The sequence below is a fragment of the Trichomycterus rosablanca genome, chromosome 5 (genome assembly GCF_030014385.1).
Source record: "Trichomycterus rosablanca isolate fTriRos1 chromosome 5, fTriRos1.hap1, whole genome shotgun sequence".
NCBI lineage: Eukaryota > Metazoa > Chordata > Actinopteri > Siluriformes > Trichomycteridae > Trichomycterus > Trichomycterus rosablanca.
The window spans coordinates 37,001,018-37,124,212 of record NC_085992.1 but is presented as its reverse complement, the minus strand read 5'-3'; the positions used below and the strand labels follow the sequence as shown (position 1 = coordinate 37,124,212).

Sequence of the window (123,195 nt, the reverse complement as noted above, 5' to 3'; positions counted from 1 at the left end):
ATGAGTACATAAGATTAATTTTTCATAAAGAAACATTAAAGAAGGTGTTCTCTCACATATTTGTTTTGTTTCTATGTCTGTATGTACTCAGTGATCTCAATACTAGCTAACATTAAGACTTAAGTAAAATAACTATTTAATAAATGGAAATCGACTTGTTTCAACAGAGCGGTTTTAAGTTTTTTAGCAATATTAAAAATGAGCTATTAATATCTATATTTTCAAAGATAATTAAGCCTCAAGCTTTTAAAATATATCTGGTGACAATATAATAGTACATAATACGAGTACTGGAAAATGTAGCAGTAAGAGCTTTGTAAGAGTATGTATGTGACTAAGTGCATGAGTTTGTGGGTGTGTTTTTTGGTTCGTGGGTGTGTGGATGTGTTTAGTCAGGGCACAGTATTCCCCATTTGCCCCCTCTTTTGGGTGGGTGACATAAAGGAAAATAGTGATGGCTTGGATAAAATGGGGGTGGAGAAACAATTCTGAAATAGTTGTTTTGCATGACAGCACATATTCCAGTTTCAGAGTAGGTTTGGAAAATCTGAAGGTGTTACTATCAGTCTAAAATTACCTGGATGCTTGTGCATGTCTATTCGAAACAGTTCTTAAAAATATACTTTCTCTGTGTGTGTGTGTCTCTGAACGTTTAATAATGTATTTAGATTTACTACCCACTTTGCTCCATTCAGGGTTTTGTGATGGGTCTTGTGTGTTCCTGTGTTGCACCTACACTATATGGGCAAGAGTATTGGGACATACCTTCTAATTATTGCATTCATGTGTTTCAGCCACAACAGTTGCTAACAGGTTTCATAAATGAGTTGGATAAAGGAAATTATATGCTTCCAACTGCAGCAACAGTTTTCCTTTTTTAGCATGACTGTACCCCGTGCATAAAGCAAGGCCTATAAAGATGTAAAAAGCTTCCTTTAAAAAAACTCCAGTCACTTGTTCAGAGCCCTGACCTCAGCCTCACTGAATAGATTTGGAATGAACTGAAACATCAATTGAGGCTTACTTGACCAACATCAAATGCTCTTTTGACTGAGGGTGCAAATTCCCATAGACATACTTAAAAGTGTTGTGAGAAGCCTTTACAGAAGTGCTGAAAAGATCATACCATTTCTTTTTGAAATGGGACGTTCAACAAGCTCATGATCAGGTGTCCAAATACTTTTGGCCATATAGTGTACGTGTTTTCAGATGGCACCAGATCCACAACCCTAATTAGTTAGTATATTTCAATGTAAATTAGTGATAAGCAGAATTTTATTTACCCAAAAATTGACTTTTATTTGGTCATGAAAATGTGTTTTCTGTATAATAAAATTAATGAATTATTAATAAATTGTGTTGTTGTTTTTTTACTTTAAATTTGAACACTTAATTTAAACTTTAATTAAACTTTATTTATTTTTACATGCAACAGAATGGGAAAACAGCCAGGAAGTAAATGTGTTAACTCAGAAGTATTGATCTTGTAATGAAGATCTTGAAATTACATATCAAATGATCCTTTTTTTACCACTGTCTTAGGTAAACCTGTTAAAATTAGGATTTAGATTTGACTACACATTTAAGCTTTTGTGAAACCAACAGCTGTAAAAGTGTTAATACTAGATAAAAGGATGCATACATTATCAAAAATTATTCAAGTACTTTTATTACATAAACATGTGTATTATCAGCTAGATTTTTATTTAAATATTAGTACTTTGTGTAAAGTGTAACAGAGAAAAGGGGCAAAAACTTGACAATTTTAGTGCCACTCATACCTTAGTTGGGGAAAAGAGTGTACAATTTCCTGTCAAAAATAAGTGTGCTAGGGATGAATGTCTAATTCATAAAAGGTGATAATATGGTCTACCTACATAACCAGAATAAACAGTTCATGTACAGATAAATCATATTTTATATAATCATATAATGGCTAAAGTAAGTTTTACTTTTTTATGATGTTGGTATGTTCTCTTGCAAAATGTCTTTTTATATAGTTGTGTGTATGGATAAGATGGCAATTTAGACGCCAGTTTAGTTCAGTAGCAATGGCAGGTACAAAAACTAGAAGCTGTTAATTGTGACAAAAATAAGACAGACTTTATACTACATTTGGAAATGTAATCATTCATGTATTTCAACTTGAAACACTGAGTGTGTGTTTGTGTATAGGTGAGACAGAGTATAAGTGGCACAGGGTGGAGACTTGAGAGGTGCAAAACTGTTAAACAGACAAAATGACTGGGCTGAGGTCAGAGGTGTTTAAAGGTGAGAGCAACTTTAATACAGAAAAACTGCTGATCATTCTAATTGCAGGCTGAAATACAAGAATTAAAGCTGGAACATACTGGTAATGAATAAAGGGAATTGTGTAATAATAAAAGGGTGGAATTATTAAATCTTTGCACTAGGAAATGTAAGAGGATATTTCATTTCATATTTAAAAAAAGAGAGATGTGGTAAATTCCATTTTTTTCAAATATGTGATGAATCAGATAGCAGGGATATTCCTTAAAATCCTAAACTTATGTGCTTTTACTAACTTATTCATGGCAGACCTGAAACAGGTGATGGAGATCATTTAAGGTGTGTTTAAGGGACTTATTACACCATTTATTAACATGAAAAAAGTAGTCTAGTAGGAAAGTTAAAGTATTTGGGGTGTGTCTTAACAGCTGTCAGTATTTTTATTTACCTTTAATATAAAACCAAGATTATTTTATTACAATTTTTTTGGGAAATTATTTGACTTGTATTGTGAGGTTAAACCTAATGTGTTTTTCAGGCATTACAAAAATATTTTCCTGTAACACAGGTGATTCTAATATAGTTATATGTGTATATAATATTTTATTTTAGCACTGTATTTTGTAAGAAATTAAATAATTTTATAATCTCAAGCAATATGTTAGCACATACTGTATATGTTAATTTACCTGCTGACGGACTGAAAAGAATAAACCTAAGGTCAGAGCTTTTGATTAAATAATACTACATTACACCTTATTAACTATTTCTTCAGTCCACAGACTGTTGATAGTGTACATATGGGATTATTTTGCTAATATTGATATGTTATATATTTTAATGAAAAAGTAATTAAAGTAGTATAGCATAATAAAGTTATGGAGGTATGTAAACTGGTTTAGATTGAAATAAGACTAGTTGCTAGTTTTCGGGGCTTTGACGGGGATACTTGTGGTATATAAACTCACCAAAATAGTGTGAGAAAAGGTCCTTTAGAATAATATTGTACAATAATGTTTGGTTTTTTTTAAAAATAACCTCTTGGGGTTCTAGGTGGCGTTTAACCATGTTCTGGTGCAACAATAAACCAAGTCATGTACCTCCAAAATGTTTCTATTGTATTTATTGTTCTTTCTGAAGAGGAAAATAATTATGGCATAAACAAAACTTCTTAAATAACAATATACACTTTAAATAACTTTTTGTCTGATTTTCTGGGAAGTGTATAGAGCACTAAAAGGTGATGCACATATTTTATCTTGTACAATAAAGCACAAATCGCAGGTTTTGTTAAGTAAGTTTTAAAAATGTGTATGATTTTTTTGTCATTTGTGTTCATGACATTTATGCGACATCGGAATTCTTTCACAAACTTTTTTAAAGAACTTTTCGGTCATGCTGTGCTGCAGGGGAAGTTATCAGCACGGAAAAGACTTAATAAATATGTGTAGGATTTTAATGGTACAGCCCACAGGTTATTTTGACACAAGAGCAGCAAACTACGCACTTCTGCCCGCTTTTATGAGAGCAAGGGCTCAGAACAGGAACAGCCAAAATTAGGCTTGTCTGTCCCCTGAGAAAGAAAAAAAACATTCAAATGACTTGCAATTGCTGTATAGTTTTAGATTAGATTTATTCATTACAGCCGGTCACATTATTTTACAAAAGCTACAGATAAATAAGGTTAGGCTGCTCTTTTGAAGATGTTTTAAGGGATAATTTAATTAATAATGGAAGAAAAACGAATTTAAATATAGAATGTAGACAAAAGTAAAAAAAAAAGAAATAGATTTTTAAATAATAATACAGATAAGAAAGGAAAAAATAAGTAAAATGTTGCTGTTTGTTAATGGCGTGAAAAGCGGAAAGCGCAACAGGTGCCTCCGAGGCTTCCGAAAGTGCGGGACTGTTCTTTTTGCATAATACATCTAAAATAAATATACAAAACGAAATATAAACTTTATTAACACTGTTTTAAATTCTCATTAGAAATAAAAAGAAAGTTACTAATCCCAAAATCCAAGAATTTGGAAATTATTCCTCTTTGGAAAACCGGAGGGAACATTTTCAGTATTCTTTCAAAAGTAATCCAGTTTTTTATTTATTTTTGTTACAGAACATAGAATAAAGGTATTTTTCATGATGGAGAACACACAGCTTTTTTAAACACTGCTGACAGAAACTGGGAGAATAAAGTGGCGCACCTGCCGCCAACTTCAGGACTAAAAGTTTTCCACCATGCGCTTTTCTCTCTCAGCCCATGAAACTAACATTTGATTTATTGGAAACAGACGATTCTGACTGTGTGTGAGTGTATTCGGAAGAGTTTTAGCTGGTTGAAGATGATAGTCCATACCTGTTAGTCCTCGGCTGGTGTGAAGTATGAAGCTGTTCCAGGCGCGCGCGGCTCCATGTGGCGCAGTCCGAGGCAGCGCGGCGGCGCTGGAGATGTGCGGTCCCTCCCCTCCTCCTCCTCCCCATTGCACTTCCTCCTTCCAGCCCAACATGCCTGCCTGCCTGCTTGCCTCCTCACGCTTCTGCTCTTACCCAGAAGCTCCCGCAAGCTTTTATTATCCACAGGCCCAACTGCTCCCGCAGCCCCTGCCTGGCACCCCTCTTTGCGTCCTGCCAGTCAGAGAGAAGAGCCAGTAGAGCAGCGCTGCCACTGGCAGCCATGCATGAGATAGGATGAGGAGAGTGAATCCTTCATGCGTTATTCATTCATTCACTCACTATCAAGGGGGACACGAGTTATTAAACCCAGGCTCTCTTTTAGTTACCTGATTTTACTAACAATACAGTTATGATAAAATGATTTCTATGACACTATTTCCCCACAAATCAAAATCTTCTTTCAGTTATTAATATCAAACCAATTTTATTTAGAAGAGAATGCCATCACCTTTACTAAAGATTCACATCAATAACCTCTGCCTTAGTTAGGCAATCCATGTGTCTTATTATATTATTATATTAAAACTTCAATACATAAATTTTTTATAAGTAATCTAGATATTCTTCTTCTTCCAACCCCTTATAATTGTTTTGAATCGAGGGAAAGGACAATTGTTTGTGTGTTTTTCATTTGGACTCAGTTGAACTTTCAAAGGTATTTTTTTGTACATTTAGTTTGCATATGTGTATCCATAAAGACATTTCAACAGTGTTTTACCTCACATGAGGTTAAGGTATGATTATGTATTTTGTCATTCAAAAATATTCAATCTAAACGTTACAAAACATGTTAGCCCAGAGACAAAAATGGTATATTTATACCTTCATTTCTGAGAGGGTAAGGCAAAAATAATTGTATTGGTTATTTAAGCTATTCCAGAGCTTACAAACTTTGTTCACTGATGTATGTATGTTAATGGGTGTGCTGTTAAGCAATTTGTCATCATTTGTTATTATTCACTGAGTCGATGAGTCGACCCTACCCACATAATTCGTTCATTTACTCCCAAAAGGACACATATTATTATGAGGGAATTTATTTGGTTAGTTTGATTTTACTAGGTGTCATGCCTATGATGGGAACTGATTAATCAACTTTAATGCAACACTTTACTAACTTTCACCTATAGATAATAGCAAGCCTTTCTAAAAAGTGAATGACAATTCTTACTGCACATCTCTTTTAATATGTCTGTTTTATTTGTTTGTTTAGGAATGGACAGCACTCCAATCTCATCTAATTGACTGGTACACTTTATTACAACTTTTAAAGAACTGATTAGCCCATAGGTACACATACTTAATCCAGCCTTCATCCCATGGACCTTTGTGGAATTTTCATTCACTGTTAAGATGAAGACCATATTAAATTTAGGGTACCTTTCACTAACAGTACCATGCTTAAAAATGAGAATTAATTTACATGACCCTTTCAAATTAAAATCTTATTGGATTACACTTAATGACTTTCACTTGTTATTATGAGTATGCCTTTCCCCAATGTAAACCCCACTGTCTTTACTGTACATCTCCATTATCAGGTATCCTATACATATGTCATTTCTCAGCACCCCTATAGTTTATCTAAAGTCCATAAAATGTGTTCAATTAGGTCATGTTGTATACAGACAGATGTAGCTGTAAACTGTGTGTGCCTTCTTATATGGCAGGGCACCCCTACAATCCACATTTTAAATGGCATCTCATACATAAGTAATTAATCCTGACTTGTACTTACATTCTTTTAGTCTGTAAATTAGTATGTTATTAGCTAAGAATGAGTTTGTATATTATTAAAATGGATGAATATCATTTTATGAGTAATGCAAAAATCCAGGTCATTCCAAAGCATTCACAAATATTTTTTTAAATATTATTTATGCTGATCAAGAAGTCTCAATAAACCTTTTTTGAGTTTAAAAAGGACCATGAGGACTGTATGTCTGAAAATGTGTGGTCATGCCTCAAGGTACACCTAATCATCACACCTGTTAGTGTTGGTCATCCCATTCCAAAACCATAAGCATTAATGGATATAAGCCTTCACCTCTGCTTTGCAGCTATAACAGCCTGTACTTTTCTGGAAAGGCTTTTTCCAAAAGTTTAGGCATCTCTAAAAATGTGAAACATTGTGCAAGGTCTGGCAGCTTTTTCTATGTGATGGTGAAAGATTAACCAGAAAGAAAACTTGCATCCTTTTGCTTTGATTATGCTACCCAACTCTGAAGATTGTCTTTTTTTTAATGCTTCATACCACACAGGGCAATTAGTTGAATCTGTAGATGGAGGACCACCAAATCAAGAACCTGTCATGGTCAGCCTAATCTTCAGACGAGAACCCTGATGAAAAACGCAACATGAAACACTGGTGGAGAGCATCCCCAGACACAAGAAACCTGTGAATAAAAATTGGGGTTAATTCAACAAATATCAATTTCTGAACTTGTCCTACTGTGTTTTTCTTTTTAAAAAATTAACATGATTTCTTTGCATTATTGAAGGTCTGAAAACACCTGCATCTTTTCATATTTTTTTTTTTATTACCAGTTTTCATTTTCTACTAATGCTTTTGAATTGGGCAAAATGTTGTCAGTAGTTCATAGAATAAAACATCAGTGATTTCTGTGGTCCGGCTTACCTGGAATTACTAAGCACATTGCAGTAACACACCCCAGACACCAATCCAACTTGGGGCCTCAACCAAAGACAGCCAAACATGTCTTTATGTAGACGCCCAACCCTGGATCCCAGTGGTAGTGTGCTAGCGTAATTTACAGCTGCGCCACCTGCAATAAAAAGCTGTTATGAAAAATATTAAAACCACTTTCACACCTTAAAACAATGCAGAGGTAATGTATGTAATGTACATAATTTAATAAAATATACAACACAAAGTCTCATTAAACAGACAGAATATGTTTTGCTACATACAAGCAATTTTAATAAGCTGACATAATTTTGGGTTTAAATGGAAAACATCTAGTTCTCTTGAGAAATGTCCATGTGCATTATTATTAAACCCCCAGCCTCAATAATTGAGAAGGCCACTTCCAGGTCTGATTCCTTAACCAAGGATTGGTTGGAATCCAATTATCCAATTATCATTAAAATTCAATTTCAGCACAGAAGGCATAACATTTCTCCCTAAAATGCCTTGACATTTTTGTGAAATCATGGTACCTGCCACACTGTCAAGATTGCCAGTTCCTGCAGCAGAAAAACATCTACACATCATCACTGACCAACCACCATGCTTGACTGAAGTATTCTTCTGGTCATAAGCCTTGCTTTAGGAAAACTGGTGCTTCACATGGCCAAACAGTTCAAGTTTTGATTAATTACTCCAAAGATCTGTGTCCCAGAACTCGTATTCCAGTTCCTGCTCTTCTTGGTCAAGAGTGGTGTACGTTGTGTAGTTGTTAAGTGATCTTCTTACAGTTGCCAGTGACATATTTGTCCCAGCCTTCAACAGGTCATCCTGTAAGTATTTTGTCCTAATTAGATTGCTAAAGCCTCTGGATGAAATATTGGGCAAACCAGGCAAGTTTGCTGCTGCACCAAAGGTTTGGAACTTGTGGACAGTACTGCCAATGGGATATTCAAGGTCTTGGAAAACCCATTGCCTTTTTGATGCAATTAAATTATCTTCACTATCATTTGTAACTAGCAGTAGGTTCTATGATCAGCAGCATTATGTAGAAGTTAAATAATGGTGAGAAGTATTTAATTTGTTCTTATTTATTACTTTCTTTTTACAATTATTGATTATTTCATATCCAGGGGTTAAAAGTAGAATTAAATCTACACAACCAACATAAACTTCAATAAAGTGTTTGCATTGAATCATACATGCATTTGAAATAATGTAAGGATCTAAATAATTATGATTTATAGGTTTGCCATTTTTTATGCTGCAAGAATAAGATTTTTTGCTTTATGAAATGTTTTATGTTTATAATAATAGACTATTGTATGGCAGACTAATACTGTACTAATAGACTTAATGGAATAACATACAAACAACAATCAATTTCATGTCTTTACTGAACACTGTATTTATTCAGGCAGGAACAGGTGTGTAAAATCTTTTGTTTGCTCAATTAAATAATTATTAAATAATTTTGTAATTAATTAGATATCTGGGTCTTCCTGGGTGAAGGACATGATTGTAATGAAATTGTACATTGACAGGTTATTTATGCAGAAATTCTGTTCGTTTTAAAGTATATGTGTCTTTAGCAGTTTCTATTTTGCTAAGTTTGGATAAATGGACATTAAAAAAAAAAAAATTCCACCACATTGCTTTATTGTTACTGTAATAATTCAGTCATAAAATGTAGAACTTTCCCTCCCAGAGATCCTGGTGCTTGACCCTCCCCAGGTTTCTGTATAAATGAGCTGCTGAGTCATGTGGAGTAGGACGTGTCTCTTATCTCCCCTTAGCCAGGAGGACTTTCTTAGGCAGTTGCTCTTTGTGTGTTTGAGGAAACATGGATAGTGATGGTCTGTTGGTTCAGGATTACCTGCATTAGCATGTAGCATGGATTCACTGGATGTTTTCTGTGTCACAGTAATCATTGAGCACTCTGTATGGGCATATTTAGTGGTGATCAGCATAACTCTAGCACTCCTGTATGGAGTTTTGGTGTCACCCAGCTCCAGGGCCCAGAGGCCAGGCAGAGGGAATTCAGACGGAGGAACATGACTCAGCAAACTGCACTCTGACTCCAATCAGCACTAGCAGAACCAAACAGCATAAATGACCATGTGTGAGAGGTCTAGATCTTGCGAGTATTTCAGGTCATGTCATAACCTTACATACATTAAGCAGAAATCTTTTTTGATTGACTAGTCATGAAATAATTATTCTTTTTTTTCCTGGATGACTGGACAGTATGATGCCAGTGAAATTATTATTGCACAGTTACAGTTATAGTACAGAATTTCACAGCCTTTTTTAAATAATAAAAATTAGTTAAAGGACGAGGACCCATGATTGTTAATTTAATTTTAATTTGTTTTTTAGTAATAATAATAATAATATTAATATGGTCATAAATACATGTATAGTGCAATGATTTTGAATGCAGTCATTCATGGAGCACCATTCTATCATCAGTAACCACATCATCCTGGTCAAGGTGGGTTTAAATCTAGAAACATCATGCAACATTCCCTAGACTGGGCACTAGTCATTCACCAGGCATCATAAGTGGCCTACCTACATACTTTTAGAGAATAAATTATTATTGTTAGAGCGGCACGACGGATCGGTTGGTAGCACTGTCGTCTAACAACAGTGAGTCTAATTCCCAAGTGGACCTTTGTGGGACTGTGTTAAGTTTGCATGTTCTCCTCATGTCTCTGTGGATTTACTCCCACAGCCCAAAGATTTATTATTATTATTATTATTACTATTATTGAAAACTCACTCACTCACTTTCTTAACCGCTTATCCAATCAGGGTCGCTGGGGTGCTGGAGCCTATACCAGCTTTTCAATGGGCGCAAGGCACACAGTAACACCCTGGATGCCATTGCAGGGCAGACACACACACACACACACACACATATACACCTGTAGGGCAATTCAGTGTCTCCAATTAACCTGACTGCATGTTTTTGGACTGTGGGAGGAAACCGGAGCTCCTGGAGGAAACCCACACAGACATGGGGAGAACATGCAAAGTCCACACAGAAAGGACCCAGGGATCGAACCTAGGACCTTCTTGCTGTGAGGCGACAGTGCTACCTACAGTACTTAGCCACCCCAATTTGAATTTCAATCATTATAAATGATTTCTTTTTTTATTAATTACTTCTGTAATAATAATAATAATAATAATAATAATCCTTCTTGGTCAGGGTCATAAACGAATAAATGTATAGTGCAAGGACTTTGAATGCAATCATTCACTGAGCACCATTCAATCATCATAAGTAACCACATCATCCTAGTCAGAGTCAAGGTGGGTTTAAATCTCATCACAGAAACATCATGCATCATTCCCTGGGCACTAGTCCTTCACCAGGCATCATGAGTGGCCAATAAGCATACCTACATATTTTTAGAGAGGGAATAATAATACTCACAACATATTATTTTTACTATAAATTATTATTATTATTATTAAGGCTGCATGGAGGCTCGGTTGGTAGCATTGTCACCTCAAAAAAAGAAGGTCCTGGAGGCGCCCAGGTGGTGCAGCAGGGTATTCTGCTAGCACACCAGCACCGTGATTCTGAAGACCCCGGTTCGAATCTTGGCTCTGCCACCGGTCGGCTGGGCACCTACTAGCCTACTGCAGCAGACAATTGGCCACTGTGTCTTCTGGGTGGGGTCTTCAAACGCTGTGTAAGGACCCTGGTTAGCAGATAGAGGCACGGATGGGCGAAAAGAAGGGGTGCAATCAGGATTCCCCAGCGGTTCCCCAGATTGACTACGCTAAATTGGGAGAAAAATGGGAGAAAATGCATAAATAAATACAAAAAAAGAAGAAGGTCCTGGGTCTGATTCCTAGGTGGAGCAGTCCGGGTCTCTGTGGAGTTTATATGTTCTCCCCATGTCTGCGTGGATTTACTCCCACAGCCCAAAGATTTATTATTATTATTAAAGATTTATTATTATTATGGAGAAAAACCAAAGGCAAATCATGCAACAATGTATATATAATTTACATAATTACTTAATTCATATATAATTAACATAATCCTATTTTTTAATTATGTGAAAATTTTTTATATTTTTGTTCACATTTTGTATATATCAAAGTCATGAATTTAAAAATGAACCACAAGCAACTCATCAGTTCTCCCCCAGTCTGCTGTAACAATTAAAACTTATTAGCTGTATAAAATCAGTATCAACTAGAACAAACTGATTTAAGCAGGCCAGTGTTATTTCATGGGTCCTTAAACAGCCTCTATTTTGGCACTTAAACAACATGTAATCTGTAATTGATTTAGATACATAAGTCTGAAGTGTTCACGATTAGTAATCACGTTAATAGTCAGATTTATTTAAATTCTCAATCTGGGGCTTCACTTTCTTTGGGAATAAATTATGCAGCAAGATGTCAGAGTAAATTAAATTCCCCCATGCACACTAAAGTGTCAATTTCCTTATGGTAATCATCTGCTGGAATGGTTGTGTCAGTAGAAGGAGTCAGGCATGCTTGACATTTACCCTTTTTATGGAGAAAAAAAATGAGAGGAGGGAGAGAAATTAATCTTTCGCCCGAGTGAGTTTGGAAAAGCCCTTAATGGACTGCTGCTGAATCAGCTATTATGTTTGTGACCCCAACATGAAAATTAAGTCAGTGATAGGAAGCAGAGCAGGGAGGTTTAGAGCAAAGATACACATCTTTTGGAGAGTTTTTGTTTCATTGTACGTCTAAAATTACATAATTAAAAACTTTTTAATTTTATGACACAAATCCAAAAAAGTTTTATTTGCCTAAACCATTTCCTCTTCTGTAGAAGACAGATGTATTTGTGGTGAATTATTTAGACTTACTTGCCCACATTCACTCGTCTGGTTAATAGAGTGATTAATTCTCAAAATTATTCTAAATTAGATGTTTTAGAACATGTGTCTAAAAGGTTGTGACATTTTTTAGCAACATTTATTTCACAAAACAGGTGGAAGTGTAGCCACTGACAATCTTACATTCTCTTATGTTAGGTTTGTTACTGGCTTGCCAATTTCTTACTTGGATTTCTAACAGGTTTATTTAATTGTTCATAGAAAAAAATGCATAGTAATATTGTATTTTGCTACAGTAATATTATTTAAATATATACTTTTTTTAAAAATAAATTAGAACCTCAAATGAGAAAAAAGTTTGAAAACAGTATGGAAAACAGAAATAAAAAATAAATCAGTATTTCTTACATTTCCTTGGATTTTTGCATTACAATAATTATGTAATAATTATGTGATTTCAAACAGGTGACATCAACAGGTGATTGTAATTATGATTTGGTACAAAAGCAGCATCCATGTAATGCTGAGTCGTTGAGGGCAAAGATGGGCAGAGGATCTCCAGTTTGTCAACAAATGCGTGAGGAAATTAATTATGTTTTAAAAACTGTTCCTCAAAGAAAGATTGAAATGAATAAGCTGAACACTAGTAATCTCTGATCCCTAAGACGGCACTGTATCAAAAACTGTTATTCATCAAGCTGATACAACCACATGGGCAAGGGATTATTTTAGCAGATCATTGTCAAGCACTACAATACAGAGTTACATTCACAAATAGCATTTAAAACCTTACTGAGCAAAAAAGAAGCCCTATGTTAACCATGTCCAGAGGAGCTGTTGAGTTCTCTGGGCTCGGAGGCATCTGGGATGGACTATCACACAGTATAAATGTGTACTGTGGTCATAAGAAACAGTATTTCAGATATTTCTTTGAAAGAAATGGAAGGTGTGTGCTTCAAACCTAAGACAAACCAAAAAAGAATCATCCAGACTATTATCTGCAACAAGTCCGAAAGCCAGGGTCTGTCATGGTATGAGGCTGTGTCAGTGCCCTTGCCAAAGGTAATTTACACTTCTTTGATTTTAGCACCAATGCAGGAAAGTACATTCAGGTTTTAGAGCACCACATGCTGCCTTCAAGACAACAGTATTTTCAGGGACGTCCATGCATTTTTTCAACAAGACAATGCAAAACCCAACCTGTCCACAACAGAGAATGTGTGGAAAGTTTTAAAACAAAAAATGTGACAACAACCTTGTACTGCTGCACACTTGTTTGCAGGAAGAATGTAAAAAAAATAACACTTCAACACTTTATCACTTGGTATCCTCGGTGCCAAAATGTATTTTAAGTGTTGTGAGTAGAAATGGCAACATTACAAAATGGTACATGCTTTGTCTGTGTGTGTTAAGTCGCAGAATTATGGTGTTCAATTTAAACCATTATTTTTTTACTTTGTTATTTATTTTCCCTAAAAAAGTAGTTCCATCTCTAGAATTGTTACATTCTGGTAAATTAATGTGTAAGTTTACTAAAACATGAGTAAAAAAGTTGTACAACAACATGTTTTGCATAAACATTTACTGACTGCCCCAGCAACTGCTAATAGACTTCCATTATTACTGAGTTTACAGTCAAAGCGTTTTCCATTCTTTTCTCAGTACAAAAACACATTGAAATTGTAGGTAGTTAATGCCCAGATGCAGATGCTATAACTGTTATAGTTTCAGTTGAAGAACCATGAGATTAGGTTGAAAATGCTGGTGTATTACGAAGTGTATTACTAGATTTACAGTAATGATATAGAATAATGATGGGTAAATGTTAAGAAATGTATATTAATAATTAATAATTTTTATTAAAATGTTATTATTAAATTTTATTTTATTAAAATGTTATTTGAACTATTGATTTATCAGACACCTTAATAAAATAACTTAAACTGCTTATTAATGGAATTCCCACATCTTAAAATGTTAAATTAAAAAGATGTGAGAGCTATGTTTGAACTGTCTTTATTTATTTAGCAATTAACTTCTTAATGGGACTTAGTAATGAAAGTGTAATGCTATTTACTAATATATGTGACTGCTCTGTCTTCTTATTTTGATTTCATTAGATCTTTGTATTTTGTCATAGGTGATGAAGACCTGAGGCCTCTTTCCAAAACACAGGCCAGTAAAAGCATCTATGGCACCATTGTGGACGTTAGTTATCTCCTAACCACATCACCACCTTTGGAAATACTGCAGACAGGACCTATGCTTTCTAACTACCAGACAAAAGCAAGCAAGCTGCTGGAGTGTGACGACCTTTTAACAGGGCCTAACAGACACTGAGTTTTCAGTCACTGAGAAAATGAGTTTTTCCCCCAACACACTTTTCTTCACACTTATGATAAAGAAGATGGACAGTAATTGTCTAGATACATTAATTTAAACTTGTATATACATATACATATGACTAATCTGTATTAAATGAATTACCTGGTTGGTTTTACATATTTTAAATAAAATGCAGTCTAAGTAAAAGTAATAGTTCAGAAATGGAATTGTCCTTTAGATTAAGGTACACTTAGTTGTCTAAGCCGAGTAAAATCCTGATGGTTATTTTAGCTCAGAAGAAAAGGTTACGGGGGAAACAGGAAACCAGCACGTTCCTTTTTCCTGTCAACAGGTAAAGCGACACTGTCACTATCTTTTATTCTTCAAACCACAGTTCTTAGTGCGTAGAACTAGAGAATTTCAAAAGCATTTTCTTTAAACAGAGACTTTTCTTTTGAGTTTACTTACAGCTGCATACATTCCTAAAATGTAATTTCACCCTACAGTGATAAACCGTAGTGGCAAGGTTGTAACATTTTGTTATTGCAAATGATGAGATGGTTCACTGAGGAAGTCAAAATATGTTGAAATGGATTGGAAAGAAAACAATATGCAGGCTATACTCTATGTTGCACACACACACACACATGCACAGACTGTACACATTCAGTAAGATCCTCCATATTCACAGAACGTCGCATCTGAATCAAAAGAAATTATGCTAATAAAGCATGTCATTATCCTTAACTCTCAGACAATCAGTCAATGCTTTCATATCATTGTTGATCTATTCACAAATACAGATTGGATTTCTTGAAAAAGGAGAGTGTTATTCCATACTGTTCACCATTTTATTCCTTCATTAGTTGCTTATTGGCTTTTTGTGCATTGAAGCTGTAAGAGACGTTGGATGGGACATGTAAAAGCCTTAGGTAGAAGGTAAGGATTGCTTGGTGGGACAGTGGTTACCATTCTGGAAAAAGGGGCCCTGCGACCATACAATGACGGTTTTGGACTGCTCCTACAAATAAAACAAACAAACCACATTTAGTTCCAGTCACACATGTAAACAGAACAACAGCCACAACACTACACAAAGTCAAAACATGTCAAAAACATGTAATAGTGGATTCAGCTATGTAACCCATACCCATTGCTAAAAGATGCATAGAATAAAGCAAACAAAGCATACATCATGCAGTCTTTACACACAGAAGCAATAGATCATTCTGAAGAGATTATGGGCTTTAAAGTTGCAATTAATTGGGCGAATGTTTACCCTTCTGGAAGTGTACTGGTCAACTTACAGTAAGTGCTGCTGTAAGATGAAAAATGTCAGGAGAATCAACAGCTTAGCTTTAAAGCTGTCAGAACAGGACCAGCATAAAAGTCTGTATTGGTTTCAGTACTTGTTATTGAGTTTCACTCTGACTTTTGGAAACAATGCCAGCACAAGGGCAGCTCTTTAACATTATTTATTTGTCATTTTTATTAATGAACTGTATTGAAGACAGTAAATGAAATATAATTTACTGAATTACATATACTGAAATACACCAATCAACCACAACAAAACCACTGACCTGGGCAAGATATGGCATCACTATGTACTATGGGATGGCTAGGCAATGCTCTGCTGGGAATCGTTGGGTCCTATTATTCATGTTGATGTTACATTTACATTTTCGGCATTTAGCAGACGCTCTTATCCACAGCGACTTACAGAAGTGCTTCCATAGTAAACATTACCATACTCTAGTTCAAGTAGACAACAGTTCAAGAACACAAATCTGCTAAAACCCTGTTAGAACCAAAGGTGTTTTTTGCAGGAAATGAATAAGAGTGTTAGTAAGTAAGTAGAATTCAGCTTAAGTGTTTAGTAAAGAGGTGGGTTTTCAATCGTCTTTTGAAAACAGCAAGAGACTCAGATGTTCGGACAGACAGAGGAAGTTCGTTCCACCACTCTTTTTAGTAGGATCATTCACTCTGCCACACAATAAAAATGTTCAGGAATGGTTTGAGGAACATGACAAAAGGTCCAAGGTATTGACTTGCCCTTCAAATTCCCCAGATCTCAATCTGAACAAGCAACCTACAGGACTTGTAAGGACTTCTTGGTCCCAGATACAACAGGACTCTTTAAGAGGACTCCTTCCTAAGTTCACATCTTGCCAGGTGACTTTTATTGGAGGCATGAAGAGGATCTACACAGTATTACGCAGGTGGATTTAATGTTGCCGTATTGGTGTATGTCAAATCTGCTTTATTTTTTTAATTTTTTTAATTTTTTTTTGGATGTGGATGTAATGTTCACAAACCTGTGGTAATATATTGTACCTGTCACTGAAAAATAATAAACAGACAACAGTTCATAACATGAACATCAATTTACTTTCTATAAATACAGGTTACTATTTTAAAATCAACATTTTAGGTGCAAACTAACAAGCTGTTAAAATGAGAGGAACCAAAACAAAAATGTATGGCAAAAGCTATGAGAGGCCACTTAGAGGAAGTTCTTAAGGTGCTAACTGGTCCTATTTTCTGCTATAAGGGAAAGCCAGGAGGCCTGCTTTATCAGAAGAGGAAACAGATTTCAGACGGCCAATGGCTTAAGGAAAATGGATCTAGGTCGACCGAAAACCACGATTACCACCATCAGCTAGAGTAACACATCTCTGGATAGGACCATCTGGAGAATGCTGCTCCAAATGCCGGTAAACCAGCTTTTCTGAGACCCAGTTAGGAAACACGTTTTTAAAACGAAAAAGAGGGTCCCTGGGTGAGGAGTTTGGTTTTCCTCTGATGCCTCTCGTACACACCTCCTCCTTCCTCTCAGCTCAAGCAGCACATGGCCCATTCCTACTCATTCTGAAAGTTGAGGACGTTTTACCGTTGACTCCGAGACTGAGAGGGAGGGAGTCTGTTATTGAGCTGTCTACCTCAAGTCTGAGGCACCCTTAAGCATAATTTTAAGAAAGATTGTGTGGGATAAAGACTGACAGGGCTTTGCACAGTTCCTCATTTTATTAATTTACTAGTTCCTTTTCCATACGTCTTTGTCTACTTAACCCACATACTGCAGTAAGCTTAGCTGAGTAATGTGTTGGTTAACCCTTGTCCAAAACAGGTTGAAAAGCGGTGAATTTGGGTCAGCCACATCAATTCAAACAATAAAGAGGTGTTAAACACACACACACACACACACACACACACACACACTAATACCCACCAAACTGAAAATGGGGACTATATGACATATATTCTACTTTTGGACACCAGGTTCTCCGGAGGGTTTAAATAAAAAATGATTATTGTTTTGTGTACTTCGCACATGAGGGGTTCTTATACCTTTTATATACTTTGCAGTCTAATTATGATACGCTACATATTACAACAGAGACCCCAGACTGAACAGATGAAGTGTTATGTCAAGCAACAAAGGGAAAAAAACACTTTTGCAACTTCAACAATTTTGTCCTCATTTCCCAAACCAAACATAATGGAAACACAGGTAGGCAGTTATACTTATGTTCCCATAGTAACTGCATCTAATTTAGGAGTTGAGTTAATCTGAACTTTACAAGCTAATAACACCTCATTAAGATGGGACTTAAATTAAAATGCAACATAAGTGGACTGTTTCCACCATCATACTACAAACCCAAATCAGTTGGGACAGTATGGAAAATACACATAAAATACTGACTTTTGTTTTATTTATTTTGTCTGGCCAACTATATTTCATTTGTTAATATACAGAGGTACCCTGAAACTCAATGTCAATTGGTTCCAGGAGTGGCACTGCGTTTAAAAGGTGTTGAGTTTCAGGGTATTTTTTCCCATAATGATGTATGGGAAACCTGTTAATGCGTTCCATGGTCCCGTGGAACTGCATATATTTTAGGCTTTGTAAAATAATAGGGTTGTGTTTGACACTTATACACTGAAAATAACACAAATATAATATAAAACACAAAAAAAAAAAAGCTGATTTACACAATTTCTCAAAACCCAGAGCTGTAACACAAGTTTAAAAGTGAAACAGGAGAAAAATCCAGCTAAACACAGATACATGTGGACACTTTCAGAGTGAATTTGACAATTATTCCACACCAATGCAGATTCGTCTCATATTCGCACTTTGATGAGGTTTGAAATGTAAAAAATAATTTTAAAAAACAAACAAACTGAACACGTTGAGTTTGAGGGAAATGTTGAGTTTAAGGGTACAAATTTCTCGACGAAGGGCGTTGAGTTTTAAAGATATTGAGTTTAGGGGACATTAAGTTACAAGGTACCACTGTACATCTATTCCTAACATTTGTGAATGCAACTGTATAGTATATAGTAAATGTATATGTATAGTAGTGCTTGAAAAACATTTTAATACGTTTCCCACACATTTGTTGACTGTAGAGCTTTCGCCCATCTTTGCTCCTCGTAAACTAACCCTTTCATGGACACTGCTTTAGTACTAAATCAATATTATAATCACATGTTGACATCACCTGTTTTAAATCACATAATCATTGAGTTAACATCATGAATAGCCCTTAATTGCATCTGCCCCAAATTTTTTTTAGAATGTGCTGCAGGCCCAAAACGCAGGAATGGATGTATATTAACAAATGTAAGTGTTTTGCTTGGTCAAATCAAGTTGGCCAAGCAAAACACAAAATATCTTGGGTTCATACTGTCTGTGGTGAAATAAATGTCAAAGTAAATGTAAGAAACACTGCAGTTTTTTTTATTTTGCATTTTCCATACCACCATAACTAGAGGTAGAGCCCTGATTTGAGGTTGTAAACAGTGTGTCTAGTTAAACAATGTGTAGTATGCAAAATGTGGTTTTGGATACAGCCAGGATATCACTTTGAAAACATTGTCTACCTTACTAAAAATACCCAGATAATATCTCAGCTAATTGTGAAGCTGTAAAAGGGAACAAGGCAGTGAAATAAATAGTATCCTTTGTTAGGTGTACACTGCAGACTGTACTGGAGCATTAGAAGAAGTTTGTCTAGTACATTAACCACAAAGCCAACACAACTCCACACAACATTCATTAAAATATTCATTTGCAGGACTTTTGCAATGACAGTCACCAGTCACTTGATAAGTCAACGGGGACAGACCTTTCGAGTCAAACAGATGAGTACTTAAAAGCTGTTTCAGAAATCTGTTCTACACATACTACACTTCTGCCATCTGCTGAGGTAAAAAAGAAGTGCACCCACATTTCTCACATGCCGGGGTTCTCAGCCTTTCTCGTCTAGTGACCCCCATCACAACACTCTTCACTGTCCCATTATCGTATAGCGTCAGTGCATTACACTAAAAGAAGCGTGGAATAAGATATACCTAAGTTCTTTTCTTTTATAAACATTAAAAACTGTAATGCACATGAGTCTCTGTAACAGTCTGTAAAGTGTGGACAATGGTAGCTCAGTGCTCAAGGTACTGGACTAGTAATCTGAAGGTTGCCGGTTTTCCAGGTTGCTACTGTTGTGCCCCTGAGCAAGGCCCTCAACCCCTTAATTGCTCAAAAATTGTGTTCAGTCATAGTGTAAGTCACTTTGGATAAAAGTGTCTACTAAAAGCCGAAAATGTAAATGTAAAGACTGTACAGTCTTTGTCTGTCTGTAAAGGATAGTTACAAAGGACATAAATTAAACACTTTGCTGCTCAAATTATGGGCGGCACGGTGGCTAAGTGGTAGCACTGTCGCCTCACAGCAAGAAGGTCCTGGGTTCGATCCCCAGGTGGGGCAGTCCGGGTCCTTTCTGTGTGGAGTTTGCATGTTCTCCCCGTGTCTGCGTGGGTTTCCTCCGGGTGCTCCGGTTTCCCCCCACAGTCCAAAGACATGCAAGCAAGGACGGATTAAGGATAGTCTGGGCCCCTGGGCAAAGAGTTGCCCAGGGCCCCCATCAACACAAAGTCATGTGCTAAACTGCCAGCATGGTGAGTGTTTTTGTATTTTATCTTGTAAGCGCTAAATATTGGCCATTTACATTTACGGTATTTAACAGGCCATGTTATCCAAAGCAACTTATAACTATGCATACAATTTAAGCATTTGAGGGTCAAGGGCCCAATAGTGGTAACTTAGTGGTGGTGGTGCTTGAAACAGCAGCCTTCTAATTACTACTCTAGCAGCTTAAACTGAGCTACCACATTAGTCATCTTATATGTGTGCTGATCTTTGTGTCTTACTCTGTAACTGGAGGGGTGAATACTGCAGAGGTCAGACTGATGGCTGAGGTATGTGGTCTGTCATGGTGAGCTTTCCCAGTGTAACCAGGTATTGTGGGATGGCTGTGAGGACATATACATCAGATATGAGTTATCTACAAACTGGAAAGTTCGAAATTTGTCTGTTTAAGCTAAAATATTCCATAATTGTTCAAACATTTATCCTATTTTACCATATCATTTCACAGTACTGATGTCCACTGGTCACCTACTAGGCTGTGGGAGTTTGGGGTGGCTTGATAGTATGCAGCACTGTCAATGGTTAGAACTCATTCTTTGGGATGTAACTATTGTCCATGTTTTCTGAGTCAACTACACCACTGTGAAGGGCAATGTGACTTATTTACACCGATCAGGCATAACATTATGACCTAATATTGTGTTGGCCCCCCTTTTGCTGCCAAAACAGCCCTGACCCATCAAGGCATGGAGTCTGAAACCTTTATGTCAGAACCAGCATTAACTTCTTCAGCAATCTGAGCTACAGTAGCTCGTCTGTTGGATCGGACCACACGAGCATCAATGAGCCCTGGCCGCCCATGACCATGTCACCAGTTTACCATTGTTCCTTCCTTGGACCACTTTCAATAGATACTGACCACTGCAGACCGGGAACACCCCACAAGAGCTGCAGTTTTGGAGATGCTCTGACCCAGTCGTCTAGCCATCACAATTTGGCCCTTGTCAAACTCGCTCAAATCCTTACGCTTGCCCATTTCTCCTGTCTCTAACACATCAACTTTGAGGATAAAATGTTCACTTGCTGCCTAATCTATCCCACCCACTAACAGGAGCAGTGATGAAGAGATAATCAGTGTTATTCACTTCACCTATCAGTGGTCATAATGTTATGCCTAGTCAGTGTAAGCTCAACATAGTCCAGAATAACTGTATAATTTAAAACGGTGATCTCAGAGTGGCTAGCACACTACTATTTCTGCAAGAGCTTAGAGACAACGTACACAGGAAGATCTCAGAAAATCATTTAACCTCAGCAGATGTCTCTAGCCTTGGCTGAGGTCAGTGTGAATGACTCTACAATACTAAAAATACTAGACAAAAACAGCTTCTGTAAAAAAAACTCAGCTGCTGTAGTGAGATATAAAATCCGCGCCTAAAACATTGCAGAGTCTTATTTTAATTAAATTAAAAAAATTAAACAGAAATTGCTTTCACAAAGGTTAGATGGGTTTTGGATAACTCTCTAAAATAAATAAATGAACATCATAGAAAATGTGTTTTACCACAGTGCCTTTTATGTTTTGTTTATTCATTTAAAGACAGCTAGTGTGGCAAAAGTGCTATAGCAGAGGCAATCAAAAAGAGAGCACTTACTTTATAACAGCACTTTATTTAATGTACCTATGTCTTCCAAAATGTAATTACAAGAACACATAAACTGCAAAAAGCCATTAATCTGAAGCATAACACATTAAATGTAATTAAAGAATACTTACAAACTAGAGGGCTTCCTTACAGTGTCTGAGGAAAGAAGTTGACGCTTATCCCATTGAAGTCCAATTACCTTGAGTAAAAACAATGCACATAAACAAAGCAGGTCAGAAACATACAGTTCATGGTTTTGTTGGCTGTAAACGGCTCCACACAAAGGCTGTCTGGTCAACTAACCTGCCATAGTTCAGGCTTGCTGTGGTATCTCTTTAAAATGAAACTCTGATTAAGAGGGTCGGTCATTTTCTCCAGAGCAGTCACTGGAGGTTTTAAACAAGGGGGTAACCTAGAGTCCCAGTCCACATCCTCATAACCTCTGGAAAGACAATGAGCTCATGAAATTACGTAACAATGAAACAGTGCAAGTTAAAAGTTTGTATAAACATGCGTTATGGAAGTCATAGAACACCATTAAATGGATAGAACACATATTTCTGTCTACATAACTTTTACAAACTTGAGTGCTTTCGTAAGTTCATAGTGGATTTTCTGAAACTATATTAAAAAAAATTCTCATTGATGGGTGGATGAATGCAGCAAAATAAAGAACATCCTTAATATCTCAACCAAAATGCACACAAACTTAAAATTAATCTTTCTAACGATTCTAACAAACAATTAGTCTTTCAATACATCAATGACCCAAAGCAATACAACATTAGCTTTAAGGAAAGTCTCTGGCTGCGTCTGAAATTGCGTATTTTCATACTGAACAGTAAGCGAAAGCAGTACGCGAGAGCGGTTAGTATGTCCGAATATGAATTAAACATTAAAAAGTATGTAAAAAGTACCCGGATGACCTACTGCCTGGGCAGCCATTTTTGAGTATGCAAACGATGCACACTTACGGTCCGATAATCTATCCCATAATTCAACTGGAGCTGCAAAGGCTTTCATAGCAAAGAAGAAAGATGGCGGAAAGCGAAGTAAAACAAACATTAAAAATTTTATGATTAAGTACAACCCTGAATAACATTATGAGCAGCTTTGTGGAGAACAACAGAAGTAATTTTATCTGATTTTAAAATTGTTATAACTGTGGCGATGTGAGTACGTATGAGGTTGCGTGCATACTGCACACTTGCGTACTGAAAGAGCTTACTGCTTTACCGGCTGAGCAGTGCGCACTGCCTCGAATCTAGTACGTACTGTTTAAGTATGCAATTTTGGACGCAGCCTCTAAATGTCACTGAGTGGCCCTGCAATGGCCCAGGCATAAACCCCGTCTGTGGAGAGACCTGAAAATACCAAATCACAAATCTGACAGAACTTGAGAGTATCAGCCTTAAACAATGGAATAAATCGTCCTAATTTATCTGCACAAAGCTTGTAGAGAGGTATCCAAATTGACTTGCAGCTGTAAATGCTGCCAAAGGATCTTCTATAAAGTATTATAATATAAATAACGTGTCTACTTTCATAAAACTTTTCACTTTGCTGTTATGGATGATTGAGTGTAGATTAATTGGGATGTACAGCCAAAATCCAATCATCAACAGAATAAAGTGTGTAATAAAGTCAAGGGGTCTAGTGTAGCCTAGTGGTTAAGATACTGGACTAGTGATCAGAAGGTTGCTGGTTCAAGCCCCACCACTGCCACTGTTGGGCCCTTGAGCAAGGCCCTTAATCATCAATTGCTTAGACTGTAAGTCGCTTTGGATAAAAGCATCTGTTAAATGTTAAAAATGTAAATGTAAATACCTTCTGAATCCACTATATGTGCACTTAGAGTAATGTGACACTTATTTTTATTTTATTTTGGGGTACCATTCTACTGCTTAAGACAGTCTAAAGGCAGTACCTCAGAGTTAATGGACTACGAGTCAAAAGGTCACTGGTGCAAGCTCCACCACTGCCAGATTGCCATTTTTGGGTTGTTGATTGATGGGATTACATTTACATAATGGTACATGTCAAAGTCAAACTATCCCTAATTATATGGACACCAGCTTTGTAATCTAAGTTTTTCAATGTACATTTTGACCTAGCAGCTTTTGTAATATTGTTTAAAAATCTACAATTACAACTTCTTAAAAAACTAACATTATTGAAAGGTTTTTTTATCAGAACAGTATGTATTTTAACTATTCAGTGCAAAAGCGGACACACCTTATGGCCAACAGTAAGTGGACACAAAAACCATGAGCTTGTTAGACATCCTATTACATCCCATACGCCTGGCGCCTTTGTCATGAAGCGCTCATTGCCCTGTGACATTTATGGACCTTATGCACATGGGCACAATTATCCAGGAACAAGAACTGACCTTTCTCAAGCTACTGTCACAGATTTGGATTTCATTTTTTACAACTTTCAGCAAAAAATGTGGCTGAAATATTTTAAGTGGTGTCCACATACTTTTGGCCTTACAGTGTAAGGTACTGTAAGGTAATTTTACTACTAATCTTACCATTAATCGAGAGTAAGTGACACATAACCTGATCTAACCTTTGAGCTGCTGAGGTGTAGGTGTACCGCAGAGCCAAATCCATCCATTTATTTGGAACAGAAGTTGGTGCATCCTACATAGAGAAATAAATAATGGTTACAATATACAGTGATGTAAAAACATATTTGCCCCCTTTTTAATTTCTTTTTTTGCATATTCATCACACTTAGATGTTTCAGGCCCCATATGAAAAAGCATTTGCCCCATTAGCTACTAAATTAACCAGATTCAATTGACAACTGGGTAAAACTTCTCTAGCCATAATCAAGAAAGAACAAAAGAACCCAGACTCATGCCTCACGGTTCTACATTTACAAAGACACTGGGCAAAAATGGCATCAGTGGTAGAGTTAAAAGGCACAAACCACTGCTGACCAAACAGAACACAAATGCTTGTCTCACATTTGTCAGAAAACATCTAGATGACCCAAAAAACTTTTATTTTGTGACCTAATGAGTCAAAGGTCCCATTTGTTTGTTTGTTTATTAGGACTTTAATGTCATGTTTAACACTTTGGTTACATTCATGACAGGAACGGTAGTTATTCATTACACAAGATTCATCAGTTTACACAAGGTTATATAAAACACAATCATGGACAGTTTAGTTTCTCCAATTCACCTCACTTGCATGTCTTTGGATTGTGGGAGGAAACCGGAGCACCCGGAGGAAACCCATGCAGACACGGGGAGAACATGCAAACTCCACACAGAAAGGACCTGGGCCACCCCACCTGGGAATCGAACCCAGGACCTTCTTGCTGTGAGGCGACAGTGCTACCCACTTAGCCACTGTGCCGCCCAAAGGTCCCATTTCATATGGTCTAATCTGGTGTTTCATACTACCGACCTGAACAATGTCATAACTGTTGGAACCATGAATTCTGCTCTCTATCATAACATCCTGAACATCCTGTCTACCCATCAGTTCAAGACCTAAAGCTACAGTTGGATTATGCACCAGGACAGTGGACCGAAGCACAAAAGCAAGTCCAATTGTTTTAAAGAAACAAAATTAAGGTTTTGGAGTGGCAGAGTCCTGAATTTCATTGAGCTGAGCCTTTGTTTATATGGCAGTTCATGCTTGAAAACCCTCTAATGTAGTCCGATGAAAATAATTCTGCAAAGACAAGCAGGCTAAATTTCCTCCCACTATCACAGGGGTTTTTATTGCAGTTCCTACTGCCAAGTGGGGCACAGACATTTATTAGGTTTAGAGGGCAATTACTTTTCACATATAAGTTTAAATTTAACATTTGAGCAGTATTAACCTTTGCATTATGAAGTATAAATAAAAACACATTAAAGCATTTACAATAATCACATTCAATGTAGCAATAATTTGAATGTTTAAAGGAAACCTTTACATTTGTGAATTACATTTTTACAGTACAATTTACATGTACACTATATATTATAGTTTTTTTGATGAGTGGTGGAATGGGGTAGCAGCTAATGTTGAGGCCTAGAGTTGATGTGTTATGTAATTTTTCTCCTTTTTGTACTCCAGTTTCGTCACCTTTTTCAAAGACGTGTGTAGGACTCCTGACTAAACTGCTTCTGTGGAAACGAGCGAGTGAATATGTGAAATGTGTTCTGTTCAGGTTAAATTCCAGGCTACCAAGAGCAAGATAAAATGGTTACTATGATAAAATAAATTAGTCATTTTGGGTGACATACAGTTTTATCATTACACTGTCCCAAATGCAAGCCTAAAAAGCAAACTGTCATTTCTGATTGATTAGGTCTGGAGAAAGGACTGAACTGTTCAAATGTTATTTTTTTGCGTACCCATTTTTTTCTGTTTCTGTGTCCATCATAATTACCATTAAAACAAACAGTTACCATGTAATTTTATTTACCTACCTTCTTCATATCCGCAGATTTGACAGACCGCAGTGTTCTGATAGGAACTGGATTGGGTCTTTCACTGCTGTGGAGGCCTTGTTGTGTCATACGAAACATCAAACAGTTCATGACTAACAGGCATGAACATAATTATACAATTACCCATAATTATGGATAATTGTCTGTAATTAAATGTAAAACAGTATTATAGCATTGGCCTGAAATGAACACTTGCCACTAACCAGTGAGTGGGATTCGATACTAGCTGAAAACTGTAACCTTGGTTAATTAACCAGCCACACTAAAACCATGTGTATTGTATATTTATACTATCTTGACTGTTCTGCCACTGTTTTTTCCTAAGGGTTGATAAGTTTCTTGTAGAAACGTATAGGCCAGTTGTGCCAACATATAAGGTAACTGGTGTGAAGAGACCAGATAAAAGACTGACAGATAATAGACAGCACTCTATAGAATTAAACAGGAAACACACACAAATTACATTACATTATACAAACCCCATTTTCATAAAGGTCGGGACATTTTGTAAAATGCAATAGCTACAAAAATCTGTACTGTGATGGCATTAGCTTTTTGGGGGCCTAAAAATTGTACTTTATAGCTTTAATAACTAGTCTTATGATTTGTTTGTAGTGGGGTATTGGACTATTCTTGAAAAATATATATTTTTTTATTATTTTGTAGGTAAAGGAGGTGAAGCAAACTCTGAACGTAATGATTTCCAAATGATAGTACCTATACCATTACAGATTTCCCAACAGCAATGATCGGCTTCACGGACAGTCGGCTTTCTCCAACGCCATCAAGTCGCTTGTAGCAGACTAACCCCTGATAATGCAATCCACATTGTGATGTCAATCCAGCTTATTCTTAGTCTTCTGAGTTCCCCCAAAGGTCCTGTCATAAACCTTTTGATTCTTTTGCATAAATCCACCCAGAAGTAGGAAATATGGATAAAGTTGACTTATTGGACCACCTTTTTTATTTCCTTACCAGTCCATGATTTGTGCTGCTCACACCAAGTTATGTGTTTGTACACTGGCCTTTGGAACAAAAGGTTTATGAATTACCATACCCAAATATCATGTAAAGTGTCTGACCTGCAACCACACCTCAATTACGATAATTAGTTATTTTTTGTGGCAGCTATAACTCAAGCTTTTTCTATTTAGGCTTTTTGGAACTCTGTTAGTTGCCTCATGTTGCTTTAAAAAAGCGATTTTGCATAAATGATACATAATGTTTTTCTAATAGCCTAATAAAATAGCTGCTAATTCACCTGAGCAGCTGTGCTTGTATTTGTTATTCAGTCACATCAAGGTCAGTGTTTCTCCTGGCATTAAGCCCCCCTGCAGTGGCTATATAATTTGGCATATAAGCAGGTGTAATTGCTGGTATGCTGAAGTTAATTTTAAGCCCTGGTTTTAAAAACCAAATAATATGTATAAAATAGCTAAATATTTATTTACCTTTAATTCCAGTTTGTACAGCTGTCTCTGATTTGGCTCTTGGGTTCAGTTCAGACTGTGCATGCATGATGGGTATGAATGAGGTATTTTGTCTGATGCCCAGCTGTACCCTCGCGGCTGGACTCAGGAGACCTGAACATGGATCTATAAGAGGTACATCATCCTGTTTCGATGCTGGTGGGAGAGTGGTACACCTGGGACAGGTCTGCTGCTGGGACTTAATAAATGCACTGCTCTTCGTGTTCCTAAAGCTCTCGAAGTCGTAGTGACCCCGTTCATAGGGTAGATTCATACACCTGCATAACCACCTGCTAGTAGAAACAGCGCTCTGACCGGGTTTAGTCAGGAGACTGACTCTGAGAGAGCGTTCCGAGCAGTTCTTCTTCATCTCAGATCATCTCTGGTGTGATCGTCACTTCTCAAGCTGTGTTTTATTATTATATACTTTAGTATAACTGAAGCGGCAAGCTCCACTATCTGTCGCCTAGCGGTTGCTAAGAAACTCTGGCCGCGTCCCAAATGGCAAACTAGCAAACAAAACCAGTTACCCTAAAAAAAACTTCTTGCTAGCGATTTATTTACGTGTTTTCTCAATGAAACACTACACTTAACATTTGTATGCGATTTGTATGAACTTTGTTTTTTTAAATATGTGGTTTAACCACTTGTAATTGAAAAGGTAGTCCAATAAATGTTTTTTTTTTTTTTTACTATTTTACATATTTTACAGCAACCAGTGAGATTATTGGTAAAAATAAGTGCATTTCAAGCATTCATTATTAAAAATGTATAATACATAAATAAATGTGAATAAATGTAATTAATTTAACCCTTTCGCTACAGTAGACACCTATTTAAAACGGCTTGATTCATGACAGCCGTTAAAGGGAGTGTTACTAAACAGCCCCACCAAGTGGCCAAAAATTAAAAGTGCAACAAATCATATGGAAAACTAAAACGACTGGCGTAGTCAAACTATTTGCTTCGAAGGTTTGGGTAATATTATTGTACAAAAGGCATCATTGCAGGTAAAAACAATTTAAGCACAAAAAGCAACACCTAAGGAGCAATATAACTGCTGTTTTGTTCAAATATCAAGTCAAGTCCAATTTATTTGTATAGCGCCTTTTACAATGGACACTGTCACAAAGAAACTTTACAGATTCCAGGATCAACAGACCAAAAACCCCTGTTGAGCAAGCCAAGGGCGACAGTGGCAAAAATACAGAAAGATACCTTGAGAGGAACCAGACTCAGCAGGATCCCTTATCCTCCTTGGGTGGCCTGGAGGATAATTTAAATAAATAGGATTTACACAAATCATACATATGCAAAATTAAATTAAACTTAAAGTTATAATAAGCAAAACATAATAATAATGTACACAATTAGAGTTCTTCATTATTCAGTCCAGTCTGAGATAAAGTCTGTAGTAAGTTCTTGACATTTTTGGTGCAAACACGCCAGGTTCCCGTCATACCATATGAGCAGCATTGTTGGCACAGCCATCTTGACTTGTAGGATTTAACCTCGGGTTGGTAAACAGGTTTCCGTCAGAATCACCTTGGGGTAAAACAACAGAAAATGTAGTTACAATGTGAAATTGTTAGGAGTAAAATAAAGCAATAAGCCACGAGAGGCCGTGCATTACTGTGATTTTAGCACGGTGATGACGTTTTTGGCACGACGCGAAGCGGAGTGCCTAAAACTTCTTTCCCCGTGCTAAAATCATAACAGTAATGCACGGTCTCGAGTGGCTTATTGCTTTTATAAAACGGCGGTCAACATAAAATATAATAAATACAACAATGTTTAATTCATAAATGTATTTATTGTGTATAAACTTACAATAAAGCATTCTTCCGCGACGCAAAATAGTTCGATTAACAGTGTTGCTAGGCAACATGAGGGCGAAAATAACATTAATTTTTTCTATTCAGTGGCGTATTAATATGGAATGATGTGAGGTGGTCATAGGTGTGCGTTTATCGGGGATTTTACAACGGCTTCGAACGCGGCTCAGCCAATCAGATTTTAGGACCGGAACTATCCGTTTTATAATGTCAGTTTTGCAGAGAGTAGCATGAGACTCCGGCACCCCTAATTATTACAGCATAACTAAAAGGGAGAGCGAGCAGGTAACACAGTCATGAAGGCTTTTACAGGACATCAGCGCCCACCTACCCCACCGTCATCAAACCTGAGTGATCGAACAAGAGAGGCAGAACGACAGCAACTCAACATCCCTGATCACCACAAGTTTCTATCACCTAGAACCCCCAAGCTCTGTGCCTTTATCGTCTATACAAGTGTACATCATGCATTCTAGGGATATTTTAACCACCAATTTCTTTTTCTTTACTTTAACCATATTTAGTGAAAATAGATCGTTATTGGAATTTTTATTTACATTTACATTTTCAGCATTTAGCAGACGCTTTTATCCAAAGCGACTTACACAATGAGCAGAACACGATGAGCAATTGAGGGTTAAGAGCCTTGCTCAGGGACCCAACGGTGGCAACTTGGTGGTGGCGGGGCTTGAACCTTCTGTTTACTAGTCCAGTACCTTAACCACTGAGCTATCACTGGCCCTTTTATAAACTACTCTATTTTACTGTAAACACAAATTTGTACATATTAATTTAATTGTTTACAGTCCTCTCCACAATTATTGGCACCCCTTATAAAGATGATTTAAATTTATATAAAATTAACCTTTTGGTTAATTAGCCTAATTTCACACTAGGAAATGACTTTAAAGACAACTTTAACCAGATGTTATCGTAACCACATTTGCCACAATTATGGGCACTTGTAGAATTAATAAAAAACACAATTTAACAAGCATTTTCCCAATCATATTTCCATTCATATTTTTATGACAGTTAGATTCTCTTATTCTTTTAGTCATTCTTCAACATAGGAAAAACAAGAGAGCACACCAAATTAAAAAAAGAAAAAGGTGTGTTAACCATCCAGTCAGTAAATGGTCATACAAAATACTACTTACATGAAAATGCACCAAAAATGCATTAACTAAAGTTCTCTTGACAAATGTCCATAAGCATTATTATTCAACCCCCAGCCCCAGTACTTTGTGGAACATTCTTTTGCCTTGATACATTTACATTTTCTGCATTTAGCAGACGCTTTTATTCAAAGCGACTCACAATACTGTGACAGTATTTTGTCAAAACAATTGAGGGTTAAAGGCCTTGCTGAAGGGCCCAACGGTGACAACTTGACAGCAACCTTTTGATTACTAGTCCAGTACCTTAACCACTAGGCTACAAATGCCCTACTTTATACCCTCTAATAAGTTATTTTACCAAGTGCTAATAAGCTTCTGACACCTCTCTAATGGAATCTGCATCCATTTTTCTTATGCAAAAGCTCCTGACTCATTGATTTTTAATGGCTTTCATGTTGCAACTGCTTTCTTCAAATCCCACCAAAGATTTAAATCTGGAGACTGAAAAGGCCACTCCAGGACATTCCAGAATTGATTCCTTAACCAAGCATTGCTGACTTGGACGTGTGCTTGGAAACATTGTTTTCCTAAAAGGCATAACATTTCTCCTTAAAATGCCTTGGTATTTCTGTGAATTCATGATGCCAGTCACACAGCCAAGATAGAAAAAACACCCCCACATCATTACTGACCCACATCCATGCTTGACCGTGGAGACAGTATTCGTCTGGACATAAGCCCCGCCTTTCTTGAGCCAGACAAACCGATGATCCATATGGCCAAACGGTTCCAGCTTTGATTCATTATTTTGAGTCCCAGAACTCTGCAGGCCTATTAAAATTCCTTCTGGAGTATTCCAGTCAATGCTGTGCTTCTTGGGTAAGAGTGGCATGTCTTGTGGGGTCCAGTCGTGACGTTCTTGTTGTTTACGGATCTTCTTATGGTTGCCAGTGACACATTTGTCCCAGCCTTCAATAGGTCGTCTTTTAAGTATTTTTAAGTTCTTTCTTTGCAGTGGAGATGAGTTTGTTAAGGTCTCTGGATGTGCAAGGTAGACTATATCCACTAGGTGGCAATCCAGTGCCAAGTACAGAGCACAACCATCAGCTTTAAATTAACATACACCAAAATGTTGCAGCAGCTAGAAGGACCTGTGATTAGTTTATTGAATTAAAATGTGAAGCAAAAATCTATGTATATATTACAGCCTTTGTGAATAAACAAAAGCTGTTGCCAGCATTTACTAGATTTAGTGTGTTACTGTGTTAATGCTGTTTGTGCTAGTGCACAAAAAAACTACGTAAAACCGAAACCCTCATATTCAGTCTTACAAGGTCACTTATATGCACCATATCTAACACATTTAATATACTAATACTAGTAAATCATACAAGACACCAGTGTGTAAGGTGCAAATAATGCTTTATTGATTTGTATTGATTTTTGTGAAGAGTTTCCATATTGATGTTACAGCCTTTAGTTTATTTATGTTGAATTGTATAAATGTACATTAAAGAACATAAAGGTAACTTCTTTTTTGTTTTCTGTTAATGCTTCGTGTGGGTGCAGTGATTGTTAATAGTATTAATGCACATTTGTAAAGAAAAAAGAAAAAAAATAGCAAACTCATTATACACTCTAAGTCTGAGAAGGGATTACAAGTATGTGTTATGCCAAGTTCACACTACACGACTTTCCAAGTCGTCAGGTCGCTGTACAGTTCACACACTACGACTGGATTTCTTGTAATCAAGAGTCTTTCAAGTCACACTACATGATCTATCACCAACTGGAATCGCAGGCGAGCTTCTCTGGTCTCCCAAACTACGTTTTGTCATGAAATCAAACGCGAGAAGTGATGAAAGGTTTAATGATACCATGTCCAAAAATGCATGTTAACAAGTAGCAAGCGATCAAAGTTTGTGCGCTGATGTGCAGCGTAAAATCAAAGAGAAAAAATAAATAAATCTGAGTGGATTTGGCTTGAATTGTTCTGTAGTGAGTTGGAGGTTAATAAATATTTTTGCAATGCAGCGTTGGTGTTATGTTTTGTAGAGAACGATAAGATCAGAAATACAGCAAAACTTGTGTGTGTGTCGATGTATTCTGATATAAACTGTATTATTCCCCTGTCCCAACTTTTTACAACTCCTCCCCTGCGTTTCCCCTCAAGCCGTATTTTGCGTTCTCATTGGCTGTTCAACATAGCACTCATTGCCAGTAGGGCAACTCAGATCCAGATATTTGACAAGCTAGAAATCTCTCTTCGGTTGCCGAGCGCTTGGTGAGCCGGCAAATCTAGCGCCGACCAGTTGCTGAGCGAAAATCAGGGCAAAAATCGTGTAGTGTGAACTAGGCATTAGTTTAATCTTTAGACTACAGACGCGCTTAGTGTTAAGCTACATAAATGACTGGAGAAATAACCAGTGGCTTTGGGTTAATGAATGAAGAAATGTTATCAGTCCCTGGACTCTGACCTGTGTGTGTGTGTGTGTGTGTGTGTGTGTGTGTGTGTGTGTGTGTGTGTACGTGCCTGTTTGCGTGTATGTTAGAGGCTCAAAAAGGAAAATTGTAAAAGAAAATTTGTTAAGATCTTTATTGATGTGATGGGCAGGGCACACCTCATCACTGAAGCGGCAGGTAAAGTCCCATACCTGCGAGCCCGGGGGAGGTGAACCCAATATGCAGGATGCTTTACCAGGGTAAAACAATACTGCAGATAAAGAGCCACAAACAAAAGCAAACTACAACATAAATGTGGCCAAAATAACAGAAACAACTAAAATAAACAAAAAGACCCAAAGCAGAAATATGACCGAGCAGATGGACCAGCACATTAGTGGAATAAGAACTATTACACCCCATACAGGAACATGGTTTTCAAGGTCATGATTCTTGCATTTGTTAATTATCTATGAGGAGTTTAACATGTGCTTCCCATGTTCATGGGTTTGCCTAGCTACCATGTTTTTTTTGCACCTCATTAAACACATGCAAAATGTAAACTGCTCCACGTTAAGTGCCATAATAAAAGACAAGACAGGAGAATAATCTGCTTTGCACTCAATGTTTTTAGGTAGCACTACAGACCCAACAGAACTCTGTTGAAGTCTGAAGAACGATGAAGCAATAAGATCTTGAAAAACAAACATATGGACCTAACAGGTGTCCTCCGGAACACCTACAGTTTATATGTATTTGGTTATAACATGTATGTATGCCTTAATTAAAGTTGCAGCATGACATATTTGGGTCACGTTTAGCAGTGTTTGGTGCATTGAAATGTAAGGAAAGAGGAAAAACATATATTCAAATATTATTTGTTTGTAACTTTGGGGTGCAAGGTGGTGCAGCAGGTATTGTGGGTGTTGCACAGCATCATGGGTCCTTCAGGCCTGGGTTTCATGGGTTTTCTCTGTCTATAGCCACTGTCTGTAATGGTGCTTTGCCCTGGCTGTATGTTGAAATTGTAGATGTCAGTAATAGTACAAACTAGAAAGATTTATTCATTTAAGTGGAACTTTATTTTAAAAATAGTGTGTACTTTTAGAGGTTAGGGCTCTGGGCTGTCAGGGTGGGGGAAGTTGTGAAATTGAATTCCCCCTTCACCAGGCAGCCACTGTTGGGCCCTTGAGCAAGGCCTCTTTGACCCCTTGTTTTCTGGGGCACCCTATGTGGACTGATCCTGCGCTTTGACCCAAATTTCCAAACAAGCTGGGATTTGTGGAAAAAGAATTTCATTGTGCTGTATATGTGTGTGTCTATGACAAATAAAGGTGTTCTGTTCTATTCTATTCTTAGGCGGCTGTGTGCATATTTAAAGCCAGGCCAAAATTGTTCCCTGTACATCTGGGAATAGCAGAGTGAGTGACGCTGATGATCATGAGTCTTGATGGCTAATGTTAAACCCAGTCAACCTTTAATATAAATATTCCTTGAACATCAACAAAATTGTCTGCTCTGAGTCTGTTGATTTATAAACAACCGAATTAATGTAATTTGACAAGAGAGTGGGGCATGTAACACCCCCTCCAGTTAATTATGTTGAGAATCTGCAGTTCCATTAAAGAAAAGTGGTTAAAAACAAAAACAATAGCTCTGCACTGTTTTCTATGAGGGCTTGCAGACTTTTACATGAATAATTTAAAATCTTGTACAGGCCTTATTCTGCTTCTGTGCTGTGCATGAAGATGGATATGGCAGCTCAGACTGACCCTGCACGCACCATTGCATAAAGCAAACCTTCGACATTGCTCAACTAGGAATGTATTATTGCGAAGCTGCTATAGAAGAATAGTATAGAATGCCTTAATTTGTCATATATACGTACATATACAGGTGTATAGTACAACGCAATTCTTTTTTCGCATATCAGTGCAGGGTCAGCCATTGTATGGCACCCCTGGAGCAGAAATGGTTAAGAGTCTTGTTCAAGGGTCCAACAGTGGCTGAAACGCAGAGCTGGGATTTGAACTCTCAACCTTTCAGTTGATAGCCCAAAGCTCTACCCACTAGGCTACCACTGTCCATGCAATCAACTACTACAAGTTTGTGTATACCCAGCTCCCAAATATGAAATAAATATTTATAAATATTACTTTTCTAGAAAGGTTTTTAATTTCTTTGCAACATTATTGTAGAAATTTATTTTAAATTAACCTCAAAGCATGTCAAAATCTGACCCTTAGTAATAAGGACTGGCTTGCAGTCAGCCTGTTTTTTAAGGATAATTTAGTCTTTTTTGCACTGTCCCAATTTGGGTATACTCAGTTTTCTAGCACACTTTGGACACTTCTGCAGCTCAACACCCCTGCTGGCAGAGGAGGGTCACAGGCCAGTGCACGCCGCCACTGCTACCCACTGCCTGATGGTTTCATGCGTCAGACACATAAGATTTTAGCATGTACATATGACCATGCTACTCTGAATTCTTTCACTGCTCAAGCCAGCAGCTCGACTGGACAAGTCCAGCCTTCTGCCTGGCCACGTTGGTGACACCACAAAGACTCGAACTTGAGACTTGAGAGAAAAAGGTGAAAACTGAGTTACTGATCCCTTTTTCAATAGATTTCACGTAGTGCATGGGGGTTTCACATCTAACAGGAAACTGCATAATGCCTTAAAATTTGAAGCACTTATTAAAGCACTCACATTTCTCAAGTGTCATTATTGCACAGTCATGCACAAGATTTTAACTTGACTTGAAGTCAGGGATTTAAACCATGATAATAATATCCTCAGACCTATATTACTCCTTCACCACAGGTAACAGTTAGCATTTGGGTGGGTGACATTCCCCTGGCATTTGTTAAACTCTACACCTCTCCAGCTGATGCTTGACATTTTAGGCTTTGTGAGTCCCTCTTATCAGATCACAAAACTCTGTCCCTAGTCTAATCAAAATGAATAGTAATATACAGCTGAAAACATTTCTGTACAAATCCCAGAGTCTATCAAAATTCTCAAAATGGGCACTGGACACGTTCTGTGTGAATTAAACAAATTTTGCTGTTGATTTAGATCAAAGATTTAACAACATCCAGTTTTAAGCCCCTGACAAAGGAAGCCAGATTCAGATCTACAAGCCCCACACAATCCCAGATCTGACACTGTACTTCACAGCCAGGAGTTCTAAGATGAACCCGTCTCTGCTGATGAAATCTTAACTTAGGTCTTATTTTACCATTTTTACTTGTTTCAGAGTTCATGAAATGTGAAATAAACTTTTCTACTTGCCTTTGTGGCCTCTGCTAAGCTTTACAAATAGTTTCCTGTGACTCATATCAGTTTTGTAGACCTGGGCAGACGAGCAGGAAGATGTTTTATGTAGTGGGACGGCGAGCTAAATGTAAAAATGTAAAACAGTGCAATTCAAATGCACGTACACACACATATACACACACCATTAGGGGAATTCAAATAATAAACCCAAGCAATAACTGCTTGGCAGCAATGATGCCAACAAAACTAGTTTCATGCTACTGTATTATATAAATATGATTCTCTATTTCATTAGTTTTATATTTGCATTCCAATTGTTTGTGAAACTTTTGATCTTTTTTAAGTTTTTTGTGCATGTAAACTTTTGATCTGAGATTTTGATTTAAGATTTAGTTTCAGTTTTTTATTTTTTTTACTTTATTTACCGTACCATGTACCATCAGTGTGTGGCGACACATAATGGGCACACACTTTTGTTCTCAAGTGTATGCATCGCACACTTACACATTAACTCATCTTAACATCTTGGATCATGATATATATATATGTATATATATATATATATATATATATATATATATATATATATATATATATATATATATATATATATATATATATTTATTTTAATGTTGATGAACTGACAACTAATGAAAACCCCAATTCAGTATCAGAAAATTAGAATATTGTGACAAGATACAATATTGAAGACACCTGGTGCCACACTCTAATCAGCTAATTAACTCAAAACACCTGCAAAGGCCTTTAAATGGTCTCTCAGTCTAGTTCTGTAGGCTACACAATCATGGGGAAGACTGCTGACTTGACAGTTGTCCAAAAGATGACCATTGACACCTTGCACAAGGAGGGCAAGACACAAAAGGTCATTGCTAAAGAGCCTGGCTGTTCACAGAGCTCTGTGTCCAAGCACATTAATAGAGAGGCGAAGGGAAGGAAAAGATGTGGTAGAAAAAAGGGTACAAGCAATAGGGATAACCGCATCCTGGAGAGGATTGTGAAACAAAACCCATTCAAAAATGTGGGGGAGATTCACAAAGAGTGGACTGCAGCTGGAGTCAGTGCTTCAAGAACCACCACGCACAGACGTATGCAAGACATGGGTTTCAGCTGTCGCATTCCTTGTGTCAAGCCACTCTTGAACAAGAGACAGCGTCAGAAGCGTCTCAAAAAAGTTATGTTCTCTGATGAAAGTAAATTTTGCATTGCGTTTGGAAATCAAGGTCCCAGAGTCTGGAGGAAGAGAGGAGAGGCACAGAATCCACGTTGCTTGAGATCCAGTGTAAAGTTTCCACAGTCAGTGATGGTTTGGAGTGCCATGATGGTCCAAGGTCAACGCAGCCGTCTACCAGGAAGTTTTAGAGCACTTCATGCTTCCTGCTGCTGACCAACTTTATGGAGATGCAGATTTCATTTTCCAACAGGACTTGGCACCTGCACACAGTGCCAAAGCTACCAGTACCTGGTTTAAGGACCATAGTATCCCTGTTCTTAATTGGCCAGCAAACTCGCCTGACCTTAACCCCATAGAAAATCTATGGGGTATTGTGAAGAGGAAGATGCGATACGCCAGACCCAACAATTCAGAAGAGCTAAAGGCCACTATCAGAGCAACCTGGGCTCTCATAACACCTGAGCAGTGCCACAGACTGACGGACTCCATGCCACGCAGCATTGCTGCAGTAATCCAGGCAAAAGGAGCCCCAACTAAGTATTGAGTGCTGTACATGCGCATACTTTTCATGTTCATACTTTTCAGTTGGCCAACATTTCAAAAAATCCTTTTTTTGTATTGGTCTTAAGTAATATTCTAATTTTCTGAGATACTGAATTTGGGGTTTTCATTAGTTGTCAGTTATAATCATCAACATTAAAAGAAATAAACATTTGAAATATATCAGTCTATGTGTAATGAAGGAATATAATATACAAGTTTCACTTTTTGAATGGAATTACTGAAATAAATCAACTTTTTTATGATATTCTAATTTTATGACCAGCACCAGTATATGTACAGTGTATCACAAAAGTGAGTACACCCCTCACATTTCTGCAAATATTTTATTATATCTTTTCATGGGACAACACTATAGAAATAAAACTTGGATATAACTTAGAGTAGTCAGTGTACAACTTGTATAGCAGTGTAGATTTACTGTCTTCTGAAAATAACTCAACACACAGCCATTAATGTCTAAATAGCTGGCAACATAAGTGAGTACACCCCACAGTGAACATGTCCAAATTGTGCCCAAAGTGTCAATATTTTGTGTGACCACAATTATTATCCAGCACTGCCTTAACCCTCCTGAGCATGGAATTCACCAGAGCTGCACAGGTTGCTAGTGGAATCCTCTTCCACTCCTCCATGATGACATCACGGAGCTGGTGGATGTTAGACACCTTGAACTCCTCCACCTTCCACTTGAGGATGCGCCACAGGTGCTCAATTGGGTTTAGTCCATCACCTTTACCTTCAGCTTCCTCAGCAAGGCAGTTGTCATCTTGGAGGATGTGTTTGGGGTCGTTATCCTGTTGGAAAACTGCCATGAGGCCCAGTTTTCGAAGGGAGGGGATCATGCTCTGTTTCAGAATGTCACAGTACATGTTGGAATTCATGTTTCCCATAATGAACTGCAGCTCCCCAGTGCCAGCAACACTCATGCAGCCCAAGACCATGATGCTACCACCACCATGCTTGACTGTAGGCAAGATACAGTTGTCTTGGTACTTCTCACCAGGGCGCCGCCACACATGCTGGACACCATCTGAGCCAAACAAGTTTATCTTGGTCTCGTCAGACCACAGGGCATTTCAGTAATCCATGTTCTTGGACTGCTTGTCTTCAGCAAACTGTTTGCGGGCTTTCTTGTGCGTCAGCTTCCTTCTGGGATGACGACCATGCAGACCGAGTTGATGCAGTGTGCGGCGTATGGTCTGAGCACTGACAGGCTGACCTCCCACATCTTCAACCTCTGCAGCAATGCTGGCAGCACTCATCTGTCTATCTTTTAAAACCAACCTCTGGATATGACGCCGAACACGTGGACTCAACTTGTTTGGTCGACCCTGGCGAAGCCTGTTCCGAGTGGAACCTGTCCTGGAAAACCGCTGTATGACCTTGGCCACCATGCTGTAGCTCAGTTTCAAGGTGTTAGCAATCTTCTTATAGCCCAGGCCATCTTTGTGGAGAGCAACAATTCTACTTCTCACATCCTCAGAGAGTTCTTTGCCATGAGGTGCCATGTTGAATATCCAGTGGCCAGTATGAGAGAATTGTACCCAAAACACCAAATTTAACAGCCCTGCTCCCCATTTACACCTGGGACCTTGACACATGACACCAGGGAGGGACAACGACACATTTGGGCACAATTTGGACATGTTCACTGTGGGGTGTACTCACTTATGTTGCCAGCTATTTAGACATTAATGGCTGTGTGTTGAGTTATTTTCAGAAGACAGTAAATCTACACTGCTATACAAGCTGTACACTGACTACTCTAAGTTATATCCAAGTTTCATGTCTATAGTGTTGTCCCATGAAAAGATATAATGAAATATTTGCAGAAATGTGAGGGGTGTACTCACTTTTGTGATACACTGTATATATATATATATATATATCTTGTATGTGTTACTTATCATTCTTCTTATTTATCTATTTATCTATTTATTTATTTATTTATTTATTTATTTATTTATTTATTTATTTATTTATTTTTTACTATTTTTGCTAGATTTATTGCACTTTCACCAGAGGTGGAACAATCATGTTTGGCTGTTTATTGCTAGAGTTAAAAATAAATCGTATTTTCTTGATACCATTTTGGGCACAGAAAATTGAACCAACGATGAAACTGTGTCTGTATCATGCAAAGAAAGAACTGACCTGGCAGAAATCAATGCACAGTATAAACTATGGGAACACTATTTAGTAATAAATAAAAACATTAGGTCTTTTCCCTTTCAGAAACAAGGTTATTAGTCTTGTTTTCTTAGACAAAAGTATGTGGACACACCTCCTGATGATTATAATTTTTCTGCCACACCAATTACTAATAAGTGTATAAAGGTAAATGATTTGCTTTTAACATTGTGGCAACAGTTTGGGGAAATCCCCCTTTCTCTTTCAGCATTAATGTGCGTCTGAGCACAAAGCAAGGTCTATAAAGACATAGTGTGCAAAGCAGCTCCAGTTGCCTACACATAGTGCTGGTCTTAGCCCCAATGATTTCTTTTTTTAGATGAATTAAACTTGTATTCTGAGCCAAACCTTATGTTCCAACATAAGTGCCTGACCTCATCGACTGATCGACTTGGCACAAGTACTCACAGACACACTCAAGTCTTGTAGAAAGGCTTTTCAGAAGAGTGGATGATATCACGCTACAAAGAATACATACAATGTGAATGGTTTTGAAATGGCATGTTCAACAAGCTCATGGTCAGATACCCATATAGTATATTTATTGAATCAGTTATACATAGGGGCAAGTAGAGTAGCCAATCCACATATTGACATGTTTTAGGGAGTGGAAGCAACCCAGAGTACCTGGAGGAAACATTCCTGTTGATTGTGTGTTGGTCTGATGAAAACACTGCAGCAGGATAATTGAAGTGAAAATGCCTCAGCAATTTATATAGCTCTGCTGGTTCTTCTGCTGTGGGAAATATGGATAGAATCTGCTCCTGCATAGGCTTGGCATTGTGTTTATTTCCAATGTGGAATTAATTTGTTTGTGTGTGTGTATGTGTGTGTGTGAGACAGAGAGAGAGAGAGAGAGAGAGAAAGATTCTGGTTCATATAGGGAGAGAGAGAGAGAGCAGACTCTTAATGAATTAGAATATCTTATATTTCTGTCAGGGTATATTTAGTGTGAGAATAATTCCCCAAAAGCGAGTGAGACAGAGAGAGAGAGTGCCATGCTAAATCTAAGGCTATTATTAGTCAACTGTCATCTCCTTTAAATAATTTGCAGCACCTCAAATTATTGAAATAGCACCTCATCCATTTTGTGGTGAACAGCCATAAACCACAGTGGCACAGCAGCTCATTTAGTAGGTCTCATTCATCTTTGAGAAAAAATGCAGCTCAATATTTTACAGCAGCGATCCTCCAGTCCCAGAGACTCACTATCCTGAACAATCTGAATTTGCTCCATTCCCAACATACCTGATGCAGGTCATAAGCTAATTATCATTAAGTCCTTTATGAGCAGGACAAGGTGTGTTGGGAGGAGACAGAACGTCTGTTGCAGGACAGGCTTGGCATATCTTCTTTATAGTGTACTACATTTCCAAAATGCAACACTCCAATTGCACGTTAAAAAAGATGGTAGGGGCGCCCAGTGGTGCAGCGGGATATTCAGCTTGCACACTAGCACCGAGTTTCTGAACTCCTTGGTTCGAAACTCAGTGTTGCCTCCGGTCGGCTGGGCACCATCTAGCGGGCATAATTGGCAGTGTCTGCAGCAGATACTAATTGGCCACCATATCTGCAGGGTGGGGGCCGGACTATTGGATCTTCATACGCTGTGTAAGGACCCTGATTGGCGGAAGAGACACCAAAGCAGGGGCGAGAAGAGGAGGGCTGTGCACGTGTCGGAAGAGGCGTGTACAGCGACGTGCTCTCCTCGGATGCAATCTGGTATCTCTGGTAGCAGCGGAAGACAAAATTGAGTGCGCTAAAATGTGTGACATATTAAATAAATATATAAATACATCAGTAGAAAAACGTATGTCAAATGTAATCAGATAGTCAATAAAAACACCAGGGATGTTATTGTAGGGCTGAAGTGCATCAAACCCTCTTCACTCAAACATGAATGCACACTTGAGTGTTCAGTGATTGAAAAAGAGAAGAGAAAAATACGGGGGAGATAAATCCAAGCAGATGCTGTGAGATTTCCTTGATGAGAGCTCACACTCCACATTTAAATCACTGTTTTGGTTTGTCACAATCCCACAATTATGCTCAAACTGTGTTGTTTGACCAGCACACTACGACTTGGGTCCTTACACTGAACAAAACACACCACCATGTTTTTTTGTATTAAAAATGTAAAATAATTCGAAACACAAAAGCTATAAATTATTATTACATATTATTTATTAATAGTAATTTTTTTAATAATTTGTTTAAAATGGGCGGCACGGTGGCTCAGTGGGTAGCACTGTCGCCTCACAACAAGAAGGTCCTGGGTTCAATCCCCAGGTGAGGCTGTCCAGGTCCTTTCTATGTGGAATTTGCATGTTCTTCCCGTGTCTGCGTGGGTTTAGTCTGGGAGTTCCTTCTCCCACAGTACAAAGACGTGCAAGTGAGGTGAATTGGAGATACAAAATTGTCCATGACAACAAACTTGTGAACTGATGGATCTTGTGTAACGAATAAGAACCGTTTTTGTCACAAATGTAACCAAAGTGTGTAAAACATGATGTTATATTATTTATTTATTAGAATTTATAGTCATGATTTACACACTTTGGTTACATTCATGACAGAAAGGGTAGTTACTGTTACACAAGATTCATCAGTTCACAAGTTCAATATCAAACACAGTCATGGACAATTTTGTATCTCCAGTTCACCTGACTGCATGTCTTTGGACTGTGGGAGGAAACCCATGCAGACACGGGAAGAAGATGCAAACTCCACACAGAAAGGACCTGGACTGCTCCACCTGGGGATCAAACCCAGGACCTTCTTGCTGTGAGGCGACAGTGCTACCCACTTTAAACTTTAAAATAGAATACATGGAATTCTGCATTTATGTGGTGTTTTTCTGTGCTCACGTGTCTGGCTTGTGAATGTTTTTTCTTCCTTTTGTCTTATATCGGGAAACTACTTACCCTGCAAGCCACCTAATCTAAATATTAGAGATATCAGAAATCCATCTGATCTTCTGTCAGGTAATCAGAGCTAATTGGGATAATTATTTGGCCAGATAACATTTAGCCCAACTCTACAAATTGATTGGGCAGTAAAACCAGGATCAAAAATGTTTATTTTTTTAATTTTTTTTATTATCCCTTTAGTCACGTTTCCCAATTTTTTGGGAGAGTGCACATGTCATTATCACCAGAAGAACAATATATGCATGAATGCCTGACCTTCTACAGTGGCCCTGTTCACATTGTGCTGTCATGGATACTTTAAGGAGGGGTCACACTGCAATCTAAATCATGAAATTTTTTTATACCAATGTGAGTGGATTCTTGCATGATCACCTGATCACACACACACACACACACACACACACACACACCTGTGGCTTATTCCACACTTGAATACAGTGGTACTCAAAGTTGGTTCTGGGGGTGTTGTCGAGTTTAAAAAGTGTTGAGTTTCAAGGTATTTTTTCCCATAAGGACGTCTGGGAAACCCGTTAATGCGTTCCATGGTCCCGTAAAACTATATACTTTAGGCCAATGTAAAATAATGGGGTGGTTTTTGACACTGAGAATAACACAAGTGTAATATTAAAACACTGAAATACAATTGAAAACAGTTACAAATCAATATAAAAGTACAATAAAACCTGCACTTTACCTTTACTCTCACATATGCACACTTTGATGCGTGTTACCGCACCGCTCAAGCAGAGAGCTGAACAAAGTGGCTGTTCATTGTTAGTTTGAAATTATATAAATAAATTTTATGTATTTTAGCCCATGTACAATGGCTGAATACGTTGAATTTAAGGGAAACGGCAAGTTTAAGGGTACAAACTTCTCCACAAAGGGTGAGTTTCAAAGATTAGGGTATGTCAAGTTACAAGATACTGTATTTCCCTACATATTCCATAGACTCCTTGCATGTGCATGTACATTTAGATTTTCAGCATTAAGCAGATGCTCTTATCCAGAGCGATTTACAGAAGCGCTTTCACAGTAAACACTTTCCTACTGTAGTTTAAGTAGACAACAGTACAAGGATACAAATCTGCTGAAACCCTGTTAAAACAAAGGAATAGGTATACAAGTGTTTTGACAGATGGTAAAGATTAGTAAGTGCATGTTAGTTCTCAACAACTTTAATTGTTTAGTAAATAGGTGGGTCTTTAATCGTCTTTTGAAGATGGTAAGAGACTTTGATGGACAACGAGGGAAGTTTGTTCCACTAGTTGGGTGCTAGTACAGAGAATACTACTTACACAGCATTGCACTTCCCCATGTGCTCCAGCTCTGCTGTTCCTTGTACTTCTGTTCCTTGCATTGTGTCACTCTCTTCCATTTTTTAGTCTATATTAAGATTGATGCGCTTATTATCACTTGTTGTTGGATTAGGGTTAGCATAGTTTGCACTTGCACTTTGCACTTGTTATTAGCACTTAGCATTCACTCTGGGTTGTATTAGCTTCAGCTCATGTGGTAAATAATTACAGTTCTGGTATTGGTTTTGTATTTAGTATTTTTGTATATAATTCACTATAGTAAATAAATATACCTGCAGTAGGATTTAATATCCATGTTTTGATTACACCACTGCTCCAATCCACAGGGTCACTGAATGTTTTGGTAGGTGTGAAAATTATGTAACTTGCATGCTATGCAATTTACATTAGTCAGAGTTTAACCTTGTTGTATAGCTGTGGGAAATTTTGGACCAAAGTGTGAAACAGAGCCCATTACAGCCCAAACATCACTAAAACGCCCCCCAAAGGAATATCTTTCAGAGGAATGGTTTTCCATAGATTCAATACAGATCCCCAAGATTTCCCAGATACAGATTTCAAGGGGGGCAGCATGGTGGCTCGGCGGAAAGCACTGTCGCCTCACAGCAAGAAGGTCCTGGGTTCGATCCCCAGGCGGAGCAGTCCGGGTCCTCTCTGTGCGGAGTTTGCATGTTCTCCCCGTGTCTGCGTGGGTTTCCTCCAGGAGCTCCGGTTTCCTCCCACAGTCCAAAAACATGCGGTCAGGTTAACTGGAGACACTGAATTGCCCTATAGGAAAATGGGTGTGTGTATGTGTGTGTGCCCTGCGATGGACTGGCGCCCCGTCCAGGGTGTTACTGTGTGTCTTGCACCCATTGAAACCCCCCCCGACCCTAATTGGATAAGTAGTTAAGACAGTGAATGAGAGTGAGATTTCAAGGGACTTTCAAGCTGTTTTGGCTGCTTATAGTGGTCCAACACTTTAATAAGACACTTTTACCATTAATCTGTCATATATATTTAAATTGTGTTTAAAAAAAAATACAAATTAAAGTCATTACATTTTTACCAGAAGCTTAAGAACTGAGCCCTTTCACTCTGTTTCCTGTTCAGAGCCTGTCACACTGAATTAGCTGGATAAAGTCATGAATTTACTGTTATACATTTTTCATTATGGAGAGAGAGTTATCTGTAAGCTGTCATGTTTTTAAAAAAGGATGTTTAAAAACAGAAGGTCTTATGCTGCAAACTTCACTCACAGAAGCCCAGTTTCAGCTCCAAATAGAAATGGTTATATACAATGCAGCTTTCTTAGTGCTTGAAGCTGAAGCACAATGCTTCACTCTGGCAGCACATAAAATAGGTTCTGTGCAATTTTAAAAGCCTTTAGGAGCAACTAAAACATACACAGTTCATTTAAGTACCGCATCCAAGTGACCACTATCTGAGGATCTGAAGAAAAGCCAATTCTTTAGCTCTTTATCAAAAACAATCCTGATTTTTAATTGCACCATAAATCATTTTCAAGTGATTTTAAGAAGCAATACCAATCAGCTAATCAGCTTGAGCCTAGTGAAAAACAGCATTTCCCGCCTGACCAGCATATTACATACAGCTAGCAAGAGGGGCAAGAAGGACCTCTTTGCAAATGAACCAGACCAATATAAAATGCCACCAAACCAAGGCCCATTGCAGCTTACGCCTCCTCCGACCCGCGTGCAGCCCTTAACGGAACCCTTTTCTACTCATGCACTCTGCAGAGGCGCCTCTATCCGCCAATCAGGTTCCTTACACAGCATTTGAAAACCCCGCTCACATATTCCGGTCATCCATCCCTGCAGGCACTGCCAATTATGCCCGCGAGATGGCGCCCAGCCGACCGGGGGCAATGCTGAGTTTCAAACCGAGGAGTTCAGAATCTCGGTGCTGGTGTGCTAGCGGAATATTCCGCTGTGCCACTTGGGCGCCATCCTTATTTTTTTTAATCCTCAATATTGGCATTCCCAGAATGCTAGTTTACTATAAATTATTGGTTTCCGTACACGTAATTTATATAATAAACAGCTTGGATGGCAAACTTTTAGGCAACTTTTAGGCATGTTCTAATTTTACTTCATAATTCAATCATAATTATCAAATATTTATTTATTAGGATTTTAACGTCATGTTTTACACACTTTGGTTACATTCATAACAGAAACGGTAGTTACTCATTACACAAGATTCATCAGTTCACAAGTTTAATGGCAAACACAGTCATGGACAATTTTGTATCTCCTGTATTCACCTCACTTGCATGGTCTGTGGGAGGAAAACCGTAACTCCTGGAGGAAACCCATGCAGACACAGGGAGAACATGCAAACTTTACTGGGTCTACAACCAATACTACCGTACTAAATACTATGAAAATATAGTGCATTATTAAATATTTTTTTAACTATTGTTAATATGGTAGTATTAATACAGTCTTGCCATAAAGTTAGCAGGGCTACAAAAACACTGTGCACTCCAATAATGCCTTAAATCCAAATGATAGCCAAAATGATTTTTTTTCTGTTTCAGTTTTACACTGATCTTTGGTTCATTAAAAGCAGGTTAAGCTTATATATGCTTTAAATCACATATGATCTGTTCTTCACTGTGACTTCCTGTGTTCTGTGTCCACTGGCTTTTACATTTACACTACAAACGGGCTGATGACTTTAAAAAAAAATTATATTACGAAACTTAGTTATTAATATTAAATTTTATTATTAATATTATTTGGCTTAGTTTTGATGTCATTGGTTGGTTAAAAGAATTGATTTGTCATTGGCTGGTACGCTTGCGAAGTTTGCTGATGCTATATATAAAGTCTCAGAATAGAGACAGCCAGACACATTGTGCCTATTACATGTGGCCAAGACAATATACTGATGAATTAAAATTAGTTTATGTAAACAGATACAAAAAAAGAGAGAAAACATCAAATTGATTATTACAAAAAATGCATGATATTTAGTGTTTGTAATCCTTCAGTTTAGTCTGTGCTAGAATAAACTCTGATGGAAAGCTTTTGGACATGGTGAGTGCGGTCAGTGCAGTGCCGGCAGAAACAGCATTGTTGGCATGGCAGCCTCAAACCTACAGGCTTTAGACTGGTGGGAGAAAAGCTATACGTCATAACCACCTCAGGGTAAAAAGGGTGTACCGTAGTTAAAATATGAACAAAAAAGAAGTAAACTGAGCAGAGTGTAGCTTGAGATTTCTGCACCCCTAATAATTACAGCATATCTAAAATGGTGATTATTCCTTAGTTGGGCAATGTATGAGAGCACTTTTCCCTCTTTTCTGTAATTTTTGGGAACTGAAAGTAGCCATGCACCCTGTGAACAGATGAATGCACTTGGCTGTGGTTCACTCAAATACATGTATAAATGCAGTATCAGGGCTGCTGCTAAGCTGGGTTTGTTATCCCTCTTTTTCATGTGTATTACCCGGTTTTGTGATTTTATTTAAATTTTGAACCAAGCTAACAACAAATGCTTGAGTTGGCTGGATACACTGAGATAACAAGTGGATGCGCCATGTTAAATGCAAAGCTCAAAAAATCCTGGAGCTAGATAATCCTGGAGGCTGGAGTGTTTGTGCTTTGGAGCTGAAGAGTAGAGTTGGATGGTGGGATGAAATGCACAGAATCAGATAGCATTGCTTATTATTGTGGCAATTAACATTGTGGTTGTATTATGCTGAAGCCAGCTAGTTTTGTGCTATTCACTTATTTTAATACATTTATTCCCTGTTGGGGTTGCTTTCAATTTGTAAGTTAGTACATTATTTTCAGAGACCAGATGCTAGTGGGGCGTGCAGCTTGCGAAAAGGTTAAATGTGTGCTTAGATTGTTATATAAGCCCATCACTGCACGGTTCGACTGATATCATTGTACAAAACCCACTGTTACTGTACAAAATCTGCATAATTAAACCTATGCTTCGAATTGTAAAGTCTTTTGTTAATAAATATTTTAGGCTGGACTACTGTGTGTGAAAGGATTTCTGTGTAGTGTGTGCTTCCTGGAAAAAGAATGTGCTCATTGCTGCTTTCACATATATTTTTTAGAGTTGCCATTGCCAGAGGTGCCAGAGTAAAGAGCTTCCTAAATTTGTCTGTCTGCTCCCTTTTACTTTCTTTCATGTCCTCTGACTTTGCATCTGACTTATAATACGACAGACAATTTCAATTAAGGAGCAAGAGGCAGCATTAGTTAGGCAATATACAGGGTAATGGACTTGCTCTGTTGCTTGGAAAAACAGGATTGTCCCTTGAGATCTCTGTGTTTCCATTATTAAACTGGCAAGCAATTGTACATTCAAGCAGTTTCATTCCCTGGCCTGTGGTCTGAAATTACCTGACCTGGGGAAACTTAAAAGCAGGTGTTGAAGCTGCTTGAATGGATGCCATTCTCTTAGATACGTAATTTGTGTCAGCTACTGGGCTTGTTTAGCAATGTAAAACATACAACACTGACTTGTTTCTTCCAATATGCATGCCTTGTACTAGCTCTCATACATGCAAAAGAAATAGTACACACACCCCTTTTACACACTGCATTGTGAGGTGTGGGTTTGATTTTAAACATATGTAATTGCCATTTTTACCTATCAATCTACACATATCAATCTACACTTAACTCAATTAAATGTCAAAAAATCACGAATTCAATAAAGTATTCAGACCCTTTGCCGTGGCACTCTAAATGATCAGGTGCATCCTCATTGCCTTAATTATCCTTGAGTTGTGTCTAGAACTCAAAGCCCATGTTCAGACTTTGGTTTTTAAAAAAAAGCATTTTCTCCCTTTTTCTCCCAATTTAAGTGCGTCCAATTTTTTTTTACCTAACTGCGTTATGCTTCCTCACCACTGGAACAGACCCCCCACCCCGGATGGCAGGGCTGAGATTCGATAAAATGTTTTTTAAATCCCAGCTCTGGTGTGCTAGCTTGTTTTACCGGTCTTTGTTTTTAATTAAGAAATGTGTTAATATAACTTTCTCAAGAGTGCACACAAACTCAGATTGGGGTGACACTTTACCATGCAATGTGACAATGACCCAAAGCATACAGCCATAACAACACTGGAGCAGCTTATGGGTGAGTCTTGGAGTGACGGTCTCTGCATGGCCTAAACCTTTGCATGACCTAAACCTCATTAGATATTTATGTCAGTTTACAGAGTCATGCTATCCAGCCTAATGAAACTTGAGGGAATCGTCCATGAAGAAAAGTATAAACTGGTAAATGAAGGTGTGATTTTTGCTTTTTTAAGATTTAAGATTTTTGCTTAAAATGAATGTACTTAATGATGAAAGGTGTTTATGTGTAGATTGATGGGTAAAATGGCAATAATTTTAATTGAAATACACAACAAAATAAAATGTGCAAAAAGTCAAAAGGTGTAAATGCTTAATGAATAGGTTTATGTATATTTACAGCATGTACAGTATACAAAATGATATACTATTGTATTATACCAACACTGCACATATACAGTATATTACGTAACTATTATGAAAGGCTAAGTACTTTTAACTGAGCATTGCTAATTGTTTACACACACACACATCTGATGTACATTGGTGACCACATAAAACACTGTCAACTTTTTAAAGTAGCCTTCAATTGTTTGTGAATTTTTACAATACAGTGGCACTTAACACCTAGGAACCATGTTGAGTACTGTTCCATTCAGTGATTTAATGTAATGTAATGTTGTCATTTTCTTTGTTGGAACGTAAATGTTTAAATGTTTTTTGTTAAAATGCAGGAGAACTGGTACATCAGACAACAAAAATTTATTTAGGTTCCTAGGTTTTCTGAATATTTATTTAGCTTCTCAGCAATCTGTGGCTCACACGATAAGTATAGCAAAGTTTTGCTATCATTTAATGGAGTGAAACCAGGAACCGCTTAGTACAGAGGAACAATTTACAGGGGTTCGATTAAGACCAGACTGCACAGATTAACATAGACAGCATAAACCTATCTTAGAGTGAACAGAGCAGACCAGGTTTCTGTTAACATGACCTCATGCTCAGACAGTTTGACATCTAGTTATGCAGACACCTGTACTAAAGCAATGTTCTCTCCTGAGCTGAAACACAAGTGCATTGTGTATTCAGGTCACAACAGTGCGCAGAGCAAAGGAGACTTCTTCCTGAGCACGTACAAATCCAGCATGGAGCAGGATGTGCAGGATTAGCCTCCCTACCCAATCACTCTCCGACAGAGCCTCACTCCAATCAATAACGCACACACAGTGAGATGCAACATGCAGCCCCAGCTTGCAAAGCAGATTGTCAATAGCTACCCACTTCTCCTACTTGCGTCCAAAGCGAACTCCATGTCTATGTTTACACTCTTTTAATCACTCTAATCATCAGTTGTGAAGTCCAGGGGAAGTGTTGGGGAGAGGAAAGTAGTAGCTCATCTTACCCTCTAAATTAGAGCTGAACAAGCATCTCCTGAAATGAGGGAGCCCAGTAGGGTTAGTGGTTTTAAGACTGTTTTTGGGAAATTGACCAATCTGGAGCCTATTGTGCTATGATAATGGGCTATTGTGATATATTATATTCATATAATTAATATATGTATTTTAATTATTTATAGAATTTACCTGCATTGAGCTATTGACTACTACAACCTAGTGATTATGACACATCTAGATTTTCATAATCCTACAGTTTTTGTTGTTTGCTTAAAAGCTATTTAAATTACAAAGAAGACTTTAATATTACTACCACTTCTATAATAACAACGTCATTTTATGTTATGATTTAAAGACTAAACCCATTGATGTGGAGTGAGTGGAAATGGAGAGATGACAGGACACAAGTTGCTGGTGATGTATCTAAAAATAGAATCAATATTAAGAGGTTTCAACCTGCTATATGCCTATAGTACAGGTACTGCTATGAAAATGTTTGAAAAGATCTAAATGACATTTAAAGGGTTTATTATTTAATTGTAGATTATGTTTAGTTACAAAGACTGCTTGATAGAAAAATACTTGAAACACAAATGATAGTGTTGAAAAGTATATTAAATTGCACACATTAAATTACCCTGATGCTCCAGTGTAGTATAGCACATATTAGTGTAATATGTAAGAACAAAAGAGTCACTGTTCTTTAATTTACTGAGAGTGTTAATTAATTATATAAAAATCGATTGATCAGAAATCAATACAAATCACTTTTGGATAGTCACTTGACCAAATGAAAATATTCTATACTGGTGGAAGTGTTCTCCTAAAGGATGACGAGGCCCCTTCTGCTACATACTATATCGATTTTGTTTGAGAATGAAAATCATCAGACTGTGCTCAACAAATCTGCTGAGTTTTAATTGGGCTTAATCAGATTATAGAGGAGCATATGTTAGCATGAGTCACTGAAGTCTTTTACCCAACAGTAATTAAGTCTAGGTAAATTGTACGATGGTTAGAAAGGTTTTGGAAGATATATATATATATATATATATGTATATATATGTATATATACATATATATACTGTATATATATGTATATATATATATATTAACTTCTTTTTTCTTTTTATGCTTTGTATTAATATTGTGTTCTGTTAGGACTTTAGCCAAGTGTATGTACAATTAATAGTCAACTGCTTGTTTGTGACACAACTATTAAGTTCTATTAAGTTTATTGTGGCGTTTCTAAAAAAATAATTAAATCATTAATTATACATACAGCGGTTTGATTAATAACTTGGTGTCATTGAACTTTGTTACATTGCCTACTAATCCTTGTTTAGTAATTATCATGAGTGGAAATTGTCTGGATTGTCTGAAAATGTCTGGATGGTCAGATCAGAACCACCACAAACCTGTCACCCATGAATTATTAGCTGTTAGAAAATGAATAAAACTGTCTTACAAAAGAAAATATAGTTATTGGCGTGATAAATTTGCTAATATACAAGGCATTACTGGGTGTCGCGTGTCGGGTGGCATGATTTGCGCTAGCCCACTACTGCTGGGAACCAGGGTTTGAATCCCCAGAGGTGCTATCAGACGTCCACATACAGACATGATCGGCTACATTCAAGGGTGTGTTACTGTATTGCGTCCAGTGATTCGGTGAAATCTGGGCGCAATGTATTTTATGAGAAGTTGATATAGACATTCAACTTCCAAAACCTTTCTAACCATCATACAATTTACCTAGACTTAATTACTGTTGGGTAAAAGGCTTGTGTCCAGTGATTCAGTGGAATTTGGACCCACTGCAACCTTGACTAGGATAAAGTGGAGGTTAAACATGAAAAAAAAATGGGGAAAACCTAGTGCATTATTATCTGTTAGCTAAGTTACTGTAAATGCCACATAAGTTACTGTCAATGCCACATTTATTTAGACTAAAAAGTTTTCACTTGTACAAGTTGACAGTGAACAACCGTCTATTCATTTCAATACATCATGTCATCAAGTGAGTGAATTGTTCTGGGAATTATAACGCTTCCGTTAAATTAGATCAGTGTCCAATAAATGGCTTTGGCTTTGCTTTTTTCCCTCTATAACGAATAAAGCCATTGATAAATTAGGTTTGTGCTTTGTCTCGACTCCTGTTAATTTGGAGCCTATGCTATCATTTAATTGTGTCACTTGCAGCAGTGTGAATTGAATGAGGCAGGGTCAGTAATGATATTTTCTGTAAGGGCATTTTTGTAATAGATGTACTCAGCCTGGAACAGAGTCAGCGATTCTCAGTTCATTCTTTAGTCTATACTCATGGCACCATTACAATTATGCAGGAAACCACTAAAGGATTCATCTGAGAGTTTTTTCTTACTGTAAAAATCAATAAATGCCATCTGTGGATCGTTAAAACTAGTAGGACTGCAATCTTTATCCTTTTGACTGAAATATATTCCTTTGAATAAAGTTTAGTTCAAAAGAACAGGATTCACAGTTAGAACAATTTGAGATCAATACTAAAGTCTTGCTATTTCACAGTTAAAAACACCAGTGTTGCCGCTCAGGTGGCGCAGCGGTAAAAAGAGACGCGCTGCAACCAGGGCTGGATTCTGAGAACGTGGTATCGAATCCAGCCTTGCTTTACCGGTTCGAAGCTGAGTGGCTATATGAGCAACGATTGGCCGGTTGCTCATATGGGGGGTGGGACAAAGAACCGGATGTGGGTCTCTCTCTGTCAGAATGCGATTACGTTCTCTGCCGGCTGATTGGAGGCGTTTACACAGAGATTAGAGAGGGTGCCCTAAGGGTGTGTCTCTCCGCATGCAACGCTGGGTGGCGCCAAACTCATCAATGTGTGGGTGGCAAAGATGCATCTGGCTGCTGCTCGTGTTTCGGAGGGGATTTGGGTTAGCTTCAATCACCTCCGTCGGGGCAGGGTTCGGCATAGACAGAGAGGAAGCACGATGCTAATTGAGCAATTGGATGCGCAAAAAAAAAAAAAAAAGGGGAGAAAAAGGGGTAAAAAAAAAACACCAGTGTTATATTAACAAACACTGTTGGCTTTTCCAAGCTCAGTATGTGTCTAGTTGGACATACATGGGATGGACTTGAAAACAGAAACCCACACTAATATATTATAATTAAAAAACCAATAAGGAATAGGGTTTTAATATTCATTGTATAGCCTAAGCAGTTTGTGTTTGAGCATTTATTACTAAATTAATTTTACAATATACAAAAAATTAATAATACAGTGGCACCTTGTAACTTGACATCCCCTAAACTCGAAATCTTTGAAACTCGATGCCCTTCGTCAGGAGATTTGTACCTTTAAACTCAAAGCGTGTTCGACTGTCGCTTTGTTCACATTTATGCTGTCTATTTTACTTCAAATAAATTAGCATAAAAAATCCTGAAAAAGTTCAATATTTGATAATGCTTTGCTATTATTGCAAAATGAAAGCGCACGGTAAACAGCAGCACCACGTCCCAGATCAACCACACAGCAGCATAAAATCATAACCGCTGCTTACCTGAGCTTCTCTTCTTTAAATTGAGACCAAATCTATACCTGTGTGTTGTTCCATTAGAGATATAATCCACTTGTTTTTCTTCTTGTCGGCCATCTTGTATGTTTCCAGAATATTTCCAGAATATATAAATCCATATCCAACTGGCTTTCGTGGTAAAAAGCTGAAACTGGTAATTTGTTAACTAAGCTGTCACATATACCTCTACAACCAATAAAGAGAGAGTTTTTTGTTGCCAGCTCCCCTAAATGACACACACTGGAGAAATAAAAAAAAAAAAGCATATCTTGCTTTGGATTAGAGAAACAACTGAAATTCTACTCAAAATCTGAATTCAGAAGTGCTGATTGGTTTATACAACTGTTTATCAAGGCCTGAACCACAATTGAATCTCTGAATCAAATGCGCTCTGATTCATGGAGTTGTTTACTCACGACACCGTAATGAAATAGAGTGAATAAAAAAAATGAATCTCTACCATAGATAAGAGCACAGCTCCCTGATTCGATTCCTATGAATAATTCATTTGAAAAGAGTCATTTTTACCCAGTGATTGAGTTTTACCCAGACTGATGAGAAGAAATCGGGGAGGGTAATTTTCATGCGTATAGTCTGACAGAGCTTTAGAGCCAAAAAGACACAAATGTATTGAATAATGACACTATTCAGTACAAATAATTACTCTTACATATTTTTTCTGCAACATAATCAGTTTTTTTGTTGTTGGAAAGCTTTGGAGACCTTTGGAGACCAACATAGACTTTTTTACTCTTCAATAACTCCAGATCAGAATTAGTTATAACTAAAATTTTTATATGGTGATTGTAAACAACATTTGCCACAAGAAAATTTTTTTGGTAATGGAATATATTATTATAATATTTTTATTAATATATATAATATAATATATGCAGTTCAATGGGACCATGGAACGCATTAACAGGTTTCGCATACATCCTTATGGGAAAAAATACCTTAAAACTCAACGCACTTTAAACTCAACGCCACTCCCAGAAGCAATTGACGTTGAGTTTTAAGGTACCATTGTATTTGAATCTGGTTGTTGGGTAGGACATGGAGGTGTTTGTATTTAAGCTGTATGTATAGTAGCATTATTAGTATGGAATACATTAGTATGGATTAAATACAGTATATAGAATTAACATTAATATTTTACATTACATATTAAACATTTAGCAGACGCTTTTATCCAAAGCGACATACAGTACTGTGACAGTACACAGTCTAAGAATTTGAGTGTTAGGAACCTTGCTCAAGGGCCCAACAGTGGCAACCTGGCAGCGATGAGGCTTGAACCTTTTGATTACTAGTCCAGTACCTTAACCACTAGGCTACAACTGTCCTAAAATAGAGGTACATTATCAGAAGGGAGGGTTTGCACACAGGATGTGCTTGGTTGTGAAAAAAGTTGCATATTTTATGGCTGTTACACAAACCTTGCACAGCAGTTAATGAACCGGTTGATTTTCAAAACATCTACACCATAACAGATCCTCACTATGGCTAACAGCTGGCGGCTGACATTGAAGGTTGAGGGCATTATTTATTTAATTTGCCCCCCAAAATAAATCTGTTCACATGTAGGTAATAAGGTTACTCTGGGTTCTTCAGTTATGCATCTTTGCACATCTGCCTTTTATTCATAACATTTCCAGATGGCAACCCACTATGAATTCTAGCTTTGTAAAAGCTCACATTCTACAGTTTTTGTTGAATCATGGTGCTCATTTAATTCTGGCTTTTTAATGGCTTTGCTTTTGAATAATTATGCAGCTATCATGTAGTGCTGTCAGTGTCATTTAGCTTCCACTTGTGCCCACTGTTCCTTTTTGCTAATGCAATATGTTCATGTTTAACATAAACAGCCACGACTTTGATTCTGTTTCTCTAAGTTTTTTTTTTAAATGATGCACCTGGTCATGGTGATGGTGGGTCCAGAGTATGCTCATTAACACTGGGAGTGAGGCAGGAATACACCCTGGACAGGACACCGGTCCATGTCAAGGCATCACCCACTGACCTGTAGACTCACTCACTTCCACCTAATGAATATTATGAGCAGTCAATCTACCTAGTGCTATAGTTTGGGAGAAAACCAGGTTAACTGAAGTAAACACATATAGATTTTTGGAGATCATGTGAAACTCCTCACAAACTTCTTTGTTGCACCCTCTTTTATGGTTTTGTTGCTGTTGTTTGCCTCATGTTGTTTTGAAATCTGTGTGAAAGAGATCTTTTACAGCAGATACATTTGGTTATTCAACCTCATATATCTCGCCTACGCAGCTGTGTTTGTAATTGTGATTTAGTCTCTGTCATTTTGTCCACCTTTTACATATAAACACTGGGCGTGGATTCAGGATGAGGGGTTTTGCTTTGCTGCCTGCAAGCCAAAAGCACAATGCTTGTTCTTGTTAAGTATCTGTTATCATTTGTATGAGTTGAGAGTAGGGTAATTGTTTTAGTTATCTGGATTCGATTGCTGAGTCTCTTTGAGGAAAGCAGAATCTAACTGGACCTTAGGACACTTTGGTGAATTTAATATAAAAATGAGGATTTACAAAGACCATGCTACAAAAAGTTGGCAAAAAATCAATAAATTAAAGGATCACTGATAAACTTTGTTGTGTTTTATAAATGGAAACATATTTAGAATGTGATGCCTCACACTCCAAAAAATTTAGGACAGAGGCATATTTACTCTGTGTTCTATCACCTTTCCTATTAATGAGACATTTTAATGGTTTGAGAACAGGGGACACTAGTTGTTACAAGTGCAATTTTTGACTATTCTTACTTAATACAAGACAAGTCAAGCACAAACATTCAGTGTCTACAATTGTAGCGCATACAGAATGAGGCCTGCCATTGTCTGTCATAGTTCATGCTGTAAAACCTGTACTATTCTTTGATTCCAGCTGTAAAAGAATATTCAGAACCTTTTTTTGACATAAATATTGCAATAATTTTGAAAACTGGAACAGAATCCATTCCATGCTGGGTGAAAAGGGCTATCTGAGGCATTCTGCATAGAATTGATGAATGGCTTTCTCTTTGTATAATATTTTCAGGTTGCATTTCTTTATGTATATGTATATGCTGACTGTGTTAAATGACAATGGTTTTCTTAAGTACTACTGAGCCATTGTGGCTATATTTATCACAGTAGCATGACAGTTACTCATGAAATTCTGCCTGAGAGCTCAAGGTCACACACATTCAGCATTAGTATCCAGCTTTGCCCAACATGGACTGAGAGCTCTCCAGATTCCCTGAATCTTTTTACAATATTATGAATAATAGATGGTGAAAGACATAAATCATGTGCGATGTTGCATTGAGAAATGTTCTATTTGAACTGATTGGCAATTCTCTCCTGAAGTTTGGCAAAAAGTTTGCCCTCTGTCTCAACTTATTTGAATTATTTGAAGGCATCAAATTTAAAATGTGTTTCTATTTACAAAATACAATAAAGTTAATCAGTGAAAACACTGGAAATCTTTTCTTTTTACTTGTGTCAGTTGACAAAATAAAGATTCAAAAGAATTAACAAGTCACAGATCCTTCTGTTTATTGTGTTTCACAAAACATCCCAACTTTTTTTGGAAATCGTGGTTTGTATTGTATAGTCATAAGGCTAGTTTTCATAATTGGTTTTTCTTACTGGATAGGAAACTCAAAACCCCTTTCCATTTAAACTGCTTAAGGGTACAAAAAGCTCACAGCAAGTGTGTATTTACTGGAATGTAGACTAGCAAATTTTTACTAAGCATCTTGTTTATTTAGAAATCTTTTTAAACAGTTTTTTATTAATTAATCCTTTTTCTTTTTGTAATTGCTCATTACATAGCAGAACCTACAAAGCAGCTTGGCACAAATCCATGCTGTTTTGCTCCTCTCTGTTGTGGCTTGGATGTTGCCTATTAGAGCATGAATAAAGGAAAAAGAGGCTAGAGTGGGGCACAGAGAGTGATAATACGGTACACATAAAGAGAATGAAAGAACATTAACAATGATGTGCATTCACCCTGGTCCGATTTAGCACACTTGTCTACAAGAAATGGTCAATGAATGCATAGTCACTATGCATTTTCAGTTTCTCTGGAGGACATCTGGCTAGTATATTTTTGACTTTATTAACTACAATCCCCATTCCTGTCCTACCAATATATTAAACCAGAAGGATATGCATATTGTCTGGCAACCCAAATGTTAAAAACATAATATACAAAAAAGCCAGATTTTTCATTCCATTTATTTTTCGTTAATCATGTTATCCCGGTCAGGGGCAGGAAGGTTCTGTTTCACCAGAAACACTGAGAACAAGCCAGGAATACCCTGAACTGTGCCAATCCATTATTTTTTAATCCATCATTTTCTGTTAAATAGTGCATTATGTCCAATCAAACAAGACAGGCCAGTACTGCTCAAAAATATATTTTAAAAAGCCTAGCCACACTGCCTAGGTCAGACTGTCCTTTTTAATTTGATTTAGTAACTAGAACTGCTACTCTGACTTCCTAATAAAGTGACAGTTCTGATAAGAATAACATTTTTTATTTAGCTTGAATTCTAATTGGTATGTGTGATATTCCAACAAGATGCATCAGCCAGATAACACCATCCCTAAAGTAAAATAAGAGCTGTGGGAAGTAATATATTGTACTAAAAGCCTGGTATGTTTATCAGCCTAAATACAACCCCAAATCAGAAAAAGTTGGGACATTATGGAAAATGCAAATAAAATAAAAATGCAGTGTTCCTTACATTCACTTTGACTTTTATTTGATTGCAGGCAGTTTGAACCTGAGATATTTCATGTTTTGTCTGCTCAACTTCATTTCATTTGTTAATAAACATCCATTCCTGCATTTCAGGCCTGCAACACATTCCAAAAAAAGTTGAGAAGGGGGCAATTTAGGGCTAGTAATGAGGTGAAAAAATTTAATAATTATGTGATTCCTAACAGGTGATGTCAAGAGGTGATTGTAATCATGGTTTGGTACAAAACAGCATCCAGGAAAGGTTGAGTCTATAATGAGCAAAGATGGCCAGAGGATCTCCAGCTTGCCAACAAATATGTGAGAAAATGATTGAAATGTTTAAAAATGTTTCAAAACAAAGATCGGAAGGGATTTGCATATTTCTCCCTCTACAGTGCATAATATCATTAAGCGATTCAAGGAATCAGGAGGAATTTCAGTGCGTAAAGGCCAAGGGTGCAAGCTTAAGCTGAACGCCCGTGATCTTCGATCCCTCAGACGGCACTGCATCAAGAACCGCCACTCAACAACAGCTGATATAATGAGTGAGGGATATAATGGGTGAGGGATTACTTTGGCAAACCTTTGTCAAGCACTACAATACAGAGTTACATGCACAAATGCCACTTAAAACTTTACTGTGCAAAAAAGAAGACTTATGTTAACCATGTCCAGAAGCGGCGTTGACTTCTCTGGGCTCGGAGGCATCTAGGACGGACCATCACACAGTGGAAATGCGTATTGTGGTCAGATGAATCAGCATTCCAGGTCTTTTTTGGAAAAAAATGGACGCCGTGTGCTCCGGATCAAAGACGAAAAGGACCATCCAGACTGTTATCAGCAACAGGTCCTATAGCCAGGGTGTGTCATGGTATGGAGCTGTGTCAGTGCCCTTGGCAAAGGTCATTTTCACTTCTGTGATGGCAGCATTAATGCAGAAAGGTACATTAAGATCTTAGAGCAACATATGCTGCCTTAAAGACGTCATCTTTTCCAGAGACGTCCATGCATTTTTTCCACAAGACAATGCAAAACCACATGATGCACACATTACAAAGGCATGGCTGCGGAAGAAGAGGGTACGGGTACTGGACTGGCCTGGCCTGCCTGCAGTCCTGACCTGTCCCCAATAGAGAATGTTTTGTGAATTTTGAAACAAAAAATGTGAAAACGATAACCCCGTACTGTTACACATCTTAAGACGTGTTTGCAGGAAGAATGGAACAAAATAAAAGTTGAAACACTAAATTGCTTGGTATCCTCGGTGCCAAAATGTCTTTTAAGTGTGGTGAAAAGGGGTCATTTGTGATGGTATAGTGTTTTTCCCACAGAAAATTGTGGTTTCTAAAACCTTCCACTGATTATCAAACCAGTTATACTTACAAAAATGTTTAAGGTTCTGTACATTTTTATTATATAATAAGTGTGTGTCTGAAAGCTTTAGTAAGGTCTTTTATCTTCATCATAATTGCACCTTGTGTAAAATCTTCCCAACCAAAAGCAAAAGCATTTTTTTAAAGATTAAAATCAGGTACAATTTGCATGGGAACATTTTATGCTCTATTAATATCTAGTACTTTTTAATGTAACTAACGTTATTTTAAGTGGAAATATGTATACAATGTACCGTCACAGTCAGAACTATTTACCCACATTGCAATTAGTATAACTAATATAAGTCAAACCAAAATGCCACTTTTCATGACTTCTGTGGTTTCTTTATTCATTCATTCTTCATTCAACCCATTCATGACAAGCAGCTTTAGTACTTAATAAAGCACCCTTTTGCTGTTATGACCAGCTCAAACCATGATGTATAGCCAGACACCAGCTTCTGACAGTTCTTGAGGAATCTTAGCCCATTCTTCATGGGCAATAGCCTCCTGTTCACTAATAGGCAACTGTGACAGCCACTCCTGAATTTTCCGACTTCTAAAACCAAGCCTTGGTGGACTTTGAGGTAAGGCCCAACGATGCCAAAGCTTCAGCCTCTTCACAGAAGTCATGACATTTTCTCTTAGGATTCCTGATACTTGATTGAATCCATCATGCCCTTCTCCAGAGGAAGCAAAGCAGCCTCAGCGTTTCACCGAGCCACCACCATGTTTTACTGTAGGCAGGGTGTTCTTTTTTGCATGCTTCATTCTTCCTCCACCAGAAAACAGATTTTATCCATCTTCTATCCATAAAAGTATTGTTTACTTCATAGAAGCCCATTCCAGCAAGTACAGATGCAAAGTCTTGGATGCAGGCTTTGCACACCTGGATTTTGAAAGTTCATTCTATTTTTAAAGACACATACTTCAACTGCCATTTATTGGTCTCTCCACAAAGAAAAAATGGGGATTTGATCTGGGTTTTGGCTGGACCACTCAAGGATGCCCTGAAACCACTCCTGCATTGATTTGGCTGCTTTGTGTCACTGACGTGTTGAAAGGTGAACAGCCACTGGAGGAGGTCTCTTCAAGGATGTTTATGTATTCGTCTGCACTCATTTGTCCCTCATTTCTTACCAACTCTCTGTCCGTGCTACTAAGAAGCAACTCCATAGCATGATGCTGCCACCTAAATGACTGTAGAATCTATGACTGTGAAATGAATGAGGCCATTGTCATTCAAAGTGTTGGATATTGTTTAAATATCCTAACCCTGATCTATGCCTTAACATATTTTGATTCACAGAGATTCATAGACAGTTCATTGGACATCATGGCTTGATGTCAGTGCAGTGTAAACTGTGGGACCCTACAGATCCCATGTACATCGATCAGGCATATCATTATAACCACCTCCTTGTTTCTACACTCACTGTCAATTTTATCAGCTCCACTTACCATATAAAAGCACTTTGTAGTCCTACAATTACTGACTGTAGTTCATCTGTTTCTCTACATACTTTTTTAGCCTGCTTTCCACCCGTTCTTCAATGGTCAGGACCCCCACAGGACTACTACAGAGTAGGTATTATTTGGGTGGTGGATCATTATCAGCACTGCAGTGACACTGACATGGTGGTGGTGTGTTAGTGTGTGTTGTGCTGGTATGAGTGAATAAGACACAGCAATGCTGATTGAGTTTTTAAACACCTCACTGTCACTGCTGGACTGAGAATAGTCCACCAACCAAAAACATCCAGCCAACAGTGCTCTGTGGGCAGCGTCCTGTGACCACTGATGAAGGTCTAGATGACCAACTCAAACAGCAGCAATAGATGAACGACCGTCTCTGACTTCTATAAGGTGAACCAACTAGGTAGGAGTGTCTGACAAGAGTGGACAGTAAGTGGACACGGTATTTAAAAACTCCAGCAGCGCTGCTTTGTCTGATCCACTCATACCAGCACAACACACACTAACACACCACCACCATGTCAGTGTCACTGCAGTGCTGAGAATGATCCACCACCTAAATAATACCTACTCTGTGGTGGTCCTGTGGGGGTCCTGTCCATTAAAGAACAGGGTTAAAGCAGGCTAAAAAGGTATGTAGAGAAACAGATGGACTACAGTCACTAATTGTAGAACTACAAAATGCTTCTAGATGGTAAGTGGAGCTGATAAAATGGACAGTGAGTGTAGAAACCAGGGGGTGGTTTTAATGTTATGGCTGATCAGTGTATGTGCCTTTCCAAACAATATCCAACTATAGGTGGTTTCCAATGAAGTTCTAAACACTCTAAAAACTCACCCAAAATGACAATTCTATCTATTCAAAATCATCAAATCAACAAAACAAAAGATTGTGCCAAACAAGCCAGGGGGTCTAAATACTTTTTAAATCTGCTGGATCTCTTCAGTATTTCAGACATATGCACAGTGTAACTTGATTTATTTAGATCATGTAAACATTTACACAGAAACACTTGCCTAAATGCACTTTCATTTAAAAAAATGAGAAATCTATAAGATACAAACAAGCTCCATTTTTTCCTTCAATTCTGCTAAATAGTAAACACATACATTGTGCTGTGAAACATGCTGAGAAGTGTCTATCATTCTAAGTGACTGCTGGCTTGTCTTTCTGACATCTGACAACCATTTGCCTTCCACAGTGACAGCTGTTTACTCTTCGAACATTCTAATGAGTCTGACCCTGTTACGTACATAATGACATATCAAAAAACAGTCACTATAAAAAATAGAATTTAACAGTTATTAAGATATTCCTTGCATGGCACTGGAATTTATTAATACAAACATAAATAAATAGCATTTAGTAACAGTTATAAATCTTAATACAAAGTTCATATAGTGATAGAACCGAATAAATCCCCATTCCCCGTGTATATAGCACTATCAGAAACATGGCACTTTTTTCACTGCTTTTCCAATCGACAGTGTGGTACGGCATGGTAAGGTTACTAATCTAAATCCAAAGCTTGGGGCTATTGGGAGGCTATTGGAAAGCTATGGAGGCTCATCTGTCTTTAAAAGCATCTCATATTCGACTAGCTAGGTGGCATGTCTACTCAGAGCATGTATTGTTATCATACACAACTTTATTAGTTTAAAAAAAGTCATGACCAGATTGGCCATGTCTGAAATCTGGCAACCACAGCCATGATTTGTCTCTTACTCTCACTCTCAACTAAAAGTTACTTCCTACCTCAAATATATTACTAGACAGTTATCAAGTATTTAAACCGATCAGCCATAACATTAAAACCACCTACACTCACTGTCCATTTTATCAGCTCCACTTACCATATAGGAGCACTTTGTAGTTCTACAATTACTGACTGTAATCCATCTGTTTCTCTACATACTTTTTTAGCCTGCTTTCACCCTGATCTTCAATGGTCAGGACCCCCACAGGACCACCACAGAGCAGGTATTATTTAGGTGCTGGATGATTCTCAGCACTGCAGTGACACTGACATGGTGGTGGTGTGTTAGTGTGTGTTGTGCTGGTATAAGTGAATCAGACACAGCAGTGCTGCTGGAGTTTTTAAATACCGTGTCTACTCACTGTCCACTCTATTAGACACTTCTATTTAGTTAGTCCACCTTGTAGATGTAAAGTCAGAGACGATCGCTCATCTATTGCTGCTGTTTGAGTTGGTCATCTTCTAGACCTTCATCAGCGGTCACAGGACGCTGCCCACAGGGCGCTGTTGGCTGGATATATTTGGTTGGTGGACTATTCTCAGTCCAGCAGGGACAGTGAGGTGTTTAAAAACTCCATCAGCGCTGCTGTGACTTATCCACTCATACCAGCACAACACACACTAACACACCATCACCATGTCAATGTCACTGCAGTGCTGAGAATCATCCACCACCCAAATAATACCTGCACTGTGGTGGTCCTGACCATTGAAGAACAGCATGAAAGGGGTCTAAAAAAGTATGTAGAGAAACAGATGGACTACAAGGAGAAACAAGGAGGTGGTTTTAATGTTATGCCTTATCGGTGTATTTGTTCTTGATTTGTAAAATACAACTATGCCAAAAACCCAGATATTCCACATTAATATCAGAATCTACAATGTGTTGCCTGTCTAGTTTATTAGTCTATAGTAATAGTGGTAATTATACAAAAATACAAAATGTCATCTTTTTTCAGTCTTTGAATCTTAATGTTATATTTTGCACAGCGTGAAGTACGTAAATTTAACAATGCTGTAGAACAATGCTGAAGAACTGGAATCAAAATTCTTTTGGGGATTTAGCCTAGCTTGAAGGGCCATTTTTATGTGGGTACCAAAGATAAAATTGAGCTAAATACATAAGCACCTGGAAAATTAAATGTATAAATAAATACAAAGGAATTTGAAATTGTAGTTTTAATTACAATCATGTGACATTGCCTTCGACATTGCCTTCAGTTTTGAAGAAACTGTGAAAGACATTCTCTACATCACTATTAAAGATTGCTGTGCCAGGGTCATGATTGTCCATTTCCAGTTGTCAGTGAACCAGAGCGGCACATCCATTGCAGGGCAACAACTCACAGGCTGACCCGCTTGCTTAAACTCATGGGGCAACATAGTATAGCCTTTTGCTTTGGAAGGTGAATAGGTAATCAGTGTACCCAAAGGAAACTAGGCTTGGAAGTTAGGCTTCAACCCTGGTGTTTACCACTGTGCTTCCCATTTCTAGCTAGAACACCTGCACTATAATTAACTCCTAAATGTGCCCAGTTAGCTCATCTTGGTAACCTTAAAAGAAGAGTTACCATGTTTATCTGGGGTTCTGAAGTATAATGATGGATCACTTGGCAATGGAATAACCACAAAATGTGGGGTCACTGTTTTAAACCGCACCATACCATACTGTGAATAGCAGCATTTATGACACTTCACAGATTTCTGGCTTTGCCACAGCATGAGGAACTTAGCACAATGTGGCCTGGCTACTGGATGTTCCAGTGCTACAGAGAGTCTGAGGTCAGATAGTCACGTGCTCTTACAGTCATTAACAGACAAGTAATCCCTCCAATCCTGTATCAAGGCTTCTGTTTTGGTCTGTTGCAGATCATGGTTGGGCTGGGCCCACCTGACTGACAGCTGTCCACGCGAAGGCTCGGTGTGTTCCGTGAGCTGGGTGGCCCTTATACAGTTTTAACTCTGCTGGCACTCGTTTCTGCTGCAGGTTGCTTGCCGCTCAATGCGCCAGGTACCTTCCTCATATGTGCAGTAGCAGATGGTGCAGTCGTCAATCTTCACCTCACGGCCTGCTGGGATCACAGCCGTGTCAGCAAAACAGTTCGGTCCTAAAAGGTAGAGAGGAAGTTTTAGTGTAAGACGACACAAAAATTTTACATTTTTACTCTGTAAACAGTAACCATTTCTCAAACAAAGACGCAGAAGTCAGTCAAATAGAACGAATTTTTTTTTATATCTAACTGTTTGTTTATTCTGTTTATAAAGTGTACTCTGCAAGAAGGGCCAGCGCATACATGCAGCACTATCTGAATACTTCCAGTCTTTTTATGCTCCACTTCAGTGCAATCACAAGCAGACAGGAATTAGCATGGAAATGTTACCCTTAGGGATCCAGAAGGAAACCTATTACATGACAAAATCTAAAGCTTAGACTCCAAATGCTCCTGCCTCTGGCTTTAAATCAGCACAGGCTAAAGATAATGGTCAGAGAGAATCTAAAAACCATTGACAATCTAATGGCAGGCTGTGAGTAAAAATGTAATGTATAGTGGCAATGTATCCTTCACATTGATCAGTACATTGCCTAAAACCCCTTGGGATTTCAAAACCTATTGCAATACTAATATAAAATGGGATGATATAAACAGTTTAGACCAATTGTCTGGCTGGGAAATTGTACTTAACCTGGCAACAAAGCTGTATTTTAGAAAATTGGAATCCTAGGTGTTTGCGAGGTGTGACCAAAAAAAATCACAAGCAATAAAAACACATTTCAATGTACTTAATGCACACTTTCATCAGTCTGGTAGGAGTTTGGCAGGTTATAGTAGGTACTGTAGGGCTGCCACTAACGACGATTAATCTAGACTATTTTATCGATTAGTCGATTAATCTAGCAATTAATTTTTCTTCAAAAAATTTATATCAGAATCTCATTTACGCTTCTTTTATTTTAACAACAAACTGTGTGGCATAATAATATGGCACAAAACTAAATGTAAACAGGGTTTATGTCCATATTATCAAATTCTCAAGTGCTCCATATTAAACAAAGTGCAGCATGTGTTTATGGCATTCTGTACACAAAGCAATGTGCTTAAACTTATATTCACTCAAAACTTACTTCACATTCTAAGCGATATACAGTGTATCACAAAAGTGAGTACACCCCTCACATTTCTGCAGATATTTAAGTATATCTTTTCATGGGACAACACTGACAAAATGACACTTTGACACAATGAAAAGTAGTCTGTGTGCAGCTTATATAACAGTGTAAATTTATTCTTCCCTCAAAATAACTCAATATACAGCCATTAATGTCTAAACCACCGGCAACAAAAGTGAGTACACCCCTAAGAGACTACACCCCTAAATGTCCAAATTGAGCACTGCTTGTCATTTTCCCTCCAAAATGTCATGTGACTCGTTAGTGTTACTAGGTCTCAGGTGTGCATAGGGAGCAGGCGTGTTCAATTTAGTAGTACAGCTCTCACACTCTCTCATACTGGTCACTGAAAGTTCCAACATGGCACCTCATGGCAAAGAACTCTCTGAGGATCTTAAAAGACGAATTGTTGCACTACATGAAGATGGCCAAGGCTACAAGAAGATTGCCAACACCCTGAAACTGAGCTGCAGCACAGTGGCCAAGATCATCCAGCGTTTTAAAAGAGCAGGGTCCACTCAGAACAGACCTCGCGTTGGTCGTCCAAAGAAGCTGAGTGCACGTGCTCAGCGTCACATCCAACTGCTGTCTTTGAAAGATAGGCGCAGGAGTGCTGTCAGCATTGCTGCAGAGATTGAAAAGGTGGGGGGTCAGCCTGTCAGTGCTCAGACCATACGCCGCACACTACATCAAATTGGTCTGCATGGCTGTCACCCCAGAAGGAAGCCTCTTCTGAAGTCTCTACACAAGAAAGCCCGCAAACAGTTTGCTGAAGACATGTCAACAAAGGACATGGATTACTGGAACCATGTCCTATGGTCTGATGAGACCAAGATTAATTTGTTTGGTTCAGATGGTCTCAAGCATGTGTGGCGGCAATCAGGTGAGGAGTACAAAGATAAGTGTGTCATGCCTACAGTCAAGCATGGTGGTGGGAATGCCATGGTCTGGGGCTGCATGAGTGCAGCAGGTGTTGGGGAGTTACATTTCATTGAGGGAAACATGAACTCCAATATGTACTGTGAAATACTGAAGCAGAGCATGATCCCCTCCCTCCGGAAACTGGGTCACAGGGCAGTGTTCCAGCATGATAATGACCCCAAACACACCTCTAAGACGACCACTGCTTTATTGAAGAGGCTGAGGGTAAAGGTGATGGACTGGCCAAGCATGTCTCCAGACCTAAACCCAATAGAACATCTTTGGGGCATCCTCAAGCGGAAGGTGGAGGAGCGCAAAGTCTCGAATATCCGCCAGCTCCGTGATGTCGTCATGGAGGAGTGGAAAAGCATTCCAGTGGCAACCTGTGAAGCTCTGGTAAACTCCATGCCCAGGAGAGTTAAGGCAGTTCTGGGAAATAATGGTGGCCACACAAAATATTGACACTTCAGGAACTTTCACTAAGGGGTGTACTCACTTTTGTTGCCGGTGGTTTAGACATTAATGGCTGTATATTGAGTTATTTTGAGGGAAGAATAAATTTACACTGTTATATAAGCTGCACACAGACTACTTTTCATTATGTCAAAGTGTCATTTTGTCAGTGTTGTCCCATGAAAAGATATACTTAAATATCTGCAGAAATGTGAGGGGTGTACTCACTTTTGTGATACACTGTAAACAAAGTGGTAAGTGTTTCACATGAGTGTTTCGCTGTGGAAACCGCAAAAATTGCGAGCCCAACACAGCAAGTGAATGCGTCCTAACTGAACAAATACAGTATTCCAAGATCTCGCGATTAAGAAGCTTAATGAAACAATATAGAAGTAAAAATGCAACATCGCTCTAGTGCTGCTGTGGTATCATCAAAGCTTTGCACTGTGTACAAGTTTTTGTTTTGTGCCAGTTTTAAGTATTCCCAAACTTTTGATGATTTGGGTCTTGGAAAACTTTGAGCTTTTCTTTGAAAGCTCTCTACAATCGGCTTCTGACTCTGCTGCAGGCGGCATTTTTTAAGACGTTTAATGCTGCCAACCAGTGACTGGAGCAAATACGACTTAGGTCATGCACGCAGCAAGTAGTGCTAAGGGAAATCAAATGAATGGTTTAAAATGAAAAAGGATCATTCATAATCATAGTTTTAAAAATGATGCATCGACTTAAAATATGCGCCGACGTCATCGACTTGGTCAACCAATCGCGGCAGCCCTAAGGTACTGCAACCTGAAAATTGAAGCCTAATTATGAAAAAGTTATGAATTATAAACCTTAAATTTGTTTCCTTGCAGCTGTTTATTGGTGTACTTGATCTTGTGCTTTGAAATGTTGTCTTGTTGGATTACCCAACTGTGACGGGGCGAACCCCGTGGGTAGTGTCGGACGACCGGTCTGAGGGACTGAAATGGACTGTGAGGACACAGATGTTCTTGTTTTTCCCGCTTTCTTTATTTATACACCAATACACCAGCTATTTACATAAAAACACACACGCACACTTAGGACAAAAACAAAATGGATAAATATACAAACAAGTAACGATCACTTCCAACAACGTATACACAACCACTGACTGCAGAGTCATAAAGGCTTATATATCATGCTGCTTATATATCAGTAACTCCACCCCCAGCTGAACCGATATTATTACAGGTAAGTCTAGAGCACTGAATATACAGTACATACACTTCACTACTTCCAATGGGTAATAGCAGCAATATACAGCCTACTTATACACACTCGTGGCCATGGCACGTTCAATAAATCTAATCATTCACATTATTCAGAGTGTACACTTTCTTTGTTTTAACAGATCTTTTCTCCCCCTCTCCTTCCCAGAGGATGGACCAGCCCAGGTGAGTAAAACACAGTATATGTCTTTAGTTAGTCTTTTTGTTAACCACAGATAAAACAGTTAATAAATACATACATTATTGTTTTTGGTGATGGGTAAGGGTAGCTTACTTCATCACACCAACTTGAGCTTCAGATCAATAACTCTGGTGAGCTAGCGTACTTTACCGCTGCGCCACCTGAGCAGCAGTCAGCAGGTTCTTTATCCAGACTATTATTAGCAAAAGGTGCAATAGCCAACATCAAGGTGACGTAATTTCCCAGAAAGTCTATGGTTATTGTAGCAAGACCGTGCCAGGCCTTATTTTATATAATCTACAACAGTGGTCTCCAACCACCGGGCTGCGGACCAGTACCGCTCCATGGGTGATTTATTACAAGGCCGCACAAAAAAAAAATAATTCAAGATCGTTATTAAATTTACAATACTCTTCGGGTGTTATTGTTCCCAATCACCACTAGGTGGGAGCAGCATCTCTTTGCAGCGAAAAAAGGATTCACACTGATTTTCCATTCTATAGTTATTCTATTTTAAATCCCCCAGCCCCCACTGGTTCGTAAAATTATATCCTATATAAAACCGATCCGTGGTGCAAAAAAAGTTGGGGCTAAGTTGGGATGCTGAGCTACAACAGCATGGCTTCACAAACACAGAGTGCGTGTGCCTGCAGTCTAAAACTGCTCACTGCTGAAAATGTATAGCACTTAATAAAGAGAGGAATCAAATAACAGCAACCACAGACTGTTGTGTAGCTGAAATCGTGTTAAATGTCCATAACTCACTGTGTCAGGTCCAAAACTTGCTGGAGCAAAACTAGTAAAACTAGTAAAACTCTCTATATTCAGCTATTTGACAAAAAGAGTAACATCACTGCTTCTCATATTTCTAATTTCAACTGGCTACAGCTAGTTCTTGGGTAGTGAACACAACATTCACACCAAATTTCAGACATGCTGTCATGTAATGTTGGCTTGACAACTGAAGAAATCTTCATGTCAGGTTTAGTCACTTGTACAATGGAGTTAAAAATGCATGACATTGGTGTTGCTCACACACAACAGAAAATTTTGTGTTTGGAGTGTAATATTCACACCCTCGCTAACAAAGCTAAACCTCTTTCTAATCGACAATTTAAAAAAAACTGTTTTTAAATTTTAGTTTTCAATGCAACAAATGGTATTTTTAAAGGCAGGCCGGCAGACAGGCAGGCTTTCTTGCCTGGCTGTGAGTGTATAACAGATTGGCTCTAATTCCCCCAAGACTTTCAACAGGGCTGATCAGGAGGTGACTTTTAAAAAGAACTAGCACATGGATTGCCATTTTCTGATGTGTGCTTTAACCTTTTAACTTTAACAAAAGCTCCACATTTTTTTTTTTTCTTACTGTGAACGATGACACATTTCCAAAATGCCATTTTAATTGCCTCTGACACTGGGACTGGACAACATGGGTTCTTCTTTTTTTTTGTAAGCCAACTGATAAGCACCAAACACAGACATTAAGCTTTTCATCCTCTACAAAGGTATTATCATAGACAGTAATGCTGCACTCAGGCAGATATAGGTGCATCAATCTGCATAAATATTTGGCTGAGGCTGTCAAAACGTCGGCATGGTTGTATTTATAATCATTTCAATCTGAGTGTTTCAGATCTCCCCTGAATACCAAGTCTGTGTATGAAAATACCACTGTCGTTTCTGATTCATCAAGTACATTTGCACTCCAGATTAGTTCTTGCCTCTGCATATTATTTATATTTCTGCTATGTATGTATAATGTAAACAAGGATTTTTACATGTGAGCTTAAATCCTTATAATTAGGAGAGTCAGAAAAAAATAAATGAAGAAGGCTGAAGAGGGAAAACATCCACACTAAATTACTAATAGCAAAAGTCTGGAGTTTAATTATTCATACTTTGAGTATTTATTTTACTTCAAACCACATTTGGCATGGCAGGTGGGCAGGATACTGTAATCTATGCCCTTCAGCCAAGCTATATAGCAGGTGGGTCAGTTACACCTTTATTTTGTAAACAGACTTATTATAGTGTGTGTTGTGCTGGTATGAGTGGATAAGACACAGCAGCACTGATGGAGTTTTTAAACACCTTACTGTCACTGCTGGACTGAGAATAGTCCACCAACCAAAAATATATCCAGTCAACAGCACCCCATGGGCAGGGTCCTGTGACCACTGATGAAGGTCTAGAAGATGACCAACTCAAACAGCAGCAATAGATGAGCGATCGTGTCTGACTTTACATCTACAAGGTGGACCAACTAGGTAGGAGTGTGTAATAGAGTGGGCACGGTATTAAAAAAAATTCCATATATATATATATATATATATATATATAACTCCGTATATTCACTGAGTACAATAAATAATTGGACTGCCGTTGTATGACATTATTAAATCCACTTTTTAATTAAATTAAAGGTGCATGAGATAGAGTGTTTTTTTAACCGGTAAATTGTTAAACAAGTGCAAAAAACACTGATATGGTTAACACTATATACTTGTAATAGGACCAGCTCGATGGCAAAAAGTGTGCTAGTAGCACCTCAAAAGTAACAGCAATCTAACAATCTAAGAGTAACTATTAAGCATACAATGAGACTGGTAAAATAAAAGTGTAAATAAAAGGGTTAAATGAATGCCTCCATGCTTACATTTTTTAAAACAGTAGTTTATACCAATAAACCGTTATAAGTTCAAGCATCAGACATCAGATACAACAAAACTACAGCCGGGCAGACTGCAAAATCAATGATCCACTGACCAATATGCCTGTATGAATTTAAAACTATTTGAATTTTCTCAACAACTGTAGGATGACATTAAGTGACCTGCAAATGGAAGCTGGAGCAAAGTGCACTTCAAGGATGGTTCAAAATTCATCAACAAGAAGCAAATAAAAGGCAGAAGTTTTTTAAAAGTACATATGGTTTGGACACTGCCATTTGTGCCAGCTACTCGAGTAAAACCCAAGCTCTTGAAAAAGAACACCATTCTGGCAATGGGACAAGCAATACCGTGCTGCAGTCACACAGGGCGGTGTGACCAACCCTTTTGCAGTGACCTCAGGTGCTGTGACCAACCATGTCAAACTAAGCACTGTGACCAAATGAGAAACAATAGATGCCATGAAAACAAACATGCATAGAAAAGGCACCTTGCTTTAATCTGTAAAAAGTGCAAAACTTTGGCTGGAGTCAGCCCAGAAGACAAAGGTAAGCAGCTGATCCTGGTTAAGCTTTGAAGGGTTCATGTACTGGCTGAGTTCTTCTGTCAACCAAATCGGCAGGTGTCTGCGAAAGTAATGGCGGGAGAAGCTAGCAGGTCATTGAGTCCTGGTATTGCAGCTTAACAAGCCAACAAAGAAACACACAGAAACTGACTGTAGTCCATCAGATTCTCTGCATGCTTTGTTAGCCCCCTTTCATGCTGTTCTTCAATGGTCAGGACCCCACAGGACCACCACAGAGTAGGTATTATTTGGGTGGTGTTCATTCTCAGCACTGCAGTGACACTGACATGGTGGTGGTGTTTTAGTGTGTATTGTGCTGGTATGAGTGAATAAAACACAGCAATGCTGATGGAGTTTTTAAACACCTCACTGTCACTGCTGGACTGAGAATAGTCCACCAACCAAAAATACCCAGCCAACAGCGCCCCATAAGCAGCGACCTGTGACCACTGATGAAGGATTAGAAGATGACCAATTCAAACAGCAGCAAAAGATTAGCGATCGTCTCCGACTTTACATCTGCAAGGTGGATCAACTATGTAGGAGAGTCTAATAGAGTGGACATAGAGTGGACAGTGAGTGGACACAGTATTTACAAACTCCAGCAGCACTGCTGTGTCTGATCCACTCATACCAGCACAACACACACTAACACACCACCACCATGTCAGTGTCACTGCAGTGCTGAGAATCATCCACCACCCAAATAATACCTGCACTGTGGTGGTCCTGTGGGAGTCCTGACCATTGAAGAACAGGGTGAAAGCAGTCTTAAAAAAGCATACAGAGAAAAAGATGGACTACAGTCAGAAATTGTAGAACTACAAAGTGCTTCTATATGGTAAGTTAAGCTGATAAAATGGACAGTGAGTGTAGAAACAAGGTGGTTATATATACAGTATATCAACTATAATTTTTAGCAGACTATAATTTAGTGAATAAAATTATTAAATGCATAGCCTAAACTAAGCACCAAAGCAGTAGTCTGGAGGCTAAACATAAAGGGGAGTGTCATTAAAGACTCTTTAGTTCATTCATTTCCCAAAGCTTCAGCAGTTACTGAGATCAGGAGGAAAAATGAATGAAATCTTAAACCCTGACAATGGCAAACTCTCTTTTTACTTCATTAAAGTGTATGCGCTTAAAAAGAGACCAAAATATAGCAAATGAACATTGACCTGAGGATCACAGAAAAGTCTTCCCTCTAATAAAGTTCTTCAATACACATGCATTATAGATGCTTCTAAATGACCTTGCTCTGCAGTGCTGGAAGAAAATGAGCTTGGTTAGCAGTGTGGGCTTTTGGGAAGGGAGATATGAAAGCATTAATTAATTATGGTATTATCATTAAAAGTCACATGTTGCTTTGAATATTTATAGTTATCTGTTATAACCAACTGGCATTCGGGGTTATATTAAACCTCCTATTTTGTTTCTGTAACTTATAAGATGTCATGACATTTACTCCAGGGTGACGAACATACAGTATGTGCAATAGACATATTGTGTATATAATAAGTACATAAAAAGGCAATAATACGTTTTGTTCTTCTTTATTGTCATGTAAACATGAAAGAGATCTTGCAAAACATTCGAAAAATTGGGGCACTTTGAAAAATGAAAGAAAAACTACAAACTTTAATTTGTTAAATTGCTTGAACTTTAATTCAGCTGATGAAGGTTCAAAGAAAGAATTTTTAGTGTTTTCAATGACAAACATCATTGTATTTTTTTAAAATATAAAAAACAATCGAATATAATGCCTCCAATACATGAAACAAGTTACAATGTTACAATGAAATACTGTATTGAAAGGTTCCACAATTAGCAATTGTCATTTAAAAAATGGTGATTGTATTTGTAGACTGCAGTCTTCGACTGTGTAGTAAACCAGATACCAAAGAGTAATGTTATAATAGTAACCACTCTATCAGTGATGCAAACTGCTTATGTGACCTACTGTTCAGTATGCCAGTATGTGGCTTGGAATACAAGACATTAAAAAGCAAGGGTAGGTTGCAAGCAAGGATGTGTCATGGTTCACCACTTTGCACCAAACCGTCTTTAAACTGACTGCAATCTTGCATTCAGAAACATTGTGAGAGAACTGTCAAAGTATGTAGGCCTGTACAGTGAGGCCAAAAAGTATTTAGTCAGCCACTGATTGTGCAAGTTCTCCTACTTAGAAAGATGAGAGAGGTCTGTAATTGTCATCATAGGTACACTTCAACTATGAGAGACAAAATAAGAAAAAAAAATCCAGGAAATCACATTGTAGGATTTTTAAAGAATTTATTTGTAAATTATGGTGGAAAATAAGTATTTGGTCAATAACAAAAGTTCAACTCAATACTTTGTAACATAACCTTTGTTGGCAATGACAGAGGTCAAACGTTTCCTGTAAGTCTTCACCAGGTTTGCACACACTGTAGCTGGTATTTTGGCCCATTCCTCCATGCAGATCTCCTCTAGAGCAGTGATGTTTTGGGGCTGTCGCTGGGCAACACGGACTTTCAACTCCCTCCACAAATTTTCTATGGGGTTGAGGTCTGGAGACTGGCTAGGCCACTCCAGGACCTTGAAATGCTTTTTACGGAGCCACTCCTTCGTTGCCCGAGTGGTGTGTTTGGGACCATTGTCATGCTGGAAGACCCAGCCACGTTCCATCTTCAATGCTCTCACTGATGGAAGGAGGTTTTGGCTTAAAATCTCACGATACATGGCCCCGTTCATTCTTCCCTTAACACGGATCAGTCGTCCTGTCCCCTTTGCAGAAAAACAGCCCCAAAGCATGATGTTTCTACCCCCATGCTTCACAGTAGGTATGGTGTTCTTGGGATGCAACTCAGCATTCTTCTTCCTCCAAACACGACGAGTTGAGTTTTTACCAAAAAGTTCCATTTTGGTTTCATCTGACCACATGATATTCTCCCAATCCTCTTCTGGATCATCCATATGCTCTCTGGCAAACTTCAGATGGGCCTGGACATGTACTGGCTTAAGCAGGGGGACACGCCTGGCACTGCAGGATTTGAGTCCCTCTCGGCGTAGTGTGTTACTGATGGTAGCCTTTGTTACTTTGGTCCCAGCTCTCTGCAGGTCATTCATCAGGTCCCTCCGTGTAGTTCTGGGATTTTTGCTCACCGTTCTCATGATCATTTTGACCCCACGGGATGAGATCTTGCGTGGGGCCCCAGATCGAGGGAGATTATCAATGGTCTTGTATGTCTTCCATTTTCTTACAATTGCTCCCACAGTTGATTTATTCACACCAACCTGCTAGCCTATTGTAGATTCACTCTTCCCAGCCTGGTGCAGGTCTACATTTTTCTTCCTGGTGTCCTTCGACAGCTCTTTGGTCTTGGCCATGGTTGAGTTTGGAGTCTGACTGTTTGAGGCTGTGGACAGGTGTCTTTTATACAGATAACGAGGTCAAACAGGTGCCATTAATACAGGTAACGAACGGAGGACAGAAGAGCTTCTTAAAGAAGAAGTTACAGGTCTGTGAGAACCAGAAATCTTGCTTGTTTCTGGGTGACCAAATACTTATTTTCCACCATAATTTACAAATAAATTCTTTAAAAATCCTACAATGTGATTTCCTGGATTTTTTTTTCTCATTTTGTCTCCCATAGTAGAAGTGTACCTATGATGAAAATTGCAGACCTCTCTCATCTTTCTAAGTAGGAGAACCTGCACAATCAGTGGCTGACTAAATACTTTTTGGCCCCACTGTATGTATGTATTATCTACATTTTATAATATTGTAAAACAGTGTAGGAAGTTAAGAGAAATGTCATAACGTCCAAGCGCAGGAACCGCTGCTGAATGTGTGTAAGAGTACTTTGGAAAATTACTGTCACTTAACACAGTCCACTTCATCAAAAATGCAATCTGAAACTGTATCATGCAAAGTGGAAGCATATAATAATTTTGAGCAGAAATGCCATTGATTTCTCTAGGCCAAAAGTTATCTTAGATGGACCGAAAAACATGGAAACGAGTTACATGGTCAGACGAGTCCACGTTTCAGCTTGTTAGTGGGAATTAAAGGTCATATTCTACATGCCAAACATGAAAAAGACCATTCAGACTGTCACCAACGGGAAAAGGGAAAAAAACTGCATCTGTAATCGCATGGTGATCTGGTGATGGGTGATCTGCATTTATTTAAAGGTATCATTGATGCGTAGGCTTAAATTGGTATTTTGAAAAGACATTTGTTGCCGTCAAGATGACGCCTATTCCCATGAGGACAATGCCAGGCCTCATTCTGCATGAGTTACAACAGTGTGGCTCCACAGACAGAGTGTGTGGACTTCATTGGCCTGCCTGCAGTTCAGATCTGTCTCTTATTGAAAATTTAGGGTGCATCATGAAGAGAAGAATCAGACAACGGCCACCACAGACTGTTAAGCAGCTCAACTCTTGTATACAGTAAGAATGGGCAAAAATTCCAACTGCAAAACTGCAAGAATTATGATCTTCAATATCCAAAGAATTAAAAAGTATAATTAAAAGAAACAATAATGTGACTTAGTGGTAAACAAGCCTCTGTCCCAGCTTTTTAAAGTGTATTGCAGGCATCAAATTCTAAATTTGCTTATACACCGATCAGCCATTACATTAAAACCACTTCCTTGTTTCTACACACATTGTCCATTTTATCGGCTTCTCTTACCATATAGAAGCATTTTGTAGTTCTACAGTTACTGACTGTAGTCCATCTGTTTCTCTGCATGCTTTGTTAGCCCCCTTTCTTCAATTGTCAGGACCCCCACAGGACCACCACAAAATAGGTATTATTTAGGTGGTGGATCATTCTCAGCACTGCAGTGACACTGACATGGTGGTGGTGTGTTAGTGTGTGTTGTGCTGGTATGAGTGGATCAGACACAGCAGAGCTGATGGAGTTTTTAAACACCTCACTGAACCTGCTGGGCTGAGAATAGTCCACCAACCAAAAATATTTCCAGCCAGAAGATGACCAACTCAAACAGCAGCAATAGATGAGTGGTCGTCTCTGACTTTACATCTACAAGGTGAACCAACTAGGTAGGAGTGTCTAATATATCTAACAGTGAGTGGACACGGTATTTAAAAACTTCAGCAGCGCTGCTGTGTCTGATCCACTCATACCAGCACAACACACACTAACACACCACCACCATGTCATTGTCACTGCAGTGCTGAGAATGATCCACCACCTAAATAATACCTACTCTGTGGGGGTCCTGACCATTAAAGAACAGGGTAAAAGCAGGCTAAAAAAGCATGTAGAGAAACAGATGGACAGTGAGTGTAGAAACAAGGAGGTGGTTTTAATGTTATGGCTGATCGGTATATTTAACAAATAGTTTGTCATTGCAAACACTTCACATGTTGTCTTCGTCTCTTTACAGATTTCAATTTTAGTGCATTATTAGAAAGTCCCAACAGTTCAGAAAATAAGTTTTGTATATAAAAATCAAATGTTCCACCATATAAATGCAATATGAGCTGCCATTTGTCAGACAGACAATTGTGTGGGTAAAATATTTTTAAACAATGACAGGGCATTGAAAATCAAATTGTCATTGCTATATAAATGATGAATCTGTATTATTTGGCCTCTGACAGTTTAGAAAGATCTTTTTAATGTTTGTATTTATTCTGTCTTGCATTCCTTTTTTTAAAAATGCATTCCAAACCACATACTGGCATACTAAACAGTAGGTCACATAAGCAGTTTGCATTACTGATACAGTGGTTACTATTATAACATTACTCTTTAGTATCTGGTTTACCACACAGTTGATGACTGAAGTCATAACATTCTACAAATACAATCACCATTTTAAAATGACTTTCAGGCTACATAAATCCATGAGAGTTGAGAGTGACAGCATTATGATTCCAAAGTCCATGACATTAAATCTTTACCCTGTATCTATTTCACAAATCTGGTCGGCTAACAGTGCATATTCGTTTAAGTCAGGCTTCGGAGGTGCTTGAAACACTATAATATGCACATTTTTAACTAACAAACCACATGTCACATGTTTTATGTCAAATTACTGCACTATCAATGGCATCATAAGAAATATGGCACACAATGAAGTGCACATTACGATGTTAATCTCTAGTAAAGTTAGCACATGGGCTAGCTAAATGTTTGTAAACTTGGTTTACAGCATTATATCATAGGATGGTATGATGGTGCAGCTGTAAGCATGGGTGCCGTACACTAACATGGTTGTTGAGGTCCTGGGTTTGTGGTTAGTCTCCAGCCACTGTCTGTGAGTAGTTTTGTCATGTCTGCATCACTTTTTATAGTGTAAAAAAAATTAAACCAAGATGGATTTCAGAACCTTGTTCACCTTTAATGTATCCTATAATATATACAATTCAACTGACAAACAAACTAAAATCTTTTAGGGTGGGGGAATAAACATAAATTTGATTTGATGAATGCATCCAGTGTTTTGGGTATAGGACTCTATCAGCTGACACATCTTGACTTAGCAATCTTTGCCCACTTTTCCATGCAAAAAGCACTTCTGGTCACTCCACAGATTTTCAGTTTGATTCAGGTCTGGCTACTGACTGATCTTTTTCTGATTAAACCATTCTTACTGATGTGGAGGTATGCTTTGGGTCACTGTTGTGCTGAAAGGTAAAATTCCTCCTCATCATTAGCTTTTCTAAAGGTCCTAAAGGTTTTGTGCCACAACCGACTGAGATTTCAAACTGATATTTCAAAATAAGGGTTTGAATGCCCAGTGGTGCTATCGACCAATTGGGCATCTACGAGGGATCTACTTTTATATTTTCGTTGGAAAAGGTGAGGGTGGGAGGAGTAGTAATTGGTTGTGTCTGTGAGACTGAGAGAGAGCTTGGAGTCTGGACTTAGTGCCATCTGATTTCCACCTTTTTAGACGCTCAAAGAAGCTTTAAGAGGAAAAAGATTTTCATGTGATGATGATGTGAAAGCAGTGGTGCATCAGTGGCTATGTGCTCAACCAAGTTTTTTGCTGATGGCATTAAAAAGTTGGTACGATGCTAGGGAAAATGCATCAAAAGGTGACTGTAGAAAAGTGAGGTAATTTGTTTTTGAACAATTCCTAATAAATGGAGTTAAAAATGTGCAGAAACTTTTTGAAAAACCCTTGTACATACAGACGTGATTGGCTTTGTCTGTGGCGGGAATGGCCAAGGCCCCACAAAAGACTGGCATCCTCTCCAGGGTGTATTATGGCATTACGCTCTGTGTTTCCAGGGGAAATAGACCCACCATAACCCTGAACAAGAGGAAGGTGGTAAAACGTGGTGGTAAAATGTATGAAAATGAAACGATAAATGAAATTCATGCTTTCAACTTTGTGCCAACAATTTGGGAAGACCTTTAGACTGTGTCCCTGTGCACAAAGCCTGGTACATAAAATCATGGTTTGATAAAATATAGCCCCAAAAGGGGTGAGAGGTTTTAAATACCCATGGTTTTAGAAAGGGATGTCTATCAAGCTAATGGTCAGGTGTCCACATACTTTTGGCCATATAGTGTATTTGCAGTATGTTCCAGATTTCTTAAATGTTTCATGAAACAACATTTCCAACAGCATCATTATAAGTTTCAGAGTGAACTCTGTAAAGCCCCTCATAAGTGTCAATGAATATTTCCCCCCAATCATCATTCATCATTCATTCTCATTTGAAAACATGAGTGGTCTCGATACCCCCTAGCAATGTGGCCTCTCAGACTGCCGTTCCACAATGTGAAGAGCTTTTAGCTCTCGCGCAGGCTGCAACCTTCTTGGATTAGTGGCGACCTAAGTGTCTAAGCTCTTCAAGATGAGCGCTTGTTTTCCGTGTGTTGCCATGGCGATGGCCTGCACAATGCAGGGTCGCCGAAACGGAGTGCACAGCAGGTAAATAAGCAGGGAGTCTCTGTACTCTTAAAAAGCTTTTGGAGCACCATGCTGTGAGACCCAGTTGTGGTACAAGATGTGTGTTCATGTTCTGCCTGGGTGGCTACTGGGTTGAGAGTGACAGCATTACTCCAAAACATCTTATTTGTGAGGATGACATAATGGTAACCTTGCTATTTATAATATCTTGCATGTTTTAATTCTTACAACTCAGACAAAAACTTTTGATACCGAGATTGTAAAAAGTGATATGTACACCGATCAGCCATAACATTAAAACCACCTCCTTGTTTCTACACTCACTGTCCATCTTATCAGCTCCACTTACCACAACTGTAGTTCTACAATTACTGACTGTAGTCCATCTGTTTCCCTGCATGCTTTGTTAGCCCCCTTTCATGCTGTTCTTCAATGGTCAGGACTCTACCAGGACCACTACAGAGTAGGTATTATTTGGGTGGTGGGTCATTCTCAGCACCGCAGTGACACTGACATGGTGGTGGTGTGTTAGTGTGTGTTGTGCTGGTATGAGTGGATAAGACACAGCAGTGCTGCTGAAATTTTTAAACACCTTACTGTCACTGCTGGACTGAGAATAGTCCACCAACCAAAAATATTCAGCCAACAGCGCCCTGTGGGCAGCGTCCTGTGACCACTGATGAAGATCTAGAAGATGACCAACACAAACAGCAGCAATAGATAGTCTCTGACTTTACATCTACAAGGTGGACCAACCAGGTAGGAGTGTCTAATAGAGTGGACACGGTATTTAAAAACTCCATCAGCGCTGCTGTGTCTGATCCACTCATACCAGCACAACACACACTAACACACCACCACCATGTCATTGTCACTGCAGTGCTGAGAATGATCCACCACCTATATAATACCTAATTTGTGGTGGTCCTGACCCTTGAGGAACTGGGTGAAAGCAGGCTAAAAAAGTATGCAGAGAAACAGATGGACTACAGTCAGTAAGGGTGGTTTTAATCTAATGGCTGATCAGTGTAGTTGTACTTTATGTTCCTTATTATTGACAGCTGGTGAGTGATTCAGGACACAGCTTGTCATGGTCATGCGAGCGTGTTTTTCACCTTAATTTCAATTTGCAATAATGCTGCCGCTCACAGATGTTCTTTGATATTCATGAACTACTGCCAGTAGTGGATGTTAGCAATAGCTCTCACTTTCATCTCACCCCCATGGCACCTCCTCAAGTGTCTCCTGTCATACCGCCCCAACAACTGATCTCAGGCACTGCACATAATGCATTCAGCAAGAAAATAAAAAAGAAATAAATAAATAAACCTCACCACTTCCTAAGCAACAAATGCAGACATCAATCCCTTGGGCTGCTTTAAGTACTCTTTGTCATATTCATGTTTTAACACCCACGCAAAATTAATGCCATTTATGCTAATCAGATATAATGTGTTTTGGTGTGATAAAAAAGCTTGAACAGTCCTTTTAGGTTTTTTTTTTGGGGGGGATTTTAAAAGAATCAGAAAAAAATGAAAAAAAACAGCCTAATGACATCTACTTTCTTTGAATAATGGGCTTTCTGAGAGACCTGATATACGCAGGGCAGGCTGCAGCTCCCACTGGGCATATAGCACTCAGAATCAACTGAGTGCATGATTATGATTATGGGAGAACTGCCAGCATCCTGTTTATACACTGATTCTCCACACTGCCTTCCCATTTTGTGTCAAGTCTCCAATCCAAAATAAAGATGACACCTCCAATTTCATCTTTTTCTCAATAGCTATTATCATTTCATTGAGAACACATTCCAGCTTTTCTAAAAGCTTTAGACTGATGACTCTCTGTCACATTACTGAAGGAAAATCAGTAGCAATCAGATGATAATGGGTTCCTATTAAATAATCATTCCGACTATCTTGTCCATCATCTGTACCAAACAAAAAGAAAGATTCAAAAGAAACTCTCTGAACCCTGAAGTTAGTGATCATCATTATGAGTGCAGACTTAGTTAGAGCTTGTTTACAGGGCACCCATCATGTTGTGGCGCTGAGCTTGGCTTTGAAGTCTTACTTCAGATGTCGGCAAATCTCAGGTGGTCCAAGCATCTGTCTGCCTATCAGACCACATCTGCACCAAAGACTTTGTACCCATGACGCTTGCGGCAGACGTGCCACACGCTTTTTACTCATCAGGGTTCAATGGGTTCGAAACCTACTTGACAATGGACACAAGGCAGGAACACTCCAATTGACCTACAGGCATGGTTTTGAGGGTTGGAGGAAACCCAAGTGCTTGCAAGGTTCAAACCTAGATCCTTAAAAACCTGACTGCTGCCCAATTCACTTTCCAAATGCCTTGGTTTGTGTTCCTAAATTACACAAACTGTTTTTAGGTGACCCTCCCATGACCCTGATCAGAATAAAGTGGTCACAGTGGTTACACTGAAAGCTAAACAGAAAAACACACTTGGAACCACACATTTACACAAATGTAGAGACAATAAGGAGTATCCAATTGACCTACTGCATGTTGTGGGAGGTAAACGATATCTGTATTATGTAAAGGCCACCCATGCAGACAAAAGTAAATAGAAAAGAAAATAGAAACACCTTACAAATAGTAATAAGAAGCAAGGATTGTCCACAGGACCCATGATCATTTGTGGCACCCACTCAATCAGCTGTCAAAACATGCTGCCCTTGATAGAAATTTTTTTAAATAATAAAATAAAATATCAGATTCCATTATTTAGGAGCACAACATCTGTTTCAAACTTACAGTATATTACAAGTATACATTATCTTTTAAATGTGAAGGAGACACTATTGATGGAGATGATGGCACAGTAGTGGACAGCTTTTGCCTACTTGAATCAATTATTAAAAGCAAATGATTCAGCTGTCTGGAAATATGAATGGCACTTGGCGGAAGAAAGAATGAAGAAACTGGAAAAGATTTGTCTTTCCAAACAAAGATCAGAATGTCCAGAGTATGGTCTTCTCTTCAAAGTGGGTGTGAAAGCTGGCCAATATACAACCGGGACCCGGAGAATATTGATGCCCTCATTATTATGAACTTCGGTGCTTTGAGAGTTTGGAAGGCAAAGGAAAGCAAATGGATTCTTGATCAAATCAAAGCTAATCTCTCACTCAAAGCCAAGATAATCAAACTGAAGCTCTTTTAATTAGGACACATCATGAGAAGAACCAATTCATTTGAAGAGACAATTATACTTGGAAGAGTTGAAGGTAAAGGTGGAAGAGGATGCCAGCAACAAGCTGGATTTATACAATTAGAGAACTAATAAGCTAGCCCTTACGAAACCTGAAGACACAAGAAGTAAGGTGGGATGTCCTGGAGAAACACTGTCCATATGGTGGCCATGAGTTAAAATTGACCTAACGGCACTTATTTGTAGCAAAAGACAAATATTTGTAGCAAATACTTGATTACTTCCCATCTATATCTTATAGATATTCCTCTGCTGGCAAGCTAAACAGTGTTTACTCTGTAATTAGGTGGCCTAGTGAAACATGCTGAAGAATCCTGCCAATCCATCTTAAAAGCATAAAGCCTGACTGCTTGGCTGCACACACCAGCATTTGCTATGCTACGTTTTGCACTTCAGTCCTAATTCCACCACAATTCTTGCTGGCACTGACTATCTTGATTCTCTGTCAGATATTCTATCATCTCATCTTAGCTAGGCCTGGCAAATCCCTCTATAATTCATTAAGCTGTTTTTTTTCTTCATTTTAAAATAATGAGAAAATCCCTTCATTAATTGTCAACAGTGCAGAACTTCAGCTGCCAAGTCTCAGATCCATATCCTGAGTCATTATTCTGTTTTGCTGAAGGAAGCAACATAGCCAATGGTGCTATGTTAGATTAGAATCAGAGACAAAGCACAGGGAGTTGCAGTCTAGGACGTGCTGTCTGAAATTATATAAAACGGCCACCATTCGTTTAAGCTCTGAACACATTTTAACATTTTCCAACCCTGCAAATCACACATACAGACTATTATCCAAGGTTCAGGCTTTTAAGCTCATTTCATTAACCAAAGAGCCCACCAGCAGGCACAGCTGAGGAAAAGTGTAGCAGAGAATTTTTCATTTACACTGATCAGAAACCATTCCAGAATTGCAGAATATGGTCTGCTTTATTTTCAGCTGTTAGTTTATTAAGTGCTTTTCTGCAGCCCACTCTCTTGTTTTTGTCAGTAAATAAAGTGATAATGTTGTTTTTTAAACAAATGTTTAATTATCAGTGCCACTGGGCTGGTGAAAGCAGGCGTTGGAACACCTGCTAGTAATAATCACCTCATCCAACCTTCATAAGTCAGACAGAGTAAATTTTTAACAGTAACTGTTTTTAGTACAAGTGCTGGTGGAACAATGTCTCCATTTAATAATGTTTTAAATGCAAAACTGTATCAGGCAAATGCATAGATGTTTGTATTATTCCTGCTATGCAAAAATTTGATTGTTTACAAAACATGCAGTGCTTTTTAACCCTTCATTGCATCATATAGCAAAAATGCAATAAATTTTAAAAATCGACGCTCTGCCAACATCTATTGGTGAGATTGTGAAGCTGTGAATGTATCTCATGTATCTGTACCATAGATGGCATACGAATCGAGAATACGTTCTTTCGTTCTTTCATTCTGGCCAATGGCTAAATCGACACTGTTCAGTGAATTAGGCCGTGAAACAGAGTGAAAAATTTAGCAAGTAAGCTTTCCGAAAAAATCCCAGACGAAGATACAGGTTTGTAGTTCTTATCAGTCGCATAACTGTACGCAGTAATCGTATGCTGTGCCCTTACTTTTATGTTATTTATTTGTAGGACATTCGCAACAACGTGTGGTAAGGTTGGATCCTCATGCCGAACAAGGGGAACTAGTCCGATCACCTGGGAGATGGTGTGATAGCTGCTTTTTTGGACCTCCCAAGCAACAGCAAAGACGAACTGTGTGGTGACGACGATGACAATCTGTGGGCTCCCGACGGAACCAGTAGTGATTCAGAAGATTCAGAGGGTGATAATGATGCCAATAGTGACTCTGTTGCCGCCTCTCAAGCAGTTTCAGGACAAGACATTGACCTTTTCCTGGCCTTCAACATCAAATCAGTCACCAGCCTCCCAGCATGCAGCAGCAGCCAGGCCCAGAATTTCCATATTATTTCCTTAAAAATGCCAAAATGCATGATATACATACAACATATGACTATTTTGGAAATGCATAATGTTGCATATATGCTACAAATTAAAAATCTTGTTTTTTAAAAAGCTGAATTAGAAATTTGTTCCTCCACTGAATACACAGAAGGAAAAAAAATCATGCAATGAAGTGTTAACCACAAGTTTGAGGTTATGAATGAAGTTACGAGTGGTTATGAATATTTATTTCACACAAAATTGTCATTCAAGACTGGCTGTGTTATTATTGTTAATATTATTATTTTAATTTATGCATTTCCTTCCTGTTTCTTCTGATTTAGCATAGTCAATTTGTCTTCTGCTGCTGGGGATCCCGATTGCGTTCGAGGGGGGTATATTTGCCTGCTCACGCCCCCTCCGATACATGCACAGTTCTTGCGGACACCTTCCTTTATGCCCATTCGCACATGAGGCTCATCCACTTTCTGCACAGGCACTTCGGTTTGCTAACCAGGGTCCTTGCATAGCGTTTGAAGACTCCACCAACTTAGTCCAGTCATTTTCCCACCCAGAAGACACAGTGGCCAATTTTTGTCTGCTGCAGGCACTGCCCACTAGATGGCTCCCAGCCGATCGGTAGCAAAGCTGAGATTCGAACCGGGGAGTTCAGTGCTGGTGTGCTAGCAGAATATCCCACTGCACCACCTGGGCGCCTGGCTGTGATATTAAATAAGTCCCAGGTCATGTTTTTATTTGTTGGACTGTTTTAATCATTAACTATGTAAAATCACCAGCACTGGAATTCTTAACTCTCCGAGTTTGAATATTAGCTCTGCTACCAGTCAGATGGGCGCCCTCTAGCGGACACAATTGGCAGTGCCTACAGCAGACAAAATTGGCCACTAGTCTGCTGGGTAGGAAAAGACCAGACTACTACATAGGTGGGGTCCTCAACGCTGTGTAAGGACCCTGGTTAGTTAGGAGATCAGTTCATGACTCTCAATGCTTGAAACTGGCCTCATGCATTAATCCACCAAAATATGGATGAATAAAAAGGGGTCGGTGAACTGTGCACACATCAGAGGAAACGTGTGTTAGGCAAATATACCCTCCTCGGAAGTGCAAGGCTATGCTAAACTCAGTCAAAAAAGAAGAAAGTGCGTAAATACAATAGTATAAAAAATAGTGTAAAATGTGTTAGCATTAGTTAACATGGCACTACATAAGAGCAATAAATAAGTGCAACCACTGTGACACCACACTAGCGCTGAAATATTGAATTTTCTTTAAAAAATCACCCTCTACATCTGACAAATCTGACAATAAGATGGGAGCACATGTGAAAACCACATGTGGTCCAGAAATACACTCCAGTCATGCTAACTTTCAGTGGAACTGGGAGGAGTGGTAATTGAACATACTGCAGGCAAGACACTGCAGTCACTTCTCAGAAATGATTTTCACTTTGCTTTTAGGGGATGGGGGTGAGAGGGAAAAAAACAGAAATAAATGACATACAGAGAGGGGTAGAAACCAGTAGAGATTGAGGCTTAGCCTGGAAGAGAGAGAGAGAGAGAGAGAGAGAGAGAGAGAGAGAGAGAGAGAGAGAGAGAGAGAGCTTGAACTTGACAGGGCACTCACCGCTCTTGCACACTGGACAGCACTGGTCAGGCTCATACTCAGGATCAACACATTCTGTTTGTGGGCAAGCTGATACAGAACACAGAACCTCCCCACTGGGTTCACACCGGCATTTCTCACATGGAGATACCTAAATGAATGCAAAAAAATACCACACACCAAAATAATTACAGAGTCAAACAAAAACACAAAGTAAGCACAACCTTTGCAGCAAACATTTTTAATTGCAAATGTTATTGCACAGACACTATTATTATTTTAATTACAACCCCAAATCAGAAAATGTTGGGACAGTATGGAAAATGCAAATAAAATAAAAATGCAGTGTTCCTTACATTTACTTTGACTTTAATTTCATTGCAGATGGTTTGAACCCAATATATTCCATGTTTTATCTGCTCAACTTCATTTCATTTGTTAATATACCTCTATTCCTGCATTTCAGGCCTGCAACACATTCCAAAAAAGTTGGGACAGGGGCAGTTTAGGGCTAGTAATGGTGAAAAAACTAAATAATGATGTGATTCCAAACAGGTGATAATAATAATAATGTCAACAGGTGATTGTAATCATGGTTTTGTACAAAAGCAGCATCCAGGAAAGGCTGAGTCTTTAATGAGCAAAGATGGAAAGAGGATCTCCAGTACCATCACACAGTGGAAACGTGTATTGTGGTCAGATGAATCAGCATTCCAGGTCTATTTTGGAAAAAATGAACACCGTGTGCTCCAGACCAAAGAAGAAAGGGACCATCCAGACTGTTATCAGCAACAAGTCCAAAAGTCAGGGTCTGTCATGGTATGGGGCTATGTCAGTGCCCTTGGCAAAGGTCATTTACACTTCTGTGATGGCAGCATTAATGCAGAAAAGTACATTGAGATCTTAGAGCAACATATGCTGCCTTTAAGACGTCATCTTTTCCAGGAACGTCCATGCATTTTTCAACAAGACAAAGCAAAACCACATGCTGCACACATTACAAAGGCATGGCTGCGGAAGAAGAGGGTACGGGTACTGGACTGGCCTGCCTGCAGTCCTGACCTGTCCCCAATAGAGAATTTTGAAACGAAAAATGCGACAATGACGACCCCGTACTGTTGCACATCTTAAGACGTGTTTGCAGGAAAAATGGGACAAAATAAACACTAAATCACTTGGTATCCTCGGTGCCAAAACGTCTTTTAAGTGTGGTGAAAAGGATAAATGCTTTACTGTCCCAACTTTTTTTGGAATGTGTTGCAGGCCTGAAATGCAGGAATGAATGTTTATTAATAAATGAAATAAACTGTCTGCAATGAAATAAAAGTCAAAGTAAATGTAAGAAACTTTTTTTATTATTTGCATTTTCCATACTGTCCCAACTTTTTCTGATTTGGGGTTGTAAAAACTTACAATGTAAGCAAATATAGCATATAATTACAGCTTGAAGGCACTTTTGTAGCCAGTACCATTTTTGTTTTTTGGAACTTTTATGTATTTTCTCTCTTTTTCTTCCAATTTAGCCTAGCCAATAAGTCTTTCTCTGCCAATATTTGCCTGACACTCGCTCTTTCCAACGTGTACACAGTCCACCAACCCCTTTTTATTCACCCATACTTTTGTGGATTTGCGTGTGAGGCCAGTCTCATGCATGGAGAGTCACACACTGATCGCGTTCCTCCACTTCTGTACAGGCGCCTTTACTAACCTGGGTCCTTACACAGCGTTGTAGACCCCACCCCTTTTTTGGTCCGATCTTTTCACACCAAGCAGACTAGTGGCCAATTTTGTCTGCTGTGGGCACTGCCAATTGTGTCTGCTAGGAGGCGCCCAGCCAACTGGTAGCAGAGCTAAGATTCAAGCTTGGAGAGTTCAGATTCCCAGCCCTGGTGGCTAGTGGAATATCTTGCTGCACCCTCTTTGTGCCTTTATGGTTGATTTTACGACACTGAATTAACGTTCTCTTGGTGAACTGTTTCTGTTTAGTTTCTTGACTGATGCTGCCACATTCAGAGGATACTGATGCTAATATTTAGCTGCCACACAACCCCAAAGCATAATAGTTCTCACTCTATGCTTAACGTTTGATAAAGTGTTTAAACGTTGCTATGTGGCTCTCCTTTTCACGAAAAATACCCTTGGGGGAATTGGGGCCAAATTTTCTCATTCATTACTCTACAGCACTCATTTCAAAATGCCGTTGGCTTGAGTAGATGTCGTTTGGAATACTTCAAAATGTGACTTTTGTGATGAAGTCGCAAAGTTTTCTTCTGATGTTTTGGAGAGCATTGCTGCACAGAACAGAGAGCCATGTCTTCTGTGTTAGCTAATTCTTTCTGCAGAGCCTGGTCAGCCTTTCTGGTCAGCAAAACAGCAGTCCTATCTAATGTTTCTTATATTTCCAGATATTGTTTTGATTTCCACTGTTCCTTAACTGACATTGATAAATGACAGTTCGAAAAGTAAAATCGCTGTCTAAAAGCACTTTCTTTCTCTAGCCTTCCCTGCTGTGATGCCATTAATTTGCTTTATTGTTGCTTATGGATGCCCACAGTGGTTCACTGTTGCCATAGGGTTTGAAGTCTCAAAAAGTTAATTTAATGTCCAAAATGTTTCAAGGTTATACAACTAGAAAGTGCAGGGAAAGGTCCATCCAATATAAATAAGTTTTCTTTAATAAATCAGCAAAGTATACATTTTAGCCAGGGGTGCCTGAACAATAGGGTTGGGCAGTATGGCAGTATACCACGGTATTAAAAAATGTTGACAGTATTTAAAAATGGTGACAGTATTTTAAAAATGTGAAGCGCCAAATTTCTGCTTCAGGTCTACCTTGAAAACTGAAACTTTAAGACATTCGCGCATCCACAGTAAGGGAGGTGTGGGAGTGGTAGGCGGTTGGAGCTCACTGATTGGTTGTGGGGGTGCTCACTTTTTGAGGTGATAACACAGGGAGACAAGCAAAAAGCCACAATGGCTAGTGTTAGCTGTGAGGTAAGCGGTCCATGTACCTTTGGTCATTCTTTTTTCACGTCAAATCCCAAAGCTTTTTTTGTTTTTCGTTTCAAAATTAAAAATCAAATAACAAACAAGCGGGTCGTATTTTAATTTTCCGAAATCAATATTTTCTATCAGTTCAAATAAACACAAGTGTGTGCATGCGTGTAACAGTGTAAATCAAGCACAAGTGTTGAGAAGACGGAGCAAAAAGTAATAATAACGTTACGCCGCGTCCCCTGTTCTGACTTTTGTGTCTGCCCTAGTTTTTCCTGCCCTTGTAATTCACACAAGGACTATTTTTCCTAAAAAAAAAAAAGGGCTATTCTAAGAAAAAAGAATGTTGTTTTCTAACATCTCACCTGTCGTATAATGTGAATTACAAATATACTGTCTGGCCCTTTAGGAATGTTAAGTGTACTATGCTAGGGCATAGGGAGCAAGTGTGTAGGGAAGATATCAGAAATGACCGTCTCCGGCTGTGCTTATGTTGTTTTGCACTGAGCTTGTGTGACAATAAAAGTAGCATTCTTGTTAAACCCCCACTCAAATGTTTGGACTTTGAATTACTTGACATTATTTTACATCACCGTCATCACAACATTAACATTTACATTAATATTTGTTTTACCGTATAGAACTCAATTCTGTAATACAGGCATAACTAATCGTACACGTCACTGTGTAACTATTACAACATTTAATGCATTTTAATCAGCATTCTGCTTCACGCACTTTTAAGAAATAGCTTTAACTAAAAACTAACCAGTGTAAAGTTTGTACACTGTAAAGTTTGTCAGCCAAAATCTGCAATACCGCCCAACCCTACTGAACAATGTTTTTTTTTTTCAATGAACTGGACTTGTAATTAGATTGTTTACATCCCAGAACTGATAAAAAGCCACTCTTGTTTTTTTAAGCAGTGCCTTTAATCTTAACTGCTCACCTCTATGCTTGAATCCCAACCTTAATTGCAAGTTGCATTGGACAAAAGGATTTCTGATGCATTAATGAGGCACAGAGCCATGACCTTAATGCCACACAACAGCAGACTTGCTTACTATGAGGTTATTAGGCAAAAATTCTATGTAAATCATTTCAGAGCAAATATATTTATGAGGGGCGTGCAGAGTCTTGAATATATAATAATGTTTGACATTTTGAATAATTCTGTGGTCAAGAGCCTGCAGACAAAGTCATGAGTCATCAATAACTAAACATTTAAATTTAACAGTCTGACCTTTCCTTTCATGAGAGAAATTACGAATCCTACGCAGATGATAAGATAAGTTAATAACCAAGCAAACATGCTACAATCATTGTAATTTTACATATTATACATTCCAAAGCTATGATCATTAATACAGAGTTGTGTTTCTCCTCCACTTCTCACTTCTCATGCTTAACATAATTTCAGAGTGTGTCTCTGGGAAATTGTTTATTCAGTCAAATAAGCATGTCATACCAGACACTGATGTTGGGCAAGAAGGACAGGCCTGCAATCAGCGTTCTAATTCATAACTCTGTACAGACAACTGGAGATACTCAACACCAAACAAATACTTACGTTTAGTAAATAAATGGACACAATCATGCTGAAAGGGAAACGGCCTTTCTATTATTTATTATATTGTCTAAGCAATTGAGGGTTAAGGGCCTTGCTTAAGGGCCCAACAGTAGCAACCTGGCAGTGGTGTGGCTTGAACCAGTGACCTTTCGATTCTTAACCCAGTATCTTAACCATTAGGCTACAACTGCCTGCAATGGGAGGCATCTGTGGGTGTTTTACAACACCTACACATTGTATGTTTTTGCCACATCCATGCCTAACCTAAACAGGGCGGCACGGTGGCTAAGTGGGTAGCACTGTCGCCTCACAGCAAGAACTCTGTGTGGAGTTTGCATGTTCTCCCCGTGTCTGTGTGGGTTTCCTCCGGGTGCTCCGGTTTCCTCCCACAGTCCAAAGGCATGCAAGTCAGGTGAATTGGAGATACTAAATTGTCCACGACTGTGTTCGATATAACCTTGTGTGAACTGATGAATCTTGTGTTATGAGTAACTACCATTTATGTCATGAATGTAAACAAAGAGTGTAAAACATAATCTCTCAAACTAACCTCAACAATCTGTTTGGATGTGTTAAAACAAAAAACATAAGCTGCTGTCCAAGTTGGAAGAGAAAAGGCTCTGCAGTCTGTACCCTCCCAGTTGAGCCTAAACTAAATGCCACAAGCTACTTAAGATTCCAGAGCTATTTAAACCTGCACTCTGATTGACAGAAACAGTATTCCATTACAGTCTCCTATATCAAAAATGAACTATTAAGCGACATGATTTTCCAAAGTGCCGCCCAGCCCAAGTGATTATGTTCATCACAATAGCATGATGGTTTTTCAAATAACACTGCCTGAGGGCTAGATGGTCATGCACATTCAGCTGCAGTTTTTACCCCTGGCCTTTATACACCAGGATTCCCCCTGACTCCCTGAATCTTTCTTATAATATTATGAAGTGTAGATGGTGAGAGACCTACTTTCTTTGCAATCTTACAATAATAAACAAACGTCTTTGATTTGACTGACAGTTCTCTCACGAAGTCTGGCACAAAGTGGTGAACCACGATCCATAGCTTGCAACGACTAAGACTTTGCTGGATGCTCATTTTATACTCAATCTTGATGATGAGTTAAACTGCTAGCTGTGGGACTTTCCAGAACAGTGTTATTTTGCCTCTGTCCCAACTTTTTTGCAAGCACCAAATTCTGTTTATATTTACAATATACAATTAAGTTTGTCAGTAAAAACACAAAATGTTTTCTTTGTTCTTTTATTAGTTAAATAAAAGTTTGTGCAATTTAACAAAGTACAGTCTTTAGTTTTAATGCGTTTGTAAAAATGTCTTAAATTTTATAAAAATGCAGTTTGTATGCCTCTAGGAATTTGTGCCAACCTACTCAAATGAGCATTTGTATGGCTGGGCACTGATGTACTTCAAGAAAGTCTCGATTAATGTTCCAGTTCTTTCCAAAGCTGTTTAGTGGGGCTGAGGTCAGGGCTCAGTGCAGGCTGCTAGAGTTTCATCAAACCAAGTATTTTTATGCTTCTATAGACCTTGCTTTTTGCACAGGGGCACATTAATGCTGAACCAGGAAAATGGCCTTGCCTAAACTATTGCTGCAAAGTTGGAAGCTTACAATTTTCTTTATATTATTAATGTATTACTGTTAACAGTTTTTGTGCTTAAAACACATGAATTGAAGAAATAGAAGCATTGTCCAAATATTTTTGTCTATATAGTGTACATGGTAGCCAGAGGTGAGTTGGGACACACTAAATGTACACTTTTACATTTCTACAAAGCCACTTTTTCACATCACACCCAGAACTATCCATACTATTCCTAATGCATTATTGTCCATTTTATAAAGTGCAAGGGTACCCGTGAAAGTTGAACCTTTATTTAACTGACAAAGTACAAAGTTTGCTGACCAACTTTTATATATACTGTACTTTTATTATATTTAGTAAATATAAACAAACTTTGAACCTGGGTTTGGATAGGGGCAAAATAAGAGTGAAAGCTTTATAAAATATTACATTGATAATATACTGTATATATACACCGATAAAGCATAACATTATGACCACCTTCCTAATATTGTGTTGGTCCCCCTTTTGCTGGCCCATATGCAACAAACTGTGATGCACTGTGTATTCTGACACATTTCTATCTGAACCAGCATTAACTTCTTCAGCAAATGGGCTACAGTAGCTCGTCTGTTGGATTGGACCACACGGGCCAGTCTTCGCTCCCCACGTGCATCAGTGAGCCTTGGCCACCCATGACCCTGTCCTCGGTTTACCACTGTTTCTTCCTTGGACCACTTTTGATAGATACTGACCACTGCAGACTGGGAACACCCCATAAGAGCTGCATTTTGGTGATGATCTGACCCAGTTGTCTAGCCATCACAGTTTGGCTCTTGTCAAACTTGCTCAAATCCTTACGCTCGTCCATTTTTCCTGCTTCTAACACATTAACTTTAAGGATAAAATGTTCACTTGCTGCCTTATATATCCCACCCACTAACAGGTGCTGTGATGAAGAGATAATCAGTGTTATTTACTTCACCAAAATGTTATAATTATGCCTAATGTTATGCCTGGTCGGTGTGTGTGTATATACTGTATATATATACACAATTCCACAAAAAGCAGTTGAAGTATCATGATTGGTTATAAAAGGAGAATCCATCAAAGGCTTAGGCTACTTTAGGCCAAAGATGAAAAGGACCATTCAGACTGTCTCAGCAAAAGGTTAAAAAGCTATCTGTCATGGAATGTAGTTGCATCAGTGCCCACTGCATGAGTGACTTGCATATGAGTAAAGGTATCATTGACATTGAGGCGTATATTGAGATTTTAGAGGCCATCAAGGCAATATATTTTCCTGGGAAGTCTATTATTATTTTAACAAGACAACACAAGGTCTCATTCTGCATGTGCTCCAACAGTGTGGCTTCACAAACAGTGTTCATGAATAAAAAAATCAAAGATTACTTTTTAATGCATTTTACAAACTGTCCCTGCACTGCAGTAAATTGAAGTTTGTAAAGATTTTTGCACCTTAGTAGTTAGTATATTTTGCAAATGATGCTTCAGAATACCGAACATAAATCTGTCCGCATGGAGTCTGGAAGCTCTCTGTCATAAAGAGGTTTTGCTGATGCATTTCTGTGGCGCAGAGCCATGACTTAAGGCCCCAGGAATCAGCACACACACTTACTATATAGTTCTTATGCTGGTTAGTCAGCAGGCAAAAACACACTCTAATAATCTAGAAGGAAATTTTAGTATTAAGTAGGGCTGTCGTTAATTACGTAAATTAACATGATTAACGCATTAAAATTTTAATCACAATTAAAAAAATTAATCAAGATTAAAATGTTTAATCAAATATGTGTCACTGTGGTAATTTGTGCTGCTTTAACACGGCAACATTGTGTTTATACTGTAGTGATAACACACGGGTCTTTTTCCAGTTTGCAGTCATGAGTTATTTACTCTAGCTGCTGCTGCTTCATATTGCGAAATGTAGCGTGTTTCGAATAATAATTTCTGTTTTCAAAAAGTGTGAGAAATCATCACTAGACAAAATTACAGTAATTTGATCAAAGTCTTTTGATGCTTCGGTCAAAGCACACCTTTGTCTCATCAGACGTCTGACACGAATACGCGTTACAGGCAAATTGAGCTCAGGCAACTTTATTTGGGAGGAATTTGGATGGGAAGCCCATGGACTGTACACGTCGTGGGAACATTACAAACACTGGTGTTAAATGGATCGTAATGGACTGTAGACGCTTTAACATAGTTAACAATGTGGGTTTACATGACGTTATACTTGTTGCAAAATGGTTCATTGTAGTAACCTAAGTGTCTGTTTCCAGTGACAGGGTTACAAACAGAAAAAGATCCTTCCTTTTGCCAGATAATGTGAACAGACTTGGCATTTTAAATAATTAGGCTTAAAGATGGGTAACTGTTAAAAACTATATATAGACTCTTTCTATAATTTAGATGTAATAATTGTATCATAATTATATTAATGTTTTTTATTGGTAAACATTTTCCTGTAAAAAAAAAAAGAGCATAACTGTTTAAATTTTTTTTAGTTATTTTTGCAGTCGATTAATTGCGATTAATTTGGTTCTTTAATTTTTTTTTTTAAATCATGTGACAGCCCTAATATTAAGTATTACTTTCATAAAGTAATTTTCCATTCTAAGTAATTTTATGGTGAAGTACTAGAAAACAAAACAATTATAGAATCACACAAAATGTTAAATAAACTGTCTGACCCTTTCCTCTTCAGGGTAAGTGATAAGAACACGCAGTTATGACTGAACACATTTGGAGCGAATTGGAGCAATTAAGGGTTAGGGGCTTTTCTCAAGGGGCCTTACAGTGACAACTTCAGGCGGTGGTGGGGCTTGAACTGGCAACTTTCTGATTACTAGTCCAGTACCTTAACCACTGAGCTATCAATGCTCTTAGAATTAGAACATGGACTGAGAGCCGGGCCTCCTCCAACATGAGTTACTGACCTTACTTGTACTTATTAAGGTTAATAAGCTTAAAATCCCACAGACACACTTCAACGTTTTGTAGAAAGCCTATAAGAAAGAGTGAAGGTTGTTATAGCCACACAAAGGTGTCAACTCTATGGTTCTGAAATGTCTCATAGGCAGATGTCTACATACTTTTGGCAACATAATAGATTATGATATAATAGTGGTGTACAGACTGTGTAGTGCACTGTATGCTTAATAAACAATTTAAAAGCCATTCAGCTATTAAGGGCACAAAAACATTGTGTCTGTGTGGATGCATGGCTTGGCTGAGAGCACAGCTAAGATTCAAACTTGAGGTCTCAGTGGGGGTGGGTTAGCACATTAGAGTGCCACACTACCCAAGCGCCCAATTTAGTATTTATAACATTTACATTTTCATCATTTAGCAGACGCTTTTATACAAAGCAACTTACAATTGTGACAGTATACAATCTAAGCAATTGAGGGTTAAGGGCCTTGCTCAAGGGCCCAACAGTGGCAAGCTGGCAGTGGTGGGGCTTGAACCGGCAACCTTCTGATTACCGGACCAGTACCTTAACCGCTAAGCTACAGCTTGTAAGTAATCCTCCCTTTTCATTGTCGTCTACTTTCTAAAGTGTACCAGTCCCTTTCCCAACACAACATGGGGCTTGAATCTCACTTCCAATGTTTCTGAAGTTTAACATGTTCTCTCCATGATCATGTGTGTTTTCTTCAGGTATTCTGATTCTGTGAGTGACTAAATGTGTGAGTTTTTGTCACTCAGTGATGAACTGGCACCTTTTTAAGATGTGCTCCCTGTGCCCAGTGTTTTAGATCAGGATGAAGTGGATGATAAATGATAAAACAAAAGATAACCAGACACCTTGAATTACTGTTACAGCATGATGACCCTAGTTTGGTCTGAAAAGTGTATAAATGTAAATACGATTTGCTTTGATTTTTCATGGGTTTTATTATGCAACTGGTGTTCCTTGACAAACAGTTCTGTCTGCGGTGTAAATCTGGAGGCTCTCTGTCATGCAGAGGTTTGCTAATGTTTGTGTGGTACACTGACGAAACGTTACACCCCATAAAGCAGAAGAATTGCTTACTGTAAAGTTAAAACATAAACAAAAAAAGAAGGACTTTTTATATTTCATTTATAAAATATGATGCGTTTTGTCCCTACTGTGGGCAACAGTGGTTCAGAAGTTAAGATACTTGACTACTGATTGGAAACTGATGAATTATGCCGTGCACAGCTGCCACTGTTGAGCCTGTTTTTTTATTTTTTATTATTTTTCTCCCAATTTTTAGCGCTTCCAATCTGTCTTCCGCTGCTAACAGGCACACAAGACCTGCATCCAAGGAGAGCATGCCGCTGCCCCACGCCTTCTTTACACGTGTACAGCCCTCCTCTTCTCGTCCGTGCATTCTGCACGGGCGTCTCTTCTGCAAATCAGGGTCCTTACACAGCGCATAAAGACCCACCCACCCACATATAGTCCGGTCCCCCACCCTGCAGGCACTGCCAATTATGCCCGCCAGATGGCACCCAGCCGACCGGTGGCAACACCGAGCCTCGAACCGGGAGGTTCAGAATACTTTTTTTAAAGCACTTAATATACAATACAATGTTTCTATTCATTCCATTCAAAGTCTGGGAATACTTAAAACTGGCACAAAACAAACAAGTGTTTTGTACACTGTGCAAAGCTTTGATGGTACCACAGCAGCACTAGCGTGATGTTGCACGTCTATATTGTTTAATTACGCTTCTTAATCGTGGTGATCTTGGAATACCGTATTTCTTAGCGAGTTCAGTTAGGGCGCATGAGACACGGCAAAACTTTCACTTCTATATTGTTTCATTACGCTTCTTAATCTCGGAGATCTTGAATTACCGTATTCCTTAGCGAGTTCAGTTAGACCGCCACGCACTTTGCTGCGTTGGGTCTCACGGTTTTTGTGGTTGCCACGGCGCTCAAAGCACAAAAAACTTCTCATGTGAAACACTTACCACTTTGTTTACATCACATGTGAAGTAATTTTTGAGTGAATGTGTAGGTTAGAATCTGGGCTCATTCTGTCTTTACTGAACGTTGGACTTAATGAGACGTGACTACCTCTAACTATTTTATTTCTGCTATAAGTTTAAGCACATTGCTTTGTGTACAGAATGCCATAAACACATGCTGCACTTTGTTTAATATGGAGCACTTGAGAATTTGATAATATGGACATAAACCCTGTTTACATTTAGTTTTGTGCCATATTATTATGCCACACAGTTTGTTGTTAAAATAAAAGAAGCTTAAATGAGATTCTGATATACATTTTTGAAGGAAAATTTATCGTTTCGATTAATCGACTAATTGATAAAAGTCTATAGATTAATCAATAGAAAAATAGTCGTTAGTGGCAGCCCTAGCTACAACTGCCCTTCCTCAGCCAAGATTCTAATTGTTAAGGTTGCTTTCTGTAGATTTAATAGTTTCAATTAAGCAGGAGTACTAAGTCCATCCCCAAGGCTTTACCAAAGCATTTAAACTGAGTTGTGTCTCACTTTTGTAATACGTTTCTTTTTGTTTGTGGTTTTGCAAAAGTCTCTTAAAAAAACACATGCAAGAAAATGAGCAACTGTGTTATAAAAGGCAACCAGTGGAGTAAGAGACAGAAAATAACAGAATAATCTGTAACACTGATCGGTTCTTCTCACATCACACATGCAATGTGGTAGATTAAAAAGAGACATGACAATTCAGTGAGCTATGTCAGAAGACTAAAATTTGTTCCTATGATGTGGACATGAAGCACTAGATGTAGTTAGCATGAAAAAACCAAGATGGTTTAACAGTCAGTAAAACTAGATTAAAATAATAAGCTATTTAAATTACATTTTTCAAGTGTAGTGCCATCTTGTCTCAGTAGCATGTGATGTCAAGGTGGGTTGTCTTAGTTTAAATGAACTAACATTCACTAATAACTTTCATTAGCTGGGGGTGCTCAGGTGGCGAAGCGGTAAAACACGCTAGCACACCAGAGCTGACATTTCGAACTCGTCGGTTCAAAACTCAGCTCTGCCATCAGGCTGGACTGGGCGCCTACATGAACAATGATTGGCTGTTGTTCATACAGGGTGAGAGTCGGATAGGGAATCCTCATAACTGAGGCAATTATGACCTCTGCTGGCTGATTTATGATGCCTGCATAGAGTCGAGGGATAATGCGTTGATCAGGGTGCGGCAGCTCTCCGTACACAAAGCTGATCCACATATGAACACACATGTCGAAGGGGGCACGTTTCAGTCTCGCTCTGCTCAATCAGGGCGGGGATCACCATCAGTAGAGAGGAAGCAAAATGCAATTGGATAATTGGATATGCTAAAAGTCAGGATAAAATGCATAAATATATATATATAAATACAGATCAGCTATAACATTAAAACCACCTCATTGTTTCTACATTCACTGTCCATATTATCAGCTCCACTTACCATATAGAAGCACTTTGTAGTTCTACAATTACTGACTGTAGTCCATCTGTTTCTCTGCATGCTTTGTTAGCCCCCTTTCATGCTGTTCTTCAATGGTCAGGACCCCCACAGGACCACCACAGAGCAGGTATTATTTGGGTGATGGGTCATTCTCAGCACTGCAGTGACAATGACATGGTGGTGGTGTGTTAGTGTGTGTTGTGCTGGTATGAGTGGATAAGACACTGCTGGAGTTTTTAAATACCGTGTCAACTCACTGTCCACTCTATCAGACACTCCTACCTAGTTGGTTCACCTTGTAGATGTAAAGTCAGAGACGCTGATGGAGTTTTTAAACACCATACTGTCACTGCTGGACTGAGAATAGTCCACCAACCAAAAACATCCAGCCAACATCGCCCCGTGGGCAGCGTCCTGTGACCACTGATGAAGGTCTAGAAAATGACCAACTCAAACAGCAGCAATAGGTGAGCGATTGTCTCTGACTTTACATCTACAAGGTGGACCAACTAGGTAGGAGTGTCTAATAGAGTGGACAGTGAGTGGACACGGTATTTAAAAACTCCAGCAGCGCTACTGTGTCTTATCCACTCATACCGGCACAACACACATCAACACACCACCACCATGTTATTGTACTGCTGTGTTTCTAGATCTTAGACTTTTCAACTAACCACTCTCATGATGTAGTCACTGACGCAACTGCAGCATGGCAGCAAGCCAGTGCGAAAGCATAATTTAGTCCAAAACATAATCTTTCATAATTTAATGTGTCATAATTTGATTTTAACATCAATTTTTTTTCCAAAATAAATTTTAACACAATTCTGTATACAATCCATCAAAATTAGGTTGATTCATGTCCACTTTAAGCTTAATGGTGTTTAAGTCTTGATTTAAATCCAAACAGTATCTCAAGAATCAGAAAACGCATTCAGAGTGTAGAACACCAGGCAAAACGATGGTATTTTCTTATTATCAGTGGAGTGGATAAGACAAGGCTGAACATTTTCACTGGATTCTGGGATTAAGAGTGAGAGTCAGAGTAAGGAGGGGATGGGAAAAAATGTAACTCGTTTTGGTTCTACTGCAATCAATAGTGAATCAAGGTATGATGTGCACATATTAGATTATTTCGACTTGACAGAAAAAGCCACTAGAGCACAAAAATTCAATTCAGCTATGTGATTAACCGAGGTCCAGGAGAACAGAGGTTCAATAAAAATAGTAACTCAGTGTTGAATTTTAGTGCCACAAAATAAGTTTATCATAGAACTAATTACTTGTGTGTTAATAAAATACACTGGACCTTTTTTGTTGCCCTAGCCTATTTAATACAAAGAAGACTGCTGATATATTTGAGCAGCCCAAATATTTAACATGTAGTGTGGGTGCAGTGTAGCACCAGTGCCTTGAGGGCTTTCACTGTCTGTAAAAGTTTCACATCTGCTCCACATGTGCATGTGGGGCTCCTCTGAATATTTTAATTTCCTCCAACACTTTAAAAGCATGCAAAAGGTGGATTGGTGGGGAGCCCGGGTGGCGCGCCAGTGCTGGGATTCTGAACTCTCTGAGTTTGAATCTTAGCTCTGCTACCAGTCGGCTAGGCACCTCCAACAGGCACAATTGGCAGTGGCTACAGCAGACAAAATTGGCCACTAGTCTGTTGGGTGGGAAAAGAGGTGTTTACATGTATATGGAATCATACTGTAAATTTTTATTGCTTGTTTTTATACTGTTAGTGAATGTTGTATGTATACAAGAAGTTGTTTGTTGTCTAATGTGAGCTGCTGTAACAAAGAAATTTCCTGCAAAGGATCAAAAAAGTATCTATCTATCTGTCTGTCTGTCTGTCTGTCTGTCTGTCTGTCTGTCTATCTATCTATCTATCTATCTATCTATCTATCTATCTATCTATCCATCTATCTATCTATCTAGTTAGTAAGACACCCTAACCCAAGGCACCTGTACAGAAGTGGAGGAACATGGAGATCAGTGCGTGACTCTCCAAGAGTCACGCACACTCTGCAAGACTGGTCTCACGCACAAATCCATGGAAGTATGGGTGAATAAGAAGGAGTCGACTGACTGTGTACGTGTCAGGGAGAGTGTGTGTCAGGAAAATATAACCTCCTCTGATGTGATCGGGGTCCCACACAGAGGTGGATGAATTGGCTATGGCCAAGTTGGAAAAAAAGGGAAAATATGCCTAAACTGTCCGACTAAACTGGTACTAATCTGCCCTAATGTGTAAGTAAAGGAATTAGTGTTCGGTGTAGCCATTCCTGATGATAAATGAATAAATATATATAATAGTGTAACACTGAAATAAAGCATTTCTGTAGGTCAGAGTGAATAAGGGCACCTGCTCAATACTACGAAATTTACCGTAAATAAAATAATTCTTTATTAGAACAATTATGGCGTTACCTTAAACTCCTCCAGTGATGCGTAGGTCTTTCCTCTGAACTCACAGTAGTTCTTTTTCTCTTTACACTGAGGGCAGCATTGGCTCGTGTCCACACGTAGGCAGCGAGGATGCACTTTCGGACACTCTGGTTGGTCACATAGAGGCCCCTCATCTGTGCACAGGCAGGGGCATGTGGACGGTCCTGGGGTGAATTTCTCACCGATGGCAAACACAAACCCAGTTTCATCCATGCATCCTTTGCCCCTGTAATCAAGGTATGTGTACTCATCAATGGCATCCATTGAAGTATTAGCCTCTCCTGTGGGGCCTTCATCAGCTTTCTTCAGCGAGTCTTGCTCAGTCCAGGCCTCCTGCGTCTTTACCTGAGATTTTGATACTCGCTTCAAGGAACTCCAGCTAGGTCTCATTTTGCTGCTCGTTCTGTTAGCTTCCTTCTGCCCCTCCGGTCCTAGACTATTGATCTTCTCCAGACGCTGCTGCCCACCGGGCTTTAACGTGCCCTCCTTGGAACGGGTCAGCGCCCACTCCAGTCGCTCCCTCTCCTCAGCTTCAGACGCTGGCACAATGGGATTTCCCCATGCGCTTATGTGCACCAGCCAGGTTAGAAAGACAAGTCTTGTTGTCATAGCAGTGAAGCACAGCATCATCTTCTCCCCACCACCAGAAAGGTGCGATGGCACCTGGGCTCACATAACACCCCTCACATGGCAAAAGGAATCAGACTCACCTGCAGCAAAATAAATACATAACTACTCACTGGTTGGAAAACAGATTCAATAAAGCATTAAAGCATTCAGCATGATGGCTGGTGTCTAAGTTAGTAAAATTTCCTCTGTTCTGCTAGTGCCATATTCAGAAAGAACAACAAAGTAGTTAGCCAAAATCAATAATGCAGTCGAAGCAATGTATTAAAGTACTTCCCACTGCCCTCTAGGAGTAATCTCGTGCCATAATTGAATCCACCTTGTTTCAATTTTATTATCATCCATGCTTGTGACTGTACTGCCAAAAACATTTCTGCCCAGGTTCCTTTCTTACATACAACTGTGAGAAGCTGGAAGTGTAAAAATGACTGAATTAAGTGTAGTCACACATGGTAACAGCAGCAGAAACACCTATTCTCCAGTCACACCTGCACACACAGTGATGGACACAAAAATAAATTGTTTCAAGGGTTGGAAGGCTGAATCATCAGCTCCTTAACCCTTCTCGCCATTTTTACTTTCTTTTCTGGTCAGTCATGGGCACTCAAGTCGAGAAATTAAAGTAGGTTAAGTGCAAACCAAAAAGGGTAATTGAGAATGGGAACTGAATCACACCTGGATAGAGGTGGGAAAAGAAACAGCTATTTCTTGTAGACAGAATTAATGGGATATCACTGTCTGATGAGATCTGTTTGATCGATTTGATGCAGTTTTCTACTTTATGGTGGGTGATGCTTTTCAGATGGCAAATAAAATTTCTATCTAAGGGTAAAAAAAACAGCAGTAAAGTCTACAGTGTTTCTCCTGGTTTACGGTCATCATACATGAGAACATTTTACAGTCCACTCTACCTGCTGTCAGACAACCTGACTTGACTTAAGTGGGAAAAAAATCCAATCTTCATAACATTATTCATATTTTTATGAATTGTTTATTGCTGGCACAAATGTTTAATAGTATAGAGTGTAACTGTTATTAGAGCTGCAATTTAAGGAAGGTTAGGATGATTAAATATACAAGATATACAAGGGTTGTGCTGGGATGTTATTAAAGCATAGTTTAAAACAAAAATCTTGCAGTGTTCTGAGAATTAAGATGCATATATTTTTTGTAGTCTGGATGCCAGAACTACCCATAATGGTTTAATGATGTTTACATCTTGTTACAGTAAAATCCATGCTTGACGACTTCTTGGTGCCTGATTAACCACACCAAATGGAATTATTCCCAGGGAAAAAACGTTTCCACTATAGGATATAAATTGGAACCCCCAATCATACTTAACATCTGGTAGCATTCACCTAGGTTGAAGGCATCCTTTGGCATCCAACAAATAAAAATCCATATTAAGACCATATTATTTATTCCACTGCTTAAGGCTGTTGTGCTAGACACCAAGTTATGCATTTGTTTACATTTTAATTTCATTTGTTGCTTTGACTGTGGGATATTAAGTCTTGACATGTGCCAACTGTTCTTTTTGATGATGCTATTTGCTATATGATATAAGTTTTACACACACTGATGTGACTTTTAAGACAATTCGCACTAAAACATAAAAAATAGTTTCCAGTTTTAATATCTGTTGCTTTTATATCTTTTAAGCTACCCGAAAAGAGCTGATCTCTTAAATGTTGACACGTTTACTATTTCACATTAAATCTCACACAATAAAGAGCTAACTGACACTTTTTTGGCTAATACATGCTGTTAATGTTTTCATCATCAATACACCACAATCATAAACCTTTAGATACCATACTACTGTATCATATTAAATATTTAGTAGACAGGTTACCAAGAAGTGCACCAGTTACAGGATTATATATATTTATATATATTTTTTTTTTTTTACCAAAATACTACACTGCCACTATAGTATATACAGGTAAAACAATAGTAAATGGTAGGCAATGTGGGAAAAGCAAAGCACAGTTTTTCTTGTGTAAGACTGAGTGATAAAGAGCCTGTTGATGCAACACAGGTGTAGATACACAAGCCTAAACCCCTCATCCTTACAACACACTATAGTGATCAAACCAGTATTAAATCCACTGTAGCACTCACAGACCGTGCATCTGTTCATCTGTCTAAACACTTTTAGGGCTTGTGAACACTTTAAAAGCGACTTTAATAACATTTAAATGCTATATTCAGCGTTATAATAAGCCCACACAAAAGCTCCGCCGCACAGCTGCTTCTCTATGCGCGCAAAATATGGATCTGACAAAATAAAAAGTAATGGATTAAATGGAACTCTTATTCATTAACACATACTGGTTCGTTTTAACAGATTTAGGTGCGCACCGTGTCTGTATATCTGGCACGAATCGAACTTTATCCCTGCTATATTTTACAGAAAACATACATGCGTTATTTAACACAACAATAGTGCTTTTAGATTCTCACCCACCTGTGCATCCTTTTGTAAACTTGTCTTTTTTGAGGACCGGTTCGGTTTAAAATAAAAATGCATGGAGAATAAACCTTCTGATCAGGGACTTCATCACTGCTGTGCATCCACAACTCACTGCATTCAGCCTCTAACTGTGCTCCTACACACAACCCAACGCGCTCAGCTGCTGAGTTGCCAGATTGGAAAAAATTCAGTCCACAGTATCTGCGCTGTAATATCCCCAAGCGAAGGTTCACAATTAAGTGGTTATTTAATTGTGCTTACAATTTTGGACATCTCACTTAATAATGTAGATCATATTCGAGAACTAAATGTGTGATTATCGTTTTAGCTATCAGTGTGCAGTCCTACATAGTGGGTAGAGCGCATTTTAGGGCTCCTAATATAAATAATAATAATATATGTTCACTTACTTATTTGTTTGCTTATTCATTTGTAGATAAAAACAAAATGTGTCCCTGTAATTATTTGCTTTTTTGTGAAGAGGGGTTGAATGGAAATAAATGGAAAATATATACAGTATTCCAGGTTGAAGCTGGAATGGATAGCTATAAGCCTTAAGTGTGTATTACAATTAAAGATGATAAAAGTACTTGTATAACTAGTAAATGTCAGCTGTCATTGTAAATAGGGCAGTTGTAGCAGTGTTGAACTAGGAGCTCATGGGCCCCAGTGCAAAAAATTTTTGGGCCCCCCCAAAAATTTCACATATATACTGTATATAATATATATATATGAAATTTGTTATTTGTCGGGGGTTGAGTTCATGTCATAGAGGGCCCCCCCAGTGCACATGCCCCCCCCCACCCCCCCACCCCCCCTGCACCCCCGGTAGTTACGCCCCTGAGTTGTACCTTAGTGGTTAAGCTACTGGACTAGTAATTGAAAGGTCCTAGTTTAAGCCCCACCACTGTTGGGTCCTTAAGCAAGGCCCTTAACCTTCAATTGCTTGGACAATACACTGTCATGGCACTGTAAGTCGCTTTGGATAAAAGTGTCTGCTAAATGTTGAAAATGAAATTGTTTTGTGCTTTTTATTTCTACCTTGATTACGTTTTTGCATTATAGCATTGCAGTTATAACTGTGTATGTTAATATGATCTGTTTTTGTGAATGATTTTCAACGAATCAATTGCATCAAAATCATATTTTTCATTATTTTTTTATTAACCGCTTTATCCTGGTCATATTCGTGGCAGGTCTGATTTCATTGGCAAACACTGGGTGCAAGACAGAAACACCTCGGATAGGGCTCCAATTCATCACAGGACTTTAAAAGACTCAGCCAGACGTAGCCAATCATGTCTGTGTAGACGCCTCAGCAGTGGTGGGCTGGCATAATAGACCTTTGTGCCACCTAAGCACAAAGTAATATTTCATTAAATAAAATATAACTCTCATGAAGAAAATCTTGGTTTAAAGAGCCCTGACTTCAGCTCAACTTAACAGCTTTGGAATAGCTGACATCAGTTACCAGCCATACAAAATGTTTTTTTTTATTTTTTTTTATTTTTTATAAATGAGCACAAATTCCCACAGCCATACTTCAAAGTCTTGTGAAAAGCTATCACTGATCACTGAAAAGAAAAGATCACATAGGGGTCACTGTATTTTAATTCTATTTGATTTTGAATTGGTATGTCCAGCAAGCTCCTGGTCGGGTGTCCAAACACTTTTGGCGATATAGTGTAAGTGTTAAAAACTGTAAATATGTTTGAATATTTTATATAGGATCTCGATTTAAAGTTGCCAACAATATGAATATTGTGCCAGCCAAATGTGTTTTTTTTTAAATGGCATAGTTATGGGATGAAAATCTCAATCTGGCAACACTGTAACAGTTAGAATGTGGAGCTGAATTGTTGCCACGAGAGATATTGTGCTAGACTCTGAAGAGATAGAGGTGAGGAGCAGTCAGAGTATCAAGTGCCCTCACGTGCTGCTCATTTCTGCAGTGAAATGACTTAAGCCAACATATTACACTGCATACTAGAGATCTAACTGGTATATCTAAGAACACTGCCTAGTCCACCATTAGAATATTCATGTTTTTTTGGTTTTGTTTTATTGCAGTATGAATAGTTTTAACAAGCAGTTCATTTCGGGGGTACAGTAGTACAGCTTGAGTTTTTCATAGTCTCCTCATGTCCGCACACTTCTTCTAGGGAACTGACACAGCCTTGGTCAGTGGTGGGTTAGTGATTAAGGTACTGGACTACTAATTAGAAGGTTGCCATTTTAAGCCCCACCAAGTTGCCATTGTTGGACCCTTGAGGAAGGCCCTTAATCCTCTAGTTCTTGAACTGTATCAAATTGGATAAAGGTGTCTAATTCTAAATTCTTCATATGACCGTTTCACCTTGAGTACTGATTCTGTATAACCTAGCTAGATTACAACATGATTCAACCACTGTGAACTTAATAAGGAGATCATTTTATCGCATCAAAAGGGTAGAAGATGACGCCCAGGTGGCGTTAGGGATATTCCGCTAGCACACCAATGCCAAGATTCTGAACTTCTCGAATCGAAATTTGCCGTTGACTCCGGTCGGCTGGGCGCCATCTAGCAGGCATAATTGGCAGTGCCTGCAGCAGATACTAATTGGACATCGTATCTGCAGGGTGGGGGCCGGACTATGTGTGGGTGGGTGGGTCTGCATACGCTGTGTAAGGACCCTGCTTGGTGGAAGAGATGCCTGTGCAGAGTGCACGGGCGAGAAGAGGAGGGCTGTGCACGTGTCGGAAGAGACTAATTGAGTGCGCTAAATTGGGAGGAAAATGTGGAGAAAATGCAAGGGTAGAAGATTTACAAGACCTTGAACATTTTAGAGACAAACACGGTCCTTAATGGTCAAGCATAGAGGTGAGTCAGTAATGTGTTTTTCTTCCGCTGCAGAAACTGGCAATCTTGACTGTGTGACTGGCATCATGGATTCACAAAAATACCAAGGCATTTTAAGGAAGGATGTTATGCCTTCTGTGGTGAAATTGATCCTTGGTGATGATTGGATTTTTCAGCAAAAGAATTATTTAAAGCACTATCTCAAGTCAAGCAAACCTTCTCTAGATAGAAAATATTTAGAGTTAGAGCAGTTAGAGCACGAAAGCCATCAATCCTCAATGAGCTGAATTTTTTTGCATAGGAAAAATATACAAAGATTCTAAAAGAGAGTGTCAAAAGCTTATTAGCCCTTCCCAAAATCCTTTATTAGAGGCAAAAGAATGTTGTACCAAAAACTGAGGCTGGAGGTTGAATAATAGCGCACATGGAAATTTGTCAAGAACACTAGATTTTAAATTGTCTATTTATGTTCTCAAAATTGCTTGTAAGGATCAATAAATATTTTTCATTCGTTTTCATTTGAGTGTAGTTGTATATTTTTATTTAATTCTATATACATCATAATCAGGGCCGGCGCTAGGGGGGGGGCTGAGGGGGGCATTGCCCCCCCAAATTGTGTCTTTGCCCCCCCAAGCACAATGCAAGCAACGGCTATTTTTAAAATTATCTCTGAACCAATCACAAAAATGCATTTTGTTTTACAGTGTGAAGATATTTCCTTGCTTATTCCTGATTGGCTCTTTGAGTCATATAAAAATCGGCAGACTGCCCCAAACAGTTCAGTTCGGCAGTATATGTTCTGTTAGTGTGAGCGAGAGGCAGGTATACTGGTAAACACTTTTTTTTTACAGAATTAGTATTCTTTTGTTTTCTTTATATTTTAATTTCCCAATAATATAAATATTCTCACTCATTCCTATTTCCACGTTTGAATATTCTCAGTCTGTGTGTAGGTACATTTGTCAGCTTTGACTTAAATTTGTATTAAAGCCTTTCAAGAAATAGAGTTGTTCTATTAGTAATGGCAATTTAATTAAGGGGGCGTATTAAAATGAAATACAATTAGATAATCTTTTTTCTCCATTTACATAATCAACATGTATTTTTTAATCATTGGGTTTTAAGTTTAAGTTCGAAAACATGCATTTTTATTTCTTTACCTCATACATCACTTTAAGCCAGTATCAATAGCTTGGCTGTCATCATTCATGCACAAATCAAGCCTTGAATATATTTCTGGCTTCAAAAACATGACTATCAACATGCCCCCTCATTAGGTTTTACTGCCCCCCAAGCAAAGCAGTCCAGAACCGGGGCTGATCATAATACATTTTAAGGTGAAAAGGCTGAATATTTCAGATTGCAACTGTTGATTTTGAAGGCAAGCTGTATCACTTCACATTTTGTTGGTGATTTTTTTTGTACATTTGTGTCACGAATCAAGCCGCTATGTGCCACGCCCCTCTCTCCAGGAGAGTCTCAAGCCAACGCCCCTCATTATGATTGGTCCCCAGCTGCACCTTGTTTAAGGTGTACTGTTAAGGGCATTTAAGAGACAGTTGTGGAGCCTTTAGTGGGTACTATTTTGGTTTGGTGTCGTCATGCTCTTGTTAGTCCATGCTTTTATGGTTAGTCAGTTCATGTTTAGCATTAGCATTGAGATTAGCATTTAGTGTAGTTCATGTGTGTTTAGTTTACAAATTTAAATTTGTATTTATATGCAATGTCTATTGGTTTAGAGTGCAATTTTATAATCATAATCTCACAAATCTTTATATATACAGTATATACACCATTCAGCCATAACATTAAAACCACCTCTTTGTTTCTACACTCACTGCCCATTCTATCATCTCCACTTTCCATATAGAAGCACTTTGTAGTTCTACAATTACTGACTGTAATCCATCTGTTTCTCTGCATGCTTTGTTAGCCCCCTTTCTTGCTGTTCTTTAATGGTCAGGACCATCACAGAGTAGGTATTATTTGGGTGGTGGGTCATTCTCAGCACTGCATGACACTGACATGTGTGTTAGTGTCAGTCAAACAGCAGCAATAGATGAGCGATCGTCTCTGACTTTACATCTACAAGGTGAACCAACTAGGTAGGAGTGTCTAATAGACTGGACAGTGAGTGGACATGGTATTTAAAAACTCCAGCACACATACCAGCACAACACACACTAACACACCACCACCATGTCAGTGTCACTGCAGTGCTGAGAATGATCCACCACCCAAATAATACCTGCTCTGGGGTGGCCCTGTGGGGGTCCTGACCATTGAAGAACAGGGTGAAAGCAGGCTAAAAAGGTATGTAGAGAAACAGATGGACTACAGTCAGTAATTGTAGAACTACAAAGTGCTTCTATATGGTAAGTGGAGCTGATAAAATGGACAGTGTGTGTAGAAACAAGGAGGTGGTTTTAATGTTATGGCTGATCGGTGTATATGGCATGTACTGATTGGCCAATATGTGGCTCCATGGAAGTTATATATATAAATATCCATACTGATACAAATACTTATTCATAATAGCTTTAATTATATGATATTTTAATACCAAAAAAATAATAATAACTTTTTTAAAAGCTCAAGATTTTGAGTTTAAATTGTACCTTCACTTTCTATATCTGACCATAGGTATTTAGGTATGAATTTAGTTTAAAAAGGCAAACAGTATGTATGTTTTATTATTTAACATTTACACACACACACACACACCATGTTTCAGTCTGCCAGGTGGTTCCCATAGATAAATGACCAAATTACCAAAGTACCAGAATTTTGCTGCGAAAAGTGAAAAACGTTTTCCTGAACTCTGTGTTCAGTAATTTAGATGTCCACAAAATCATTTAAGTCTCATGATATTATCTGTAACCTTTCACTCTACTATGAGAATTTGTGTCAGAGGAAGTGAATGTTTGTGAACTCGGATGTTAGGTAATGCGAATGCCACCCACTATTTCCTACAATAGGACTGCTGTGCTGAAGGCGAGGTGATTACATTCTTTTTGAAATGCTTCTCCCATCTAGCACATATCTGCATTAATGCGATTGATTATTCTGAGCCAGTCACGGCCATTTCCACTGGGGAGCTTTGATGGGGCGAGATGGGAAAATCATTAATTCAGCATTAACAGAAACATGGGCAAGGGTGCCGGCAACATTTCAGAGCCGCTTAAGCTATTTGTTTTGGTTTTCCTCCCTCGCAAAAGAGGAGCTTTTTCTAACACTGAAACTATTGATTCGATCTAATATTATTCAGGTCTTGCAGTTGGCATGTAGACCTGATTCCAAAATAGAAGCATTTGGGCTATTAGCTTGTATTCTGTGACTGCTGTGAATTGCTGGTGTTTGTGTATTGCTCTGAAAATATAGACATTTTAACATGGTTGCTGATTGTTTAGAAGAAGTCAAGGGGTCTTAACTCTGCAAGTAATAGTGTGATCATGTTTGCCTAGAGGAATGTGGAGCCTTTCAGAACATTTGTTCATGCTGTATGTGTGAAAATTCTGCTTCATATCTAGTTAAGGAACAAGGAAAGAAAGTTGTTAAGAACCAGTTTATAAAGACTACCTAGACATTGACATTTACAGCATTTAGCAGACGACTTGATCCAGAATGACTTACTGAATTACTTTTTATCCCCCTTAGTAATCATTAGACATCCAGGCTACAGTCTAAGAACACTAGTCAGCTAAAGCGGAAAGTCCTGGCTGTCTTATGCTTTCAATAATTTATGCAACTGTTCTTTCTTTGTGACTAAATGCTTGAAAAACACTTTTATCAATTTTGACATCTTTAACAAGTTTTTGTTGAAGGCAGCATTCTAAGAACACTACTCAGCTATAGCTGTTGGAAAATAGCATAGGAACAGAAACACAAAGTACACATCAAATCATTTTTTAAAAAGTAGGTGTAATATTAGTTTCTTAGTAAAAAAAAAAGGTAGGTACTTAGTAAAAAGGTAGGTTTTCAGTCATTGTTTAAAAACAGAATGAAACTCAGCAGTTCCATATCTAGGGAAAGTTCAGTTTACCCCCTGGGTGCTAGTAAAGGAGGTGACAAGAGTTCCTGAAATGCCTGTTGTTAATCAGTGGGTTGCAGAGTACATAGACATAGTTACATATAGGGTGTGTTCGAAAAACCTAGGGAGCTCTCTACATAGACAGCATTTACGTCATGACATAGACGTCATCCTACGCACATCCCCGAGAAGGAGGCTGTTCAAAATCCTAGATGCCTTAATATGCTCACTAGTAAGGTATCCAAATATATATACACTGTAAAAAAAAATAGCGTAAAAAAACGGTATTTTTCTGGCAGCAGGGGCGCCAGAGAATGCCTGTAAAAAAATTGAAAAATACTGTAAAATTTAAAACGGAGATAAACTGTAAAAAAACGGTAATTATATTTACCATAATTAACATCTATCACTGTAATTTTACAGGAAATTGTCCTATATTTTCATGAAATTTTCTATTTTTAACATATATTAATTGTTAGAACAGTGTCATACACCTCTAAAAAACAGAATAATTCTCTTTATAAATGATAAAGAAAAGTTTAAGTACAGATATATTCTACTGTTATCACAAGAAATTAGCATATAAAACAAAAAAAACCATGTAATTTTACTTAGCAAAAGCCCAATTTTAAATTAACTGTCAGAGGTATTGCAAAAATTATCTGTTAAATTGTCTTTTTTTATTATTGAAATACATTAATAAACTGTCAAAATAAAAGCATTTTTCCCTAAAACATGTTACCTGTAGTTTTAAATAGTTTTTCTTCATTTAAAAATATAAGCTCAAAAAAATTAGAAGTAGGTTAAGATTTGTCTGCATAACACTTTAAATTACTGTGAAATTTTGCAGCTCTTACATGTTATATAGAACTTTAGAACATATACAGAACTTGCAGTATGAAAATGCAGTATATAAATAACTTTTGTTAAATTCAGCATCAAAATGGATCAAAATCCACCACAGTTCAGCTATTTTTGACCCAAATAATTTTCACACAAATGAACAGTAAGTGTAGAAACGAGGTAATGTTATATATTTAATGTTATGGCTGATCAGTGTAAGAATCAGACGTCTTTAACACAATACAGCATACAATACAATACAATAAGTGCAATCAGAATTCATTTAAATGGAAAATGTTTAACAAAGCACCATACAGTTAAGTGAAATGTCTACAAAACATGAAACACGTATAAATCTGAATTATGTACAAAACACAGTACCAACATTGAAGTTTTCAGAAAGTGCAACCACAGTGGGATTCGATAAACAGTACATCACAAGTGTAATACTCAGTATGGACTACATCTCACTGAACAGCTTGGTATTTAGTAATTGAGCTTCATGACAGTTTGTTAGCATCTAGTTCCAGAAACAAACAGTTTTGGAGTACATCAAAAGTGTATCTGAATGTAGGAGGGTAACTCAAGTTCTAAATCATAAGGTTATAAATATACAGTGTATCACAAAAGTAAGTACACCCCTCACATTTCTGCAGATATTTAATTATATCTTTTCATGGGACAACACTGACAAAATGACACTTTGACACAATGAAAAGTAGTCTGTGTGCAGCTTATATAACAGTGTAAATTTATTCTTCCCTCAAAATAACTCAACATACAGCCATTAATGTCTAAACCACCGGCAACAAAAGTGAGTACACCCCTTAGTGAAAGTTCCTGAAGTGTCAATATTTTGTGTGGCCACCATTATTTCCCAGAACTGCCTTAACTCTCCTGGGCATGGAGTTTACCAGAGCTTCACAGGTTGCCACTGGAATGCTTTTCCACTCCTCCATGACGACATCACGGAGCTGGCAGATATTCGAGACTTTGCACTCCTCCACCTTCCGCTTGAGGATGCCCCAAAGATGTTCTATTGGGTTTAGGTCTGAAGACATGCTTGGCCAGTCCATCACCTTTACCCTCAGCCTCTTCAATAAAGCAGTGGTCGTCTTAGAGGTGTGTTTGGGGTCATTACCATGCTGGAACACTGCCCTGCGACCCAGTTTCCGGAGGGAGGGGATCATGCTCTGCTTCAGTATTTCACAGTACATATTGGAGTTCATGTGTCCCTCAATGAAATGTAACTCCCCAACACCTGCTGCACTCATGCAGCCCCAGAACATGGCATTCCCACCACCATGCTTGACTGTAGGCATGACACACTTATCTTTGTACTCCTCACCTGATTGCCGCCACACATGCTTGAGACCATCTGAACCAAACAAATTAATCTTGGTCTCATCAGACCATAGGACATGGTTCCAGTAATCCATGTCCTTTGTTGACATGTCTTCAACAAACTGTTTGCGGGCTTTCTTGTGTAGAGACTTCAGAAGAGGCTTCCTTCTGGGGTGACAGCCATGCAGACCAATTTGATGTAGTGTGCGGCGTATGGTCTGAGCACTGACAGGCTGACCCCCCACCTTTTCAATCTCTGCAGCAATGCTGACAGCACTCCTGCGCCTATCTTTCAAAGACAGCAGTTGGATGTGACGCTGAGCACGTGCACTCAGCTTCTTTGGACGACCAACGCGAGGTCTGTTCTGAGTGGACCCTGCTCTTTTAAAACGCTGGATGATCTTGGCCACTGTGCTGCAGCTCAGTTTCAGGGTGTTGGCAATCTTCTTGTAGCCTTGGCCATCTTCATGTAGCGCAACAATTCGTCTTTTAAGATCCTCAGAGAGTTCTTTGCCATGAGGTGCCATGTTGGAACTTTCAGTGACCAGTATGAGAGAGTGTGAGAGCTGTACTACTAAATTGAACACACCTGCTCCCTATGCACACCTGAGACCTAGTAACACTAACAAATCACATGACATTTTGGAGGTAAAATGACAAGCAGTGCTCAATTTGGACATTTAGGGGTGTAGTCTCTTAGGGGTGTACTCACTTTTGTTGCCGGTGGTTTAGACATTAATGGCTGTATATTGAGTTATTTTGAGGGAAGAATAAATTTACACTGTTATATAAGCTGCGCACAGACTACTTTTCATTCTGTCAAAGTGTCATTTTGTCAGTGTTGTCCCATGAAAAGGTATACTTAAATATCTGCAGAAATGTGAGGGGTGTACTCACTTTTGTGATACACTGTATAAGGCATAAATCAGCCCGAACTGCAAAGGCAAGGAACACACTGCCCAAGAACCACACCACCTTCTAATACCACTCCAGTATTGGCAGGGGGTCCATGGCTTCAGCTCCCTCAACTCTAGTCACACAGATCCCCAGAACAGTCTCCTCAATCCCCCGTTCAGTTGCAGCCATATCACCATCCTACAATGGAACAGAGGATGAAAAAATCACTTTCTTGAACTTAACAGTACACAAATATCCATTTAGGACTTAACATATCTCACTTTAACCTTTATTTTAACTCAGACGTAAAAGATGGGGTGGTTGCTGTAACAACTCAGAGGAAACTTGTGCTTACCTTCACCCTCCTAGCGCTGATGGTATTGCGTGATTGGGGGAATCCTAAACTGTAGATGAAATTGGATACTATTAAAATGATATATAAATAAAAAATTACTAAAGAAAACTAAAGGAAATCAAAATCAGCAAGACAAATATTTATAAAGAAATTACCAGCTTAAAAAAGAAAAGACATAAAATACATAAAACTAAAAAGTAAGTAAAAGAACCAAACAGAATAAATAATAAGAATTTCCACATTTTTTCTTCTTCACTTAATCTAAACTTAACTCAGTGTTCAGTCAAAAGTAGCTCAATATTCTTCAATTTAGCATAAAATGTAGAAAAAAAAATTACCAGTAAAAGGTCAGTCCAACTGCAAATACACATTTCCAACCATCTGTAAACAGAAGATACAAGACATCAGTTGTTTTGTTGTAAATAACTAAAATATTATTTCTATAGTAAAGACTTTAACATTACAAATTCATTGATTATCCAACACTGTTCACATGTGTGTGCTTTCCAGGATAACAGTCACAAAACTCAGGTTTGTAATGATACTAACGTTACAGAATCACTTTGTTTTTAAGTTTGTGCAGAACGTGAGCGCCAAACGAAAAGCACAGGGTTCCCCTCAGGCTCGAGCTGCCTGCTCACATCTTAGCTAGCTAGCTAGGTTGTATCCATGTTTTTTAATGCACTGGCACCGCAAATATTACACATCTTTTTATTTTCTACCTTCTTCTAATATATTTCTGCATTAAGTAATTTAAGCCATTTTTACCTTTCGGGAAAGAATCTTACTGCCACAAGTTGAGAATACTGGCTGTTGAACTTGACTAGCTTAGCACTAGCTAGCACCACGGCAATGCAACGTTATCACACACAGCGCAGCCGGACTTAATATACAGTCAGCCAACGGCAATCTATTAAAATCTGCCTCAAGACTTGAATATTATTCACAGAATCCCTGGAAAGATGTTAATAAATAAATCACTATAAGCAGGTCCGCCGTTAGCATTAGCACGCGCGAATTAGCGTTAGCATTTTTAAACAAATAAAGCATGTACAGCAATAAAACTTGAATATTATTCAACTAAAGAGCTATATTAAACAATATAATAAGATAAACATCATGATTAGCATGCAATTAGACATATGGAAAAAGATTTTGTAAAGCTTCACATTACCTGAGATGCCATTGAAACACAATGTGCCTTCACGATGTATTGCGTAATCCCCGGTGCGTCATATCCGGTTTCACCTGATAAACTTATTGCATTAAGTAGTTCCAGGGAAATAAAGCAACTAAGTTAAGTTAACTAATAAACACAATGCAGTCATGTTTAAATCTAAAATGTAATTGATTTGTGTCACACCAGCATATATTCTTTATGCAAAACCAACAGGCACTCAAAAGTGTGTAACTGGTAAATTAGAGCATCATTTTATATCTGTGGTGCTCTGGTTGGAATGTGCACCCAACATGTTGCACAGATGAACTGTAATACATTTTTCCTGTGAATGTGGGGATGGGTAAATTATGCTTGATTTAAATATTATAAATGTGAGAATAAATCACAGTTAATAACGTTTTAAATTTGACTATGGTTTTACACAGTTTGTATAAATGCACTTATTTAACAATTCAATCTTTAAATTAATACAAATGCATAAATAAAGTAAAAGTTAAAATCTGTTTAAATTGTATTGTTGCCTGTCTAATAAGGTAGGCAATACCTTTGTTTTTCCAATTTATGTATGTAAAGTAGTGGTTAAGAAATGCAAAATTACTAAATATTTCTTTCTTTGATCACATATTTTTTTTGCAATTGTACATTTTTAAATGCATTATTAACAGTATTTTTATTTATTTGACAGTGATATATCGGTATAACAAAAGTTTTTTTTTTTGAAAATTACAGAAGATTCTGCTATTTTTGTCAATGAAGATTACTTTATTTTTACAGTTAGTTTTGTTAAAAGTGTCATCTAAAAACTGTTAAAAAACAGATTTTTTATGTATTTCATTTATACAGATTTTTTATGGTAAATCACATGACACTTTTCAATATACAGTTTATTCTTGTAATTTTACAAAAAAATTCTGTCTTTTATAAATACAGGGAAAAACTGTAAAAATGTACTGGGAAAACCTGTAAAAAAATGTTTATTTTTTACAGTGTATATATAAAATGTCAATGGTATTTTGACTCAAGAACAAGTGAGCATCCAATGCCGCCTTAGCAGTGGAGGCAATCCCAGCATTCAGTGCGGCATTATTTTCAAACATAAATAATTATTATTCATTTTTAATTTGTATAAACGTGCACAAGTGTCGTTTATTTGCAAATTCGGGCTTGTCAGCGAATGTAACCATTTTCGGTACACAGAGGGAGATGTTAGTTGACATGCTAGCACGTTGTGCCACCCCATCCCATTGTTTGAATGACATGATGCTAACTGTGTTAGCTTAGTTAGCGAAAACTGGAATCACTGTCTAAAAAGCACGTTCGAATAACCTGCCTTATAAGTCAATGACTTGAATCCTCTCTAGCTGCCTATGTGGGCAGTAAGACAGCAAGGCAGCTCACTAGGTTTTCGAACACACTCATAGTGTGAACATAGTACATAGTCAAAAATAATAGGTCAGTGAAAAAGGAAATTGTACGAGAGCAATGTTTTAGATCAAATTTGCACTTGTCAGCCCTGCCCCATCCCCCTTTTAACCAAACATAAGATATTCTAAAATAACATTCACCTTTTAATGATTTATTCATATATGCTAATTCCTCATTTCTTTTATGGCAAGTAAGTGAGTCAATACTTCTTCCCTTTAAACATAGATATTTTGCAAATCCTTGGAAAACACAGTTAATATACATATGTGCCAAAATATATTTGAGCATTTACTTTTAAAATGATAGGGTAAAGTACTTTTAGCCTCTGCTAAATGCCGAAAATGTAAGTACTTTATCCTTCTTAATTATTGTTAGGCAACCCTCACATAGATGTTTGCCTGCCAGCAACATTCCAAACCAGCATTGCAAGCTGTCAGGCCAAGACAGCAGTCCTGCACTTGTGCAGGGTTCCAGTACAAAGTACACAGCCAAGTTTTACCAGTGCTTTCAAATAAGTTAATGCTGTTCCATTTGCTTTCTATGGAACTATCAGTGTTTTAAAGCTGGTGCAGGCACTTACAAAAAGTCAATAGATGAAACACAGCAGTGTAATTGGATAGATAAAAAAAACAGACGTGTGGCTGAAAACTGAATCAGTTCCAGCATTTCATGATGTACCTTAAAGACCTCAGAACAAATGAGGCTTTGTGTTGAAGTTAAGAAACAATGTAGTAAATTAAAAAGATTTTAAGAAGATGATTATATGGCCGCTCAGGTGGCGCAGCAGTAAAATACAGAGCTGTATACAGAGCTGTAAAGCTAGCACACCAGAGCTGGGATTTTGAATACATCATATCGAATCTCAGCTCTGCCATCCGACTGGGCTGGGAGGCTACATGAACAACGATTGGCTGTTGTTCACAGGGTAGGATGAGCCAGACCATGGTTCCTATTAACTGGTGCAATTACGACCTCTGCTGGCTGATTGATGGCGTCTGTGCAGAGTTGGGGAATAATGCTGATCAGGGTGCGGCTCTCCGTGCACAAGGCTGATCCGCATATGAACTCAGCTTGTGCAGGTGAAAAGATGCAGTTGGTACTGCACACGTGTCGGAGGGGGCATGTGTCAGTTGCAAAGCTCCTCAGTCAGCAGTGGAGGGTTGAATCGGTAGAGGTGCAGCATAATGAAATCAGGGTAATTGGGTATGACTAGATTATTGGAGAAAATTGTCGGGGAAATTGGAGAAAAAAAGTGATCATGTTTTTTGTTGCTGTTATCATTTTGGTTTGTCCAAGGATTATTTCTTAATGCATCAATTAAATATTGAGAACATCCCTTGGGCAGCTGAAGCTGAATTAGAGGAGCTTCCTGCAGCATGTCAAAAAATGCCCCTTCAGATAATTACAAACTGTAAATTAACTGTGAATAGCGGGCTATTTTCGAACAAATGCAGTTATATCAGAATCAGTTTTATTGAGCAATAAAGGAAATTTTCTCAGAGGAACGTATAGTCCTCCTCCAAAAGCACAAGCAACCAAAATAACTCCTACTTCAGCAATCCATGTATTATTGAAAAGAGTTACATTTATGCAGAAATGCAACCACAGCATAAGCAGAAGCCGACACTTCCTGTTGAAGAATGTCTTGTAATAAAGAGAACAAAAGAAGTGCAATTACTTTTTATACAGAGTTATTTAGATCTGTTCTAAAATTAACAAAGCTTTTCAAATTAAAACAAAATACAAACTAAAAAGTTGTAGTTCTCTAATAAGAATCCCATTTAATAAATTCAGGAGTATGTTCTGGAATAATACGAAAAAAGAACCTTAATTTACTACTTAAGATACAATCGTACGCACTTCTAAAATAAACAAATCAGTATTACACTCATCATTTTTGTAGTGAAAGTTTACATTTTATGAATTTGCATATGGTGCTTTCTGACACTACTATGATTACATATAGCTTTGGGATAACCCAGTCTGTTTAATTGAGAAGCTATATGGGCAGCATGGCTAAAGAAACCCCAGGTCAGCTAGCACTGCATGCAGCCTAAGGAAGAAGTAAAATGTCAGAACCAGAGGATAAAATAAGAAACATGTTCCACATTTATGAAGATAATTGCTGTGGATAACAGGCATAATACAGAAATAATGTAGAAGACAAAGGTTTAAGTACAGTGGTACTTTGAAACTCAATGTTAGTTGGTTGGGACTGGTGTTAAGTTTAAAAGGCGTTTGTATGGAAAACCTGTAAATGCGTTCCATGGGCCTGTGGAACTGCCTATATTTTAGGCTAATGTAAAATAATGGGGTTGTTTTTGACACTTCTACACTAAAAATAACACAAATATAATCTATAAAACACTGAAATACAACTGAAAACAGTTAAAAATCAGTAAAGAATACTAAAAAACTTTACCTTTACTTCTTTATTGTTTCCTTATGCTTCTCAATCGTGGAGATGCTTCATCTTGGAATACCGTAATCCATTCAGTAAAGGCGCATTCACATGAGAGCCACACAATAGCGTTTGTGTCAATGGCTGTGTCGTTATTTCCTATAAAGTGTAGCGGTGCACAAAGTCTAACGCGACTTATTATACTAAAACGAGCTAAGAATTTCATTAGTGGAGAGAACTAATGAGCAGTTATAATTAAGAGAGGTTTAGTGTTTCTATGTTGTCTATTATGAGTCTTACTGCACCGCTCAAGCCAAGCGCTGAACAAAGCGGCTGTTAATTGGTAATTTGAAATTAAATAAGTAATAATAAAAATTAAAAAACTGAACACTGAGTTTAAGGTAAACGTTGAGGTAAAGGGTACAAATTTCTCGACGAAGGGCGTTGAGTTTCAAAGATTTTGAGTTTAGGGGACGTTGAGTTACAAGGTACCACTGTACTTGGAACAGACTCATGTCATGGCAGTCTTTCAACATTGTGCTTTCAACAATTTATGCAAATGTTTTTTTATTATACATTTTCTGAAAATTTAACATAATACAATAAAATGTGCTTGGCTAAACATACAAAGTTTCTGGAAAAGTTGGGACATTTTGTAAAATGCAATAAAAACAAGGATCTGTGATGTGTTATTTTTCTTTAACATTTATTTAATAGAAAAAATAATAATACAAAGAAATTAATTTTAATATTTTGGCTGACCAACTTAATCAAATGTTTATTTGATGCCTGCAACACACTTAAAAACATTCCACAATAAGCAAATGAATTGGTATATAAGCAAGCGTACGTATTATTATTGGGTATTAAAAAAGGATCCACCAAAGGCTCAGTCTTTGAAGCAAAAATGGGTTGTTTTTCAGCATGTTTCTGTCATGAATGTAACCAAAGTGTAAAACATGACATTAAGCATATCCTGCTTTTAAGTAAAATAAAAGATAAATTATATTACTAAAAGGTGTTAGGGCGGCAGGTGGCTAAGTGGGTAGCACTGTCGCCTCACCGCAAGAAGGTCCTGGGTTCGATCCCCAGGCGGAGCAGTCCAGGTCCTTGCTGTGTGGAGCTTGCGTGTTTTCCCCGAGTCTGTGTGGGTTTCCTCCCGGAGCTCCGGTTTCCTCCCACAGTCCAAAGACATGCAAGTGAGGTAAACTGGAGATACAAAATTGTCCATGACTGTGTTCGATATAATCGTGTGAAATGATGAATCTTGTGTAATGAGTAACTACCGTTCCTGTCATGAATGTAACCAAAGTGTAAAACATGACGTTAAAATCCTAATAAACAAACAAACTAACTAAAAGGTGTTAAACACAAAAACAAAATAATTTATAGACTACGCAAAACAAAAAGGCCTAAAGCATACTTGATATTTGACTTCTAAAATGTATGTTTTTTCATACACATAATATAACCAAAGTATTTGGACACCTGACCATAAGCTTGTTGGAACAAATTGTATTAAAATAAATTAAAGTACACCTGTGGGACTTTGTGCCACTTCAGTCAAAAAAGCATTTGTA

General features: G+C 38.3%; 2 protein-coding genes across 4 annotated transcripts; both read right to left on the bottom strand.

The window, feature by feature from the left end:
- Positions 1 to 10,842: 10,842 nt before the first annotated feature.
- Positions 10,843 to 28,520, bottom strand: LOC134314525 (protein SPMIP7). Of its 3 annotated transcripts, none has more exons than XR_010012398.1 (8): positions 28,009 to 28,520; positions 26,537 to 26,613; positions 24,670 to 24,743; positions 22,399 to 22,537; positions 22,227 to 22,294; positions 20,731 to 20,832; positions 19,755 to 19,851; positions 10,843 to 11,148 (listed from the first exon to the last, which is right to left on the bottom strand). XR_010012398.1 is itself a non-coding variant. In XM_062995136.1 (7 exons), exons 1-7 carry the CDS (start codon positions 28,394 to 28,396, stop codon positions 15,385 to 15,387), a joined length of 999 nt encoding a protein of 332 aa, XP_062851206.1. In that variant the 5' UTR covers positions 28,397 to 28,510; the 3' UTR covers positions 15,344 to 15,384. The 3 variants fall into 3 exon arrangements, 1 of the variants encoding a protein (XP_062851206.1); XR_010012397.1 differs by lacking the exon at positions 10,843 to 11,148 and adding an exon at positions 15,447 to 15,535; XM_062995136.1 differs by lacking the exons at positions 10,843 to 11,148; positions 19,755 to 19,851 and adding an exon at positions 15,344 to 15,535 and having other exon boundaries at positions 28,009 to 28,510.
- Positions 28,521 to 66,225: 37,705 nt separating this feature from the next.
- On the bottom strand, positions 66,226 to 103,822 carry vwc2 (von Willebrand factor C domain containing 2). The gene is made up of 3 exons (XM_062995135.1): positions 103,178 to 103,822; positions 88,180 to 88,309; positions 66,226 to 66,377 (listed from the first exon to the last, which is right to left on the bottom strand). The coding sequence occupies exons 1-3, from the start codon at positions 103,820 to 103,822 to the stop codon at positions 66,226 to 66,228; spliced, it is 927 nt and encodes a 308-aa protein (XP_062851205.1).
- Positions 103,823 to 123,195: the final 19,373 nt, after the last annotated feature.

Bases quoted from the DNA above. Each gene is read 5' to 3' on its own strand.
- LOC134314525 (XM_062995136.1), bottom strand. From the start codon at position 28,396: ATGAAGAAGAACTGCTCGGAACGCTCTCTCAGAGTCAGTCTCCTGACT. The intron at 22,538-24,669 runs GTTAGATCAGGT...TTGTCTTTCCAG, and splicing joins TACACCTCAGCAGCTCAAAG to AGGTTATGAGGATGTGGACT. The intron at 20,833-22,226 runs GTAAGTATTCTT...ATGTCCTCACAG, and splicing joins GTAAGGAAGCCCTCTAGTTT to CCATCCCACAATACCTGGTT.
- vwc2 (XM_062995135.1), bottom strand. From the start codon at position 103,822: ATGCTGTGCTTCACTGCTATGACAACAAGACTTGTCTTTCTAACCTGG. The intron at 88,310-103,177 runs GTAACGCCATAA...GCATTCATTTAG, and splicing joins CATCACTGGAGGAGTTTAAG to GTATCTCCATGTGAGAAATG. The intron at 66,378-88,179 runs GTGAGTGCCCTG...TCTACCTTTTAG, and splicing joins CTGTCCAGTGTGCAAGAGCG to GACCGAACTGTTTTGCTGAC.